This window comes from Melitaea cinxia, chromosome 29 (genome assembly GCF_905220565.1).
Source record: "Melitaea cinxia chromosome 29, ilMelCinx1.1, whole genome shotgun sequence".
Classification (NCBI taxonomy): domain Eukaryota; kingdom Metazoa; phylum Arthropoda; class Insecta; order Lepidoptera; family Nymphalidae; genus Melitaea; species Melitaea cinxia.
In genome coordinates, this window is record NC_059422.1 from 7771652 (window position 1) to 7888971 (window position 117320).

The window sequence follows — 117320 nt, forward strand, 5'->3', positions numbered from 1 at the left end:
GTGATAATTTCTTCTAAGTCGCTGTATACCAGTTAAGGTAACCTTGAAAATTGTTATGACAATTACATTATTATTACATTACGTACAACATCTTGTAACAGTCATAACGGATGCCATTAGACAGACCTCCATTTAGAAATAAGTTACTGTTCCATTAAAAATAGAGATTAATATTTTATACAAAAATCTAACTATCCTGCTTAAAATCCGAAGCAGCCCGACTGGGAAAGTACCTCGACCTTACAGAAAATCACAGCTAAATAATACTGCTTTCAAGCAGTGTTGTGTTCCTGTGATGAGTAAAGTGACCAGAGCTCCTGGGTAAAAATTGGGATAGGGTCTGCAACGCGCTTGCGATGAATGGGGTGTTGCAGGCATACATACAGGCTTGCCAGATGGGACAATTAGTCGCGAATTGGGTGAAGGAGGAGGTTCTCAATTCGACTGTATTTTTTTTTATTATGTATGTTACATCAGAACTTTTGACCAGGTAGACCGATTTCGACAAATTTTGTTTTAATCGAAAGGTGGTGTGTGCCAATTGGTCCCATTTAAATTTATTTGAGATCTAACAACTACTTTTTGAGTTATATCTAATAATGCGTTTTTACTTGACGCTTTTTTCGTCGACCTACGTTGTATTATACCGCATAACTTACTAAGGAAACCAGGATCTGATGATAGGATCCTAGAAAAATCGAGGGAAACTCTCGAAAATCCGCAATAACTTTTTATTGGGTGTACCGATTTTGATAATTTTTAATTTAATCGAAAGCTGATGTTTATCATGTGGTCACATATAAATTTTATCTCGATAAAATTTATATGTGACCACATGATAAACATCAGCTTATCAGATCAGATCTCGATCTGATTATTACTTTTTGAGTAATCTTTGATAACGCGTAGTTGCTTGACTATTTTTTCGTCGATCTACGTTGTGTTACTTGTCGATGTAATTGAAGTCGGTTTTTTTTTCGTTTGCGAGCAAACACAATTATTTTCATGGCTACGCTCCTTTTTTAAGTTTGGGCGACAAGTCGCAAATTAGGCTCTTTTTAATCCTCAGCGTTGGCAACAAGTTAAAAGTACAAAAACCGTTACAAAAAATATTGGTTTTTTTTAATGTCCCAATAAGCTTCCTTTAATTTTGAAATTGAGTAAAAACTAAAAGCCTAAGTTATTATTAATTTATTTCCCTTCGTCAATATATTTTATCTGTATCTTTTATTTTATCTTTTGTATTTTGGGACATCATGTAAGTTAATAATATTTTTTTTCTACTTATTTAAATATAATTTTTGCACTGCAAATAATAATGATAAAATTAATATATTTTTATTACAGGTTTTAAGTTCTATGGTTAAAAAAATAAATAAGAAAATTGAATATTCTTTTCGAATTGTAAAAGGTTATGTTGGTGAGCCAGTTGGAGTTCTTGATAGACTGTCATAAAAAACTGACAGACAGATGACAGATGCTAGTGTATTTTCAAACTTTCATTGGGCGACTCCTAAGAATATTTTGCGACTTTCGATCATAGATGGGGCGACTTGAATCAAAACTTTCTAGCAAGCCTGCATACATAAGCTATGGTAGTCGCTTACCATCTGGTGAGCAGTGCACTTGTTTATCGACCAAGTTATATAAAAAAAATAATATTGAAATTTATTATTCCAACAATAATAACAATAAATAAAGTAACACACAATCTTAAATCCGTTTTTTCAACTATCTTATCCTCTATCTTCCTAAAAGATATAAAAAAACACACGATGTTTGTATATACTTTACGTTATTTTACTTAGTGACAAGATCTATAGTAATTACATATGGAAGATATCATACGTAATCAATAACTTTTGCTTTATCTCTAAACGAAATAAAAACGAATTAATTATCAAAACATATAAGACATCTATATTAATATCATAAACCGGAAATTTTGTTTGTTTGTTTAAACGCGATCTCAGTAACTAATACTACTAGTATGAACTGAATATTTTTAGTCCAGTTACCGAGGAAGGTTACAGGCTATAAAACATCACGCTATTGCTAAGAGGAGCTGAGCATTAATAAGAAAATGTTACGAAAACGGTAAAAAATATCCTTTTTTCAGAGCGTCTGTTGCGTGCGCAGCATAAACAGTTAAAACTACCCAAAAATTATGTATAACGGAATTAGTCACCATTAAAATTTCAACAGAAAAGTCCGCGACAGCATAATTAAGACAATGAAACGACGCCTTGTTGCGCTGCACGCCTAAATAAGTCGCCCGAGTTGCACAGTAATAGCATAGAACGCTTTAGTACGTTTTTCCTCAAACGAACGGGGTAAAACCGCGTGCCACGACTAGTTTATTTTATAAGATGTTATTGCAGACAGAGATAATTTAAAAACAAATTTCAAAGTTATCTTTTTTAGCGATATCTATCAGGAAAATTGTTGTTAAGTATGTAAAAATAAAACAACGCGAATTATTTAATCAATTTTTTTTTGATATAAAGACTAGCGTTTGACTGCGATCTCACTCAATAAGTGAAGATGCAGCCTAAGAAGGTGATGGTGGAACCAAAATGTATAATAAATATCAATCAATGCAGCCTATACAGTCCACTGCTGGACATAGGCCTCCACAAGTTTACGCCAAAAATAACGTGAACTCATGTGTTTTGCCCATAGTCACCACGCTGGGCAGGCGGGTTGGTGACCGCAGGACTGGCTTTGTCGCACCGAAGACGCTGCTGCCCGTCTTCGGCCTGTGTATTTCAAAGCCAGCAGTTAGATGGTTATCCCGCCACTGGTCGGCTAATAAATATAATTAATTATAAATAAATAAACATCTATAACATACATAATAAATGAACAAATAAATGAGTTGTATAATTTGCCCTTTTAGTGTAGTCGTTAACAGCCGTGTTTAATATGTACATTTATTTAAAAGGAAAGCATTTTATTAATCGGCTGATACATATGACGCTTAGCTGCCCTGATAAGCTGTTACTAAGGTAAACAAAATCCAGTGTTTTTGGTAACAGCCAAGTTCGGCCGTTCTCGATGATTAAGGCGCCTCCTAAAAATACGCACATTTATACAAATAAATAAAATTAGTGTCGGCTTGTAATAATAAAAGAACTGTTTCTTATTAAATGCATATGGATGTATACACGGTACATATACAAAATTAATTTTTTTTACAATTTTTGTCTGTCTGTCTGTTTGTTCCGGCTAATCTCTGAAACGGTTTGTAATAAGGAGTAACTTAGGCTACCTTTATTTTAGAAATTTATTTAGCTACAGCAAACTTCGGTCAGCCATTTCATTTTTTCGTTAATACACAATTAGGTGCAGATTACATCTGAAATTCTTTAGGAACTTTCACGATTCCCATGTTAATTTTGAAGACCAAAGACAGAAATTTGTACAGACCCAGTTAAGATTAAACCCCATGAAAATACGAGACAAATAAATAAATAAATAAATAAATATCTACACAATACACACACGGTCGTCTGTTCCTAAAGTAAGCAACTTAATGCTTGTGTTATAGGTAACAGCCGACTGGTATATAGCTACATTTTTTTTTTTTTCGATAAACATACTTATAAATAATACATATATAAATATATAAATAAATATTTATATTACACCCAGACTCAGGGTGGGAATCGAACCCACAACCCTCGGAGCAGAAAGCAGGGTCACTACAAACTGCGCCAACGGGCTAGTCAATGCAGACCAAATTCTCATACTGTTATAGGATCTTTGACTTTTTCCATAGGATCAATCCTAATTGATAGGATATCATTCATCATCATCATTTCAGCCTAATACAGTCCACTGCTGGACATAGGCCTCCACAAGTTGGCGTTAATAATGGCGTAAACTCGTGTGTTTTGCCCATAGTCACCACACTGGGCAGGCGAGTTGGTGACCGCAGGGCTGGTTTTGTCGCACCGAAGACGCTGCTGTCCCGTCTTCGGCCTGTGTATTTCAAAGTCAGCAGTTGGATGGCTATATCGCCATCGGTCGGCTTTTTAAATTCCGAAGTGGTAGTGGAACTGTGTTATGCCTTAGTCGCCTCTTACGACACCAACGGGAAGAGAGGGGTTTGCTATATTCTTTCTGCCGTAACCACACAGCAATGGATAATCTACTATCAATTCACGTGATTTATCCACTGATCCATCAAACATTTACTTATACGTAAATAAGTCATGTTTGCATTTATAAGATTGTTTTCTTAATAAGGAACCAAAATATTACTTGTATGGTATTAAAAAATGTTAGTTCTATGTCTACTACGAGGAAGCTTCCAATGTACAGAGAGTGCTCCTCTTAATGATAAGATTACGGAAATACTTGTTATTATTTTGTAATAATTAGTCTTATTTTTGAAATTTTTAAACTAAAGGGATTTTTGAATTTTAAATCCTTTTGTTTCATCCTTTATTTTAATCTATCCTTTTCTTTTATCCTTTCCTAGCCTTTTTTGTGAAGGTGGGAAGTGTGGGTACAAAATGTTAAACTCGCGTCAGGACACGTGGTCTGATCGCGTCAGCCGTCAGGACACGTGACCTGATCGAAAATTCGTGAGACAAAGGGCGATTCGTATACCGTTGGCGCGGCGTAGGAGAGGAAGTATCCCCCTTCTCTTTCTACAGTGTGGCGAAAATTTATGCCTGCACTTGCTGTTTCGTTTAGGCGTCGCAGGGCGCTTGCGCGAATGTTCGTGTGTGTTTGTGTTCGCGCATCCATTAAAATAACTGTAATAGTTCTGAAGTGTTAAATTTTTAATGTAATACTAGCTGATCCCGCAAACGTTTCTTTGCCATATATGTTATTAATCCGCTTAATCCCTTAATAGGTATGAAAAATAGATGTTGGCCGATTCTCAGACCTACCCGATATGCCCACAAAATTTTATTAAAATCGGTCGAGCCGTTTCGGAGGAGTTCAATGTTTAACACCGTAACACGAGAATTTTATATATTAGATAAATTGTCATGTTTGTGTACGATTGCGTAATAAATGAATATTGTATTTTAGCACATAAATTATAGTACTTTTATACTGATACACATACAACAACATACAAGTTTTCACTTCTGGCGGCACTCCCGGAGTAGCAACCCGTTGTTTTTTTGTTTATCTTTTTTATATAACTACGGTCGGCAAACAAGCGTACGGCTCGCCCGATGGTAAGCGATTACCGTAGCTTATAGACATCAGCAACACCAGAAACCCCATCTCTCCAATCCTCCCCAGGAGCTCTGCTCACTTACTCTCAGCAGGAATACAACACTGCTTGAAAACCGTATTATTTAGCTGAGCTTCTGTAAGGTCGAGATAATTTCATCCTGCGCTCCAACTCAGTTAAATTTTATATATGTTATTGTTTATAGAAAATAAATAATATGATAAACGGAATGAGTTTCTGTTTGATCTTTGCAAGGACTGTTCTAGATTGAAGATATATAGGCTCTGATATACATTAGGTTATAGATAAGGTTATACAAGGTTCGCAATACGGAACAGCGGTTGGGACTTGGGAGATATACAACTACAACTACAATTGGAATTGAACAAGCGACTTTTGACTACTTCACTTGAACCTTAGTCAGTAAATCTAAATCTACTATAATAAAGCTAAGGAGTGTATTTGTTACAACGCGCACTGAAATTATTTAGGTATGAATAGTTCAAAATGAAAATGAAAAGTTCAAGATATTTACCAAGGAAGAACTATTGGGCATAGGCCTCTTTCCTCATCTATGAGAAGGATCAGAGCTAAATCCACCACGCTGCTCCAGGCGAGTATATTCCCTACTATGAGTAACGATCGCTATCAGGTGTACGTGATAACAACCGGGACCGACGGCTTAACGTGCTCACCGAGGTACGGTGGGGAGACCCACAAGGACTGCACATAATCATGCAATGACCATAAGGAGCGGAGTGTCAATGCAATACGTTGCAAGAGCAGAAAAAACATTTTGATACTGTAAAATACCGGATAATATAACTTTTTTATGGGAATGTAGACTCAAGTCGACAGCTAATAAGATTATATTTGTAATTTAAATATCTCATCATTCATCATCATCATTACAACCTATACAGTCCACTGCTGGACATAGGCCTCCACAAGTTTACGCCAAAAATAACGTGAACTCATGTGTTTTGCCCATAGTCACCACGCTGGGCAGGCGGGTTGGTGACCGCAGTACTGGCTTTGTCGCACCAAAGACGCTAAATATCTCAACAAGTAATTTTTTAGCTAATGATTTATTGAAATACTACGCAAGTAGGAAATAGCCGCATTCTACGATTTCCTTACTATATATAGGTTTATTTACTATATATAGGTAAGAATTGAAACGTCAGGTTTCTGATGGTAGGTTTTATAATAATGCTCCATGCTCTAACGCTCTGATGTAATGGTGCGAGTATCGATGGTTTGCAGGTTCGGATTCCGCTCGGGATGGAATTTATATTTGTAACACGTTAACACGTTAAGCCGTCGGTCCCAGTTGTTATCATAAATATATGATACGTTTTATCTATATTACCAGCTGTGCCCCGTGGCTTATCCGTGTTAATTTGAATATAAGATGGCCTATAGCCTTCTACGGTAAATGGATTCTCCAACACAAAAATATTTTTGCAATTCGAATTCGTAGATTCTGAGTTTAGCGCGTTTAAAATAATATTAAAAATAAATTATTATAAACAGGATAGAATTAAATTTTAATCGGCTTCAAAAAAAGGATAACGTTTTTAATTCAACTTTTTTTTTAAGTGTGTTACCTTAAACTATTTATTCTGTGGATTGATTTTGTCGATTATTTTTGTATTTCGAATGAAAGCTAGTGCTTGTCATGTTGTTTAATTAGCATTTGAGCAAGATCTGTCGAGTTAAGATAAACCGTATTTACATATTTTTTTTTATGTAAGTGATGTGGTCACAGGCTTATAATGCCCGTGCTTTTGTTATTCCATATTTTTTAATTTTTTTTTTAAACATGCATCGCTACCTCCTGCAACTTTAGAAAGCTTAAGAACTAGCCTTAAAGTCTCTAAAAATCGACGCGAGTCCACTGACCAAGACTATACTATACTATGAGTACTAACGTGCAAAAAAATTTTTTTTTTTCGTACCGTATTTACTTGACCTCGACTACGTCTTTCTCATTTCATTTACTTGCTGATGCAAATTGAAGACTTTTTTTGCTTCTGAAAAAACAGTAAGGGATAATTCTAAAAAAGACTAATCATTTTTTTTTAACTGTCAAAATTCTTTCACCTTTGGAATGGTACACTAATATTGACGATATAGGTTTCCGTCCGAGTTTGGGTCCAGCAGGAAATATCTTATAATTCTGCTCTCAAATAGTGTTGTATTACTGTGGTGAGAATGGTAGCTATAGCTTCTGGGGAGGTTCAGAGATAGGGTCGCCAACGCGCTTAAAATGCCATTGGTTTTGTAGGCATGTATAGACACTGTGTCCAATTACTGCGTGGGAAGTATGTTTGGTTTGGCAACCTAGTCGTATAAAATATGGTAATTCTGGTACCGGATATGGAGAAGAAACCATGGTTCAGCAGTGAGACATTTAGCTAGTTTAGTTAAGGTCAGCAAAGCATTTGTAATCCACCTGGTATTGAAGCGTCCGCTTACCATCAGGTGGGCTGTATGCCTGTTTGCCAACTTCTTAATAAAAAAATTCACAGAATACAAGAAGGTGAAGAAAGACAAGACTATTTCTGTGTAAACAGATGTATGACGTGACTTGTCGATACTTCTGTCTCGCGTCAAATATTCCGTATATCCTCTTATCAATGTTTATTGTATTTCATTTGACCCCTGATGAAAGATTCAATTGATTTTATTATTGTAACTGGTCAAAGGCCTTGACTGCGGTAATCATAAATGAACTCAATTAAGTGTATAAATTGGAAATTTTATGAAAACTTATAAGTACTAGATGCGCATCGCAATTTCATCAGCGTAATTTACGATACCTTGTGAATTTCATGATAAAAAGTAGCACATGTGTTATTATGGATCTTCAGCTTTCTACGTTCCAGGTTTGATGATAATCAGTTCAATAGCTTTTTAGTAACAAAATTCCATCCGACCTCACCTTTGCGTTTATAGGATAGGATTTATTACTTTTACGCAAATATAACAGATATTTATAAAAAATGGCAAATAGATAATTGGTGATCCAAAAAAGTATTTTTTATCATTCTACCTTTATATTTGAAATTTCACGGGATCGTAACTCAGGCGGGTATAACTTCTCTCAATACTTAATACTTACCTAACATTTTTGTTTGTTTGTTAATTGTCATGTAATAATAATAATAATAATATTTATTTGCAAGAACATGGTGTTTAAGTTGTACAAGATTAACATTGGTACAGTCCAAACATGTTCTACCTTACGGCGTGCAAATATTAATCATCAATGTGGTTCGATGCAATATATTTTCAACATTAACTGAAGATTATTTTTATCATTGAATTATTTATACATGTCACTACATGTTATTTATACATGTATATTTATCATTGAATTATTTACTGTCCCTATAAGCAGTGTGTGTCTCCAACAAAACTAATTTCATTTCATCTAACGAGGCGTTAGCACAACGGCGAAATCACTGACATGGCTGTTGCACTAGTGGTTAAGAGTTGGAACACCATACATGGCATACATTTGAATAGGTCATACAAATATTTGTGCTTGTTTATTGTGATATTCGCTAATATCCGAAATTCGATAATTTTCATATTTTATAAATTATATACATAAAAAGTATTCTAACTATAAACAATTATTGAGCTTTAGTTACATTAATATAAAATCTGTTTAAGTATATTTTGAGTGACTGTATTGTGTTGCTACGACGATGTCACTAACACAGATGAAACTTTGCTCATAAATAAACACACAATCACGGTTCATGATAAGTTGAACGCTCTATAGCATATCGTTAATTGTTATCGCTTTCAAATTGCAATATGACAGTTATAACTGTGAGCCGCCTGCTTATTTACTGCACATCGTTAGTTCAAAATCAACTTTTAATTGAACCTTTAACTACTTCAAAAAAGGTTATTTTTTATGTGTGTTCGCGGATAACATCGTTTATGAACTAAAAAAAGATACCCCAAAGGTACCGTGATAAGGAAACAAGGATCTGGTGATGGTAACCTAGAGAATTTCTAGAAAATTCGAAAATTGTAGTGGTTACTGGTGCGTTTGTTAATTTTTTTCATCTTCTTACATTGTATTACTTGTCGATGTAATTGAAGTAGGTTTTTTTTTCGATTGCTAGCAAAGACAATTATTATTATATTTTAAAGCGAGTAAAGTGAAAATGATTAAGTATTTTTAACAGACTACACAAAACGAGATTCTCAACTCGACTGTACTTTTTTATCTTTTTCTTTTATCTTTTTCTTTCTGTACTTTTTACTTGAACTTTTTACTTTTTAATTTTTGACTGTACTTTTTTATCTTTTTCTTTTATCTTTTACTTTATTTTATTCGAAAGTTTCTAACACGTGATCTTATCACATGGTCATATTCAAAGCTAACGACTTCTGACAGTTTTATAGTTGTCGCTAAAAAAGCGTATTTAATTGACTTCGATTTCAGTGATGATGTTCGTATTTTAATACCTACTTGTCTTAATTGACTAGCCCGTTGGCGTAGTTTGCAGTGCTTTCTGTTACGCGGGTTGCGGCTTCGATTTCTGCCTGGATCTGGGTGTAATATTTGTTTTTTTATTTATATATGTATCATTTCTATGTATATTTATCAAAAAATATATGTTTTTAGTTATATCAGCTGTTATAGATAACGCGAGTGTTAAGCTGCTTACCATAGGAACAAACAACCGTGTGTGTATGTTATAAGATATATAAAAGATATATACAATTATTAATAATATGATTGCTTTAACCTATAAGCTAAAAACAAACAAGTTCGTTCCGGCTTCTGACCTTTCACGCTACCCATTCTTATGATAAGACCAGAGAGTATTAATTTTAAAACCATTATGTATTGGCCATACAGATGTTTGCCGTGATCTGGGCGTTGGTGCTTGTGTACCGTGTGTGTTTCCAGACCCTCGACACAGGAGTAAATTTTACTGGGGGCCGTTGAGTGTCAGATGGTTTTTATTTTTAATATCATCATCATTACAGCCTATACAGTCCACTGCTGGACATAGGCCTCCACAAGTTTACGCCAAAAATAACGTGAACTCATGTGTTTTGCCCATAGTCACCACGCTAGGCAGGCGGGTTTGTGACCGCAAGGCTGGCTTTGTCGCACCGAAGACGCTGCTGCCCGTCTTCGGCCTGTGTATTTATTATGTGTTATCCCGCCACCGGTCGGCTTTTTAGGTTCCAAGGTGGTAGCGGAACTGTGTTATCCCTTAGTCGCCTCTTACGACACCCACGGGAAGAGAGGGGGTGGCTATATTCTTTAGTACCGTAGCCACACAGTATAATAGGTAGGCTATAAAATTTTTGTAGTTAGAAAGAGTTATATATACGGAAATATCTTGTCTACGTCGGGGAGTCGCGGTGCATGCTAACGCGATCTTTTGGCGTCCCACTAGAACGATGAGGGCGCCGCTGGTTTTTAGTGGGTAGTCTGGCGCATTCTGTCTGTATCTGGAGCCCCACACACCCGTCGCCTCAGGGTGGCGGGGTCAAAAAAAAAAGAGTAAAAAAAAGGAAATATCTTATCCATATTTTAGAGCAGCCCGACTGGGGAAGTACCTCGACCTAAGAAATGATCACAGATAAATAATATTGTTCTAAAATAGTGTTCAGTTCCTATGGTAAGATAACCAAAGCTCTTGGGGGATGGTTAAGGTTGACAATGTGCTAACAATTATGGTAACCGCTAAACATAAAGCGGGCCTTGTGCTCGTTTGAAATCTTTGAACTGTAAAGAAATAGCTTCAAAATTTAATATGCAATTTTGACGTCACTGATAAATCTTCGTAGTTTCTCCTTTCTGAATGATCTTGACGAAATCATCCGAATAAGATGGAGTTAAATAATTGTGTTTGTTCGTAATACAACGTAAGTAGATGAAATAATAGTCAAGTAAATACGCGTTATCGAAAATTACTAAAAAATTTGTGATCAAATTTCGATTGAGTTTAAATTCGACGATAAAACAAGGATTAACTTCCGATAAAAATAAGAATCATCATAATCAGAACAACGTAGGTAGACGAAAAAATAGTCAAGTAAATATGCTTTAGTAGATATAACTCAAAAAGTGGTTGTTACATCTCAAATAAAATTAAATGGGACTACATGACCAGCCCCACCTTTCGATTAAAAAAATCATCGAAATCGGTCAACTCAGTCAAAAGTTCTGAGATAACACACAAAAATAAACAATCGAATTGAGAACATTCTCCTTTTTAGGAAGTTGGTTAAAAAGGTTATCTATAAGAAATTCTATTGACGTCATTTGATTGTTTTGTTGTCGAGTAGTTTTATTGTAATGTGACGTTCAATCATACGCACATAGGCACACACACTAAATGGTTAAAAGCAAAGTTTTTAATACAATTGATAATCACAGCAGCCTTTCGCAGTCCACTACTGGACATAGGCCTCCACAAGTTCACGCCAAAAATGTCGTAAGAGGCGACTAAAGGATAACAACAAAGTTCCACTACCACCTTGGAATTTATAAAGACGACCGATGGCGGGATAACCATCCAACTGCTGGCTTTGAAATACACAGGCCGAAGGTGGGCAGCAGTGTCTTCGGTGTGACAAAGCCATTCCTGCGGTCACCAACACGCCTGTCCAGCGTGGTAACTATGCGCAAAACACATGAGTTTGCGCCATAATGTCTAGCGCGAACTTGGGGAGGCATATGTCCAGCAGTTGACTGCGATAGGCTGAAGTATTTTTACGTAAAATAAAGGTTCGTCCATTAATCATGTGACGTTTTAGCAGGTTTAAACTTTGGTAATTCCCACTTGTAATATTTTGTAATGTTTTTCCGACCACAATCCGCCTTTACCATAAATAAGTCAATAGATAACTCTTATATAAATTTATATTATTCAGATATCATCATCATCGCATCATGCTTAAGAGCAGTATTGTTTGGCTGTGATTTTCTGTAAATTCGAGGTACTTCCCCAGTCGGGTTGCTCCAGATTTTGTTTTTTCTTTTTTTTTTAACAGGTTATTTCCTGCCCTGCCCTACCTCAGTTAACAGATAACTCAGGTTTTCGAAGATATTGTTTTTGATTTTAAAAGCTTTTTAATCAGAGAACGACGGTATGAAGTTATACGATATTTTGAATAACCTGATTGTACGCTCTTATCGAAATGTCTTCCGCATTGCTCCCATTTATCATTGCTATTTGCGATTTTAGCCGACTTCCAAAAAGGATGAGATTTTCAATTCGATTGTTTGTTTTTAAATGTATATTACCCTGTCGGTCCTAGTTGTTATCATAGACATCTGATGGTCATCGTTTTTCATGGTATAACTTACCCGTAAATCCGCAGTGGAGCAGCTTATGAGTATTATTAAGCCGATTACTGGCATATTTATTCATTTAAAGCTGTTAAAAATACTAATTCATTACAAAATATTGTATCTAATATTCTAAAGAGATAAAGTTTTTAACTTCGTTTGTTTTTAGGGGGTATACTGATCAGATCATGAAAATTCTTTTACTAACAGAAAGCTACACTATTCAGAAGAGATATAGGCTATATTTTATTGTTCTTGAACAAAAAAATCAGTGAAAAATAATAGTATATGTAAATCAAGTCGGAGAAATTCGAGCGAGATGAAATCTTTACTATATATTTGCATTACAAAAATAATTAACGCCCAACGAAGTGGGCACGGGTCAGCTAGTTGTATAATAAAATTTGTCTGTATAAATATTGTCTTTAACCAATTGTACAGAATAATAAAAATAGTCCCATAATGAAGTGTTCAAATATCGCTTAAGTCTTTTGCAGTCCACTTCTGGACAAATAATTACTACAAAATGACAATCCCGCAAACAAAAAATCCATAGTTATAGTATATCCATAATTTACTGTAATTGTGTTGGGGATTCAGATACTCAATCACAAACCCCGAAACAATTAAAAATATCTGTATGGCTCATTCAACGATCCCCAGTAGAAGTCCCGCAGTTGCTACTAAGAGTAGGCACCAACTCATAGTCAAAATGTATTGCGTTCAACCAATCAGCGAACAGAGTCTTAATTTATGAAAATAGGATATAACTTCAAACATTAACAGCTTGCATCAGTTAGTTTTATAGATTATCATCATGTTTACTGTGTTTTTAAAATGTTATAATCTCTCGATAACGATTATGATTAATTATCTAACGCCCATAGAATAAACAATACTTCGAAACAAACAAATGATATACTATAGATTAAGTAATATAATAATGACGCCGCGTTGGCGCAGCGGTTACAGCCATGGATTGTACCTGTTGTGCGCTGGCGGTTGCGGGTTCGATCCCCGCACATGACAAACATTTGTATTGGCCATACAGGTGTTTGCCGTGGTCTGGGTGTTTGTGCAGTCCTTGTGGGTCTCCCCACCGTGCCTCGGAGAGCACGTTAAGCCGTCGGTCCCGGTTGTTATCATGTACATCTGATAGCGATCGTTACTCATAGTAGGGAATATATCCGCCAACCCGCATTGGAGCAGCGTGGTGGATTAAGCTCTGAACCTTCTCCTACATGGGGAAAGAGGCCTATGCCCAGTAGTGGGATATTACAGGCTGAAACGTAAGTAATATATTTTTAAAGTGATTTTCACACTCTGTAATCTCACTAATTCATGTGATTTTTGCTTGGTTTCGTAAGGCGTACGCCATGTACTTATTATATGTTAACAATCTTTGGAAACTGTTTTGGTGTTGAGTTACTAAATATGTGCTATTTATAAAGAAAATATTATATACCGTTTGTTTCCATTAAATAAATAAAGCATATATTGATTGTTCATTTTATTTTATATACAACGAGGTAGGCAAGCGTTTGTTTGGCTATCTGATGGTAAGCGGTTACCATATACTACAGACGCTTGTAACACCAGAAGCATCACAAGAGCGTTGCCTATCCCCCCCACCCCCCAGGAGATTGGTCAGCTTACCTATTACAGAAACACAACATTACTTGAAAGCAGTATTATTTAGCTGTGGTCTTCTGTAAGGTCATGGGAATATGATCATTAAGTTGATGGTATTTGATTTTACTCCAGTTGGGATGTTCCATATTTAGAGTAAGACATTTCCTTCTATCACAAACAGACTGTTTCAGTTCAAGTATAAATTTGACTAGCCCGTTGGCGCAGTTTGATTCCCGCCTGAGTCTGGGTGTAATATTTGTATTTATTTGTATATGTATTATTTTGATGTGTAATTATCCAAAAAAAAAAAAGCTATATCAGTCGGCTGTTACCTAGAATACAAGCGTTAAGTTACTTACCGTAGGAACAGACGACCGTTTGTGTAGGTTATAGAAAGAAAGAAAGAAATTTTTTTTATTGTTCACATTAAAAATATGATACTTAGAATATTATAAGATATTTATTTATCTTATGTATATAATCCTCGTGTCACAATGTTAGTTACAATACTCCTCCGAATACTCCTCCGTCTGAACACGCGCAAAACGCCCTTACCGAGTTCCTGGCCATAACAAAGGCAAACCGAGAGGTGAGCCTGGCCACATGCAATAAGATCATGCAGACCTACCAGTACAACAACCTAAAGTTACTGGAGGTGGAACTCGAAGAAGCCGAAGCAGCCATTTACAACAACGACACTCGACAGATACTCAAAGGAAATATGTCGGGGAGGTATATGGCTGCATATAACATCACAGCAGGCTTCGTGAGCGCAGTCGAGTCTGATGGGCAGGAACAAGAGCCTCAGATCTTCAATACACCACCAGGGGACCCGGTGGTGGTAGTGGCCAGATGCACGAGAGTAATGCTAGATGATCGGATACTCCGGATGGCTCAAACCATCACGGGGAACCGTGAAGCCGATGATTCTTCCGTGGTCTGGGGGCTACCATCACTGGAATGGATAAATGGGGTTCCAGGATGTGGCAAGACAACTCGCATAGTCGGGGAATTCGATGAGGACGAGGAAGTCGTCATCACGACCACAGTCGAGGCTGCTAAAGAACTTAAGGAGAAGCTGGCGCACCGCTATGGCGTTAAAGCCAAATCTAAGGTGCGCACTATGGCCTCCGTACTGGTCAATGGCTTTCGAGGGGGCGCAAAAATCAGCCGTCTTACGGTAGATGAAGCCCTCATGAACCACTTCGGGGCCATAGTGATGGCAGCCCGACTATCAGGGGCCAACAAGGTGGTCCTCATCGGAGATATTAACCAGCTGCCGTACATCGACAGGGAAAACCTGTTCAAGATGCGGTACAGCAGACCAACCCTGATAACAGGCATATCGTGGGAGCTGTCTTGTACGCACCGAAACCCCAAGGATGTTGCCTTCACCATCAGCGAGGTCTACAATGATATTTATAGCTCAAGCCCAATAATCCGTTCCCTGCGCGTGGAAAGCTTCACGGGCGCGCAAATCTCTGCAAGACAGAACTGGACCCTATACCTGGTCTTCACGCAGGAAGAGAAGAAGTTGCTGGTGGACCGGGGATACGGGAAAGGGGAGGGATCGCGTGTCTTGACTATCCACGAGGCGCAGGGCCAAACGAGTGAGAGTGTCATCGTCATCCAGACGAGGAGTGGGAGGCTGCGAATACATGACAGCGTTTCGCACGCGATAGTCGCGGTGACTAGACACATCAAAGCCTGTGTCTACTACACCGACTACAGAGATGACGCGATCTGTCGTTTCGTCGGGAGGGCGGCGGAGGCTACGGAAAAAGACATCCTCGAGCATAGTCTCAAGATGGCGATTCATAATAAAGACACCGCCGTCGTTGAGAGTATTCTCGAGATGTCAAAATAAAATTCGAATAGGTTGCTTTGCTTGGGAGGAGTAAGTTGGTAATAATATAGATAATATTAAAAAATATATTTTTAAGAAAACGATTATTACGCATGTGAAAAAAAAAATTATGATTAAGCTAGATATAAGTATAGTATTATATATAAGGAATATATATATAAGGAAATAAAAAAAAAAAAAAATTGTACCATACATTAGATTAAGAACCGGTCGGTGGACTCACGTCTCTTTTGGAGACATTAAAAACATAGTCTGACTTGAACAGCGATGTTGCTGAGCAACGCCTACCTTGAAATAGAAAAAATAAAAATAAAAATTGCATGTTTTTGAAAATAAAAAAGGACATGGGTTCATAAGCCCGTGGATGTATATCACATGTAAATAAAAAAATAAAAAATACTCCTCCGAAACGGCTAGCCGATTATTATGAAATTTTGTATGCATATCGTATCATATTTAACTGAGGTAGGGCACAGCAGGAATTTCCTGCTCAAAATCTGGAGCAGCCCGAGTGGGGTAGTACCTCGACCTTACAGAAGATCACAGCTAAATAATACTGTTTTCAAGCGGTATTGTGTTCGTGCTGGTGAGTAAGGTGACCAGAGCTCCTGGGGGGGATTGGGGATTGGGTCGGCAACGCGCTTGCGATGCTTCTGGTGTTGCAGGTGTCTATAAGCTACGGCAATCGCTTACTATCAGGTGAGCCGTACGCTTGTTTGCCGACCTAGTGACATAAAAAAAATATCGGGTAGGTCTGGAAATCGGCCAAGGGGGATTAAGGGGGTTAATAACATATATGGCAAAACAACGTTTACGGGGTCAGAAATTGGAAGCATAAACTGTTTTTGCAATCATTTATAATAAGTAATTAAAAGATTAGCCTTGGAGCTTCATATTTATTTAATTCGACAGAATTTTCTTTTGATGAAAATAAAATTTTATTTTAAATTGCCGTGTTAGTGCCAAATTGCGATCAGTTTGTTATAAATTCATTTATCATGATTATCTATTAACCTTGAAAGTCATAATAATTAAAAAAAAAATAGTAACCAAAGCTAAAATAGAAGTAGATAGAAATGGTTTATTATCATCATTGATAAGGATTTTTTTTAAATAATCTTAAACTTTTTTTTTTTATTAAACTAGACTTCTTAAGTTGTTTTTTTTTAATGATATATTCCTTCAGCCTGTTACATCCCACAGTATGCTGATCCTTCTTCTACACGGGGAAAGAGGCCTATGCCCAGCAGTGGGATATTACAGGCCGAAGCTAATGATCTTCCTTAGTTCCTTTTGCCATAGATTTCTAAAAACTCGATGAGGTCAGTAATATTTGGCATCTGTTGCTCTTACTTCCTGTAGTACTTTTATGGTCTCAAAGTAACGATTTTGTCACTAATGTGAAAAACGTGTATTAATCTATACTAATATTAAAGCTGAAGAGTTTGTTTGTTTGTTTGAACGCGCTAGTCTCAGGAACTACTGGTCCGATTAAAATTATTTTAGTGTTAGATAGCCCATTTATTGAGGCTATAGGCTATATATCATCACGTTAAGGCGGAGCACCAATGAAGAATTTTTCGAAATCGGGATGTTTTTCCTTTTAAGATCTTCCCTAGTTAGCCCAATGAAACTGTTCCATACGGACGAATCCGCGGGCAGAAGCTAGTGTGTTATAATTGTTATGATAAAACTTTGCATTGAGTAGTATTTACTACATAATACAACATGCGTAGTTGTTGTTGAATCGGTTAAAAACAATTTACGTGTTATTATGTTATGATATACGAGTATTATAATCTAATATATCATAATATCAACAAACACATGATTATTTACATACAGAAGTAGGAAAGTTCTGAAATTTTATCTGAATTTATTTATTTAAACTCATAAAATATACAATCATATAAATTTTACAAAATATGTTTAAAATTATTTGCTGAGTGTTGTTTTATTTAAAAGGTAGGGTCAGCAGCGCTCTTGCAATGCTTCTGGTGTTGCAGGCGTCTGTAAGCTACGGTAATCACTTACCATCAGGTGAGCCGTGTGCTTATTTGCCGATACAGTCTTATGAAAAAAAAACCGTAGGGGTTGTTGTAGTGGTCAAAGCCACTGTCTCTTTTCAAAATCATAAGTAATTGTATGGGTCATACAGATATTTGACATGGGCTGGTCCTTTCTGTTTGCGTTCTGTGCTTCACGACTTCATCCGTTTATTTATCTTATGTATAAAATTCTCGTGTCACAATGTTAGTTAAAATACTCCTTCGAAACGGCTGGATCGATTTTAATGAAATTTTGTGTGCATATCGGGTAGGTCTGAGAATTGGCCAACATTTATTTTTTATACTCCTAAGTAGTAAGGGAGGGGGGGTTAAGGGGGTTAATAACATATATGGCTAAACAACGTTTGCGGGGTCAGCTAGTATATATATAGCTGTGCTCAGCGATTTCACGCGTGGTCATTTGTGCACAAAAGTAGCCTATAGGCCCTATAGCCTTACTCGGTAAACAGGCTATCCAACACAAAAAATTCAAACAAACAAATAAACAACCAAAGAAACTTTTAGCATTACATATTACATAAGAATCTAATTATGTCGGGACCTTCAGCCGCTTTAATTGGAGGGATCTGTAGGCAACAGGATCCCTCCAGCGACAGGCTGGCTTCGGCGAAAAGGCCAGACTTCTCCTCCATGGGGACTGTCCGGCTCACCTCTGAACAATCCCGACGACGCCGTGTCTAGCAGGACTGGGTTCCCATCCCAACCCGACACGGGCACAGGGGCGTTACTGGAGGCGCATTAAGTAGCGCTCCTACGCACCCCCGTTCGTCGCCTGCGGATGGAGGCCTCGTCGGCGGCCTCCTCTCTCATCCGCTCGTCATTCTCCTTCTGGGACATTACTGTCTCGCAGAAGGAGACCATCGCCGTCCAGGACTCGTCATCGCCGAGCATCGCGGTGATGACGCTCGGCAGTGACAAGTCTCCTCCAAAGACTGTCATCAGATCGCAACGCAGCGCCGCCCATAACTAATTTAACTATCTTGTGTTACCTTGCATTGTTATTAGTCAGTGTGAAATACTTCTTTCCTACACATACATTAAACAATAGTATATTCTAAATAACTTGTTTTTCTTGTTTTAGAAAATGGAAATCGAAAGCGCGAATTGTAAGTGCCGTGTCTCTGAGTGTACAGACATCGAGAGGCTATCAGTCGAGCGACCTTTGAAAATTGAAAGGTGAGAAATACGTAAACCTGACGTTATATATATGTAATACACACACACACACATACACAGACAGACGGAACGACACAAAAGACGGAACCCTTATAGGATCACTTTGCTGTCCGTCTGTCTGTCAAGGCCCTTTTTCTCAGGAACGCGTGGAGGTATCAAGCTGAGATTCATATCAAATACTTAGGTCTACCGTTCCTTAGGGCTGTAAAAATATCAAAGTTCTAAGCCATCGCAATAAAAAGATACAGCCGCTTATGCTGCAAATTTTCGACACTCGCAAAGGAATCAAAACCTACAGGGTACTCCCCGTGAACTCAGAATCCTGGAATTTGGGACGAAACAAACTATTATAGCACAGATAAAGAAAAAATTGCGAAAAGCAATTTTTTTTTTGTTACATCTTATAATAAAATTTGAAGTAACGTACTTTGAGTGTTGATACTTGTTTTAATCAAAAGCTCATTCTTGTATTCTCATTTAAATTTAGTAATCACTACTTTTAGAGTAATCTTACTAAGACTGACTAGCCCGTTGGCGCAGTTTATAGTGGCCCTGCTTTCTGTTCCGCGGGTTGCGGGATCGATTCTAACCTGAGTCTGAGTGTAATATTTGTATTTATATATTTATAAATGTATTATTTCTATATCTATTTATCAAAAGAAAAAAATAGCTATACCAGGCTGCTGTTACCTGTAACACGAGCATTAAGTTGCATACTTTAGTAATAGACAACTGTGTGTATGTTATAAGATATTTATATTTATCTATATTTTTTCGTCTACTTCGTTGTATTACTGGTCGATGTAATTGAAGTCGGTTTTTTTTTCGTTTGCGAGCATAAACAATCGTGTATTAAAAGTATGTACGTGGTAGTTTACATTTTGAATCGTTGCTTTACATTTTATTGATGAAATAACTATGAACAATTATTTCAAAGTGCTTTTCCAGCCTAATTGAAAAAAAAAGTGCGTGCGTACAAAGTCAGCAAGAATGAAACTTATTTGGCAAACTAATTTTTAAGTCTTGTTTATATATATACAAATCTAAAGCTTTAGATTACCGTTCCAGTGCCATCGACAAAAACGTTGCCGTTTCATCCGTAAAAAAATTACCCTTATACGCTTAAAGAAGTTTAACTTTAAAAATTTGATTTTGATTTAATGAATACGTACAACCTAAGCCAACAAACCTACAACCAACCTAATAATTAATATGGAAGATGTTATGCGGTCAAATTTTTAATGTTACATTTATCTTTAAATATTCAAAACCAGCACCTACAGATTTATACACAAACCCACACTAATACACCTTCGTCTTACATGCACGCACCTACACGAACACACATTCACCCAGTGTTGCAAAAGTGTAAAATAAAAAATCGGTATATTTGCCTCCGAAAAATCGGTAGAAATCGGTAGATTTTTACTCGGAGTAAAACAAAAGTATTTAAAGTGGTCGTGTGTGGACATGGAAATACTTCCTCTAGACAGTTATACATTCGTGAGTGATGCGCACGGCTGTCGGCGCTGGCTCGATCACTGCGTGACGACCGACGCGGCCAGACGCTCGATTTGTAATGTTGCGATACTGTATGATGTTTACTGGTCTGATCACTTGCCTTTAATTGTTGAGTGTAATTTTCAACTCATAACGCCTAAGTTGACATCCCCTAACACCAGGGTTAATAAAGTTATTTGGGGGGAAAGAAGCTCAGAACAGACCAGTAAATACTTGAAATTGTGTCAAAATGAGCTTAGTAAGATAGTGTTTCCTGCGCATTTTTGCGAATGCGCCGATGGTTTCTGTAGTGACATTAAACATAGATACGATTTAAAACTAATGTATGATAACATAGTGCAAATACTTAGAGAGGCGGCTGTGAACTCCTATGTGGGCCCTACTTTTCGAAGACATAGATCTGTACCGGGATGGAATATGCATGTCAGTGACGCTCACAGGAAGGCACGATTATTCTATCAAAATTGGTTTCTTATGGGTAAGCCAAAGGGGGGATCGGTTTACGAGGAGATGAGGGAAAGCAGACGGGTTTTTAAGTCAAAATTAAAATTGTGTCAGGAAAATGAAAATCAAATAAAGTTAGATATCATAGCGCAACATCACGCAAGTAAAAATTTTAGTAAATTTTGGAAGAAAACAAACAAATTGAATCTTAAGTCAAATAGCCGCCCTGCGAGCGTTGCTGGCTTTCACGAACCTCGTGATATAGCAAACTTTTTTAGACAGCATTTCAAGGTTGATCTATCGAGCAGCTCCGGTACTCGGATGCTCAATACTGTGCAACCGAAGTCAATAAGCGTTAGATTTTCCGCTAACGATGTAAAGAGGGTCGTAAGTCAGATGGTACGAGGTAAGTCACCCGGTCACGATGGGCTCAGTATTGAGCATCTGAAGTATGCAGAGCCTGACTTGTCTAGAGTTCTCGCTATGTTTTTTAACTTGTGTATAAGTCACAGTTATCTGCCGGAGGGTCTTATGTACACCATAGTAGTACCTATATTGAAAAATAAAACAGGGGATGTATCTGATGTGTCCAACTATAGACCAATCTCACTCGCTACGGTCATAGCTAAGGTGCTGGACAGTCTGCTTGATAAGCAGTTAGAGGGGCATATTAAGCTTCAAGACTCCCAATTTGGTTTTAGACCGGGTCTTTCTGCCATTCTATGCCTCAAGCAGACTGTACAGTACTATACAGCTAGAAAAACTCCAGTATATGCCTGTTTTCTGGATTTATCAAAAGCTTTTGATACAATACGGTATGATGTGCTCTGGACAAAATTAAGGGAGGAGACTGATGTACCCTGCGAGGTTGCATCTGTGCTAGAATACTGGTACTACAACCAACGGAATGTTGTAAAGTGGGCGGGCACGCACTCAGAAATGTACGGGTTGGAATGTGGGGTTAGACAGGGGGGCTTGACCTCTCCTCGTTTGTTTAACCTTTATATGAACGGGCTGCTCGCCGAACTTAGAAATAGCAACATTGGCTGTCATATCGAGGGCGTCTGCGTAAATAACATCAGTTACGCTGACGATATGGTACTGTTAAGCCCGTCTATAGGTGCACTGCGCAAATTAATGCGGATTTGTGAAAGGTACGCTGAGGCCCAGGGACTCAGATATAACTCGAAGAAGAGTGAACTCCTAGTGTTTAAGGCCGGCAAGAAAGTCTATGCGAATGTGCCACCTTTATATCTTGGAGGTGTTGCTTTAAATAGAGTAGAACGTTTTAAGTATCTGGGTCACTGGGTTTCGGACAACCTCAGTGATGATGAGGATGTGGAGCGAGAGCGCAGGGCACTAGCCGTGCGCTGCAACATGCTGGCCCGAAGGTTTGCAAGGTGTACTGATAGTGTAAAAGTAACTCTGTTTAAGGCATATTGCCAATCCTTCTACACCTGCAGCCTTTGGGTCAGGTATACGCAGCGTGCGTACAACGCCCTGAGAGTCCAGTACAACAATGCATTCAGAGTGCTGCTCGAGTTGCCGCGTTACTGCAGTGCCTCCGAAATGTTTACTACGAGGCGCGTTGATAGCTTTAAGGCTATTATTCGTAAGAGGTGTGCATCCATGCTCCGAAGGCTACGAACCAGCTCGAACGGCATTCTGAGTGCACTGGCGGACCGCTGGGACTCAGCAATACTGCGCCACTGGATACGGCTACATTCTGACTGACGAGGGTCGTGTCCAGATAGATAGCTATCTGGACACGACCTATTACTTTTACTTTTACTTTTGCTTGTTATTGATTTGTATTGAATTTATTTGTTGTTTGATATCTTTATTTACTTCTATTCATATTTATATTGATTTACTAACATTAGATATAAGTTGTTTTTGTAATACTAACATTAAGATATGGACTACTTATGTCTGAAACAAAATAAATAAATAAAAAAAAAAATAATCTATAATCTATAATATATATAAAAGCGAAAGGTCACTCACTCATCACGAAATCTCAAAAACTAGAATACCTACAAACTTGAAATTTGGCAGGTAGGCTCCTTATAGGACGTAGACATCCGCTAAGAACGGATTTTACGAAACTCGACCCCTAAGGGGGTAAAACGGGGGTTGTAAGTTTGTATGAAAGTCCTATGTTTTTGAAGTAAGAGACTTGAAATTTAAAATGTATGCTCTATAGATGGTGAAAAGATGTCCAAATAATGTATCTTTAGAAATTAACTCCTTTTTGGGGTTAAAACGGGGGATCGTAGGTTGACTCACTGATCACGAAAACTCCGAAACTATAACACCTAAAAACTTGAAATTTGGCAGGTAGGCGCCTTATAGGACGTAAACTACCGCTAAGAATGTAATTTTATGAAAATCGACCTCTAAGGGGGTACAAACGGGGGTTGGAAGTTTGTATGAAAGTCCTATGTTTTAGAAGTAAGAGACTTGAAATTTAAAATATATGCTCTATAGATGATGAAAAATAATGTATATTAAGAAATCAACTCCTTTTTGGGGTTAAAACGGGGGATGGCAGGTTGACTCACTCATCACGAAATCTCCGAAACTATAACACCTAAAAAAATGAAATTTGGCAGATAGGCTCCTTATAGGTCGTAGCCATCCGCTAAGAACGGATTTTACTAAATTCGACCCCTAAGAGGATAAAACGGGGGTTGGAAGTTTGTATGAAAGTTCAATGTTTTTGAAGTAAGAGACTTGAAATTTAAAATTTATGCTCTATAGATGGTGAAAAGGTGTCCGATTAATGTATCTTTAGAAATCCATTTCTTTTTGGGGTTAAAACGGGGATGGTAGGTTGACTTACTCATCACGAAATCTCCGAAATTATAACAGTTACAAACTTGAAATTTGGCAAGTAGGTTTTTTATAGGGCGTAGACATCCGCTAAGAACGGATTTTACGAAATTCGATCCCTAAAACAATTCGATCCTTAAAACAGGGGTTGGAAGTTTGTATGAAAGTCCTATGTTTTTGAAGTAAGAGACTTGAAATTTAAAATGTATGCTCTACAGATGATGAGAAGGTGTCCAAATAATGTACCTTTAGAAATCAACTCCCTTTTGGAGTTAAAACGGGGGATGGCAGGTTGACTCACTCATCACGAAATCTCCGAAACTATAACACCTAAAAAAATAAAATTTGGCAGATAGGCTCCTTATAGGTCGTAGCCATCCGCTAAGAACGGATTTTACTAAATTCGACCCCTAAGAGGATAAAACGGGGGTTGGAAGTTTGTATGAAAGTTCAATGTTTTTGAAGTAAGAGACTTGAAATTAAAATATATACTCTATAGATGGTGAAAAGGTGTCCAATTAATGTATCTTTAGAAATCCATTTCTTTTTGAGGTTAAAACGGGGGATGGTAGGTTGACTCACTCATCACAAAATCTCCGAAACTATAACAGCTATGAACTTGAAATTTGGCTGGTAGGTTTCTTATATCGTGTAGACATCCTGTAAGAACGGATATTACGATACTCAATCCTTAAGGTGATAAAACGGGGGTTGGAAATTTGTATGAAAGTCCTATGTTTTTGAAGTAAGAGATTTGAAATTTAAAATGTATGCTCTATAGGTGGTGAAAAGGTGTCCAAATAATGCATCGTAATAATGTATATAAAAGAGAAAGGTCACTGTCTCAAAAAACGGCAGGGAGGTAGATTATAGTTAGTAGACATCCGCTAAGAACGGATTTTGCGATATTCCACCGCTAAGGGGGTTTAATTGGGGTTGATAGTTTCTATGAAATATATACAGCAGGGTCGGTTTAAAGGAAAATAACCACGTTTGCAACTCTATGTGTTCAAGAAACATTTATACTGATCACCTTTAAGTAGTACAAAAAATATTTTTTACTATTACCTTTACGTTACTAGAATACTTTTTTATTTACCCCTGTCGTCACGGAGTCACGGAGGAGCGTTGCGCTATTCCGTGGTATATATTTACGTAGAACTATATTAAAAATTAAATTGCATGCAGTATATTTTAAACATATTTACACTACAATACTGTATTATTACTGCATTTTTTCATGCCACAATCCTGACGAATTCAACAAACCATTTTGATCGACGCGACGCGCGCTTCACGCGGACGTAGTCGCGGGCAACAGTTAGTGTATTATAAAACAAAGTCCCCAAAAGTGTATGTGATCGATGCCCTCAAAATCTACTGAACGGATTTTCATGCGGTTTCACCGATGGAGAGAGGGCTTCAAGAGAAAGGTTACGGAATGGCTAAGCCAATTTGATGAGATTTTCACTGGAAGTCTACCGGGAAAACGCTGTGACACACTTATTTCAACGCGGGCGAAGCCGCGGGCACAGCTAGTAATATATATAAAAGCGAAAGGTCACTCACTCATCACGAAATCTCCGAAACTATAACACCTACAAACTTGAAATTTGGCAGGTAGGCTCCTTATAGGACGTAGACATCTGCTAAGAAAGGATTTTACGAAACTCGACCCTGAGGGGATAAAACGGGGGTTGGAAGTTTGTATGAAAGTCCTATGTTTTAGAAGTAAGAGACTTGAAAATTAAAATGTATGATCTATAGATGGTGAGAAGGTGTCCAAATAATGTATCTTTAGAAACCAACTCCCTTTTGGGGTTATAACGAGGGATGGTAGGTTGACTCACTCATCACGAAATCTCCGAAACTATAATACCTACATACTTGAAATTTGGCAAGTAGGTTTTGTATAGGACGTAAACATCCGCTAAGAACGATTTTTACGAAACTCGACACCTAAGAGGATAAAACGGGGGTCGGAAGTTTGTATGAAAGGCCTATGTTTTTAAAGTAAGAGACGAAATTTAAAATGTATGCTCTATAGATGGTGAAAAGGAGTCCAAATAAAACACCGTAATCTATATATATAAAAGAGAAAGGTCACTGACTCACTCATCACGAGAACTCAAAAACCGCTGGATGGTCCATCCATCCAGGATGGACAAAGATGAAATTTAGCAGGGAGGTAGATTATAGTTAGTAAACGTCTGCTTAGAACGGATTTTTTGATATTCCACTGCTAAGGGCGTTTGATTGGGGTTAATAGTTTGTATGAAACATATATAGCAGCTATAAGTTCGCCTGCTAGGTTATGTATACTGCAGCCTGAAAATAAAACTAAAAAAGTGGTGTATAGAGAGGTTTTATAAAAATAACTAACAAATTATACTAAATTGTGCCTTTTAAAAATGACTCAGTGTGATAAGCATTTCAAGTGACTGAAATAAAAAAATAATTTGCTTAAACATCGTGATAGTAATGCATATCTTCATAACCACGCGAACATAGTCGCGGGCAACAGTTAGTGTATTATAACAATAAGTCCCCAAAAGTGTATGTGATCGATTCCCTCAAAATTTACTGAACAGCTTTTCATGCGGTTCTTTTACCAATGGAGAGAGGGCTTCAAGAGGAAGGTTTAAGGAACGACTAAGCCGATTTTGATGAGATTTTGAGTTTCACTTGAAGTTTGCCGATAAAACTTTGTGACTCACTGATTTAAACGCGGGCGAAGCCGCGGGCACAGCTAGTGTCTCATATAATCTAGCTTAAACGGCGTGCAAATTTTTGTTCCATTTATAATAATAATTATTTTACATTACAGAAAAAGAAAGTACTCAAAAGCAATACGTTTTATCATAAGAAACATTAATTATAGAAGTAGTCCATACAAGCATCATAAATACAAACAAATAAAAAAAAAAATAATTGCATAATTTCAGTCTTCGCAGCAACTGCTAAATTGCTAATAATGAAACAGATTATTAGTATTCCCGACTTCCCGTGGGTGCGATAGAATAGCACGTTGCCGCGAAAGAAGTATGAATTAGCGATGAATTCGCTTAACACTTCACAAAATTTCGCAACTACATTTAATTTGTTAAATGTGAATTGAATACTAATCCTAATCCATCGAAATAATCCAAAAATAATCTATCACTAGTCCTATACCTAATTCAAGAAACAAACCCGAAGAAAGTTATCTTCAGGGATTTTCCCTTGTATACTCACCAGACAATAATAAACTCTATTATATCACGTGTTAGTACAATTTGTTTTAACACACCGCGAATTTGAACGGTCATATTCGACGTGGTGGGAAGAATTTCGGGAAGTCCCCGTGCATTGATTTTGTGTTACCTTTTTCTTTTAGTGTTACCGTATTAAGAATATTATTTTACCTTTTTTTTTAGAAAATTATTTTACATTAGTTGAAAATTCAAAAATTCGGTAGATAGCACTGCTAAATCGGTATATCGGTAGACAAGGGCCAAAATTGGTAGATCTACCGATAAATCGGTAGCTTTTGCAACGCTGCATTCACCTTTTCATGTCTTACACTCACCTCTAACTGCAGTGGAGGGGACGGAACATAGCCGTTTACTTTTTATTACTTTCTGTTATTTTTTAAATATAGCGTCTAGTTATATATTTTATAATGATTAATATTTTTATATATCAGTGTGATCCTATTTTGGCCATATTTGTACATTATATTGTAACATACTATTGTAACATAGCGCTGTCGAATTGCCTGTAAAATAAATAAATAAATAAATCTTTTTTTTGTACAATCTTTCTAGTGGAGTGTAGCAGACAGCAGTAGTACAAAGTCTTTTTATTGATGATCGATGATTATTAGTTGGTATATAATTGTATATACGACCACTCTGGTGTAATGGTGCGTTATTGATTCGTCCTTTTACGATATATATAGCGTTATTTAATAAATAAATTGTAGTTAATGCGAATTGTAGTTACCGTTTTAAAAACCGTCGATACAGGATGGACTCGCTCATAAATTATGCATAAGCTAGTATTGCTGACTTGAGTATTGGTGTAATGGTACGTGTGCGGTGTCGGCGGCGCCTATAACCGACGGTCGCGGGTTCGATTAAGCACGTTAAGCTGTCAGTCCCGTATTGGAGCAGCGTGGTGGATTAAGCTCTGATCCTTCTTCTACATGGGGAAAGAGGCCTATGCCCAGTAGTGGGATATTACAGGCTGAAGCGATGTATTTTCGGACCCCTAATACAGGAGTAAATACTATTGAGGGCTGTTGATTGTGAGGCGTTTATTTAGTTGATATTTTTATTTTACAGAGAAATTGATGGTTTAGAAAATCTAGTCGCTGAGTTACACAGTGTGTTCTCGAAGGATCACGTCAATATACAGGAGGTTCAGAAACTGATGAGCGGTTATAAATCTGATCCGAAACATTGGAGGAAGTATGCGAAGTTTGATCGTTTCCGGTAAGTAGATTTTTTCCGTAAAAAAAAAAAATTTTAAATTAGTGTTTTTTTAGTTAGTAGCCAATTTATATTATAATATTCATTATAATAATAATAATACTCTTTATTGTACACCACTCACTCTTTATTGGTCAGATACACGCTTACGATCTGTAGGCTACGATAACCGCTAACCATCAGGTGATGATAAGCGGTTGGCGGTGATTTTTAACTGAGGTAGAGCGTAGCAGGAAATTTCCTGCTCAAAATATGGAGCAGCCCGACTGGGGCAGTAGCTCGACCTTACAGAAGATCACAGCTAAATAATACTGCTCTGAAGCATTGTGTTTCTGTGGTGAGTAAGGTAGAGAGGTCCTGGGGAGGTTCGGGGGTTAGGGTCGGCAACACTCGCGATGCTTCTGGTATTGCAGGCGTCTACAGGCTACGGTAATCGCTTACCTTGTCAGGTAGGCTGTACACTTATTTGCCGACCTAGTCGTACAAAAAAGGTATTTAAAGAATATTGTATTCAATGAGCCTTAACGTATCGGCGAAATATTCGTAATTTATTCTAATATAATATAAACAATTTTTTTTTTGTTTTGCAATGAACCAAAACTACTGGACCATTTTTAAAAATTCTTTGACGAGAAGAACACACAGACACGCTTTTTATTTGGTGTATTTTTCATCTCCTTTTCACTTGTATTATCATCGAGGGGTCAGTTGCTATGACAAGTATAAAGGAAAGTGTTAATAGTTACGAAAAATGTTTGTTTACAGACTTCAGGTCTGTTTATAGTGAGATAGTGCTATCACACACGGTTAAAATAGCATTGATAACCTAAAATTAAGACTCTAGGCCATATTATGTTATATATCAGCCTTTGTTTGCTAATTGTGATTGTTTTGAAAGATTTGAGTAGAAAATTTTCAACAAGGTTTCTTCATCAATAATAACTGATAGCGATCATTACTCATATTAAGGAAAATATCGACCAATCTGTAGTGGGGCAGCGTTATGGATTAAGCTCTGACCCTTCTACATGGAGAAAGAGCAGTACACAGCAGTGGGGTAATGTTACAGGCTGATTCAAATCATTTTTGAAGTACAACTTCTTTGCGCACGCTTGATTTAGGAAGTAGACTGGTGAATGCGTGACGAGAGCGTTACGAAAAGTATGATCGTGTGAGGCGAAAGGAGCAAGAGAGAGAGGTGTGAGCACACATTTTCTTTGTCTCTTTCCCTCATAGCCAGTTACGTTTCGTATATCTAAGATACAGTACAAACCTATTGCTAAAGAAGCTTAACTACAGTCGTGTGGTCTAAGCCCCAGTCGTTTTTTTTTTACATCACAGGCCCTATACCATTTCTTAAGGATTAAATTCCAAAACCTCTAGAGCTACGGCTGTAAGCCCTAGTTATCCTAGTAATCTAAATTTTACCAGGGCTTTTTACAAAACAATGATCTAACATATAAATGATACCATAACAAATCAACGATAAAATGTTCCAGCAAAATTTCCATATCGATTGATTCAACAATTGACCCATATTGACAACAATTGCAAATTTTAAACGAATCCGATTTTATTATTGACGTATCGCGTAACGATACGACCAAATACTTCAATATTAATTAATTTTTTTTTATGTCACTTGGTCGGCAAACAAGCGTACGGCTCACCTGATGGTAAGGGATTACCGTAGCTTATAGACGCCTGCAACACCAGAAGCATCGCAAGCGCATTGCCGACCAAATCCCCAATCCCCCAGGAGCTCTGGTCACCTTACTCACCAACAGGAACACAACACTGCTTGAAAACAGTATTATTTAGCTGTGATCTTCTGTAAGGTCGAGGTACTACCCCAGTCGGGCTGCTCCGTATTTTGAGCAGGAAATTCCTGCTGTGGCCTACCTCATTTTTGCTCGCCTTCTATTAAAATAAGGGTCTGTTTCATCAATTGTGGATAACGCCATTTGACGGATGATTATAGAAATAGACTTTGACAGCGGGGGGTAGAATAGGCAAGTAGGACTTGATTTTCCTCAATTAATAAACTGCAGCTTAAAGATTGTTATCATGTACACCTGATAGCGATCGTTACTCATAGTAGGGAATATATCCGCCAACCCGCATTGGAGTAGCGTGGTGGATTAAGCTCTGATCCTTCTCCTAATGGGGAAAGAGGCCTATGCCCAGTAGTGGGATATTACAGACTGAAGCGTAACTTTAAGATTATATACGAATTAGAAACGATTAAAATGAATGTTTGTCTTTATGTCCTTTATAGAATAGCAAACTATGCATTTGATCACGTCATGATCTTCAGCAAAGTGTTGTGATGAATCCACAAAGGTTTCTGTTACGACAAAAAAAAGCGTATCAACGCGCGCAGGGTAAAGCTAGCAATTCATAAACAGATTAGAATTCGATAGTAAAATAGAATAATGAATCCAAAACTTTTTACCCTCGGATACTGCCATCCGTCAATTAGCGTTATCCGCATCTGGTGAAACAGGCCTCTAATAGTGATATTTTGTTTTTAGTATTATTGTTAAAGTCAGCTATTTTTTTTAAATTGTAGTTGAACATTTGTTTTCCTTTGGCTTTTTGTCTCCTTTACTATGTCTAATAAATTGGGTTATGCCTGTAATATTAGATGTAAGAAAATAAATGAATAAATAAATAAATAATAAATTTTAGTGTTAATAAAACATGACTTCTTCGTCATGGAAATTTTACTTACCGTGTAAAATGTGTAGTTTATAAAAAAAAAGAAAAAAACGCTCACAATATGTCACAAAATTTATCAAAAAACCTTTCAAATACATCGTCCTCGTGGGATTTCATCGTTATCCTAGAATCGAGCATTTTCCGGTATATAGCCTTTAGGACTTAATTTTTTAAACTGAGGTAGGGCACAGCAGGAATTTCCTGCTCAAAATCTGGAGCAGCCCGTCTGGGGTATTACCTCGATCTTACGGAAGATCACAGCTAAATAACACTGTTTTCAAGCAGTATTGTGTTCCTGTTAGTGAGTAAGGTGACCAGAGCTCCGGGGGGATTGGGGATCGGGTTGGCAACGCGCTTACGATGCTTCTGGTGTTGCAGGCGTCTATAAGCTACGGTAATCTCTTACCATCAGGTGAGCCGTACGCTTGTTTGCCGACCTAGTGATATAAAAAAAGGACCCTTTTTTAAACTACAAAGGTGGTATATGCGCGCAGTCGCACAGAACGCTTGATGGTAAGCGAATACCGTAGTCCTTGGAGCTTGCAACACCAGAAACATCGCAAACTAGTTGCCGGCCCTACCCCAATCCTTCCCAGGAGCTCTGGTGATCTTATTCACCACATTATTTAGCTGTGATCTTCTGTAAGGTTGAGTTACTACCACAGTCAGGCTGCTACAGATCTGTAGCAAGATAGTTCCTGCTGAGCTCTACCTTAATAACTGCCACCTCGTAAACATCCACGTCTCTATCCTTTGCTCTGTGAGAAACGAAAAATCTATCCCCCAAAACCGTATTTCATACAAATTACCTAGTGCTAATCCAGTATAGAATTTCTGTACCAAACCGGTTCGTATAGTTCTGTCGTCGCGCGCTCGAGAGTCAAATATGCATCAACATTTTCATATTTATAAATAAAACTAGGTGACTTGGCAAACTTTGTCGTGCCGCTAAACGCTATTTAAGCATAGGGGTTGGTGGTAGAAGCGTGAACATTTAGGGTTTTATGTATTTTTTAGCCGAATCATAATAAAATAAAAAATAAATAATTTATCTTAAAATTAAAAAAAAAATTAGTGGTGGACTACCCTTAACATTTAGGGGGATGAAAAATAGATGTTGATTGATTCTCAGACCTACCCAATATGCACACAAAATTTCATGAGAATCGGTCAAGCCGTTTCGGAGGAGTTTAACTACAAACACCGCGACACGAGAATTTTATATATGAGAGATACTGAGTTTTTTTACTCAGAGTAAGATGTTAAAGCTCGTCTTCCAAAATAAGTGCTAGTAATTTCTGCTGACTTCGAGATGATGGATAAACCAAATAAAACCGGTCTGGTTTCATTCGGTAAATTTTCCACACGTGCCAAACTGACCAAAGCTTTACTATATTTTTTATCCGACTTCCAAAAAAGGAGGAGGTTCTCAATTCGACTGTATTTTTTTTTTTTTTTATTTACCTTACCTCAGAACTTTTGACCGGGTGGACCGATTTCGACAATTTTTTTTTAATCGAAAGGTGGCATGTGTCAATTGGTCCCATTTAAATTTATTTGAGATCTAACAACTACTTTTCGAGTTATATCTAATAATGCGTTTTTACTTGACGCTTTTTTCGTCGACCTACGTTGTATACCGCATAACTTGCTACTGGATGTACCGATTTTGACAATTCTTTTTTTGTTGGAAAGGGGATATCCTTAGTTTAGTACCATGGTAAGGAAACCAGGATCTGATGATGGGATCCTAGAGAAATCGAGGGAAACTCACGAAAATCCGCAATAACTTTTTACTGGGTGTAACGATTTGACTAACTTTTCGTCGATCTACGTTGTATTACTCGTCGATGAAATTGAAGTCGGTTTTTTTTCGTTTGTGAGCAAACACAATTATTTGTCACCGTGTCGAAAATGCTTTGCAAAAAATAAGGAACTGGTTTTGTTACTATCGCAAGGGTCCTGAAAATAAAGCTCATGATTAATGATAATAATAATAATTTTATTTATTTAAGACTTACAGTCCACTTGTTAGTAACATTAGTAACTTACAACTATGTTAGTATACTTAAATTAATATTGAAATTAACAATTTACCAATTCACTTGCTTAACCTTTCTTGCCTCACCACTAAACCAACGAAGTGCTGAAGCATAGGCTTATTAATGCAATGGTCAACCACAGTCTGTTACGATAGTGGTCACTTTTGATCCCTGACCACTCACTGGTTGATATTTTTGTCGTTTCAATTTGTTTTGTACTGTATTCTTCCGGATAAAATACTGATAGAGATATTAAATGGAATAAAAACGAAACATTTGTAAAAATCAAAACATATTTGTTTTGATAATAATTAAATACTTCTATAGTTTAATAACCAATCTGGTGTAGTGGTACGTGCGGGATGTGTACGCCTCAACACCGGCGATTTGCAGGTTCGACTTCCGCTCGGGATGAATATTTTTATATCCATCAAAATCAAAATCATTCAAAGAAATATTTGTACAAATCAAATACATTTATGTTTTATATATTTTCGTGTATAATAAAGAGTACATATTATTATTAAGTATTAAAAATTTGTAAATTGCTTTTGGCTAATTTAAATAATGTCCTCCGGCCCGTTGGACCGACGACCTACGTAAGATTGCCGGTGTAGGCTGGATGAGGATCGCAAAAAACCGGGATGTGTGGGGCGAACTTGGGGAGACCTATATCCAGCAGTGGACTGCAATAAGCTAAACTGACCGACTAACTGGATATAAGTAATGTGTTTAAATTCAAATGTATATTATAACATCTACTCATTGGATATCGATTTAATCAAAATGGAATGACATGACGAGTAGCTTTCAAATATAAAAACAATCATAAAAAGTGGAGGTAACACACACAAAAATAATTGTGTTTCCTCACAAACGAAAAAAAAAGTGTGTGTCAGCTTGACTGGAGTTTATTCCTTCAGAACTACTGTCTAAATAGGCACAAAAAAGGCTTACTAGTCTAAGAAAAAGATTAATACCACATCAAATGGTTAATAAAAGAATCAGATAATGTATTAGAAAACGTCGTCCATCGGAATCTTATTGAGTTCCGATAGATGGCGTTACGAGATACGTAATGAGGTCATTCGTTCAGTAGATTTTTTTCTTCATATTTTTTTCATACCGAGGTCCTTATATGAAAATCGATTCTTAAGAAGTAAGCTCGAAAAAAAGACGACTTCAATCTACAAACTATCTCGAGTAATATTAGTTAATGAAAAATAATAATCAACAATTCGCATTATTAGGGGTAATTAAAAAGTACTCATTAAATCTCATTCGTATTTGTATGGAACCATATGATAAGGACCAGCTTTTGAATAAAACAAGAATTATTAAAGTTACGTAAGTATACACTGAGTTAAACACATGAGGTAGCACATAATAACACCATCGTGCTGATAACCTAAGATTGGTTGGAATTTTTAATGTCTACATAAGGGCACATATATTAATTTACAGGTATACACGTAATCTGGTAGATGCTGGGAACGGTGCCTTCAACATCATGATCCTATGTTGGGGTCCAGGTCACGCGTCACCAATCCACGACCACGCAGACTCCCATTGTTTCATGAAGCTGCTCAGCGGTAGCTTGGAAGAAGTCAGGTATGATGGCAATGAAATGAATGAGTTGAATGAATGAAATATTACACATGATAAAATATGACAAAATTGTATGCCACTTTTAAGTAATAACATGACAAATATTTGTATGGGCCAAACAAATTTTTGCCCTGGTCTGGGTGTTTGTGTTTGCGTTGTTTGTTTGCAAAACCCCGACATTATTTTATATTCCTGGGATCCGATGAGTGCAGCGTTTACTTAATTTTATGTTATGTTTATAGTAACTTGATTGACATTTAATATAGGGTTCATTTTTAGACAAATTTAACAGGACAAATTAATTTCACACATTGGAAAATAACTATATAAAGTTGAAGATTTATTTTGAAAAATTAATAATATATACGCTGTTTACTATTTTTCAGATACGAATGGCCAGAAAACGTTCAACCGGAAGTTATGAAAAGAATGAATAAGAGACAATCGAGACGTTGCTGTTCCGAAACCAATGATATAAGCAGTAATTTAAACGAATTAAATATTACCTTTGACGAAAACTGTCAAGAGAATCAAGATGGCGACAGTGATTGTGAAGATGGCGATTACAACGTACAGAGTATGCAAGAAATAGGCAGGACTCGTTTGGAGATCGATGATGTCTGTTATATAAACGGTTTGTATATTTTTAATGCATAATTAATATGTAATAATATTCTCAGGATTTTTTCCATCGGTTTCTGAAAAAGTTTATCTCTCCGTTGAGTTACTGATGTACTTTATCAGAGGGACGTTAATTCAGAGGTTAATAGGGCACAGCAGGGAATTTTCTGCTCAAAATCTGGAGCAGTTCGATTGATGACCGAGTACTGTTTTCAAGCTGTGCTGTGTTCCTGTGGTGAGTAAGGTGACCAGAGCTCATGGGAGGATTGGGGATAGGGTCGTCAACGCACTTGCGATGTTTCTGGTATTTCAGGAAGACGAATAAATAAGCTACGGTAATTGCTTACTAATCAGGTGTGACGTACTCTTGTTTGCTGACCTCATCATTATCATCATTACAGCCTATACAGTCCACTGCTGGACATAGGCCTCCACAAGTTTACGCCAAAAACAACGTGAACTCATGTGTTTTGCCCATAGTCACCACGCTGGGCAGGCGGGTTGGTGACCGCAGTACTGGCTTTGTCGCACCGAAGACGCTGCTGCCCGTCTTCGGCCTGTGTATTTCAAAGCCAGCAGTTGGATGGTTATCCCGCCATCGGTCGGCTTCTTAAGTTCCAAGGTGGTTGTGGAACCTTGTTATCCCTTAGTCGCCTCTTACGACACCCACGGGAAGAGAGGGGGTGGCTAAATTCTTTAGTGCCGTAGCCACACAGCAGAAACGATTATATGCGAATAGAAATCTGTATATATAAAAATGAATGTTTGTCTTTATGTCCTTTATAGAATAGTAAACTATGCGCACCCCACACCCACGGGCAGAGATGGGGCGGCTAAATTCTTTAGTGCCGTAGCCACACAACACAACCTTTTTTTGCTGACCTAGTTGTACAAAAATAAAGTTATTCGCAAACATACATTATAGCTATTCATTCTTATATTTATTCCTTCCAGATGCACTAGGTCTTCACAGAATGGAGAACCCGTCCCACGTAGATGGCGCCGTGTCCCTCCACCTCTACTGCCCACCGTTCGACAGTTGTAGGGTATTCGATTCCCGTACGGGGAAGCCGACGAGCGTCCCGGTTACATTCTGGTCGATGTACGGCAAGAAAATTAAAAGGGTAAGACAGCTTTGTACAAATAAACAAATAAGAATCTTTATTGGAACCGCTCTGGTGTAGTGCTGCGTGTAGTCACCTAAAACACCGACGCTGACGGTTTGCGGGTTCGATTCCCGCTCGGGATTGATGTTTGTGATTGTACAAATATTTCTTTCCGTTTTGGATGTCTGTCATTATGGGTCTTCCCACCGTGCCTCTGAGAGTATTTTAAGCCGTCGATCCCGGTATCATAAATAGTTGATATGAATGATAGCGATGGTCCCGGTTGTTATCACAAATAGCTGATAGCGATCATCACTCATTAGTAGGGAACATATCGGGCAACCCGCAAGGGAGCAGCGTGGTGGATTAAACTCTGATCCTTCTCTTACGTGGAGAGGCCTATGCCCAGATCTGCAGATCAAACTTTTCGTAACGCTCTCGTCACGCAATCACCAGCTTACTTCCCAAGTCAAGCGTGCGTAAAGTAGAAGAAAAAGAAGTTTTACTTCAAAAACTACCCCTGTATTACCATTTTGGTCTGTATTGACTTTGATACTGGGGCGATTATATTATAACAATATAACTTAATGCTAATGTTTTCTTCTGTTGAGAAACATTTAAAAAAACCTTTATAAAAAAGTATGTAATGTGGTATCACTAATAAAACAAAGTCTGCTTCCGCTGTCTGTATGCTTAAATATTTAAAACTACGCAACGGATTTTGATGCGGTTTCCTTTAGTAAATACAGTGATTCTAGAGGAAGTTCCTCTGGAATTACACGATAAATGCATAATATACTAGATCGTTCAATAAGTCCCGAGACTAACCTGGAAATGGCGCATATATTAAAAACTCTTTTGATTTTTAAAAAGTACTGGCTATCAATACAAGAATATGTGTCAAATTTTTAAAAATGGAACAATAAAATTATTGATTTTGAAACATTTAAGTGACGCTACGGTTGTAATTTCGATACAATGGAAAAAAACGAGTTTCGCGTGTTGATAAAACATTGTTTTTTAATGGGAAAAAATACCGTTGAAGCACAGCAATGGCTTATAAAATGTTATGCAGGATCAGCTCCCTCTAAAGCAACCATTTGTCGGTGGTATGCCGACTTCAAACGCGGTCGCATGGACACCAATGATGGGGAACGCTCAGGTCGTCCAAATGAAGCAGTGACTCAACAAAATATTAACCAAGTCCTCAAAATCGTATTGGAAGATCGGAAGGTAAAAGTGCGAGAGATAGCCGAGATAGTGAAGATTTCAGCTGGTAGTGTTTTCAATATTTTACATAAAAATTTGGCCATGAAAAAGCTTTTTTCTAAGTGGGTGTCGCGTTTGCTTACAACTAATCAAAAGGAACAACGTATCAATGATTCAGAGCGATGTTTGGCGCTGATGAATCATAATAAAAAGGATTTTTTACGTCGGTATGTAACAATGGATGAAACCTGGATATACCATTTCACTCCGGAATCCAATCGGCAGGCAGCGGAGTGGAGAGCGGCTGGTGAAAGCCGCCCGAAGCGTCCAAAGACTCAGAAATCGGCCGGTAAGGTATGGCGTCTATATTTTGGGATTCGCATGGAATACTTTTCATCGACTACCTTGAAAAGGGGCAAAATATAAATAGTTACTATTACATGTGCTTATTGGAGCGATTGAAGTACGAAATTACGGATAAACGGCCTCACATGAACAAAAAGAAAGTGGTGTTTCACCAGGACAACGCGCCTTGTCACAAGTCCGTGAGAACGATGGCCAAAATTAACGAATTGGGCTTCGAATTGCTTCCTCATCCCCCTTATTCACCAGACTTGGCCCCCAGTGATTACTGGCTGTTTGCAGACCTCAAAAAAATGCTTCAGGGTAAGAAATTTGACTCAAATAGTGAAGTTATCGCAGCAACGGAGGCTTATTTTGAAGCCAAAGACAAATCGTTCTACACACATGGGATAGAAAAGTTAGAAAAGCGTTGGAGGGACTGTATCGCTCTTGGAGGAGACTATGTTGATGAATAAAAATTAATTTTATAAAAAAGACCTTTTTTTAGTACTTAGTCTCGGGACTTATTGAACCACGTGTTAGTAGAGGTACACGTCGCTAGTGATTCTATATAATTAAATAGAGTGAAAGAAATATAATGATTTATCATGCGCATAGTTATTATTCAAAATTAAAAACGCTTTCCAATCGCCATTTTAGAAACATAAAATTATAATAGTTTTGATTAATCATGGACGAAATATTTGCGTCCATGGTTAATCCATTAAAGCTACCAGAGATTCAAAATGTAGATAAGCAAAAACTCAGCAGTTACTATTGACAATTAATTTAATTAAAATGTTATTTTTTAGGTGATAGCAGCAAATCCAGCTGATGGTCAAGAATAAAACGACAACAGCACCGTCGTCCTACTACTTAGTACATTAGTACATAAAAATACACGGAGCAAAAAGTTAAAACGCTATAATTGTTTATCACAATAAAAGTGTACCTACGTCTATTAAAACTCTTTAAAATAACCGGGAAATTACTGCAATGGCCTCGCAAATATATTATGGGATTCGCTAAAAGTGATATTTAAATATAATCAGGGACAATGTGTATATATAACAGAAAGATTTTTACATTTATTAAAATTAGTCTAAATAAAATGTTTTGAGTAATTTAAAAAATATTGTCTATGCTTATTGGGCACAATTATTATGTGTTTTAAAGTTAATAAATTATTTTAAATTACTTTCTAATTTTCTTCGCTATTCTATTTTTAAAAAAAAGTATTGAATATATTTTATCGCAAGTGTAAATTTGTTAGATTTTATAATCTTTATAAGTAATTACCATTAGAAAAATGTTGAAAGAAATATTATACAATTCTATTTTTATATAATTATACTATTTTTTTGTATGTAGCTTTAATGCTTATTTTTTAAAACAATATTTTTATTTTTGTTACAGTAAAATAATTAATATTTTCAAATATTTTGATAAACCATATTGTTATTAATAAATTTTTTGAGTAAAAAATGTGTTTACTTATTTTAACAAATATCTAAAAAAAAATATATTAGGTATTGTAGGGTTTTATAACTATAGGCTGCTTTCAATGATGGACGAACGCGTCGATACTTTTGACAGAAAACTTTCAAACCGTGCGGATGGCGCGAAAGTTAACGGTCAATGTTTTACGATATTATTCTGTTGTTATTAATCTAAAATTCTATTTAGCTAAACAAATGAAGTGAAATTATTAATTATTTACTAGTTTTTACACACAATACATATAAAAGCACTGACGTGATTTTAATTCGAACTGAAAATGTAAAATGCTCATCGCGTGACCAATCAAGTGAGTCTGCAAAGAAATAAATAAATAATAAATATATTCGTTGATTTAGTTAGCACAGGATTCGTAAAAAGTGAAAAAGGTTCTAGAAATAAATGGCCGGATGTTATTTTTTGTAACTTAACAGTAATGAAAAAAAACATTATTATGAACATAAGGCCGGCAAAGAATTTCAATGTGAGTAGATTAATATTTAACTATTTTCGTAACGACATTTCTTAGGCAAACAATATTCAATAATATATAATAACATTTCCAAAGCTCCGATATTAAGTAATTTTTATTAGTAGTAAGTTTTGAGGTTAAATTTTTAGATCGGAAAAAATTAACCTAAGAATAACGCTTGGCTTCGGCACTGCGGGCAGTGCAGCCCTTCCGCCCGCCGCCGTGCGAAAGCACGCTCACTCATGCTCCGTTCCGCAGCTCAGCCGCGCCTCTACGCATTCGTTCGCGCGCTTTCGCACGGCGGGTGAGGGCTGCACTCCCTCCGCGCCTCCGGCTTAAAAAAAACACTAGGGGTAGGGCAGAGCAAGACCACGTGGACAGTGGGGTGCTCCGATTCGGTTTTGGGTAGTTTTCGAATTTCTATACCTATATTCTAGCACGCAATGTTACTAATTTTATTAGAATATTATGTCGTTATTTTGTTTAAAAGTGTCTATTTGTCAGTCGTTAAAGGTCAGTTCGTATTGTATTTTGATCTTGCAGTAAAGATCGCTTTTACGTACATTTGTTCGAAAATAACGTGTGAAAGTCGCAGAAAGGAGCATGAGTACACTTCCCGCAGCACCGGAATAAAGGTAGAGAGTCAGAAATAACAAAAATTTAACCTTCCATAAATTAGTCACCTGTGATGTATGTACATCATAGCCGATTTTACTGTAGTTGATTACAATAATGTCTACAAAAGTACAAAATATATTTTAAGATACATGAAAACAGTTAAACATTTTTGTTTAATTTTAATTATTAAAATATGATTGATAAAATCTAGACTTTCAAATATCTAACAATATACAACGTATATACATATAACGTATATACATACTCATTATAGTAGATATACATACATACACATACAAACACACACAATATAATTTATAACACAATACACAAAAAGAAATGTACAACTGGCGGAAATAAGTATTGCATTTTTTTTAAACATTAAATTAGAATATGATTATTAGAATATAATTATTAAACTATTTATATATTATATTATCACACACATTGCAAATAAACAGAACACAGCAAACACTGACTCAACTCTGTATGACCCACCAGCCAGTTTTGTCTATACTTCTACTATACTTAATACCTATTATAAAGAGTAAAAATTTGATTGTTTGTTTGTTGAATATGCTCTAAGACTACAAAACCGATTAGAGAAATTCTCTCACTGTTTTGCAGCTACACTATCCGCGGGTGACATATTTTGAAAAAAAAATTAGTGAAAAAATATAAAAAAGGGTCTTCGGTGCGACACAGCTAGCTCTGAGGTCACCAACCCGCCTGCCCAGTAACGCCTACCTTGAAATAGAAAAAAATAAAAAAAAAATTGCATGTATTTAGAATAAAAAAGGACATGGGTTTATAAGCCCGTGGATGTATATGACTTGTAAAAAAAAAACCCGCCTGCCCAGTGTGGTGACTATAGGCAAAATACATAAGTTCCCCCATTTTGCGCGCGAACTTGTGGAGGCCTAAGCCCAGCAGTGGACTGCGATAGGCTGAAGTGAAGTGATAGTGAAGAAAAATTTTGAAATTTTTGTTAAATACCCGTACGAATCCGGGACAGGATGCTAGTATTATATAAAGAAAATCTTTGAATAATGTTTTCTTGCCCGTTTAGTGCAAACAATCAATTATCGCGAGACTTATTCAATTTGCCTCCTTTTAAACTGCATTTGTATTTTTCTTTAAAAAAAGTTTTACACATGTTACAGCTCTACTGAACTAAAATGATATTTATAATTTTCAGGTTTAAATAATAGCACAAATTTACATATAAAGATATGTAATATTACTATATTTCTTTCCGGTTTGTATGTCTGTCCTTTTGGGTGTCCCCACCAAGCCTCAGAGAGCACTTTAAGCGGTCGGTCCCGGTTGCTGTCATAAATAACCTACTAGTGATCGTTATTCGAAGTGATTATGATGATGATGATGATCGTTACTCATAAAAATAAATAAAATAAAAATAAAATAAAATAAGCCTTTATTACTGTTCCACAATTTATAGAAAAATTAAAAAATTTATATTAGTTTGTTATTGACAATCGGTTTCAAACAGCTTGTCCTTCGACATAGGCCTCCTCTAATTTTTTCCACATTGATCTGTCTCTCGCTATTCTCATCCACACTGGACCAGCCACCTTCTTCAGGTCATCTTCCCAACGTTTCATTTGTCGCCCTTTATTTCTTTTTCCATTCCTAGGATACCACTCCGTTATCATTTTTGTCCATTTCTCGTTTGTATCTCTTATCATATGTCCCGTCCATCTCCATTTTAAAGTCTTGCATGTCTTTTTTGCCTCCTTAAATTTAGTAATATATTTTATTTCTTCTAATGTTATTTTATCCAATCTTTTTACCCCAATTACACTTCTCTCTATTCCGTTTTGACATACGTTTACTTTGTTCATTAATTTTTCTGTTAATGCCCATGTTTGGCAACCATATGTTAAGCATGGTAAAATGCAGATATTATATACTTTTCTCTTCTCTTTAAGCGGCATGTCTTCATTTTTCATTATTTCACTAAGGGACCAGTATCTTTTCCATGTGTTAGATATTCTTCTATCTATTTCCTTATGCATAGTATCTCTTGCGGCTACGAGTTGTCCTAGATATACGTACTCTTCCACGTATTCTATTTCCTGTGCATTGACTCTGATGTTATATGACTGTGAGGTGTTCGTCATAATTTTTGTTTTCGCTGTGTTTATTGTAAGCCCTGCTATCGCGCTTTGATCTGACAGTTGTTGTAGCATTTGCTCAAGTTGTTTTGGGCATTCTGAAAATAAAATTATGTCGTCTGCAAACCGTAAGTGATTTAACTTTACACCATCTATATCCAGTCCTTCGTGGTCCCATTGCAGATTTCTGAATATAATCTCTAGCGCCGCTGAAAACAACTTGGGTGAAATTGGATCCCCTTGACGAACCCCTCTCTCTATAGGAAATTCTTCTCCTGTAGTTTCTAGTCTAACTCGAGCTGTGCTTTTAGAATATATGTTCTGGAGTAATTTTATGTACTTGCCCTGTATCCCCTGTATACGCAGTGCTTCCCAGATGTAATCATGCTCTAAGGAGTCGAATGCTTTATTGTAATCAACAAATCCCAGGTAATATGTTTTGTTGTATTCGTTGTACTTTTGTAGGATTTGCCTTAGAACATGTATATGATCTATTGTTGAATATTTACTGCGGAAACCAGCCTGTTCTTTTGGTTGATTTTCATCGAGTGTACAAGTGATTCGAGATAGGATTATTTTTGAAAATACTTTATATACATTGGACATCAAACTAATAGGTCTATAGTTCCCTATATCTGCTTTGTCGCCTTTTTTATGCAATAATATTATTGTTGATTTAGTCCAGTCTTCAGGTATAATTTCGGTATCTATAATGTTGTTAAATATGTGTGTTAATATAGGAGCAATTACTGGTGTAGTAGATTTTAATAACTCATTTGTTACTTGATCAGCACCCGGTGTCTTGTCCCTCTTTTGCGTGTTAATTGCTCTTATTGTTTCTTCTTTCAATATTTCAGGGATCGAGTCAGTATTTATTTTATTTGTTATTCTTTTTGGGTTTTTGCTTCGGTAAAGATTTCGATAATATTCGGTTGCTACTTTAACTATTTCTGTTCTTTTATTTGTATAATTATCATCCATTGTCTTCACTTTTAACATCCATTCTTTTTTACTATTTAATTCCTTTATTGCCTTTTTAATTCCACCTGTTTTTTCAATATGTTTCTTTAGTGTATTTTGTCTTTTAATTTTCTTGTCTTTTCTGATATTTACATTAATTTTTTTACTGAGTTCTGATATTTTGGGACGGTAATTTTTCTTTTCTTTCTTTTGTAATAATTCTTTCCTTTCTTTTAATAGTTGGTATGTTTCGTCCGATATCACTTTTTTGCTATCTGTATTTACTTTTTTGGTTTCTGTTTTCAATAGGCTTATAAGTTTCGCGTATTGTTCCTGGATTGGTAGTTGGTATATTGACTTTTTATTTATTTCTTTCTGCAAGTTACTTATAAGTTGAGTGATATTGCCGGTACATAAAATGGATGAGTTGTCTGTGCGAAATTGTCTTTTAGTCTTTATTTTCGTTCCTGTTAGTTTAGCACGAACCATTTTATGATCCGAATTAAAATTTAAGTTATGTATGATGGAAACATCTTTGATATATTTTGCATTATTAGACATGATAAAATCAATTTCGTTCTTGTAAATTCCGTTTGGGGACATCCCCGTTACTCATATTAGGGAACAAATCCCTCAACCCATAGTGGAGCAGCGTGGTGGATTAAGCTCCAATCATTCTCCTACATGAAGAAAGAGACCTGTGCCCAGCAGTGGAATGTTACAGACTTGATGTGGTATACACATAGTTGTTAAAGTAACAAATATAAATAAAAAATAATTTTAGGTCACAATGAAATAACCTTTGCCGAGAACAAGATTTATTAATTTTACATTTGTTGGCTCAACAATTATAACTTTTCTTGTCGATTGGAAACTTTAGCCAAATGTTGCACTATGTTGTCCAGCAAACAGTGAATGAAGACGTTTTATTTGTGAAATTGCTCCTCTAATTGTAAAAGGTGGGAGCTATGCAAATCTTATCCAGAACTGCCATTTAGAAAAATAATAAATTTCAATATACAGTTATAATCTTCATGAATTTAAGCAATTATGCAAAATACAGAATTTTATTCTATGAATACGTAAATCTAACAGTCTATATAAATAAAAATGAATGTTGCTAAGCGCATAACTCGAGAATTGCTCAACCAATTCGGTTAATTTATTTTTTGTATGATTTGGCCCATAGAAGGTATTAAAACTAAAAATAAAAAAGGTAAAAAATATATATTTTTACTATCAACTTTTGACCGAACGAAGTATGTCCAGGCAGCGAGTTTTAAATAAAAACTGCATAAGATTTTGGTTATAAAAAAATTATTTACATTACTTCTCAGATTAAAAAAATATCACTGATCAAATCAATGAATCAAATAGCACACCAGTCTGACTTAAGATTCATTGAAAGAATCTCAAAATTTCATTTGTTGGGGTGTGAGTTGTAGTAGTAGTATTTTCCGTAGGAGTACTAGTATTTGTTGTAGTTGGGGCTGGCGGTGTAGTAGTAGTATTTGTCGTAGTAGTAGTATTTGTTGTAGTTGGGGCTGGCGTTGTAGTAGTAGTAGTATTTGTTGTAGTTGGGGCTGGCGTTATAGTAGTAGTATTTGCTGTAGTAGTAGTATTTGTTGTAGTTGGGGCTGGCGTTGTAGTAGTAGTAGTATTTGTTGTAGTTGGGGCTAGCGTTGTAGTAGTAATATTTGCTGTCGTAGTATTATTTGTTGTGTTTGGGGCTGGCGTTGTAGTAGTAGTAGTAGTATTTGTTGTAGTTGGGGCTGGCGTTGAAGTAGTAGTATTTGCTGTCGTAGGAGTATTTGTTGTAGTTGGGGCTAGCGTTGTAGTAGTAATATTTGCTGTAGTAGTAGTATTTGTTGTAGTTGGGGCTGGCGTTGTAGTAGTAGTAGTATTTGTTGTAGTTGGGGCTGGCGTTGTAGTAGTAGTAGTATTTGTTGTAGTTGGGGCTGGCGTTGTAGTAGTAGTATTTGCTGTCGTAGGAGTATTTGTTGTAGTTGGGGCTAGCGTTGTAGTAGTAATATTTGTTGTCGTAGTAGTATTTGTTGTAGTTGGGGCTGGCGTTGTAGTAGTAGTAGTATTTGTTGTAGTTGGGGCTGGCGTTGTAGTAGTAGTATTTGCTGTCGTAGGAGTATTTGTTGTAGTTGGGGCTAGCGTTGTAGTAGTAATATTTGCTGTCGTAGTAGTATTTGTTGTAGTTGGGGCTTGCGTTGTAGTAGTAGCAGTATTTGTTGTAGTTGGGGCTGGCGTTGTAGTAGTAGTATTTGCTGTCGTAGGAGTATTTGTTGTAGTTGGGGCTAGCGTTGTAGTAGTAGTATTTACTGTAGTAGTAGTATTTGTTGTAGTTGGGGCTGGCGTTGTAGTAGTAGTAGTATTTGTTGTAGTTGGGGCTGGCGTTGTAGTAGTAATATTTGCTGTCGTAGTAGTATTTGTTGTAGTTGGGGCTGGCGTTGTAGTAGTAGTAGTATTTGTTGTAGTTGGGGCTGGCGTTGTAGTAGTAGTAGTGTTTGTTTTAGTTGGAGCTGGCGTTGTAGTTGTAATATTTGCTGTCGTAGTAGTATTTGTTGTAGTTGGGGCTGGCGTTGTAGTAGTAGTATTTGCTGTCGTAGGAGTATTTGTTGTAGTTGGGGCTAGCGTTGTAGTAGTAATATTTGCTGTCGTAGTAGTATTTGTTGTAGTTGGGGCTTGCGTTGTAGTAGTAGCAGTATTTGTTGTAGTTGGGGCTGGCGTTGTAGTAGTAGTATTTGCTGTCGTAGGAGTATTTGTTGTAGTTGGGGCTAGCGTTGTAGTAGTAGTATTTACTGTAGTAGTAGTATTTGTTGTAGTTGGGGCTGGCGTTGTAGTAGTAGTAGTATTTGTTGTAGTTGGGGCTGGCGTTGTAGTAGTCCTAGTAGTAGAAGTTGGGGCACTTGTTGTTGTTTCTGGTGATACTCCGGGTAAAGTACATTGAGCTGATGCAGAATGTACGCACACCTATACAGAAAAAAATATTATTGTCAATATTTTAAGCGAAATAACTACTATAAAGCCAAATTCATATTTATATTATTAAGAGCATTATGTAGTTCAGCATGATTGATACAAATATATATTTATAAAATTTTATTCTCATATTATCAAAAAATATCTCATACAATATTAATAAAACCAAAAACCTAATCAGTTATTAAAATCAAGGCCGAACTTTAAATATTATTAACATAATAAATAATAGTGTTAATTTAATGCTAATGTCTCAATATGATTTCTGTTCATATAAGAAAGTGTCAGTGGTATCTTATTTAAAAAAAATTGGTTGTCTGTAAAATCAGTTTACGGAGGATAGTATTACGTGATAACGCCATAATGAAACATTAATGAAAAATTGCAGGTATCGAATCACGTGCGAAATGTGAAAAGAACACGTGAAAGCTATGGAACGAAGCATGATTAACGCAAGTTGTATCGTTTGTTGATCTTGCAGTCGAGATCGTTTTTACGTACTCCTGTTCGAAAATAACTTATTAAAGTTGCGAAACGGCGCACAAGTGGCACTCCCCGCAGCGCCGGAGCTAAGGTGGAGTCAGAGGCGGAGCTCGAAGGTATTATAATAGAATTAAATTCTTCCTCTAATATCAAAACTTTAACCATGGATATCTCTATAACCATGGGGTTTCGAAGTGTGCAGTGTTACCTAGTATAGCGCCCCTTACACCCTCCGCTTTCCACCCCCAAAAACCCCATAATTCGATCGTACTTAATCTAAAGCATGGACAAATTGCATTTACATAATTACTTTTATGAATTGAATAATTATCACTGAATTATTTCGATCCGATAGCTCTGACGTCACGCGACAAGAGAGATAAAAAGCAACCGTTTGGGCCGATCTTACCTCTCTATCGCTTGTTCCGCGCTGTCGCTTTCATCAGGCTCAGGCGGAACGTGACACTTTGTCGTGTTTGAATAACTTAATGTACAAAACTATAAAGTTAATAAAAGTACCTCCAATGTTTCCGAAAACTCAGTTCCGGGAGCACAATCTGTGGGCTTTATGTGACGGTATCCATCTTCGCAGTAATAGAACTTGGTACAGTCGTATTCGTGAGGTAGCAGCTGATGGTCCCTAATACAGTTTGGGTCCGGGATACGAATTCTATCATCACTTGGTGATATTTCTTGGGGTCGACCGTAGACTTGAGCTATGACGCCCAGTATGAGGAAAAATACTGGAAACGAAATAATTGGTAATAAAATTAAATGTTTCGAAAATTATATTACACATTTAGAGTGATGGTGGAGATGATAAAATGTAATTAGATAGGCGAATTTTTTCGATAAATGATGTAAAATATTAGGAAATTGCATCCCAATATCTTAAATATTATTTTTTTGGCTGATACTATCCTTTTTTTTTTAAATGATGATCTCTTTACAAATTAAGTCAATTGTAACAGACGTATTTCAATAGTTATTAAAAAGATAAATATAAATTAATCTAAATACTACTAATGGTATCTAATTACTATTAAAATGTTACTACTGAGTACCATTCAACTCTAGTTTCAGAAAATGATGAGAATTAGTTACAATTCTTCACTTAAGTTTTAGTAACAATAATACAGTTTCCTTCACCACTCCAAGTTTCACAAAGATGTTCTTACACTTTATTTTCCACAAATAGTACACTTGAAGCACTATTCCACTGTATTTCATACATTACACAACGTTGGTTACAGAGATTTGAATACAGTTAATTTCAACACAAGACCTTTTTTTAACCGACTTCCAAAAAGGAGGAGGTTCTCAATTAGACTGTATTTTTTTTATGTTACTTCAGAACTTTTGACTGGGTGATCCGATTTCAACGAAATTTTTTTAATCGAAAAGTGGTGTGTGTCATTTGATCCCATTTAAATTTATTTGAGATCTAACAACTACTTTTCGAGCTATATCTAAAAATGCGTTTTTACTTGACGCTTTTTTTCGTCGACCTACGTTATATTACCGCATAACTTTCTACTGAATGTACCGATTTTGATAATTCTTTTTTTGTTGGAAAGGAGATATCCCTAGTTTGGTATCATGATAAGGAAACCAGGATCTGATGATGGGATCTCAGAGAAATCGAGGGAAACTCTCGAAAATCCGCATAACTTTTACTGGGTGTACCGATTTTGATAATTTTTAATTTAATCGAAAGCTGATCTTTATCATGTGGTCACATTTAAATTTTATCGAGATCTGATAACTACTTTTGAGTATTCTATGATAACGCATAGTTACTTGACTATTTTTTCGTCGATCTACGTTGTATTACTTGTCGATCTAATTGAAGTCGGTTTTTTTTCGTTTGCGAGCAAATACAATTATTTTCTTTTCGTATCTACACTTTTTGATTACGGACTACGAATTTGATAACATTTTAGTAATATTGCACTTAAACTAAATTAAGATTTACACTAATTAATATATCTTAAACAAACCATTCTCCTACATGGTGAAAGTGGCGAATGTATAGCCATGGGATTTTATAGGTAAAATTTTAATTAATATTTCCTGTTATTGATTATGATATAATGTGTGAACAGGACCTTGATAGGTTCAATTATTAATTACCTTATGGAAAAAAAATTCATAAACCTCACAGAAACTTAAATAAATACAAAACGAATTTTTTTTACCGAGTTACGAGAGGCTGAGATCTATAAGACGAAACTTTACAGTTTATTTTATTATTTATTTATTTATTTATATTATATTAAAGGTTAATTGACAACACGATTAGCGAAGCACTGGTGCTCAAAAAAGTTATAAAATACCTGTACTATAAGTCACCAGGTCCCCTTAATTTGATAAAGATTAAGTTAAGATCACAATGGAAATAGAATCTTTCTTTTACTTGTTTATCTTAAATGCAAATTTACTTTTCTGTGACATTTCAAATTGGTGATTATTTTGATCTACAAAACACTTGCCTTGTTCTCGTCACCAATAAATTAAGTATTCAGAGAATTAGTGTTTATTTCTCCCGCTGCATCATTTCAGTTTTCACAATAAAATACCGAAGATTATTTGGAACGTTTCTACATCTACATTTACCCTTATTTATGTTAATTAGAGCCTTATTATGATTTTCGATTTACTTGTATAGATCACAATTGAAAACATTCAACGAAATAGTTAGGTATTTCTCACTTCAAATCTATAGTTATTCATTTACAATACATAGTTTTAACTACATTGAATAAGTTATCACACTAATCACTTATACGTCACTTACCGAGTAGCAACGTTAGCCGCATAATAGTTAAATAATAACGGCTTCTTCACTTACAAATTATCATATTTATAACACTGAAATTACGCCAATACATGATAAAGAGGGTGACTGACCAATCATAAAATTAGTATTTACTATTCGGAAATGGTATCGCCATCTTTATGCTGGTACTTAAACAAATGATAATCACAATAAGAACACTATAATAATAAATAAATAAAAATAAAAAATAATATAACATATAAAATTATTAGAAGCATAAATTTATATGATAATAGCATTTGCTGTTTAACTACCCTGTAACAGATAACAAAGATAGCCTCTGACTAATCGTAAGTAAATATTAATCATTCGGAATATGGTCTTTGTACTGTTCCTGTATCAAACAAATAATCAATAACAATAATAACGCAACGAAACCCAAATTTATCTAATTGTCAGAACTGCAAACCCCACCCCACCGCCGAGCTGGGCAGCGGGAGTGTGGGGCACCCGGCGGTAGGTGCAATGCCGGACTACCCACTAAAAACCAGCGGTGTCCACCTTCGTCGCCCGTGCCGGGGTCGCAGGAATCCGAATTCTTCTGCAAACCCCGGCGGAACTTTTGCAAACCTAGAAATATCCTCTCCAATACTTCCTAAGGTAGGTTGGTAAGGTATTAAGCCCCCCTTTGTATCAACAAGGGGGGGCAATATATTATGTATTATTCGTGCAACAAAAATTTATACTTTCACGTGATTCCAAATTTTAGATAATTTTCACCCAAGTGCAAATAGAAATAAAAATGATCTTGCTTACAACTTTTTGAAAATTAACATTTTATTTATTTTATATCACAGATTTAAATTTGAGATGAAAATTTATAGTTTCATTAAAAAAGGTAAATAGATCACTAAGTAGCTTAGTTATAATAATAAATAAACATATCACACTCAACGGCCCCCAGTAGGATTTTCTCCTGTGTCAGGGGTCCGGAAACACACACAATACACAAGCACAAACGCCCAGACCACGACAAACATCTATATGGCCGATACAAATGTCTGTCGTGAGCGGGAATCGACCCCCGCTAGCGCAACAGCCAGTGCTATGACCGCTATACCAACGCGTCGTCAAAAGTTAAATGTATATAAATGGTCGCCACGCAACACACTATTAATTATATAATATAGGAGCGTAGAAATAATCTCTCTCTGTTTTAATGAAAAATAAATATATTACAACGTATATAGATGATAAAAAAAAATTGTAGTAGCCACACAGATGTTTGCCGTGGTCCGGGTGTTTGTGCAGACGCTGTGGGTCCCTCCACCGTGCCTCAGAGAGCACGTTCAGCCGTCGGTCCCGGCTGTTATCATATACACCTGATAGCGATCGTTACTCATAGTAGGGAATATAACCGCCAACCCGATTGGAGCAGCGTGGTGGATTAAGGTCCTTCTCCTACATAGTGAAAGAAGCTTATGCCCAGTAGTGGGATATTACAGGCTGAAGCGTGATAATTGGCTAAATATACGCTAAGTAGAGTTACGTACCAAACATAGCGTTGAATCAGATGATCTTTTCTTCCGTTTATTTTACACTTCTTTACTCTAAGATCACATAAATTTCACCGTTGTTAATCAACTACATTATTTTCGCCGTTTCTTTATTTATATATGTATATATGAAAGGCATGTGTCATTACATTGTAAAAATAATATAGATAATGATGATTTTTATTCTACATTTTATCAAAACATTTCCATATAACTTATTGTAATCCTTTTATAAATATAATTTATCTATAAATGGCGGATTATGATATTTTTTCCAATGAATTCAAAAGTACTTTCCTCGTTTGATAAATGTTATATCTTGTGAGTAAATCGAGTATGAAAATGCTACGAGGGTGCGTTTTCAAGTTCGAATGACTTTTCTGTTATGTGCATTTAGACGCTTCCTCTCCGCACACAAACGTATGTGTATGCCTTGTCTTTAGCAGCTTGTCTGACCGCGGCGTGTAGTCTTGTTTGTAGCTGAGAGATGTTCGCAGACGAAAATTGACGAATTCCGTCCGATTAAGATAAAAAATACTTTATCTTCCAAGTCAAACCAAATTACAGATGCTTACAGAACTTGATAAAAATCGGTTCAGTAGTTTCCGAGTTACATACCGATAGCAGCGGCACCATCGGGTGCAATTGAGATAAAAACTATCCTATCTCCCAAGTTGGACCAAATTGCAGATGCTTACAAAATGTGATAAAAATTGGTTCAGTACTTTCGAAGTTACATGCCGATAGCAACGCCACCTACCGAGTTCAATTGAGATAAAAAATTCTATCTTCCAAGTCAGACTAAATTACAGATGCTTACAAAATTTGATTAAAATTAGTTCAATAGTTTCGGAGTTACATACATTTAAAATTTTCATTGTTAACGCCTACTTCCTCAATCCTTATTGGGGATGAGTTACAGGTGTACCGACTACTTTATGACAATTATAAAATAAAAACGAAGTAATTAACTATTAATGTAAATACCAAAATCAACTAAACTTAAACTAACAACTAACTTAAATACCAACCTAAGTAGGTAATTAAAATAAAAACCCTAAATAATAATAAAAGTAATGAAATAAAATCCGTTCTATGTACAGTGCGTTTATAACAACACGCTAGTTTGCGCCTTGAAATTCTAAATAGACACGACCGTCACTGAAGTCTGCCCTCGCGCGTCTGCCACTCTGCCCGCGTTCGGGTCGCGCACTCAGCGCTGAGCGACTTCGTTCTCCACCTCGCCCGTCGTAATAGAAACGCGCACTCGATTAATAAAATCGTCGTAACTATTAAAATATTAATTACCGTCTAAATGATACAATGTAAAAGCCGAAGTTTAATAATAAAAGTATTTATTTTGATATAAAAATCAATTTGTTACTACCGAATGAGCATTACAAATGTATTATCAATTTTTATTGTATTTATGGTTCACTGTTTTGGCGATAATAGCTTACTCATAAAAGATAGATATATGCTGTCGCGGACTTTTTGTAAGACTAATTAAGATAAACATTTCTCTTCCTACATTCATCATAGGCCTTTTCGTCTATTCCAGACGATTTAAACGGTGTCTGAAGAGCATTTCTTCTGATGGCTGTACAAGCCGATACGGGAGCGGCAGATTCTACCACACACCGAACAAGGAAAAGATGTGCTAGTGTCACCGATGTCGCTGTTCTGGTGTTTTTTGTTTCTCCTGTCCGATAAGAGTCCAAACCAGGCTTCATCGTGATGTTGTTGACCATCCTTCACGCTCTTACGCCATTGGTCTCTGTTCTCGGCTAACTTTTCCCAGCTGTTGTGATTTATGTTAAAAGCGACCATATCGCGCTTGGCGCAGTCTTTAAAACGGAGCAAAGGCCTCCCAACATCCCTCCTTGCGTTCGCAACTGCGCCAAGCATGATCTGCCGCGGAAGTCGAGAGGGGTCCATCCGGTGTACATGCCCCAACCAACGCAGCCGACGCTGTTTTAGCATGGCAGTTAGACTGGGCATCCGCGCTATTAGCGTAGCGTAGCGTAGCGCTTCCTACATTATATACATGTAAACTCCACAGTTTTTGCAGCGTACGCCAGAATAGCTCACAGATGGCAGATTTTTTTCCAACTTACTTGACAACTATTGTTATATTTTGGACAATTCACACACATCTTTAAAATTATAGCCTATGTGTTATTCTAATGTATAAGCACTTTTATTAAAATCCATTCGGTAGTTTTTGCGAGAAAGAGGAACAAACATCCATACATCCATACATACAAACTTTCGCGTTTATAATTTTAATAGGATTTAGTATCCGCATTGCACCCGAGTAAAGCCGGGGTGGGTCACTAGTATATATCTAAAACAAAAACCTTTAGGTTAAAGTTTTTAGGAGTGTACAGTAGGTATTTGATGTTAATATATTATTTTATAATAAAGTATAAATAAATAAAATCAGGTACCGACAGTGTCCTAGGCGTTGAAAAGCAATGTCTTCTAGACAACATAGACATAGACAACATATTATTTTGTTTTATTTTTCCCAAAATTTTATTTTATAAATATTTGGAGGTTCTAGGAACAGGGTGTGAAATTCCTCATTCACTATCGAAAAGGGAGAATCCAGACGGGTGTTGTGTCTGGTAGGCTACAGCCCCGACGGTTGTTGTCGAGTTCTTGTATATGTATATTGTTTAATCAGTCTGATAACTTTGATATCGCGATTTAGGATACGTCAGTTCTTAGTTCGTATATTGCGCGATAGATGTCGCTACAAATACATGATTGATCGTAAAGATTGACAAAGATTAAATTTGTTTATGTGGTAACCATTTATTTCTAATTCTTTGAATATATCGTAGCAATACTATTATTCGTAAAGTTGCTACTAGATATTACTATTTGAATTCTTGAGGACCTATTTTACCGGTTACTGGTAAGCTGACGGATATCGGTATAATAGATACAATTTTTTTTATTCTTTATTTAGAAAACCAACAGCTTTACAAACAATGTACCTTACAGCTATGTATATGTTATGTAGTATTGCCAATAACAGGTTTCTCTTAATTTACCAAATAACACTGTGACAATCAAACTTACAACGCTAAAACGAAATAACAAACTTTTTCGTATAAAAAGTTCGACTGTATTGTAGCTAATAAACAATTTTGCTTATATTAGGTGTTGCACTCGATCCAAGTCAGCAAAATTAATACAAGTTATCGGTGTGGTCGATAATCATCAATCTCACACCTCACTGATATTATTGTGAACCCAAACACATGTTTGCATGTTTCTGACAAGAAATCGAGCAGCCTACTGACTTTTAAGATTTATATGCCACAGTAACAGTTTAAGATGTTAACCTTATGTCTAGAAAATGCCATAAAAGTAACAGAAAACCAAAATCAATCGGATCTATGAAAGTAAGGACCTAGGACATGATAATTGTTGTACCAAATGTCTGAAATATCCAGATCCTGGTGAGTTATTTTTATACAACTAGATTGGCATACAAAGTGTACGGCTTACTTGATGGTAGGCGATTAACGTAACTTATAGACGCCTACAATACCAGAAGCATCGCAAGCGCATTGACTACCCAATTTTTGACCCTCCCCAAGTGTTCTATGACACCTTACCACAGAAACAACACTGCCCTATGGAAAAAATCTCATAAAACATGGATAAATGCAGACCAAATTCTCACACAAGGTTAATGAGAGTCTATGAGATCTGATAGATTCTTATAACTCGGTATCAGAATTAAGTCTGCATTTATCCATGTTTTATGAATTTTTTTCCATAGGGCATGGTAGCTTTTACCAAAAGGGGGAACATACGCTCGTTTGTCACTTTATGGATTTAAGTGTGTCGAAATTAGTCTTAATCAGAAGGTAATGAAAGAATTGAAAAAAAAAGAACACAAATAGTTTTTTTTTTTCAGAACTATTTCTTGATACTTGGTAAAGTGCCAGTAAAAGGTAAGTAGTTTGTGGTAATAACGGTAAAGTGATATAACAGTAAAGTTATTTGGTAAAACAGTAATGGTTATGCTTCTGGTATGTTGCGGTAATAGGTTAAAAGCAGTAGTATTCAGCTGTGATGTTCTGTAAGTTCGAAATACTTCCCCATTCGGGCTGCTCTGGATTCCGAACAGAATATTTCCTCCTCCCTACCTCAGTTAAACCAAAATTTGACAGGAGCTGGCGTGTACGCGTGTATGTGTAATATAAGTCAAAACTAAAACACTATTGAAATAAAAAGCAGTGTATTTTAGACCAAACGACTGAAGCAGAACTTCTTTATCTAATACATTAATATACGAAACGTAACTATCTTTCTATCTTCACTTACTTATATTTCCCTCTCAACTTCCGTTCGTCTCGTTCGATCACGTTTGTGCGCTGTGTTTGTGTTGCTGAAGCTAGAAGTTTTACTTTAATAAATGTATGCTTAAAAATTCCTTACAATTAAGGAAATAATTCTCTTTGCAATAAGAAATGAGAAGATGTGAAGGCCATAGTTTTAAAAATTGAGTCACGTTCCGTCTAGTTGTATTTGATATTAAATATTTTACGTTTATCGTATAGGTTTCTAAGATAATAGTACCAAATTCATTTTATGTGAAAAAAAAGACAACTATTTTCTAACATGCTTTATTGTACATAAGTTTTAAATAAAATACTACAAAAACTTTTGATTGTAAAAACATTATTTACATTACTTCTCAGATAAAAAAAAATATATCATTGGCTAATTTCAAATAGCACACCAGTCTGACTTTATATTCATTTAAGGAATCTCAAAATTTCATGTTCACATGTGAAATTAACAAAATGCGAGAATCATTTTCATTTTTAGACTGAAATATAACAAACGATCGAAATATTCTTATATGCTTTATTTTCTATAAATTAACAATAAATACTAAGTAAATTTAAGGGGCGAAGTTTATAACCATTATTCCTCAGACTAAATGTAACTAAACAATTTTTCAAATTTGTAAACAAACAAAGTAATCCCAAATTTTGTAGATTTACGTGTAAATTTACAAACTGCTTCCCTTTCATACTCTAAAACTTTATAGAAAGTCGAAGCCAATATTTCGTATTTCACTCAGATTGTTAAGCTTAGCAAGTTCGTCAACCTTCTCCCAAGGCAAGAATACGCTGAGGCCGTCCGCATTATAATTAGTTTGGACTGACTTTCTTTCACATGATACGTTGCAGATGAAGTCACAAGTTTGAGTTTGTGGGTTGAAGTGTAGTCCTGTAGAGCAAACTCCTAAGACTTTTTGGTCTCCATTACAGCTCCAGAATTTATCGCAATCTGTTTCGTGGGGCCAGTGAGGCACATTGCATCCCGTCTTGCATTTATCATCATTTCCATCTCCACCTCCAGGGGCTGCAGTTGTGGATGTCGTTGATGCAGTGGGTGGAGCTGTGGGTGGTGCTGTTGGAGCAGGCGAAGATGGACCTCCTGTCGGGGCTCCAGTAGGTGGAGCTGTAGGTGGTGCTGTTGGTGCAGGGGAAGATGGACCTTCTGACGGGGCTCCAGTAGGTGGAGCTGTTGGTGGTGCTGTCGGAGCAGGAGAAGATGGACCTCCTGTTGGGGCTCCGGTTGGTGGAGCTGTAGTCGGTGCCGTTGGTGCAGGGGAAGATGGACCTACTGTTGGGGCTCCAGTTGTTGGAGCTGTGGGTTGATCAGGTGAAGACGGACCTTCAGTTGGCTTTGCAGATGGAATGCAATTTGCGATTTCGGGCCAATCGCATCTCTATAAAGGAAAATTGTTTTGTATTAGTAATTATCATCGTATCGTCAAAAGCTCATGCGCTGTATTTTTTATATAGTTGCTTTGATAAAAATCATTGAAATCAAATAAATATAATAACCATAAACTTAATAGCAGTAAAGGATTTTTACCTGAAGTTCATAGCTGAAGTGGAGGCCGGGAGGACATGGGCGAACAACTAAGTTTCCGTGAACACATAGGTAGTATTGTCCACAATCGTTATCGTGTGGCAATAAGAGCTCTTCGCTAAAGTTAGCAGGACAGCCATTAGGTAAAAGTTCCGGAGCTGGTGTTGATCCTGGACTTGTAGGTGGCGCCGGTGGTCTTGTGGTTGGAGCAGGCGAAGATGGACCTCCTGTCGGGGCTCCAGTTGTAGGAGCTGTAGGTGGCGCCGTTGGAGCAGGTGAAGAAGGACCATCTGTTGGGGCTGCGGTTGTAGGAGCTGTAGGTGGCACCGTTGGAGCAGATGAGGATGGACCTCCTGTCGGGGCTCCAGTTGGTGGAGCTGTAGGAGGCGCCGTTGGAGCAGGTGAAGAAGGACCTCCTGTCGGGGCTCCAGTAGGTGGAGCTGTGGGTGGTGCCGTTGTAGCAGGTGAAGAAGGACCTCCTGTCGGGGCACCGGTTGTAGGAGCTGAGGGTTGATCAGGCGATGATGGACCTCCTGTCGGGGCTCCAGTAGGCGGAGCTGTGGGTGGTGCTGTTGGAACAGGGGAAGATGGACCTCCTGTCGGGTTTCCGGTTGTAGGAGCTGTGGGTTGATCAGGTACAGAGGGACCTTCGGTTGGATTTCCAGATGGAATGCAATTTGCAATTTCAGGCCATTCGCATCTCTATAAAGGAAAAGTGTTTTGTATTATTAATTATCATCGTATCGCTAAAAGCGCATGCGCTATATTTTTTATATTGTTGCTTTGATAAAAATCATTGAAATTAAATAAATAAAATAACCATAAATTTAATAGCAGTAAAGGAATCATACCTGGAGTTCATAGCTGAAGTGGAGGCCGGGAGGACATGGGCGTGCTACTAAGTTTCCGTGAACACACTGGTAGTATTGTCCGCAATCGTTATCGTGTGGCAATAAGAGCTCTTTGCTAAAGTCAGCAGGACAACCATTGGGTAATGTTTCAAAGTCACCATCTCCGTCACCAGGTGGGGATGAAGTGGATGGAGTGTCACCGCCTCCTCCATTATCTTCTTCGATAATTCTGTCTCCACAATCAACGTTGGCAGGCCAGTCGCATACCTAATAAATAAGATACGTGGATTTAGTGGTGCTTTATTTTTTGCAAGATTTTACTAACTTTGTAGTCAAGTACAATTTTTTTCAAAGAGTAACTGCGGAGTTCTTTGCCTATTCTTTTCTGCAGAATTAACATTCTGAATCTAGTCAAATTTTATGGAGTGTTTAAAATAAAAACAAAAGTCGAAAATAGTTTTGTTTCCCATTTTTTTGCCATTTTGCACATGTTACTGCTGAATGTGATTAAATTATTCAAATTTAACAGCATACCACTACTATGAATGCTATTTAAGACTAAGTACAGCTTGGATCCCTTAGTAAGGATAAAAATTTGAAACAACATTGAAGTTAGTTGTATTTTTGTTGAATTACGATTATTTCGTTAATATTTCAAGGTAATTTTATCATAAATCGCTTCGTAACCAGATTAGTGCGTCCAAATTGGGACGTATTTTTAGTATTAAATTGCCCTACAAATGTTTTCGAGATGGCTTATGAAAGCTATAGCTATCGTTACCATAGGCGTGAGCACTGCCAGTATATGTTTGTACTAGTTTAGGAGTGTTATGGAATATGTTTTTGTCTCTCCACAGAATAACCAATTTGTTATATATTACTAGTCTAAATAAATTTAAACTAGTAATGTAATAAAATTTTTGACATAAAAATTATCGGGAGATACTTAAAGATAAGTTAACCAAATGTACATATATTTGATTTTTTTTTTGTCAAAGAAAATAGTCTTATCTTTTTTATTACATGGCTATAATACTTGCGATAAGCATTATAATAAAATTAAAACCAGTAGCATTATAAAACTCATATTTTTTATGGTCTTGTTCAGTAAATTTTTTGTAAATTCTCTAAAATGTTCCCTACAATTTGTATTAAGATAAATTCATATAAAGAAACACTAATCCAATATATCCATTAGTCAAGTCCGGTAATGATGAAGCATAAAGTTAATATAATTTACTTAAAGTTACATCATTTAGTTTATAATTCATGTTAACCTCCTTAAATATTCTTTTCCCATAACAATAGCAGACGCGGCCATGATATTAATCAAGAGATTACGTTTCTTGATGATTTTGAAGACTCTAATAACCAAAGACGACGAAATTGATAAATATAACGCAATAAAGATATTTCGGTGTCAAAATATTCAAACAAATATACAAGCGTTCAAAAAGTAACAAGAGAACCTTTGCCATGAAATTAAATTAATATCAGTTTTTAATCCGAGTTCGTCGTTTCACAGATAAAATAATTTAAAGATTAGATATTCGAATCCAGAAATGTACACAGTAGGAACATTTGATAATTGATTAATGCTCTTGACATTTACAAAAAAAATATTTTTGATAACTTATTTTGTGCATTTCTAGCAAAAATTTGAAGGCTTCCTATAGACTCCTTTTTTAGAATACAACATCTTCCTTCTTTCCACAATCTTTTGACTATTTTATTAAATTCATGTGGCTACTGACTTAGGGGATAATTGATCACACTATTTGGCCAAACTGATTTTGATGTTCAAAACCTCACCTGAATTTCGTAGTTGAAGACAGTTCCTGGGGCACATTTTGCTTCAACTATATTTCCATGAACACAGTAGTAGAATTTGTTGCAATAATTTTCATGGGGTAACAACTTATGCTCATCAAAGTCTGCTGGACATCCATTAGGTAAGGTTACACCTGGTGTGCTTTGCGTTGTAGATGACGGTTGTGGTTGTGGGGTGGTTGTAGTTGTAGTTGGTGTTGTTGTTGTTGGGGCTGGCGTTGTAGTAGTGGTAGTAGATGTCGTTGTTGGGGCTGGCGTTGTAGTAGTGGTAGTTGATGTAGTTGTTGGTGCTGGCGTTGTAGTAGTCGTAGTAGATGTTGTCGTTGGGGCTGGTGTTGTAGTAGTGGTAGTTGATGTTGTCGTTGGGGCTGGCGTTGTAGTAGTGGTAGTAGAAGTTGTTGTTGGGGCTGGTGTTGTAGTAGTGGTAGTAGTTGTTGTTGTTGGAGCTGGTGTTGTAGTAGTGGTAGTAGTAGTTGTTGGGGTGGTTGTTGTTGTCGGGGTTGTCGTGGTTGTTGGGGTTGTCGTTGTTGTTGGGGTTGTCGTTGTCGTTGGTGTTGTTGTAGTTGTGGGAGTTGTTGTTGTCGTTGGGGTTGTCGTTGTTGTTGGGGTTGTTGCTGTCTCTGGTGGTACTCCAGGCAAAGTACATTGAGCTGCTGCAGGATGTATGCATACCTATACAGAAAAATATATTATTGTCAAGATTTTAAGCGATATAACCGAAATAAATCATCTTTCATGCTTACATTATTAAGAGCATTATGTAGTTCATCTTAGTTGATACAAATCTATTTTTTTTTAATTTAATTCTCATATTAACTAGAAATATAACTTAACACTAATAAACACCAGATAGTTTTGAGTTTTCCAATAATTTTAACAATGGATATGCATAGCTTGCGTAGAGCATATTATCAGGAATAATTTCAAGCTAATGCAAATGTCTGAATATGATTTCTATTAATATGGCACAGTGTTGGTGGTATATTATTAAAAAAACAAAAAAAAAACACAAATAGAATTTATATATATAATAAATAATATCGATACATTTTTTCGAATAACCTTATTTACAACATTATAAAGTTAATAAAAGTACCTCCAATGTTTCTGAAAACTCAGTTCCAGGAGCACAATCTCTGGGCTTTATGTGACGGTATCCATCTTCGCAGTAATAGAACTTGGTACAGTCGTATTCGTGAGGTAGCAGCTGATGGTTCCTAATACAGTTTGGGTCCGGGATACGAATTCTATGATCAATTGGTGATATTTCTTGGGGTCGACCGTAGGCTTGAGCTACGACGCCCAGTATGAGCAAATATACTGAAAATAAAATAAAATATTAATTTGAAATAAAATTAAAGTTTTGAAAAATTACGTCACACCTTTAGAGGGATGGTGGATATGATAAAATTTAATTAGATAGGAAATGAGTGTGACGCGTTTTCGTCACACAGAGTCGTGACCGCAACTCTAAACAAGAATGTGTAAGCAAATATAAATTAAATCAAAAATTTATCATTATTTAAAATTTAAATGAGATACAGCTTTAGGTAGCTATAGCTATTGATTATAAGTAGCTAAACTTTAGTTTTTACTAATATTATTTGATTACATGTGTATTGTTATTTTGAAGATTGATTTAAAATGTGTTTTTGCCATTATAAGTTACTACTTATACTGATGATTAAGAACCTACTGGTTATTTTTACAAATATGATAAATAAACATGGGTGTATTTTGTAGATATTTCGTCAAAATCGTTATTTGGTACTAAACTAAACAAAGAACAATCGAAATAGCAAACAATTAATTTTATTGTTTTGGTCTGATTTGAGTTCTTAAGTATTATCACACTATCAAAAATGTATAAAGTGACTCGATTATACAAGTAGATAAAGAATTATAAAGTTTATTGTGACGTCAGATCATCGTAAAGATTACTATTGTTATTGATGTACAAAATGTACAGAGATTTTTTCAATAATTATTGTAAAATATTAGGAAATTGCATCCGATTTTCTTGAACATAATTTTTTAGCTGATACTATCCTTTTTTTAGATAATTCTTAATTTTTTGGTATTTTTTGGTATTTCGTGTTTCAATCGTTATTAAAAATATAAATATAAATTAATCTATATAGTACTGATTCGTATCTAATTACTATTAAAATGTTACTACTGAGTATCATTCAACTCTAGTTTCGGAAACTGATGAGAATTAGTTACAATTCATCACTTAAGTTTTAGTAACAACAATACAATTTCCTTTACCACTCCAAGTTTCACAAAGATGTTATTACACTTTATTTTCCACAAATAATGCTCTTGAAGCACTATTCCACTGTATTTCATACATTACACGTTTTTTACGTATGTAAGTGATATATCCACAGGCTTAGATATAATGCCCGTGCTCTTGTTATTCCATATTTTCTATTTTTTTTTTAAACATGCATCGTTAACCTCACTGCAACTTTAGAAAACTTAAGAACTAGCCTTATAGTCTCTAAAAATCGACGCGAGTCCACTGACCAAGACTATTCTACATTTTTTTTATACTTATTATTTTATTATATTTACACTTACTTACATTACACAACGTGGCTACAGAGATTTGAATACAGTTAATTTCAACACAAGATCGTTTTTTTTTAAACTTTTGCACCTACATTCTGTGATTAAGGACTACGAATTTGATCACATTTTAGTAATAGTGGACTTAAACTAAATTCAGTTTTACTCTAATTAATATATCTTAAACAAACCATTCTCCTACATGGTAAAAGAGGCGTATGTCCAGCAGTGGGATTTTACAATTTGAATCAATTACAAACAAAGACAAATATACAACAAAATACCGAGTTATTAGAGGCTATAAGTGAGATCTATAAGGAAATGGTCTGCATTTGTCCATATTTTATGAGATTTTTTCTATGGGGTACGAAACTTTGATTAAGATAAGTCTCTGTATCAATACTCATTTCAATTTAAAAGTTTTTTTTTGTTTTAGTATTTACTGTTATTTAATCTTTTCTTTCCTTATTTATCTTAAATGGAAATTTACTTTTTTTGTGACACTTCAAACAAGAGATTATTTCGATCCAAAAACACTTATTGCCTTGTTCCTGTCACTAAAAAATTATCTGTGCAGAGAATTAGCATTTACTTTTCTCGCTATATCATTTCAGTTTTCAGAATAAAATACAGAAGTTTTTTTGAACGTTTCTGCATCTACATTTACACTTATTCATTTTAGTTAGAACGTTATAAAAAAAAATAAAACTTTCACATGCTTGCAATTTTTGCGTCACTTTTGTCCAAATGTAAATATAAATAAAAATGACCTCATCAACCACTTTTTGAAAACTAATATTTTATTTATTTTATAAGAAAAAAAAAATTGTAACTACTTTGAATTGAAAACTTAATTAAGATTCACATTTGAGATGAAAATTTATTGTTTCATTAAAAGTGCTAAATAGATCACTAGTGGCTTAAAGTTAAATGTACCTAAAGCCATCACAAAAACATGCATTATATAATAACCGTATGTGAAAACTTTTAAATGGTGTATTTTTATTTCCTTTTTTATGTTTTTTATTAGCTTTAACTAAGTCTCTGTACACTGTCTGTTTTCCAAATAAATCAAAATATAATATAATATTGGAGCCTAAAAATTAGAACTCACTCTGTTTCCACAAAAAATAAATCTATTATAACGTATATAAATTCATTATCAATTAATTTAAATTGTAATTGTCCAAATATACGCTCAGTATAGCTACGTACCAAACATAGCGTCGAATCGGAGACGCTTTTTTTTCGTTTATTTCACACTCTTTAGTCTTAGATCACACGAACTTCACTGTTCTTAATCTACTGCATCTCTTTTCGCCGTTTCCTAATATATATATTAAAGGTAAGTGTCATTACATTGAAAAAATATAAAGATAATGACGATTTCCAATGTAAATTTTATCAAAACATTTCCAGATAATTTATAATCCTTTTTAAATTTATCTATAAATAGCGGATTATGATTTTTTTCCAATGAATTCAATAATTTACTTGCCTCGTTTGATAAATGTTATATCTTGTGATTAAATCGACTATGAAAATGCTACGAGGGTGCGTTTTTAAGTTCGACTGGCTATTCTGTATTACGCGTTTAGACGCGTCTCTGCATAAAAACGTATTTGTAGCCATTCTCTTTAGCAGCCTGTCTGACCGCGGCGTGTAAGACCTCATTTGTATCTGAGAGGTGTTCGCAGGCGAAAATTGATGACTTACCGTAAAATAAGGGGAATTGCGTCTAAGAGATGAATTCGGACAAATTCTATGTTTTATTTCAGACCTTCTTCACACATTTATCTATTTTTTCTGGTGTATACAAGATTAGTCAGGGTGAAGTTTTCACCATTAATTTTAGTTTGTTAGGAACGGAATAAGCTATGAATGCTAGAATGTAATTGATATTATCTTATTTTTTCCCCTAAAAGCAAACTCTTATTAAAACAGATTTGAGCTATAATATAAGGGTCGAGCTATTGGGTGTATAAAGTCGTAGTTGAGGGAGATCGGGTCGGGAATGGGTTGAATAGTTGCCTGGCTGAGGTAAATTGGGATGGCTGTGAGTGAATTGTGTTTTTATTACTCTACTCTCTGACTCTGTGATTGTGTTCAGTAATATTACAATTAATTGTTTTTCCTAACTCCGTGACAAGGTTAAGTAAATTTTCATCTTTCTTGTCAGGCGTACACAGAACCTCAATATTAGTCATTTATGAATTTTGCACCAACTGGTTCACTCAATTGGTAATGACATCAATTTTGGGTTGCAATGATCCGTTTTTCTCTTGCAATTGCCTCAATTTACCCTTAGTATCCCCATTATCTTGTATGGTGGTTTCGTATTTTTCATTACCTTCATTTCACAAATTACATCTTTCAAATGTTTTAGTTATTTAGTCAAAATATCTCTTATTAAGTCGCGAAATTGTTTTGTGTTGGTCATTTAAATCATCTTGAAGGTTTTATGGTAATCTGTGGCTTAGACCAAACAGAGACTGTCGTTATTACGACATTTTTGGGTACAAAGAAGACATAACCATTTTGAAGTTGTAGGTTTGTTATCGCTAATGTTGCCTCAAATAGATAGGTAATCGTAGTGGAACGCCTTAGAGCACTTTGCGCATTTAATATAATTATTGTACTACAGTCAACTTGAAAAGTTACATATAAAATTTTGTAATTATTTTACTATATTGGGTATATACAGTCTACGATTATATGTGTATCCAGCGAACATCTACATTAGTAATACATATAAATTATAATATACAGCATTTTAGCCAGTATACCACCATCACTTGGAAACGTCTACTCCAAAATGTAGCTAGATAACAACGCCTAAGGTAACTTCATCAAAATTGTAACAACGTAAATCTGAAATCCAATAACTAACCTATTGGGGGTCGATTCCCGCCTGAGTCTTGGTGTAATATTTGTATTTTATTCATATGTGTATTATTTTTATGTATATTTAAAAAAAATACTATAATAGTTGGCTGTTACATATAACACAGGCATTAAGTAGCTTACCTTAAGGAAAGGTGACCGTGTGTGTATGTTATGTATTAAAAAAATATTACAAAAGCAAGTCTGTACAAGATGATCACTGTCCATATCGTGCCTTTAACTGTTTTTTAAAAATTTTATATTACCCAAATTAATCCAATCTATCTTCAAACTAATACACAAATTTATCAAATAAATTTCCTAATTTCCTTTCTTAGCTGACGTCTTTCACTTATAATGTATTATAGTGCCGAATTTTGATTCTATCTCGTATTCGAATTTTCATTTTGAGACTGAAATATAAACAAACGATCAAAATATTCTTATATGCTTTATTTTAAATAAATTAACAATAAATACTGAGTAGTTAAGGGGAGAAGTTTATAACCATTATTTCTCAGACTGTAAAGAAATGTAACTAAACAATTTTTTAAATTTGTAAACAGAGAAGGAAACCTCAAATTTATAGATTTACGTATAAATTTACAAACTGCTTCCCTTTTGTACTCTACAACTTTATAGAAAATCGAAGCCAATATTTCGTATTTCACTTAGGTTATGCTCAGCAAGCTCGTCAACCTTCTCCCAAGGTAAGAATACGCTAAGGCCGTCCGCGTTAAAGTTAGTTTGTACTGTCTTTCTTTCACACGATACGTTGCAGATGAAGTCACAAGTTTGAGTTTGTGGGTTGAAGTGTAGTCCTGTAGAGCAAACTCCTAAAACTTTTTGGTCTCCATTACAGCTCCAGAATTTATCGCAATCTGTTTCGTGGGGCCAGTGGGGCACATTGCACCCAGTCTTGCATTTATCGTCATTTCCATCTCCACCTCCAGGAGCTGCAGTTGTGGATGTCGTTGATGCAGTAGGTGGAGCTGTGGGTGGTGCTGTTGGAGCAGGCGAAGATGGACCTCCTGTCGGGGCTCCAGTAGGTGGAGTTGTAGGTGACGCTGTTGGGGCAGGGGAAGATGGACCTTCTGTCGGGGCTCCAGTAGGTGAAACTGTAGGTGGTGCCGTTGGAGCAGGTGAAGATGGACCTGCAGTTGGTGCTCCAGTTGTTGTTGATGCTGTTGTTGGAGCTGTGGGTGGTGCCGTTGGTTTTGATGTTGGGGCAGCAGTAGATGGGCTGTTTGTGGGTGGAACTTCTGTAGGACCTCCGGCTAAGGAGCAGTTTGCTATTTCAGGATACACGCAATCCTACGAACAAAAAACAAGTTTTTGTGACCGTTTTATACGAAACCGCTCGAATAAATATAAATTGGGAGACATGCGGAAATACCTTTTATATTAGTTGTTTATGCAAAGTGTATTAAGAGAACAGTAAAAGCCTGATCTATATTACAAGATATTTACAAAAAAAACCTGGCTTAGAGAACAGAAATCAATCACATTCCATTAAAAATTGATATTTATGTATTACAATTTCCTAATTAAAGTACTACTAAACCCATTGTCTAAAAAAAATGATAGAAATTACTATAAGTGATAGCTAGAGATACATTAACTTTATGTCGAGTCAATGGGAATCGACCTAAGTAACTGAGTTGTTAGTAGCAGTTTAAGAATTTTACCTGGTATTTGTAGCTGAAGTGAAGGCCAATAGAACATGGGCGTAGTATTTTGTTTCCGTGAACGCACTGGTAGTATTGTCCACAATCGTACTCGTGAGGCAATAACAGCTCTTCGCCAAAGTCAGCGGGACAACCGTTAGGCAAAGTCTCTCCTGGTGATGGCCTTTGAGTACTCGGTGAAGTCGGTGCGCCTGTCGGTGAAGGTGTGGGTGGCACCGTAGGTCCTGTTGTTGGAGCGCCTGTAGATGGTGATGGCCTTTGAGAGCTCGGTGCAGTTGGTGCTCCTGTCGGTGCAGGTGTGGGTGGCACAGTTGGTCGAGTTGTTGGAGCATCTGTCGACGGACCTCCTGTTGGTCCTCCGCTTAAAGTGCAATTTGCTACGTCGGGGGAAACGCAACCCTAAGGAAAAAAAATTAGTAGTATGAAGATTACGTTGAATAACTAATCAATGGTACTGTTTTTATGATACCTAGAGGAATATTTTGCTTATTATCGATAAATATTTAATCGAGCTAATCATCATCTTTAACAATTACTTTGTATATAGAAGTTGATAAAATTAAAACATAAAGTGGGCAATGCAATATTATGCTTAATATTCAAGAAGCTAACCACAAATTGTTACCAAAAAAAAAACAAACATGTTTTAGAAATAAAAAAGGACATGGGTTCAAAAGCGCGTGGATGTATATTACTTATATAATAAAAAAAATGTTACTAAAACTGTCACTGATTTATAAAGGCGCGTGTATTAAGAATTGATATTCTTACACAAAACGAACAAACCAAAGTTTTTTTGAAAAAGCTTTTTCAGTATGATGGTGGTAATAAATAATAGGGCGCTCATAATGACTGTGTTAAAAATAAGATATATTTTGTGTAACGAAAGTTCGTGAACATTTTCTAAATATTTCATATACAAAAGTCACAGAATTTTACGTAAGAAACGTCATAACTAACGGAACAAAATAGAAATAGTAGATTTTTACCTGGTGATCGTAGCTGAAGTGGGAGCCAACAGCACATGGGCGTATTATTTTGTTTCCGTGAACGCACTGGTAGTATTGTCCACAATCGTACTCGTGAGGCAACAACAGCTCTTCGCCAAAGTCAGCGGGACAACCGTTAGGCAAAGTCTCTCCAGGCGATGGCCTTGGAGTACTCGGTGAAGTCGGTGCGCCTGTCGGTGAAGGTGTGGGTGGCGCCGTTGGTATTGTAGTTGGAGCACCTGTCGATGGACCTCCTGTTGGTCCTCCGCTTAAAGTGCAATTTGCTATGTCGGGAGAAACGCAACCCTAAGAAAGAAATGTTAGTAGTATGAAGATTACGGTAAATAACTAATCAATAGTAGTGTTTTTATGATATCTAGAGGAATATTTTGCTTATTATCGATATATATTTAATCGAGCTAATCATCATCTTTAACAATTCCTTTGTATATAGAAGTTGATAAAATGCAACAACATGCTGGCTCGCAGATTTGCACGTTGTACAGAAGATGTCAAAATAACTCTTTTTAAAGCCTTCTGCTAATCATTATAAACGTGCAGTCTGTGGACCAGCTATAGCTTGCGTGCTTACAGTGACCTTCGCGTACAATACAATAATGCGTTCAGGATACTGTTGGGGCTGCCGTGGCGCTGTAGTGCCTCACTGATGTTCGCGAAAAGGCGCGTCGATAACTTTAAAGCCATCATGCGCAAGAGGTGCGCGTCATTACTTAAACGTTTCCGCGGCAGCCACAATAGTATTCTGAAAGTGTTTGTAGATCGATGGGAGAGTCCTATGCTGCGACATTGGATAAAGCTCCATGTAATATGAATGCAAAATAATGTAATAGAATGTAAATATAAAAATGTTATAAATTTTCAATTTTAAAATTTCTGTACTAACACTAGGTTATAAGAAAGATTGTTAATAACACTATATGGGTTAGTCCTGAAATAAATGTTATTATTATTATTATTATAAAATTAAAATATAAAGTGGACCAGGCAATATTATACTCAATATTCAAAAAGCTATTCACAAATTGTTACCAAAACTGTCAATTATTTATAAAGGCGCGTGTATAGATTCTTACACAAAACGAACTGTCCAAAGTTTTTTTTGGAAAAGCTTTTGAGATGTGATAGTGGTAATAGTAGGGCGCTCATAATGACTGTGTTGAAAATAAGATATATTTTTGTGTAACGAAAGTTCGTGAACATTTTCTCAATATTTCATATACAAAAGTCACAGAATTTTACGTAAGAAACGTTATAACTAACCGAACAGAATAGAAATAGTAGATTTTTACCTGGTGATCGTAGCTGAAGTGGGAGCCAACAGCACATGGGCGTATTATTTTGTTTCCGTGAACGCACTGGTAGTATTGTCCACAATCGTACTCGTGAGGCAATAACAGCTCTTCGCCAAAGTCAGCGGGACAACCGTTAGGCAAAGTCTCTCCTGGTGATGGCCTTTGAGTACTCGGTGAAGTCGGTGACCCTGTCGGTGAAGGTGTGGGTGGCACCGTTGGACTTGTTGTTGGAGCGCCTGTAGAGGGTGATGGCCTTTGAGAGCTCGGTGCAGTTGGTGCTCCTGTCGGTGCAGGTGTGGGTGGGACCGTAGGTCCTGTTGTTGGAGCGCCTGTAGATGGTGATGGCCTTTGAGAGCTCGGTGAAGTCGGTGACCCTGTCGGTGAAGGTGTGGGTGGCACCGTTGGACTTGTTGTTGGAGCGCCTGTAGAGGGTGATGGCCTTTGAGAGCTCGGTGCAGTTGGTGCTCCTGTCGGTGCAGGTGTGGGTGGGACCGTAGGTCCTGTTGTTGGAGCGCCTGTAGATGGTGATGGCCTTTGAGAGCTCGGTGCAGTTGGTGCTCCTGTCGGTGCAGGTGTGGGTGGCACAGTTGGTCGAGTTGTTGGAGCACCTGTCGACGGACTTCCTGTTGGTCCTCCGCTTGAAGTGCAATTTGCTATGTCGGGAGAAACGCAACCCTAAGAAATAAATTTTAGTAGTATGAAGATTACGGTAAATAACTAATCAATAGTACTGTTTTTATGATAATTAGAGGAATATTTTGCTAATTATCGATAAATATTTAATCGAGCTAATCATCTTTAACAATTCCTTTGTATATAGAAGTTGATAAAATTAAAATATAAAGTGGGCCAGGCAATATTATGCTTAATATTCAAGAAGTTAACCACAAATTGTTACAAAAAAAAAAAACAAACATGTTTTAGAAATAAAAAAGGACATGGGTTCAAAAGCGCGTGGATGTATATTACTTATATAATAAAAAAATGTTACTAAAACTGTCACTGATTTATAAAGGCGCGTGTATTAAGAATTGATATTCTTACACAAAACGAACAAACCAAAGTTTTTTTGAAAAAGCTTTTGAGGTGTGATGGTGGTAATAATGGGGCGTTCATAATGACTGTGTTGAAAATAAGATATATTTTTGTGTTACGAAAGTTCGTGAACATTTTCTAAATATTTCACATACAAAAGTCACAGAAATTTACGTAAGAAACGTTATAACTAACGGAACAGAATAGAAATGGTAGATTTTTACCTGGTGATCGTAGCTGAAGTGGGAGCCAACAGCACATGGGCGTATTATTTTGTTTCCGTGAACGCACTGGTAGTATTGTCCACAATCGTACTCGTGAGGCAATAACAGCTCTTCGCCAAAGTCAGCGGGACAACCGTTAGGCAAAGTCTCTCCAGGTGATGGTCTTTGAGTACTCGGTGAAGTCGGTGCGCCTGTCGGTGAAGGTGTGGGTGGCACCGTAGGTCCTGTTGTTGGAGCACCTGTAGATGGTGATGGCCTTTGAGAGCTCGGTGCAGTTGGTGCTCCTGTCGGTGCAGGTGTGGGTGGCACAGTTGGTCGAGTTGTTGGAGCACCTGTCGACGGACCTCCTGTTGGTCCTCCGCTTAAAGTGCAATTTGCTACGTCGGGGGAAACGCAACCCTAAGGAGAAAATTTTCGTAGTATGAAGATTACGTTAAATAACTAATCAATAGTTGTGTTTTTATGATATCTAGAGGAATATTTTCCTTTTTATGGACAAATATTTAATCTAGCTAATCATCTTTAACAATTCCTTTGTATATAGAAGTTGATAAAATGAAAATCTCTAAAGTAGGCAAGGCAATATTGTGGTTATTATTCAAGAAACTATCAACTTACTGTTACCAAAACTATTATTAATTTGTAAAGGTTCGTGTATACTCAAACAAAGCGAGCAGTCAAAGTTTATTGGAAAATGTTTTGAGCTGTGATAATGATGATAATAGGATGCTTCTAACGACTGAATTAAAAATAAGAGGTATTTATGTGTAACGAACGTTAATAAAAAAATTCTGAATCTTTCAAATACAAAAGTCACAGAGTTTTAGGTAAGAAACATTATAATAACCGTTTAACTAACGGAACAGATAATAGGAATAGTAGATTTTTACCTGGTGATCGTAGCTGAAGTGGGAGCCAACAGCACATGGGCGTATTATTTTGTTTCCGTGAACGCACTGGTAGTATTGTCCACAATCGTACTCGTGAGGCAGTAACAGCTCTTCGCCAAAGTCAGCGGGACAACCGTTAGGCAAAGTCTCTCCAGGTGATGGCCTTTGAGTACTCGGTGAAGTCGGTGCGCCTGTCGGTGAAGGTGTGGGTGGCACCGTTGTACTTGTTGTTGGAGCGACTGTAGATGGTGATGGCCTTTGAGAGCTCGGTGCAGTTGGTGCTCCTGTCGGTGCAGGTGTGGGTGGCACAGTTGGTCGAGTTGTTGGAGCACCTGTCGATGGACCTCCTGTCGGTCCTCCGCTTAAAGTGCAATTTGCTTCATCGGGGGAAACGCAATCCTACAAAAGAAATTTGTAACTAAGAAGCCTACACTAAAGATTTAAACGAAATCATAACTGGTTTTCTTAGTAGCAGTTTGATGTGATAAAGGCGAATATTTTGCTTTTTGTCGAATAACAGTCTACTAAATCGATCAAAACCATTCTTTTGTATTCAGAAGTCGATAAAATTAATAAGTGAGTCATGCAATATTATGCTTGATATTCAAGAAGCTAAAACCACACTGATACCAAAACCGTTATTGATTTGTAAGGGTGCGTGTTAAGATTCTTACCCAAAACGAACAGACCAATTTTTTTTTTAGAAAAACTCTTAAAGTGTGTTTGTAGTAATAATAGGGCGCTCATGATGACGGTGTTGAAACTGAGATATATCTTTGTGTAACGAAAGTTCATGAAAATTTTCTGCATATTTTATATTTAAACGTTATAATAATTGTTATAATAATTGTTTTAACTAATTGAACTGATAATAAAAATAGTAGATTTTTACCTGGTGACTGTAGCTGAAGTGAGAGCCAATAGCACATGGGCGCAGTATTTTGTTTCCGTGAACGCACTGGTAGTATTGTCCACAATCGTACTCGTGAGGCAATAACAGCTCTTCGCCAAAGTCAACGGGACAACCGTTAGGCAAAGTCTCTCCAGGCGATGGCCTTTGAGTACTCGGTGAAGTTGGTGCTCCTGTTGGTGCAGGTGTGGGTGGCGCTGTTGGTCTTGTGGTTGGAGCACCTGTAGATGGGCCTCCTGTCGGTCCTCCGCTTAAAGTACAATTGGCTTCATCGGCGGAAACGCAATCCTGCAAAAGAAAATGTAAAAGTATTAAGGGTACAATAAAGATTTAAACGAAATTTGAATTCAATGTCTTAGTATAAGTTTGATAATATCAAGAAGAATATAATGCCTTTGCGGAGTTTATTGGCGATTCTTTTGTGCAAAATCTACATTCCGAAACAGTGATAACTTCAATTTTAACAGTTATTAAAATTCCAATTTTTAAGATAACGAGTCGAAGGTGCTTTTGAAGCCCATTTGAATAAAAATATTTTAATTTTTTAAGCTAGTTATAAGCAACAATAGATTTTTACCTGGTGTATGTAGCTGAAGTGGGAGCCAATAGCACATGGGCGCAGTATTTTGTTTCCGTGAACGCACTGGTAGTATTGTCCACAATCGTACTCGTGAGGCAATAACAGCTCTTCGCTAAAGTCAGCGGGGCAACCGTTGGGCAAAGTCTCTCCAGGTGATGGTCTCTGAGTACTCGGTGAAGTTGGTGCTGGTGTTGGTGCAGGTGTGGGTGGCGCTGTTGGTCTTGTGGTTGGAGCACCTGTAGATGGACCTCCCGTCGGTCCTCCGCTTAAAGTACAATTGGCTTCATCGGCGGAAACGCAATCCTACAAAGGAAAATTTGTAAGTATGAAGCCTACACTAAAGATTTAAACGACATTAGAACTTATTGTCCTAGTAGAAGTTCAATGTATTTAAGAGAAATATTTTCCTTTTATTAACAATTATTTGATATAGTTAATCAACTTTAATAATCCACTGTATTTAGAAGGCGATAAAATTGAAATAAAAGTAAACCAGCAATATAATGGTTGATATTCAAGAATCTAACGAGAAACCACTACCAAAACTGTTGCTGGTTTGTAAAAGTACGAGTAGAGATCCACAAAGCGAGCAGTCAAAAGTTTTTCGGAAAATCTCTTGAGCTGTGATAATGATAATATTAGGACGTTTGTGATGACTGTCTTAAAAAATATATATTTATTTATGTGTAACGATAGTTCATAATTTTTTTTTCGTGTTTTATGAATGTAAAATTTACAGTATTACGTGAGAAACATTACAATAACCGCCGTAACTGACTAACGGATAATAGGAATAGTAGATTTTTTTACCTGGTGTATGTAGCTGAAGTGGGAGCCAATAGCACATGGGCGCAGTATTTTGTTTCCGTGAACGCACTGGTAGTATTGTCCACAATCGTACTCGTGAGGCAATAACAGCTCTTCGCTAAAGTCAGCGGGGCAACCGTTGGGCAAAGTCTCTCCAGGTGATGGTCTCTGAGTACTCGGTGAAGTTGGTGCTGGTGTTGGTGCAGGTGTGGGTGGCGCTGTTGGTCTTGTGGTTGGAGCACCTGTAGATGGACCTCCCGTCGGTCCTCCGCTTAAAGTACAATTGGCTTCATCGGCGGAAACGCAATCCTACAAAGGAAAATTTGTAAGTATGAAGCCTACACTAAAGATTTAAACGACATTAGAACTTATTGTCCTAGTAGAAGTTCAATGTAATTAAGAGAAATATTTTCCTTTTATTAACAATTATTTAATATAGTTAATCAACTTTAATAATCCACTGTATTTAGAAGGCGATAAAATTGAAATAAAAGTAAACCAGCAATATAATGGTTGATATTCAAGAATCTAACGAGAAACCGCTACCAAAACTGTTGCTGGTTTGTAAAAGTACGAGTAGAGATCCACAAAGCGAGCAGTCAAAAGTTTTTCGGAAAATCTCTTGAGCTGTGATAATGATAATATTAGGACGTTTGTGATGACTGTCTTAAAAATATATATATTTATTTATGTGTAACGATAATTCATAATTTTTTTTTCGTGTTTTATGAATGTAAAATTTACAGTATTACGTGAGAAACATTATAATAACCGCCGTAACTGACTAACGGATAATAGGAATAGTAGATTTTTTTACCTGGTGTATGTAGCTGAAGTGGGAGCCTATAGCACATGGGCGCAGTATTTTGTTTCCGTGAACGCATTGGTAGTATTGTCCACAATCATACTCGTGAGGCAATAACAGCTCTTCGCCAAAGTCAACGGGACAACCGTTAGGCAAAGTCTCTCCAGGCGATGGCCTTTGAGTACTCGGTGAAGTTGGTGCTGCTGTCGGTGCAGGTGTGGGTGGCGCTGTTGGTCTTGTGGTTGGAGCACCTGTAGATGGGCCTCCTGTCGGTCCTCCGCTTAAAGTACAATTGGCTTCATCGGCGGAAACGCAATCCTGCAAAAGAAAATGTAAAAGTATTAAGGATACAATTAAGATTTGAACGAAATTTGAATTCAATGTCTTAGTATAAGTTTGATAATATCAAGAAGAATATAATGCCTTTGCGGAGTTTATTGGCGATTCTTTTGTGCAAAATCTACATTCCGAAACAGTGATAACTTCAATTTTAACAGTTATTAAAATTTCAATTTTTAAGATAATGAGTCGAAGGTGCTTTTGAAGCCCATTTGAATAAAAATATTTTAATTTTTTAAACTAGTTATAAGCAACAATAGATTTTTACCTGGTGTATGTAGCTGAAGTGGGAGCCAATAGCACATGGGCGCAGTATTTTGTTTCCGTGAACGCACTGGTAGTATTGTCCACAATCGTACTCGTGAGGCAATAACAGCTCTTCGCCAAAGTCAACGGGACAACCGTTAGGCAAAGTCTCTCCAGGCGATGGCCTTTGAGTACTCGGTGAAGTTGGTGCTCCTGTTGGTGCAGGTGTGGGTGGCGCTGTTGGTCTTGTGGTTGGAGCACCTGTAGATGGGCCTCCTGTCGGTCCTCCGCTTAAAGTACAATTGGCTTCATCGGCGGAAACGCAATCCTACAAAAGAAAATGTAATAGTATTAAGGGTACAATAAAGATTTGAACGAAATTTGAATTCAATGTCTTAGTATAAGTTTGATAATATCAAGAGGAATATTATGCCTTTGCGGAGTTTATTGGCGATTCTTTTGTGCAAAATCTACATTCCGAAACAGTGATAACTTCAATTTTAACAGTTATTAAAATTCCAATTTTTAAGATAACGAGTCGAAGGTGCTTTTGAAGCCCACTTGAATAAAAATATTTTTATTTTTTAAACTAGTTATAAGCAACAATAGATTTTTACCTGGTGTATGTAGCTGAAGTGGGAGCCAATAGCACATGGGCGCAGTATTTTGTTTCCGTGAACGCACTGGTAGTATTGTCCACAATCGTACTCGTGAGGCAATAACAGCTCTTCGCTAAAGTCAGCGGGACAACCGTTGGGCAACGTCTCTCCAGGTGATGGTCTCTGAGTACTCGGTGAAGTTGGCGCTGGTGTTGGTGCAGGTGTGGGTGGCGCCGTTGGTCTTGTAGCTGGAGCACCTGTAGATGGACCTCCTGTCGGTCCTCCGCTTAAAGTACAATTGGCTATATCGGCGGAAACGCAATCCTGCAAAGGAAATTTTATCGGTAAGGAAAGATTAAAATAAGGTTCGAATCGGTATCTTATGAGATAAATTTAAATGTTTGTTAGAGAAAGATACATTTGGTATCCATTACACAGTTAAAATTCTTATTCAATTGTAATATTTCTTTCTCCTTATAAACTTTAATTTAAAAAAGTTGCGTCGGCAATACAATGTCAGGCTCGAATATTAATCTCGTAGCTGTACAATTATAGCTAGTGCCGAAATAAACAATATGTAAAATAAAGCGGTTGTTACTCCTGATAGATACGACTCGTAGAGAATTTAAGATATTCGATTTTTCATGACAGCATATAATCTATTCAATTACAGCAGAATTAGAATGAAGTTTTATGACCTCAACTTTTTTTACTATTGTAAAATGTCTGTTTAAAGGCATAAAACACACTTAAAAAGGTTTTAAAGAAATTATTTATTTATGTCTAGCCCAAAAATTATGCACATTATATTTGGATTGGATTGATTTGGGTGTGAAAAGGGGGATTAAAAACTTTTAGGTGAATTTAGTGCCATGATACGGTTCGAGGAGCGTTACTATTTCCCTTGGCAAAAGCAAGATATCTTGAAAATTTACACATTTACAAGTTACAAATTTAGGAATACAAAAAATTTTATAATAACCAATCTAAGTAACCGAGTAGTCGATAGTAGTTGTAGATTTATACCTGGTGTATGTAGCTGAAGTGGGAGCCAATAGCACATGGGCGCAGTATTTTGTTTCCGTGAACGCACTGGTAGTATTGTCCACAATCGTACTCGTGAGGCAATAACAGCTCTTCGCTAAAGTCAGCGGGACAACCGTTAGGTAAAGTCTCTCCAGGTGATGGCCTTTGAGTACTCGGTGAAGTTGGTGCTGCTGTCGGTGAAGGTGTGGGTGGCGCCGTTGGTCTTGTAGTTGGAGCACCTGTAGATGGACTTCCTGTCGGTCCTCCGCTTAAAGTGCAATTGGCTATATCGGGGGAAACGCAATCCTACAAAAGAAAATTTATTTGTAAGTGGCGAAACTAAATATTAAAACGAAATTTTAACCTTTTATTGTATTCGTGTTTTGATGTTATCAAAAGGTATAGTTTGCTTAGACAATGCAATGTCACGCAATACTTTGTAATATAATTGCTTAATTGTAACTGCTGCTAGAACAATGTAAAAATAAAATAATTTTGTGATAAATGATGATAGACATAACTCACTAAAATAATTGTGTTTGCAGACAAACGAAAGAAAACCGACTTCAATTACATCGACGAGTAATACAACGTAGATCGACGAAAAAATAGTCAAGTTACTACGCGTTATCAAAGATTACTCAAAAAGTACTTATGTCAATAAAATTTATATGTAACTAGATGATAAACATCAGCTTTCGATTAAATTAAAAATTATCAAAATCGGTATACCCAGTAAAAAGTTATGCGGATTTTCAAGAGTTTCCCTCGATTTCTCTGGGATCCCATCATCAAATCCTAGTTCCTTATCATCGTACTATACCAGGGATATCTCCTTTCCAACAAAAAAAGAATTATCAAAATCGGTACATCCAGTAAAAAGTTATGTGGTATAATACAACGTAGGTCGACGAAAAAAGCGTCAAGTAAAAACGCATTATTAGATATAACTCGAAAAGTAGTTGTTAGATCTCAAATAAATTTAAATGGGACCAATCGGTCCACCCGGTCAAAAGTTCTGATGTAACATAGATTTAAAAAAAACAGTCGAATGGAGAACCTCCTCCTTTTTTGGAAGTCGGTTAAAAAATTAATAAAAAGAAAACAAAGTATTTATTGGAATTAATTACACGAAATTTAATCGATGCTCAAGAGTTTAATAACGAAATGCTAACTTGAAATTAATATCTAATATTCCCTCAATCTGCTATTGTGTGCAATAAATTAATGGACCAGAAAAAAACAACACGAACGGACAGTCTTGGTCAATTGTAGAGCTCGTAATGCTTACCTGGTGCTCATAGCTGAAATAGGAGCCAAAAGAACATGGGCGTATTATTTTGTTTCCGTGAACGCACTGGTAGTATTGTGCACAGTCATATTCATGTGGCAGTAAGAGTTCTTTGCTAAAGTCAACAGGACATCCATTGGGTAAAGTCTCTCCGGGAGATGGATCTTGAGTACTTGGTAAAGTTGGTACACTTGTTGGTGCAGGTGTGGGTGGTGCCGTAGATACTGTTGTTGGACCAGCAGTAGATGGACTAACTGTTGGCACTCCTGGTAACGTACAATTTGCTAATGTAGGATGAATACACACCTATAAAAAATATTTTTGTTAGTACTTACAATAAACAGGGTAAGTCAATGTTTTCAATACGTAATATATTATAATATATGTTAGAATCTTGTTAACTTCAAGGCTAATCTAAAAGCCTAATTCTAATAAAATGAAAAGTTATATCCTCCTTAGTTTGCAAGACAAGCATTGTTTTAAGCGCCTAATTATGGGTGAATTGTGTTATATTCTAAAGCTGGGTGTAAGTTAAAAAGTATTCAGATATGACTATAGTAGAAAATCTTCTACATCTAAAAAAAACGAGTGTGCATTAGACCACACTACTGAAGTAAAACTTCTTTAGCTCCATCTAACTTATATCTCCCTCTCAACTTCCGTTCGCCTCGCCCAATCACACTTTTCGTAATTCTCTCGTGTCGTCGTTTGTTCGGGCTAATCTTTGAAACGGCTGAACCGATTTTTATGAGACTTCACTGGAAGATAGAGAAGGTTGTGGAGCAACATACCTATAAGTTTTCTTTTATCCCGTGTTTTCCCGAAAAATCGAGATCACTAGAGATGAATAGAGAAAATCGCGATTTATCTCGTGCGCCTCTTACTTTTACCTATAGGGACTGAAATCGCAGTCTCCGGTGAACGATCTCTTGGTTTTATTTGATGACACCAGAAACCGCTTACTCTCAGTTAGTATTATCTGTTAATTTACCCCCTTCCCCCAATTTTATAAAAATTATTGATATCAATTTCCCTATCTTTAAACTCGCGCTCTCTTGTTGACAACTTAATACAAATATACACAAGTTAGTTATGAGTTTGCTGACAATTTCAAGACTGGATAGGCATAACTTGATTGGAGCATGTTGTTAGGAATAATCTCAAGCTAATGCTAATGTCAGAATATGATTTCTATGAGTATGGCAAAGTGTTGGTGGTATATTATTAAAAACAAATATAATTTTAAATAATATAGATAAATGTGTCAGAATAACCTACTTTACAAAATTATAAGGTTAATAAAAGTACCTCTAAACTTTCTGAAAACTCAGTTCCAGGAGCACAATCTCTGGGCTTTATGTGACGGTATCCTTCTTCGCAGTAATAGAACTTGGTACAATCATATTCGTGAGGTAGCAGCTGATGGTCCCTAATACAGTTTGGGTCCGGGATACGAATTCTATCATCACTTGGTGATATTTCTTGGGGTCGACCGTAGGCTTGAGCTACGATGCTCAAAATGAGCAGGTGTACTGAAAAAAAAGACAATATTAATTTTTGCTTGTTAAGTAAGGAACTTTTCATAAATAATGTTACCAATCCAATCAAAGAGTAGGAATAAGAAAATGTTTTTGACGAATTGTATATAGATATATGAATAATTTGGAAAAAAATTGTGAATATTTCAAATCTTTTTGAAGTTTACTCCTTAAAAAGTGATTTTCATATAAGGCATGTATGAAAAAAATATGAGGAGTAAAATCTACTGAACAAATGACCTCGTTACGTTTCTCGTAACGCCATCTATCGGAACTCAATAGGGTTCCGATGGATGACGACGCTTTCTAATAACGCCATCTATCGCTGATAGATGGCTCTATTTAATTTGTTTATTTAGCATTTGATATGGTATTAATATTTTCTTATACTATTAAGCATTTTTTGTGCGTATTTAGACAGTCGATCTGAAGGAGTAAACTCTAGTCGTTCGTCGGAGCTGACGCACACACATTTTTTCTATCTTTTGTTATAGTTCTTAAATGGTGGTAAATAACCATACGGTCCGCCTGATGGTGAGCTGTTATCCCCATCCCTCCCCAGGATTTCTGCCTACCCTACTCACTATTGAAACACAATATTAATTAAGATTATTTATCTGTGATCTTATGAAAGGTTGAGGTCCTTCCCCAGTTGGGATGCATTATATTTTGAGCAGAATATTTTTCTATAAAAATTTGGCCTATTGAATGGTGTATCTTGCTCGTTTTAGCCCATCACTGTCCACTGATGATCATAGGCTCGCGCCAAATATCTCATTAATACGGTGTACTATATTTTCTGTTTCACCCTACCTCAATAACCAGGTGGGCCGTTAGCTTGCTTGTGTCCCTAATCATATTTAAAAAAATTGAAATTTTTTTAAAGGAGTAGCTGCGGAGTTTCTTGCCGATTCTTCTCTGCAGAATCTACATTCCGAATCGGTGGTAGCTTTACAAAAATAATAATTTATTTTTAAGGTTTTAATTTGTAAAATGTTGATTCGAAAGTGCTCTTGGGGCCTATTTGAATAAAGCTGTTTTTGATTTTGATTTTGATTTTGAATTAAACAAAACAATAATAATAATTTACAATTTTATCATTTATCAAATCATTAAAGCAGATTGTCGGTGATTGAAATAAAGCGATTTGATTATAAATCTAAAATCAAATGATTAGAGAACATGACAAATGAATTTAGCGCACAATGTAAGCGCTAGTTTTAGTATTATAATTTTTAAAGATTTAAAATGTAATATTTTATTTAAGTTGTTTTATTTATGTACTAGTTGATACGTACACACCTGGGGTGGCTTTTTCGTATCGCTATCATTCTGTGTGGCTAGAATAGAATGTAACCAGCCCTTTCTTTTCGTAGGTGTCGTAAGAGGTAACTAAGGGATAACAAAGTTCCACTAAGAAAATGGAACAGTGGAAGCTGAATGATTGTGGGTTAATCATCCACCAGCTGGTTTATAAGTACACAAACCGAAGATGGGCAGTAGTATCTTTGGTGTCCCAAAGCTAGCTCTTCAATTGGCCAGCGTGGTGACTATGGGCGTTCCCCTACAATGAGTTCGATGCAGGCACTTTAACCCTCAGTTCCCAGTAGTCTCGTTATTCCCGGCTTTGTCAACGGTCGAGGTAACGGTGGAACAGAGGGTTCTATCAATCACCGGGCTAAAGACAAAGGAACTGGTCTCTCAAGCTACTGATCAATGTTATACTCAATTGAAGACGAGAATGTTCTACAATTACGTTTCCTGTAAAACTTGCAGTGTGTGGTCTACGATGCTTCAGTTTTTTTTCAGAATCCAGTTAATTCGGGATTCCCTATTTCCGAAACCATTCTTACTACTATCCCGAAAATTGTCTCAGTTAAAAAGGCATATTACCTTACGTCTTTAATTTGTGAACGATAAGAAACTGTTAACATTTGTATTATATGGATATATTTTTAGGATTTGAAATTTATTTAAATACTATCTGTGCCCGCGACTTCGTTCGGGTGAAATTTAACAAAAAAGTTATTGTTCAGTTCGCAGAGTTATAAGAAAAAAATTATAAAAAATGTTATTTTGGTATATGTATCGTGCATACATCACTTCAGCCTATCACAGTCCACTGCTGGACATAGACCTCCACAAGTTCACGCCAAAAATGGTGTGAGCTCATGTGTGTTACCCATAGTCACCACGCTGGGCAGGCGGGCTGGTGACCGACCGGTATACATAGTTACATACATATTAATTTAGTAAAAAGCGGTTATTTTAATATTACAAACAGACACATAATAACGTTCCACTAAAATAGACTACAATTGGTTACGTACCTAACATATCCTTGAATCACTTATTCTGGTTTCTCACAAATTTCCCTTTAATAACATTAACTTATGATTTCAATTCTTAATCTATACTGCACTTATAATCTGTCGGCTCCCAATATATATTAAATCTGTGTAATGTTAGATTGAAAAAAAAGATAAAGACAAATCGCTAAGTGCAATTTTCATTTTATCAGAATGTGGAACGATAATTTAAATGGCATACACTAAAATACAAATTACTCATGAAATGTTGAGTAACCAAAAAACAGGTAGGACGAAATTTTTCAGAATAATCAGGAAAAAAAGGAAATAATTAATAATGAATCATTAACAGATGATTAGGGAATAACAATAGGTTGTAATGAATCAGTTAAATTCTGAATATACCAGAAGATTCGACGAATTCCAACCACCGGAGCAGGCTGGGTTTCGAAATGGCTACAGCACCGTAGACCACATCCCTACTGTGCAGATTATTCAAAAGATGGAATAATATAATCAACCGCTGTGTATGGCATTTGTGCACTACGAGAAAGCCTTCGACTCTGTCGAGACCTGGGCTGACTCTTTGCAGATATGTCATATCGACTGGCGATATATCGAGGTACTAATGTCTATGTACGACGCGGCGATGATGACCGTTCATGTCAATGACCAAAGAACAAGACCTATTTCCCTCCGGCGTGGGGTAAGACAGGGGGATGTAATATCACCGAAACTGTTTAGCACTGCGCTGGAGGATATTTTAAGTCCTTGGATTGGGGGGAACGAGGCATCAACGTCAACGGTGAATTGATCTCTCACATTCCTTTCGCCGACGATATTGTCATCTTTGCGGAGACGTTGGACGAGTTAGGCCAAATGCTGGCCGGCCTAAACGAGTCCTCTCGACGTGTCAGTCTCTGTATGAACTTGAATAAGACGAAAGTTATGTTTAACAATCAAGTCATACCGATACCGGTATCGGTCGGTACCCTTCTCGAATTCGTTCAGGATTATATTTACCTAGGCCATACTATCCAACTAGGCCGCAACAATTCAGAGAGGGAGGCCGATAGGAGGATTCGATTGGGCTAGGCAGCGTTTGGCAGACTTCGTCAAGTCTTCACTTCGAAGATTCCGCAATGCTTGAAGACAAAAGTCTTCGAGCAATGCGTCCTGCCTGTGTTAACATACGGAGCCGAGACGTGGACACTGACGAAGGGACTGGTCCACAACTATAAGTCGCTCAACGTGCAATGGAACGGGCTATGCTTGGGGTCTCTCTCAAAGATAGGATTAGAAATGAGACTATCCGCGAGAGAACTAAAGTAACCGACATAGCCCACAGAATTAGCAAGTTGAAGTAGCAGCGGGCTGGCCATCTGTGCCGCAGGGGACCGATGGTCGTTGGAGCAGACGGGTCCTGGAGTAGAGAACGAGTCTTGGCAAACGCAGTGTGGGACGTCCTCCAGCCCGTTGGACCGACGATCTACGTAAGATCGCCGGTGTAGACTGGATGAGGATTGCGGAAAACCGGGATGTTTGGCGCGAACTTGGGGAGGCCTATGTCCAGCAGCGGACTGCAATAGGCTGAACTGACTGACTGACTGATTTCTACTAATCAAAAATCTGTCAATATTTGTTTCTGCGTTCCTAAAGGGGTTCACTTGATTGAAATTTTGTTTGTAAGCGCACATTAATATTGCATAAATCTTTATTTTTTGATTTCTTTTGGAATTATAAATATCTTCCTTTATCCTATGATACTGATGAAAAATAAATTACTAAATAAGTATAGTGCAGTCTTAATGGCATTTTCATAACTTAGTTTATCATAAGCATTTGTTGGATCATATTGTAAGCACAAAATTTTATTCTTAGTCTGTTGATTGCATATTCCATAAATGATTCAGTATTTGCGGAAATTCTAGATGGCAAACTAGAAAATTAATTTATATCACTAAAATTACTGTGTTTTACTCCCCCTCTCTTCCCGTGGATGTCGTAAGAGGCGACTAAGGAATAGCACAGTTCCGTTACTACATTGGAACTTAAAAAGTCAACTTATGGCTGGATAACCATCCAGCTGCTGGCTTTGAAATACACAGGCCGAAGACGGGCAGCAGCGTCTTCAGTGTGACAAAGCCAGCCCTGCGGTCACCAACCCGCCTGCCCAGCGTGGTGACTATGGGCAAAACACATGAGTTCACGCCCTTTTTGGCGCAAACTTGTGGAGGCCTATGTCCAGCAGTTGACTGTATTAGGTTGAAGTGATGAAGTGATGAAAAATAGATGTTGGCCAATTCTCAGACCTAACCGATATGTTTATTTATTTATTTAAACTTTATTACACAACTCCAAAAAAAAAAAACAACAAAACAACACATCAAGATAACACGTTGCGCAAAAGGCGGACTTAAGGCCGTACAGCCTTATCTACCAGTCAACCTTAAGGCGTAAAAAAAATAGTAAAAGTAAGTGTTGAGGTAGGACTAACTATAAAACAATACAAGCAAAATAAACATACGCATATAAATACATAAATATACTTATATATATACATATATACATATTACAAACAAAATATATAAAAAAAAGAGAAAAAAAAAATGTTCAAACAAAAGTAAACACACGAAGAAATGTCATGACATGAAGTTATATTTAATGTAAGCCTAAGATGAGGAGAGTAAAAAGATAAATAAGGAGGGGCTATTGACAGAGTTTTTTTAGGTACCACTTTTTAACCTGGGTTTTAAAAGAAAGTTGAGAAGGAGAGTTCCTGATGTTGACCGGTAACTCATTCCACAGTCTGATGGCATTAACTGTAAAAGAATTAGACACAAAACCAGATTTATGAGAAGGGATGCATAGAGTAAGGTTAAGAGAAGAACGAAGATCCCTAGAATGAGTGTTAGAGAGAAAATTAAATTTAGATTTTAAATAAGAAGGAGTAAAAGGGTTGGAAATTACAGAATAGAGCACACAAGACAGACATGCACACAAGATTTCAAAAAAATCGTTCCACCCGTTTCGAAGGAGTATTGTAACCTTTTGCACAAACCCGCCTGCCCAGCATGGTGACTATGGGCAGAACACATGAGTTCAAGCCATTTTTGGCACGAACTTATGGAGATCTATATCTAGCAGTGAACTGCGATAGGCTGAAATTATGATGATAACTAAAATTATATAAACATGGGTGCTGTAAACCTTAATATGGATAAAATTCTATCAAGCCTGACTAAGAGCGAGTTCTGCAGTCTGGAAGTTCTAGCGAACGAAAGTCGAACTATAAATGCGGAATATAAAGAGAACCTAAATAAGTATAACAATTTAATGACGAAGCATCATTTTATAAATATAATAAATATTTTAGCGAGTGAAGCCGCGGGCAAGAGCTATTTCTAATATATAAAAATAATAAAATAGGGTGTTGGATCATTTCGTTTTGTTTAACATAATACCCATGAGCATACAGACATATATTTAAAAATCATTTCAATGTAAGATTAAAGAAAGTGATTCAATTTTGGTCTTGATAATGATCAAACAAATGAATTTACACTAATTGACACTGAATTCTTAGATAAGATTATAAAGTGAAAATATACTAATTCTAAGTAAGCACAATATCTGCTATGTCAAAATATTGCATTATATTTGTGAAACATTATACATATTTACAATTCACAACTCAAGAACTTAATAATAACAAAAAACTAACTATTATCACTATGTCAAGTGTAATCATTTGTGATCATGTGAATGAAAAAATATTAAATGCAGAAAGGGAAAACAATCGAAATACATGTTCAAATATAAATGTTTTAGTATTTTAACTTAATAGTAATTTGTAAATCAGATACTAAGTTCTGATCAATTATTACTATCTTACTCCAACACGGAGAAAGAAGTTGGTGCTAGCAGCAGTGGCGTGTTACAGGCTGAATTTGTATGCGTTTCAAAATGTATTCAAGAAGATTTTTTTTCTCATTTCATTTTTACTAAAGTAGGACACAATAGCCAATATACAGATCAAAATCTGGAGCACGTGGATTGGGGAAGTACCTCGACCTTACTGAATATTACAGCTAAATAACACTGCTTTCAAGCAGTGTCGTGTTCCTGTGGTGACTGAGGTGACCAGAGCTCTTCTTCTTTCTTCTATTTTACTCTTAAAATTTTTGGCGCCTTATCTACAACTTCAAATTGGTATAATTACCTAGAAACTTAGATATGTATTTAAATTGTGATGTAAGAACCTGATTAAGATTACTTCTTAATGTAAACTATTTGTAGTTTACATAATAAGTTTTTGTTGTATATATAAAGTTAGAATTGTATACAAAATTTTTAAGGATAATATAATTGAACAGCTGGACAACGGTTTCCGCAAGTTCGCGCCAAAAATGGCGTGAACTCATATGCGTTGCCCATAGTCACCACGCTGAGCAGGCGGTTTGGTGAACGCAGGGCTGTCTTTGTCGCACTGAAGACGCTGGTGCCCGTCTTCGGCCTGTGTATTTCAAAGCCAGCAGTTGGATGGTTATCCCGCCATCGGTCGGCCTTTTAAGTTCCAAGCTGGTAGTGGAACTGTATTATCCCATAGTCGCCTTTTACGACACCCACGGGAAGAGAGGGGTGGCAATATTCTTTAATCCCGTAGCCATACAGCTTAAATTGTATATAAAATTAAAAATAGATATGTACTACGTTATATATTTATCAATGATTATTGCACAATATACCTTTTACTGAATTGTATAAAAGTCGGACTCGACGCTCGAAGCATTTATTACAAGTCGTCGGACGAATAGGAGCGGACAACATAGGTGTACATTGGTAATTAAAAAACTTCAACGAAATAAAAAAAATAAAAAAATAACTAAAAGAAGATAATAAATCAGCAATAAAATACCAAATATTAAATTGTTACGGGTTGTTTTATACAATAGTAAAAAGTACCTGGGTGACCGAGCTTAGCTCGGTGTTTTTTGAAAATCATATTTAAATACGAATTACATATTAATAATAAGCGCTTCACACTCAACGGATCCCCCAGTACGATTTTCTCTTGTGTTGGGGGTTCGTAAACATATACAATAGACAAACACAACGCCCAGACCACGACTAACATCTGTATGGTCGATACATATGTCTGTCGTAAGCGGGAATCAAAACCACGACCGCCAGCGCAACAGTTAGTGCTATTACCGCTGCGCTAACGCGTTGTCAAATATATAATAATAATATTGATAAAATATGAATAATATTTTCCGATTTTACGGACATAATAATAAAAAATATGAACTGGCTATTTAAATAAAAAATCATGAGTGCAATTAGAAAAAAAAGGAAAAAATCAATCGATCTGGAGACATGAGGATTTGAACCGTGGTCTTCTCGATCGATCCCGACCCACCGATTTCCCACCTGAGCTATTACAACTTTTTTGACACATGCAAAATTTACCTTCGTATTCTAACGATATTGTAGCCATTTTTTTATTGCCTAAAAACAGGGATAAAACGATATGTCCTAAAAATGAATCCTAGCTATATCGATTTATCGCCTCCGCAATCCCCTGCATCCTAAATTTCATGAAAAATATATTAATGGGGAATATTTTTGGCTTAAGTTTGAAAAACTATATCCCGCAAGTTTTCCCATTTTTGGCTTCGCACATTCGTGCTCTTTCCAGTAAATTTTGCATAACTTTACCTAAAATTTCCGGTGTTATGGCTTAAATCTCATTTCGAATGTTTTAGTTTTGCTGTAGTATAATCGATGACTGATTTAGATATACCCTTTCTTTCAAATAACCCATAAGAAAATAGTCTGACGCTGTTAAATCCGGTGAACCTAGGGCCAATTGAAATCGCTTCTGCGCGAAATAATGCGTTCGGCAAAGAGGTCCCGTAACAGAGCCATTGTATCCCTTGCAGTGTGAGCTAGGGCTCCATCTTGTTGGAACCACAACTGTGGATGGTTTTCTACAGCTGAACTCAAGAAATTGTCCAGCATCGTTCGATATTCAAAACCATTTACCGTAACTGAGGCGCCATGTGCATTTTCAAAGAAATATGGACCAATGATCCTTTCAGACGATACTACCATCAAACAGTACACTTAAGTGAGTGTTATTGTTGTTCATGAACTATTCTTGGATTCTCTGTAGGCTATATCCTAGAATTTTGCTTGTTTACGAAACAATTCAAATGGAAATGGGCTTTATCGCTCATTATCAAATTGTTAATGAAATCGCGATCTTCTGCTTTTTATCGCTATGTGTTCTGTTGTGTATTTGTTCCATTTAAAATTCCCCAAGTTTTCTTTACAAAATTCTAAAATAAAAATAAAAGATATAAATTAATTTAAAAAGTTATCAAACATTCAACCCCTAACGGTAGTTTTGCACCATCCGCTATTATATATTATTGTTTCCTTTTCTCAGTTTATTTTCAACTTACACTATTGTAGTTACACACTATCTTAAATTACTTTCTTTTTCTACTAGATATCAACTTATACTATTGTATGCTTTAAATCTAATTATGTCTAACTTAAAATTATTAAATGGGGCGCCAGGAGAGATTTAACCGACTTTCAAAAAAAGAGGAGGTTCTGAATTCGATTTTTTTTTTATGTATGTTACTTCAGAACTTTTGACTGGGTGGATCAAATTCGAATAAAAAAATTTTTTTATCGAAAGGTGGTGCGCGTCATTTGGTCCGTTTTAAATTTATTTGAGATCTAACAACTACTTTTCTATGGGTTGTCTGGAAGAAATGGCTAATTAGCCATAAGTCCGTCTATTGTACTTCACTGTCTGTAACTATCTTTATGCTTTGTTTGTTATATATTTGTGGTGTACAATGAAGTATAAAATAAAATAAATAAATAGGTACTTTTCGAGTTATATCTTTTTTCGTCAACCTTAACGTTTTTTCGTCAGACTTAACGGTAAAACTTAGGTGAATCGGTCGATGCTAATTTTATAAATAATAATTTAATAAATAATTTTATTATTTTTATTAAACGTTAGGCCAAGTAAGTTGCGTATTTTAATTCTAAAGATTCTAATAAAATAAATAAATATTTTTTTTTTGATGAAAAAACACATATTTCCTTCATTCCCAAAATATTATTATGTTTATTATCTATGTTTATATATACACTTATTTGCTAGTTATCATATATGCACACTTATTTTTTTGTTACCATAATATAATATGTGCTCTTATGTTCTACTTACAATATACACTTAACGTATCTTACTGAAGGTTTTTTTTAAGTTGCATATTTTAATTGTTATAACGTTTCTAATAAAATAAATAAATAAATAAGGAAAAGAAAGAGGGGAAGACCCTCTATTAGGAGGATGAAATAAAAAAAGTTGCTAGCCCAAATTGGTGGCTAATTGCACAGGATAGAGAGAAGTGGGCATTGTAGGAGGTCTTTACCCAACCCGGAAACCTTACTTAATAAACTGAGAACCTAATTTAGTAAGTAAAAGTAAATATTTAACAACTAGTAAAATTTTATAATGATAATAATAGTTTCTAAGAACTTAAATTAAAGGACGTCAGTTCAATAGCACGATGTATAGTGCGTCATGTATATTACGACTGAAATATATTGAATGCTGTCTATCAAACGCAAATGAAATATCTATTTAGACTTTATTTATTGTGTGCCAGCGACTTCGTCCGCGTGGTATTAAAAACAAATCTTGTTCAGCTCACAGAGCTACAAAATAAAAATATTTCTAAAATAAAAGTAGCCTTAAGTTACTCCTTATTACACCAGCTATCTGCCAGTGAAAGTCCCGTCAAAATCGGTCGAGCCGTTTTAGAGATTAGCGTGAACATACAGACAGACAGACAGACCAATTTAAAAAAAAATCTTTTGGTATATGTACCGTGTTTACATCCATATGCATTTAGTAAAAAGCGATTATTTTAATTATTTTAATAGTAATTTAACAATAGTTGATAGCAGTAGATATAAATATTTTTTTATAAAACTAGGTCGGCAAACAATCGTACGTCTCACCTGATAGTAAACGATTACCGTAGGCTACAGATACCTGTAATATCAGAACAAGCGCAAGCCCGTTGCCGACCCTACCACCAAACCCCCTCAGGAGCTCTGATCACCTTACTCACCACAGGAACACAGCGCTGCTTAAAAACAGTATTATACTTGACTACTATTTTTGTCACTCTACGTTGAATTATTCCATTAAACTTTTCACAGGGTATACCGATTTTGATAATTCCTATTTTAATCAAAATCTTATACATGTATTGTAGTCTCATTAAAATTTCATCGAGATCTGTTGAGTGCTTTTTGAGTGATATTCAATAACGCGTATTTACTTGAGTATTTTTTGTCACTTTTATTGTATTGTCGATGTAATAGAAGTTGGTTTTTTTTTCGTTTGCCAGGAAACACAATTTGGTTTTTTCTTATGTTCAATAATAATGGTAAATGGTAATAGTCATGAACTTTTGATGTTTGGTGATAACAATTACGATTACAATATACAGAAAAGGGAAAGTTAGACATACCATTGGCCCAATAGCCACAAATTCTATTTTTCTTAGTCGGTAAATAGACTTAGTAGTAACCATAACTACTATTTAAATGCTTTAAGCACTATAGAGTATTAGTCATACTTTAAAGCAGAAGTCATCATCATCATCACTTCAGCCTATCGCAGTCCACTGCTGGACATAGGCCTCCACAAGTTCGCATCATAAATGGCGTGAACTCATGTATGTTGCCCAAGGTCACCACGCTGGGCAGGCGGGTTGGTGACCGCAGGGCTGACTTTGTCGTACCGAAGACGCTACTGCCCGTCTTCGGTCTGTGTATTTCAAAGCCAGCAGTTGGATGGTTATCCCGCCATCGGACGGCTTTACAAGTTCCAAAGTGGTAGTGGAACTGTGTTATTCCTTAGTCGCCTCTTACGACACCCACAGGAAGAGAGGGGATGGCTATATTCTTTAATGCCGTAGCCACACAGCTAAAACAGAAGTGTCAAACTCAAATTTGCAGACGGTCATATATTAAATTTAGAATGTGTAGGCGGGCTAGATTCAAATGAAAAAAAAATGTAGTTTGCGCATTTTTAAACTTCCGTAGAGGAATGGAGTGAAGTCGTGAGCCTTCTTTCTGTGGCACATTGCGATCGCAGGCCGTATTTTTGACATCCCTACTTTAAAGAATATAACAGATTGTGTAGTACAAACTCCGCATATATGACCATTCACCCATTTCTTCCAGACCTAAATTAACGAAGAATTTGTCTGAAATTTTGGTACTTTCCCGTTACTAAATACAAGGGCACTATCAGTAATACTTAAAATAATCACGATGACATTTTTATTATTCTTTATTATTGATAACGCTTGATAATTACGCTTTATTATTATCTATTCAGCACCAGTTGAACTGATAACTGTCCAAATTAATTTATTTATATTTTATAACGGATATATATTAGCTTAATAAAAGTTCACTATTCACTGCCCCCAGTCTTTCACATCCTGACCACGATAAACAGCTGTATGTGGCCTGTGGTATATGTATGGCATCTGTCATATTTTGTTAAGGTAGATCCCAGCGCGATATATCTTCTCAAAATTTGGAGCAGCCCGTCTGGAGAAGTACCTTAACCTTACAGAAGACCACACCTAATATTATATACCTAATACACAATAGAATTTGAGAGCAGTAATATATATATATTACTGCTCTCAAATTCTATTGTGTTCCTGTGATGGAGCCAGAGCTCCTGTTTGGTCGGGTTTAGGGTCGGCAACTGCCTTCTGTTGAGGCAGGCTTCTATAGGCTACGGTAACCACTGGCCATCGAGTTGACCGTAATTTGCCAACTTACTCGTATGAAAAATGTTTATGAACCCCTGACGCATTAGCCAGTTGCAGCAACCACTGCTCCAATATTGCGCTTTTTTAACTGACTTCCAAAAAAGGAGGAGGTTCTCAATTCGACTATATATTTTTTTATGTATGTTACTTCAGAACTATTGACTGGGTGGAGCGATTTCGACAAATTTTCTTTTGATCGAAAGGTGGTATGTGTCATTTGGTCCCATTTAAATTTATTTGAGATCTAACAACTACTTTTCGAGTTATATCTAATAATGCGCTTTTACTTGACGCTTTTTTCGTCGATCTACGTTGTATTATACCGCATAACTTTCTACTGGATGTACCGATTTTGATAATTCTTTTTTTGTTGGAAAGAGGATATCCCTAGTTTGGTACCATGATAAGGAAACCAGGACCTGATAATGGGATCCCAGAGAAATCGAGGGAAACTCTCGAAAATCCACAATTACTTTTTACTAGGTGTACCGATTTTGATAATTTTTAATTTAATCGAAAGCTGATGTTTGTCATGTAGTTACATATAAATATCGATATCTGATAACTACTTTTTGAGTAATCTTTGATAACGCGTAGTTACTTGACTATTTTTTCGTCGATCAACGTTGTATTACTCGTCGATGTAATTGAAGTTGGTTTTTTTTCGTTTGCGAGCAAACACAATTATTTTATATCACTAGGTTGTCAAACAAGCGTACGGCTCACCTGATGGTAAGAGATTACCGTAGCTTATAGAAGCCTGCAACACCAGAAGCATCGCAAGCGCGTTGCCGACAGAATCCCCCCCCAGGAGCTCTGGTCACCTTACTCACTAACAGGAACATAATACTGCTTAAAAACAGTATTATTTAGCTGTGATCTTCTGTAAGGTCGATGTACCAGTCGGGCTACTCCATATTTTGAGCAGGAAATTCCTGCTGTGCCCTACCTCAGTTAAGTTCGCTTATAACAATTTGCAAAAATTATTGAAAATACCGGAGTTTTCCACTTTGCAGAATTGTCTCGGAAATAAATATCTAAATCCTTAGCTGATATAGATACATGACGTCTACAGTAAAGTCACAATAATAATAATAAAATGTCAATTTGTATATGCTTAACGTATTTACTATTTATATTATTTGTGAAGTATGTGTTACTTAGCCATTTTACTTTAACGCCTTTTGAGGTAGGGCATAGCAAGATATATCATGATTAAAATCTGGAGCAGCCCGTCCGGAGAAGTACTTCCATTTTCCAGAAGACTGCAACTAAATAAAACTGCTCCAATAATGTTGTGTTGATTAAGGTGGCCAGGGCATTTGGGGAGGGTCAGAAAAGGTATTAGCAACGTGCTTTTGATGCTTCTGGAGCCACAAGCGTCCACAGGCCACAGTGATTGCTTACCAGCGGGTCGAACCCTTGTGATTTGTTTGTTTTGTTTTATTTTATTAGGAAAGCATATAATGATGAATTTTAACAATTGCTTAAAAAAAGGAAATATCTAAGCACTATTTAGTTGCTTTCGCAAGTACAAGTCTATTATGTTTGAATGCTTAAAGACAATTGAAAATAAAATAAAAATCCAGCACAAAATTAACTATATACACTATATATGAACCTAAGATAAGGAAAAGAGGTTGATGATATCACATCGAACCAGTGTCTTGCCAGTTTCGTTCTAATTGTTTCGACAGAAGTGTTAAATAAGTCAAAGTCGGGGAAGTCATTCGGCTTATTGATTTGATCTGCGGACCTCAAAAGAAAGGAGTTATAGTTTGCGGAGCATCTAGGCACTTGTAAATAGTGATATAAATGCATTTTGAGTATTAATAATATAATTGTGTTTGCAGGCAAACGAAGAAAAACCGACTTCAATTATATCGACAAGTAATACAACGTAGGTAGACGAAAAAATAGTCAAGTAAATACGCATTATCAAAGATAACTCCAAAATTTGTAATCAGATCTCGATGAAATTTAAATGTGACCACATGATTAACATCGGCTTTCGATTAAATTAAAAAATTGTGCGGATTTTCGAGAGCTCCCCTCGATTTCTCTTGGATCCCATCATCAGATCCTGGTTTCCTTATCATGGTACCAAACTAGGGATATTTCCTTTCCAAAAAAAAAAAGAATTATCAAAATCGGTTCATAAACGACGGAGTTATCCCTGAACATACATTAAAAAAAAATATACATATATATGGTCGAATTGAGTAACCTCCTCCTTTTTTTGAAAGCAGTTAAAAAAATAAGAAACAATTCTTCTGTAATTAGCATAAGGCTTAGTAGAAATAACGATATTCTTATTTACAAAATTCTCGTGTCACAATGTTAGTTACAATACTCCTCCGAAACGGGTGGACCTATTTTTTTGAAATTTTATGTGCATATCGTGTAGGTCTGAGAATTTGCCAACATCTATTTTTGATCACTTCATCACTTCAAACTAATACAGTCCACTGCTTAACATGGGCCTCCACAAGTTAGCGCCAAAAATGGCGTGAACTCATGTGTTTTGCCCATAGTCACCACGCTGGGCAGGTGGGTTGGTGACCGCAGGGCTAGCTTTGTTGCACCCAAGACACTGGTGCCCGTCTTCGGCCTGTGTATTTCAAAGGCAGCCGTTTAATGGTTATCCCGCCATCGGTTGGCTTTTTAAGCTCCAAAGTGGTAGTCGAACTGTGTTATCCCTTAGTCGCCTCTTGCGACACCCACGGGAAGAGAGGGGCTGGCTATATTCTAACTACCGGAACCACACAGCATTTTTTCATTCTCCTAAGTTAAGGGGGGAAGGGGGGTAGATTAAGGCGGTTAATAACATATATGACCAAACAACGTTTGCGGCGTCAGCTAGTATAATTATTTCTGCATATCGTTTTGCTACCAATAGTTTTAGTTACAACACAAACGATACCTAAACAAGCTTGATAACGTGATAGATAAAATTGAATTTAAAAATAACGGTAATAAAAAATCGACTACCACCGTGAATTCATATTATCTTTACTTCATTCATATACATTTATTATTATTTTGTGTTCATTTTTATCAGTAAAGGTTTGTATTTAGGTAAATAAAAATAAAACGATATATTTACGAATAAAAGATGTTCGTACGAAGTTAACTGGATCAGCTAATCATTACATAGTATTAAACAAAGGTGCTTCCCACTCTCTGTATGCTTAGATATTTAAAACTACGCAACGGATTTTGATGCGGTTTTCTTGAGTAAACAGAGTGATTCCAGAGAAAGGTCGATATCTATAATACATGCATAATATAATCGATGAACACTGATAGTTTTAGAGGTTTATAATGTGATGTTGTAAATAAACACATTTTTTGTGCATATATTATATTTATTTTATATTTAGTATCAGCATTGCGCCCATGCGAAGCCGGGGTTCGATAGTATACAATAAAATGGGACACGTATTCTCAATGATAAGTTTTGTTTTATTAACATTCTGTTGTCTGTGACTTCTTTGGTGTGGAAATTTTGATGTAACTAGAAAATCAGAATTAAAAAAATGCAATTGTTGTGGTAAGTTTCAAATACTTAATTTAGGATTTTATATTATGAGTAGTCTAAATAAAAATTAATTGCTAATTTCTACTCAAATATATATTAGTAGAATATATCTATAAAAGAACAGGTATATTGGTAGAAAGTTGTTGTGGTGTCCCATATGATCAATTTTTAAAATTAAAATAGCCTTCCGACCACTAGTGTTGCAATTTTTAAGTTGTATCAAAACATACCTACTAGCGACATCTATACAACGCTATAGTAAGTAATCTAAACGTTTCGTAATGTAAGAAAAAACATTTCAGTCTGTTCTGAATAAATGTTTATTTAAAGTAATTGCCAACTAATTATGTCAAGCCTTTAAGCTCTGCGAAATACAAAAATAAATCTATATCCAGATGCTTTCTGTATTTCTGTTGTTTCTGTATTTGTTCCAGCTTTTCTACTATAATTTGTCTCCAGTACACTATACGCACTTCAGCCTGTAATATACCACTGTGGGCACAGACCTCTTTCTCCATGTAGGAGAAGGATCAGAGCTTAATCCACCACGCTGCTCCAATGCGGGTTGGCGGATATATTCCCTACTATGAGTAACTATCGCTTTCAGGAATACATGATAACAACCGGAAGCGACGTCTTAACGCTCTCCGAGGCACGTTGGGGAGACCCACAAGGACTGTACAAACACCCAGACCACGGCAAACACCTGTATGGCCAATACAAGTGTTTGTCATGTGCGGGGATCGAACCCGCAACCGCCAGCGCACCAAGTACAATCCATGGCTGTGACCGTTGCGCCAACGCGGCGTCCACCCAGTCCAACACGGTTACCAGTGTCTGACCATAACAATTATGTATCATACAAACTTGAGGATTAAGGACAATTCCAATCAATAGCGATGATTGATTATGAGATTATGCTTTTAATTGTTTGATAAATATATTACACGAATGGATTAATGACAGCCGTATTTTTGATACTGTATCATGAATCTTTGGGAGCAGCGTCCGGAAAAGTCATTCGCAGTCTTCAAAGTCTATTCTTGGACAGGAAGTGGATGTGTCCAATAATTTGATCTTGGCTATAGTTGACCATTATTTAGATATACTCTGGTAAGCGACATTAAGATGACAATTCTATTCAAGTATATACCTATGCATATATTATTTTGTTCTACTGGTCATTCTAGCAGGAGACATTCCATAACAAATGTAAAAAAATTACAATTTTACACGATCATTTTGTGTATACGTAAATTTATTACTCCCCGACTATCTAAATTAATAGACAGTGTTGCCAGTTGAGCTCTTGTTCCTTATATGCTTTTCAACAAGCTTAGGTAACACCCAGCTGAACACCTGACACCATGGCGCCTACAACGCCACCATATATATTTTTTCATCGTTTTGTTAGTTTAATTTTTTATATGGATAAAAAGTTTTAAAATAACAATCGCTATAAGTTCAAAAGATATAAAGATGTTCAAATGGACATGAAACTTTTATAAACTTATAATGTATATATATATATATATATATATTTGCCTAAAATATATTTGCCTAAAATTTTTTTATTGATATATATATTTGCCTAAAATTTTTTATATATATTTTTTTTTATTTTGCCTAAAATTATATCTTTGTTTAAACATAAACAATAATTAACGGAAAATGCTAAAAACGACCATTTAAATTACGTAGTCTTTTGTTAAAAAAAATTGTCACTTGGTTGTCAAATATTTATAGGTACGTTCAGAAAATGTTTTGTCTATATTTTTGACAAATATATGTGGGTGACACGAAGGTCACCGGTTTCACGGTCATCTAGTAAACACTAAAAAACTGTCAATGAAAAACAAATCAAAACAACCATGTGCATTGTTTGTCTTACGAATGAAACATTAATTATATCGTGTAATTCTGACATACTTTTTAAATGTGGAATGCGAAGGCATATACATAAAAGGCATATATATAAATACATTAACGTGAAAATCGAAAAATAAGCGTACGACTCACATAATGGTAAGCGATTACCGAAGCATCATAAGCGCGTTGCTGACCCTACCCCCTAGGAGCTCTGGTCACCTTACTAGTCCAGGATTTTTAGGCAACCAATTTTTAATATATTATTTAAAATATTAAATTCATTATAATGTATATTTCATTCTATTTTATCAGCTCGCTGAAGATCTCCTCAGATTCGGATCTTCTACTGATATGGCAATATGACGTTCACCGAATTAGCTTGTTTACAATAAATAATTATTCGCTAAATGGAATTTTACAATTTGTTGTTCTATGGGCACATACCAACTGTCACGTTCATTATGACTATCAAAGTATGTGATCTATGATAACTAATGGTATCCATCAACGATAAAAGTTATTTAACTATTTATTTTCTCTATTAATTATTTCTTTGGTATTATACCGAACTACCTCTTTAGTTGCTGACAAGTGCCTGGCAATGATAATTGCAAGCGGTTCCCGTAGCATATCGTCTGCAACGCCAGGTACATCTAAAGCGCTTTGATGACCATACCCTTCACCCTATCCAAGGAGTCTGTCTACCTTACTTACCATTGGATTACAAGAATATTATTTTATTGTATTTTGCAAGGTTGAGATACTGTCGGGCTGTTCCAGATTTTATGGTGGATATTTTCTACTGTGGCTTAAATCAATAGAATTTGTTCACAGCTTAGTTCAGTGTGCCTGGATTCTTCAAAAAATTGCTTTAAATATTTTTCTCTGTCGGACTCAATCTGTTAATCTTACGATATAATACGTATTATATGTATATATTATGTATGTACACCTCCATGCCATCTAATTCTTTTGTCATGTCCTTTTCATGCTTGAGGTTGTCTGAAAGAGATCGCTCTTTTAGCGATAAGACCGCCTTTTGTACATGTCTATATTTTCTTTTTAAGTGTAAATTTTTTTTCTCTGATAGTGTACAATAAAGGGTATTTGTATTTTTGTATTGTATAATATATTTGCTCCTATCATATCCTATCATACATCACTTCAAATTGACCGCTCCAAGACCTCTTGAAAACCTAATTTATTTCCGATTCCAGTGAAATTCTATCCTCAATTTTAATAGATTTACATAACGCAAACTATGTTTTATTAATTACTAAAACTATTTAATCGAAATTGAACTATAAATTGAAATGAGACTTATCAATGACCTTAAAATTGGTCATGACGGCATTGGATTGATATCAACAAATGATTAACACTTGCATGGCTGAATTGTTTAAGCGTAATATTTCCTTGTCTTCACACTGAACGATACTTTCAATGCTATTGTCACATTTATTACAATCGATGATGGTTTCAATCCAATATGATAATGTTGTAAATGTTTGATAAACAAAGCAATAAAAACTATTTTCAACAAAATCATATCATATATTTATGACTAACGAATGGCTAAACCCTTCATCATGACTAACATAAACTTAGTTACTTTTAAATTAAAATTTAAAAAAAAAATTAATGTTTTGGAAAAAAGTTCAAAGTACTGTTCAAAACGCTGGATCGATTTTACCAAATATAGTCAAAAATCACAGCAAGAAAACTCGATTTCAAGTAAATAAACGCATCAAAATGGTCAATTTATTGGTTTTTAAGGTTGGTTGCCATCCACATTGACGCCCCTCCTTCTATTTAGGAGGCTAGAACACTAAAACGTATTTGTCAAATGATGTCCTAGACAATTCGCAATTGTATAAATTCAAACGATATTGCCTTTGTGTTATATTTCAAGCTGTATCAATTAATCTCCAGCAAGATACTTGTCGGCAACTGTCTAGAATTATTATGCCACAAGACACCCTAAACCTGTCCTTATAGAAATCTGACCCAAATCATAAGTAGATGGCATCTGAGACTACTTAATTAGCATTGGAGTTTAAGAAGGTACACTTATGATTATTATCGCCATTTAATTTTGATATTAAATGTGTCCAATATAAGCGTGAAAGAGTTACCAGAAAAAAATGTTTAAAGTATCTTTTATATACAGAGTTGCAACTTTTACATTTTTAGTGCAAGTTTAGGCTGAACGAGAATTGCGTAAAAGTGGGATGTTTGGCGTGAGCTTGGGAAGACCTGCGTGCAGTAGTGGAGTGAAACAGATTGAAGAATGTAAGACAAGGTGATGAAATTTATATTAATTTTTTTAAATTTTTTTGAAAGAATTTCTGATCGACTTTTTGTTTTCTAATTGAGCAATATCTCGTTCAATGATATCAATGATTAGCTTTCGGAAAATTTATTGTCATTTGCTAAAAACTTCTTGTATAACGTTGAATCTTATCGTTTAAAAATATTTTTTCCGATTACTACAGCTAACAATTAGATCTGATATAGATCTAACAAAATTTGCGTAAATACAATTTCCATTACGCTTTCAGAGTAAAATATTCATTATCAGGTAATGGGTTGATAAAATGTTGATTATGATTCATAGTTGAAATTGATTTAAGTCGAAACATTTACTTAAAACATATGTGCAATGTTACTAATAATAAAAAACAAAAGAGTCTAGAATAATGCATATTTAAGAAACAGTCATATCAATTATCTGAATTAAAAATTTATCAAAAAAGATAATCAATATCAATTTTCCATCAGCCAACATGTGTTTGGGACATGCGGGTAAAGATGTCATAACATGATGCAATGCGATTAAACAGTACGCAATATATTTAACTGAGGTAGGGTACAGCAGAGAATATCCAGCGCAAAATCTGAAGCATCTCGATTGGGGAGGCACCTGAACACTACTACTACTCACAGCTAATAAGCTGCTTTCAAGCAGTGTTGTGTTCCTGTGATGAGTAAGGTGACCAGAGCTCTTGAATTGGAGGTAGGATCATCAACGTGCTTATAATGCTTCAGATATTACTTTCACGACCAAGAAATGAAAGGAAAGACAGAATGCAGTAAAAATTGAAAAAGCTTAGCCCTTATTCGTTCACTAATTTATATTTTTTTATGTAACTGAATGCTTTAATCAATGAATGGGCAAAACACATGAGTTCGCGCTATTTTTGGCGTGAACTTGTGGAGCCTGTGTCCAGCAGTGGACTGTTATAGGCTGAAATGATGATGATGATGAAATGATTAATCAATGAAAACCACTTAATATTTCTCAGAACAAATTTGCAAATATGCGGAAACTAATATTTGATCAGAATCGCCAATTACCTAACTACTTAGTAACTTTAATCTGAAAATTTTTAATGTATGATACAAAGAGGAAAGACATCGTATCAAAATCTAATCGACAATAATCTCAGGAAGTTTTTATTCGTTTTTATCGAATTTTAAAGTCGTTCGATATTTAAATATTCATTACTAATTCATTTCATAAATTTTATTTACCAAATTTAAATTTAGATGTAACTATCCGTTTGAGTGCTGTGTGGCTACGTTACTAAAGAATATAGCCACCCCCTCTCTTCCCGTGGGTGTCGCAAGAGGCGACTAAGGGATAAAAAAGTTCCACTACCACCTTGGAACCTATAAAGCCGATAGATGGCGGAATAACCATCAAACGTTGAAATATACAGGCCGTAGACGGGCTGCAGCGTTTTCGGTGCGACAAAGCCAGCCCTGCGGTCACCAACCCGCAAGGTCCAGTATGGGCAATACACATGAGTTCACGCCATTTTGGCGTGAACTTGTGGAAGCCTATGTCCAGCAGTGGACTGCAATAGGCTGAAATGATGATGATGATGAATGATGATCCGTTTAAAAATGTCTTAGGTATTAAGCAGCCTTGCAAAACATAAAAAAAAGGTACATGATATAAAAAATAACATAAGTTTTACTAACCCTAAATCTGAAACTTGGAAAAATTGTTGAATTTTAAAATCTACAAAACTGAGAAATTTATCTGTACCATTACTAAAAAATCTTTGCAAATATTTTATTTTTAAAGGCGTATTCTGTTAAGGATAACGGTAACCAATCAGCATCGCTCCTAGATAATTTTTGAAACTAATTCAGAACTTGTAATTTAGAAGCCTTTCTACAGACTTAGAAATAAAATGGCAAAATTTTACCAGGTGTCGGTAATCGTAACAGTTATTTAACATAATGTTATACAATAGATAAAAAAATTGATTTACTTTTTTTACCATCATTTTAACTTTCAGATGAATATTTAACAGTTAAGGAAGATCTATCTTTAACTTAGTAGTTTGTCTCACTTATTAGTTTATACATGTAGGCTATTGGAAATGTTATCAGCAAGATTCCAAAAAAAATCGATATTCAATTCAGTGATATATTTAAATTCTATTTGTGACAACAAAGCAGCCACAGATACAAAAAAAAAAATAACTAAATAAAAAGGCACGGGCATGTTCCTATAAAACTTTTATAATGGATTCTTTACACCAGGGAAATAATTACAAAAAAAAAAACAAGTATAATAGGGACTTATCACACAAAGCATTTTCTTCCAAGCAAACTTGGGATGGAAACTTACTCCAATCCTGTTATACGTGTATATTTGTGTATTTGTGTAGGTGTATTTGTATGTATATGTGTATGTGTGAGTATATATAATATATACTTATGTTTATGACTGATAGCACTTATTTTGCGCCCCTATCCCCAATAACAATCAGTTCTAGTCCTCTGCCCAAAGGTTGCCTGGAAGAAATCGCTGCTTTAGCGATAAGGCCGCCTGTTGCAACTAATGCAAATTTATTATTTTTTTAACCTCATTAAACTTATGTTACTTTTGTGTTGGTGTGCAAAAAGTGTAAATAAATAAAAATAAATAAATCCTTCTCCTACATGGATACCAAGGTGTGCTACACCACATTGCTCAATATTATACATAATTATTAGTTTAATATTTTAAAACTATATAAATTTTTTGAAGTAAAGCTTTTTTACGCGCGCTTGACTTGGAGAGTAAACTGGTGAATGCGTGATGAGAGCGTTACGAAAAGTGTGATTGAGTAAGGTAGTATTCGTGTAACGAAATAAAAAAGTTTTTCTTATCTGTGCGAATAACATTATTTTATTGTTAGTTCGAATAACTGAAGTACATGTAGGTATGACCTATGTATTAGAAACAGATTTTTACTACTACCCCTCGGTCTGCACGTCCATTAATAAAATACCAAGTTTGTATTGGGATAAATCTTAATTACAGCATAAATTACTTATATTAACATATTTGATTATCAATTCTTTTGAGGAAAAAAAAGAAAATAATTCGATTAGTTAACAACGCTTCCTACCAAAAAGTAACAAAACTACATTCGTTAAAGTAACAGCTTAAACATAAGAAAATACGACAGGTGGCATTGTTTTACATAAAATTTAAAAATAAGTTAAATATTGTTAGGGTTCCAATTTCAACATATATAAATAGAAGCATCTATATTCACTATATAATTAATTTTATATATTGCTATTAATACATTTATTAAATAACAATGAAAATAACATGTTACTGGACAATGCCATCTATTAGTATGTAATTAAATTACGTACGTAATACGTTTTTTAAACACAATTTTTGCAATAGATAGCGCTAATCTACCAATTTAAATTAAATTATTATAATTTTAAAATACTTCCAGTAGATTCATTTTGGATAAGAAAGATACTAATGTGAATATATTCACTTGTTTTACTTTGTATTAAGATAACGTTTACAACACGTTTACAAATACCAAAGTATTTGAAATAAAAAAAAAATGCATAATAGCTGGTCATTTCTGATAATTTCGATTCAATGTGAGTTGACAAATGATTTAAATGTGAGTATTCTGTAAATGTATATTTCTCATTGTACAAATGTCAATTAATTATTATGAATCAATTTTTATTTCGTATTTCGATTTAATTTCCAGAACTGTTTAAAATTGTTTAATGTTGTCTGCTTCGCTACTGGACGACAGATGTCACTAACAGTCGCAATTGTAGTTATAACAAGTTCTTTAAATAAAAATTGTATTAATTCAGCCTATATCAGTCCACTGCTGGTCATAGGTCTCCCCATGTTCGCGGCAGACACACACAGGTTTTCCGCAATCCTCATCGATCAAAATTGTATGTAGGTACTTATTTATCATAATACATAAGCTAATATTGTGAAGGTAAAATAATAACTTATGCTTATACACTAGAACTTACTACTAACTATACTTATACGTGCTGTGTGGCTACGGCACTAAAGAATTTAGCCACCCCCTCTCTTCCCGTGGGTGTCGTAAGAGGCGACTAAGGGATAACAAGGTTCCACAACCACCTTGGAACTTAAGAAGCCGACCGATGGCGGGATAACCATCCAACTGCTGGCTTTGAAATACACAGGCCGAAGACGGGCAGCAGCGTCTTCGGTGCGACAAAGCCAGCCCTGCGGTCACCAACCCGCCTACCCAGCGTGGTGGCTATGGGCAAAACACACGAGTTCGCGTTGTTTTTGGCGTAAACTTGTGGAGGCCTATGTCCAGCAGTAGACTGTATAGGCTGTAATGAATACTTATACACTAGAATTCTTATCCTGGATCTTTTGAATATGTACTACTTACGACTGGACATAGGTATGATTTCCTGTACTGGGCGATAAATTGTTGATGTGGTTTTATCGAATTTTTAATTATTTTGATACTGAATTGCACAACATATAGTATTGTACAAATGATTCTTGTAGTGGCAGATAATTCTTTTATTATTAAAATCATTATCTGCCAGTTACCTTTCGGCATAGGTACGAGAAAGGACGAAAGGGTAAATTAAGCACAATTAGATTTAAATGATAAGTATGAAAGTAATAAGTAACAACCATTTGAATAAACTAGTGGCCACCCAGTGGGCGAAATTCGACCACATTTAATTTAAATTATAAGTTTGAACATTATTAAAGTGCTGTTGCCGAAGACTATACTTGTATTATAATAAATAAAAGACACTTAAAATATATATATATGCATTCCGCACTCATTCTCTAGTATTAACTATAAGTGTACGAAATTTCATACTCCTCCGTCCGCGCAAAATCGTAAAAAGGGGTACAAAGTTTTTGCTTCACGTATTAATATAGAAGTTACTACATTTTTTCCTAGTTCAACATAACAAAAACTACTTGAATGAGGTGTGCCTCAAATGCACTTTAGCGTAAAAATTATACACGAAACTTAAGACGTACTTTTAATGATAAAAAAAGAACCTTCAAACTGCATGCATCCAATCAAAATTAATTTAATTCAGATAGACTTCAAAAGCACCTTCGAATTGTCATCTTAGAAATTAAAATTTTAATTATCACTAAAAGTGTAACCACCATCAATTCGGAATGTAGATTTTGAAGAAAATCGACAATATACTCCGCACACACTTTTTAATGAAGTGATATGATAATGAAATACAGCGACTAAGTCCACACATCTTTATCAACTATGTAATCATGCACTGTGTAATAATCTTTAGCTATTAATTTTATTTTTAATGAATACTTTTAATTTATTTTAAGACAATCAAATTAAATTACAAAATCGTTTGTGGGATTTTATTATACATGCGAAAATGAATGACAATTTGACACAGTGGTCACAGCAATACATGCTAGCAACTGCGTATATAGAAATACTAGCTGACTCGTTTGACTGAGTTTAACTACAAACACCGCGACACGAGAATTTTATATATTAGATATTTTGTGGGATGTTTCACTAAATACTTTATTTACTTTTTTATTTATTTATTAAACTTTACTGCACACACAAAAAAGAAGATACATTTTAGAACGATTTAATAAAAGTAGTATAATAAACTTAATGAGTGACTGACTTTACTGACTCACTTTAATGAGTGGCTTTAATAAATATTTTTTATATAATATCTTCTTAACTAATATCTCAAAATTATTGATATATACTTAATAATGCGGTCTAGATTTGTCGTCACGATATGTAAATGACATGAACATTCGTCATTATAATCATCCATATCTGAGATGAGCTGACAAAAGGAACTTTGTACGGCTTTATTTATTATGAAAATACCGATTTCTTTTAATTTTCTTTACACGAGTAGGTCGGAAGAAAAAGCTTATGGCAATCGATTACCGTAGCTTATAGACGCCTGCAACACCAGAATCAATTATCATTATTATATATTATGTTATATTTCCTTCCATGTAGATTTAATTGTTTTTAAATTATACTTCTCAGGGGTATTTATAGGTTTAATATGAAAATAAGTTTTTTTTTTTTAATTTTTGTTTTTTCTTTTTTTCACGTTTGTTAATTTAAATTTTAAACGGATGGATGGTCGTAATTGGCCTTTTTGATTATATTTCATTCTTGTTTGTTTTATAATTTTTTCTGTGTCGTGTATCATCCCTTACAAATAAATAAATAAATAACTAGCTGTGCGCGCGACTTCGTCTGCGTGAAATTTAACAAAAAAGTTATTGTTTAGTTCGCAGACAAATTGTGAAAACTGTTATTTTTGTATATGTACTGTGTATACAACCATATGCATTTAGTAAAAAGCGATTATTTTAATATTACAAATAGATAATCCAATTATTATTTATTTGTATTGATTCATAGATAAATTAGCATTAGCTATTTCATTTATCCAGAAAACTTAGCTACAATACTAAATCAAATCCATATTTCCTTCAAAACAAACGATTAATTTATGCAACGGTATTAAGAGTTACACTAAGATGATCGCTTTAACTTTTTTTTCCCCCCTAAAATTATGTAAGCGATCTTGTAGACAAATGTAAATTAACGTAAACAAACCTTCTATTGTGATTCAAGGCGGGGAGGAGGCAGAGACGCGGAATAATATTTTAATCCAATCGGAGACAGATGTTTGAATAAGAATCTCATTATTGTTCGGGTGGATGTTACGATAACCGACTGTATATTAGGACTTTACTCCTTTATAATCGATTTTCATAAAAGGCTCCCGGTATGAAAAAAATTTACGGATAATCTAATGAACGAATGACCTCGTTACGTTTTTGCTAACGCCATCTATCGGAACTCAAGTAGGTTCCGAGATGGCGTTATTTGTTTCGTTTATTTGCCATTTGATATGGTATTAATCTTTTTCCTAGGCTAATCACAGTCATCATCACAGCAGCCTTTCGCAGTCCATTACTGGACATAGGCCCGTCTTCGAACTGAGTATTTCAAAGCCAGCAGTTCGATGGTTATCCCGCCATCAGTCGACTGTTTAAGTTCCAAGGTAGTAGTAGAACTGTGTTATCCCTAAGTCGCCTCTTACAACACCCACGAGAAGAGAGGGGTTGGCTATATTCTTTGATGCCGTAACCACACAGCATTTTCTTGGGCTAATAACCCTTTTCTGTGCCTATTCACTAAATTACTTAACCGAGCTTTTAGGGAGGGGCGAGGTAGGGTCAGCAACGCGCTTGTGATGCTTCTGGTGTTGCAGGCGTCTATCAGCTTCGGTAATCGTTTACTATGCCCTAATAGATGAGCCAGACGCTTGTTTGACGACCTAGTTGAAAAAAAAATTATAGTATCAAATTTATTTAATATTAAGCTTAAGTAGATTATCTTGTAATCATTGAGATTGGTATAACGGACCAACCCTTATTGAAGTAAAACTTTTTAACGTACATTTGACTTGGGAAGTAAGCTAATGAATGCGTAACGAGGGCGTTACGAATAGTGTGATCAGGACGGTTGCGGGTTCGGTCCCCGCATATGACAAACATTTGTTTTGGCCATACAGGTGTTTGCCGTGGTCTGGGTGTATGTGCAGTCCTTGTGGGTCTCCCCGCCGTGGCCGGAGAGCACGTTAAGCCGTCGGTCCCGGTTGTTATCATGTACACCTGATAGCGATCGTTACTCATAGTAGGTAATATATCCGCCAATCCGCATTAGAGCAGCGTGGTGGATTAACCTCTGATCCTTTTCTTACATGGGGAAAAAGGCCTATGCCCAGTAGTGGGATATTACAGGCAGAAGCGTGTGGTCTAAAGTAAATTAGTTTTTTATATGGAGCCTTTGCTCAAAGGGATGTTTCCAGCTTAACGCTTCTACTGCGTTAACTGTTTTTTCCGATTTTAAAGTAAAGTCAAAGTTATTGCATAAATAATCATTACACAGCATAAAACAAAGTCGCTTCCCGCTGTATGTATGCTTAGATCTTTAAAACTACGCAACGGATTTGATGCGGTTTTCTTTAGTAAATACAGTGATTCCAAAGGAAGGGTTATATGCATAATATAGTAGAGGAATAATTATAGTTTTTTCCATGGTACGAAGCCGGGGCGGGTCGCTAGTTTAAGAATAAAAGCGACATGCGCTTGATGTTATTCTCACAAGCATGGCGATTAATAATCCATTACATCGATCATACGTAATTTCTCGAAAATACAATAAACAATAATATGATCGCGATTAATTATTTACAGATTGCCACATAATATTTATGGACTAAAAAAAAAATATATCAATTTGACGCATTCACTCGAAGATACGTTAGATAAGATTACGAAACGTGAAAATAAATCACCGTTGTTACTTGTACTGCTAAAGTTCTAAGTCCAAACTAAAGTTTTTTTTTTTTAATTATAAGTATCTATAAATAATATCTATAGCATACACACACGGTTGTCTGTTACTAAAGTAAGCAACTTAATGCTTGTGTTACAGGTAACAGCCGACTGTTATAATCTAAATAATTTGTTCGACAAACATACTTAGAAATAAATATATATTGACGCTTGTAACACCAGAAGCATCACAAGCGCGTTACCGATCCTACCCCCAATCCCCCCAGAAGCTCTAGTCATCTTACTCACAACAGGAACACAACACTGCTTGAAAGCAGTAATATTTAGCTGTGTATGTTACAGATTTTGAATAGGATATTTGCTGCTGTGGCATACTCATCTCTATTATATATTAGGTACATTGTAACATAACAATAAATTATATATTTTTACTTCATTACGTGTATCTCGATACAATTAAAAACGGTAGGTTTATAGCATAGTGTTATCATTGATAATCTATAATATTGCAATTAAACTAAATATTCTTGAAATCTAATAAAATTCTCGTGTCATGGTGTTAAACATTGAACTCCTCCGAAACGGCTCGACCGATTTTAATAAAATTTTGTGGGCATATCGGGTAGGTCTGAGAATCGGCCAACATCTATTTTTCATACCCCTAAGTTATAAGGGGGGGGAGGATTAAGCGGGTTAATAACGTATATGGCAAAGAAACGTTTGCGAGGTCAGCTAGTGTATCTATATTTCATTACTTACTACTGACATCGTTATCTATGGTAAATGACTTAATTCTTTAGAAGCAGTGACGGGAATGAGGTCGGCGGAGTAATTTCTGAGTTATTCATAATAGCTCGTTCTTAATCGACTTCGACCATGCTGATGATGATGATGATGCCATGCTTTTCAAAATAATACTGTTTTCAAGCAGTATTGTGTTCCTGTTGGTGAGTAAGGTGACCAGAGCTCCTGGGGGGATTGGGTCGGCAACGCGCTTGCGATGGTTCTGGTGTTGCAGGTGTCTATAAGCTACGGTAATCGCTTACCATCAGGTGAGCCGTACGCTTGTGTGCCGACCTAGTGGCATAAAAAAAAAACATGCTGATGTTATCATTTTTTATTGACTTTAAAAAAGGAGCGGACTCTCAATTCGACTGTATTTTTTTATGTGTGCTACCTCATAACTTTTTACTGGATAGATTTTAATGGTTTATTTTTATACAAAAGAAGCCCAGCAGTGGGATATTACAGGCTAAATCGTTTCGTATTAATTTTTAGTGTACATAGTTTAGTTTTAGTTATTATATACTATACTTGTCAATGTAAATGAAAATCGGTTATTCTTTTTGTTTCGATGCACTCGTATCGTAATCGTAACACTGAGTCGTGTACAGGGGCACGTACCTTTAAATGTTATCTGTTTTGAAAGATGGCTCTCACAGTGATATTATAATTCAGAGATCTATGGAAATAGAAAAAAAATGGATTAGAAATAAACAAAATTTTGAATTTAAGCCACTATCAGTGATAAGACCTCGGAACTCTATTAAGTTGTTATCAATATACATATTTTTCAAGTACTTTTGAAGAGCGCACAAGCTATTTATAGTAGTTTTCAATAATCGATCTTTCTCTGATTTTATCTAACAGCAATCGATTTCCGACACAATTTCTATGGAGTTTACCTCAAAATTTTATCTCTAGTAAGCAAATTAAGATATATATAGAATATTAAAACTGACCGTAAATAAGTAAAGTAAAGATATAGCATCTGTAGAGCAGTCACCATATCACGGTATTTATTTTTAAGATTACTTTATAATATTTGACAAGCCCGTTGGCGCGGTTCGATTCCCACCCCGAGTCTGGGTGTTATATATATATATATATATATATATATTTATTTATATATTTATATATGTATTATTTATAAGTATGTTTAACTAAAACAAAATATGTAGCTATAGTCGGCTGTTACCTATAACACAAGCATTAAGTTGCTTACTTTAGGAACAGACAACCGTGTGTGTATTGTGTAGATATTTATTTATTTATTTATTTTTTATTTACTTTATAAAGAACTAGATAAGTCGGTGTACTTTGTATCATCTACGTATATTTGTGAAAAATATAGACAAAATACTTTCTGAACGCACCTATAAATATTTGACAACCAAGTGACAATCTTTTTGACAAATGACATCAAATGTTTCACAGCTAGGAACATTTTGTGTTGGAAAATTAAATTGCTGTTTTTAGTATTTTTCGTTACTTATTATTTACGTTTTTTATCTTTTAAACCTTCCCTGAAATTCCGCAAATATTTCAAGATCAAAATCAGCCAAACCGGTCTAGCTGTTCTCAAGGTTTAGCGAGACAAACGAACAGCAAGTGATTTATACATTTATAGATTTCGCAGGATTAATTTATATATTAGTTTTTATTCTATAAATTTTTCGTAATCTTTCTCCTACATGGAGAAAGAGGCCCAGCTGTGGGATATTACCGGCTAAATCGTAAATATGTTTCATTCTCGCTTGAAAATTAGCTTTCAAATGTATGTAGATTCTGTTGAAAACGAATCAACAGAAACTTAACAATTTCTCTATCAAACACTGTCATTAAACCTTGATATCGTTGTAAAATTTCTAAATTTATTTGTCTAGTTTACGCTTATATCAAAAAACAAAATGGTCTTTAAAAAGTTTGGTCTTGTGTCACTACACAGAGTAAGTAACGTCTGCGGTTATGGGTTTAATTCCCGCTTTGAACAGATATTTTTATTCCTACAAATATTTTTTTCGCAGTCGCAGTTGACGCTTTTTTCGTCGACCTACGTTGTATTATACAGCATAATATTCTACTGGATGTACCGATTTTGATAATTCTTTTTTAGGTGGAAAGGAGATATCCCTAGTTTGGTACCATGATAAGGAAACCAGGACCTGATGATGAGATCCCAGAGAAATCGAGGGAAACTCTCGAAAATCTATAATATCTTTTTACTTGGAGTACCGATTTGGATAATTTTTAATTTATCGAAAGCTGATGTTTATCATGTAATCATATTTAAATTTTATCGAAATCTGATAACTACTTTTTGAGTAATCTTTGATGACGCGTAGTTACTTGACTATTTTTTCGTCGATCTACGTTGTATTACTACGATGTAATTGAAGTCGGTTTTTTTTTTCGTTTGCGAGCAAACACAATTATTTATCTATATATTAATACGTGAAGAAACTTTGTACCCATTTTTACGAAAATTGCGCGTACGGAGGAGTTTGAAAGTTCGCACACTTATAGTTTATATAAAAATGTGCCACGTATTTGAAACACACACACGCATATATACTGTTTTGTTTATGATTATAGAAGAATAGTCTTTGACAACAGAACCTTAATAATGTTCAAACTTATAATTTAAATTATTTATTGTCGAATTTCGACCACTGGCGGACCACTTGTTTTTATAAATAAATAAACTAATCTATATATAAATAAAAATGAATGTTGCTTTGCGCATAACTCAAGAATGGCTCGGTTTTAGTATTCAAATACTAAATATAAAAATAAAATAAAAATACTATTAACTTTTGACAGAACGAAGTCTGTCCGGGCAGCTAGTATATTTTTTTTTGTATTTAAACACTGAAAAATAAATTTAAAAAAACACTAAATGACAAAAAACTTAACGCCATCGCCTTCACTGGCACTTGACTTTACAGCCAAACAAAAAAAGATGTTGGTGGAGAAAAAAATAATTAACAGACAAATACACACAGTAACACATTTAGCATATAAACATACATAAACTATTGAAATAAGTTTTTTTTATAACAATAGTAACTATAAAACTTTTGTAAAGCCAAACGTAACTAAATTATGTATCTACTTTGGAATTTTCTACTAAGTGGAACGTTCTTTTAATTCTTTTTTTTTTTGTATTCCAATCTGAAATTCGCAAGAAATAAAAGGCGTTTTTGTTTTATTTTTCATTTAATAACTACAGATATAATTCGGGGTGTTAAAAAAGTGTAATTTTTTTAACTATTTCCACACCCCTATAATATTTTTTTTTCAGTAAATATCTGTACACTTTTTCGGTGCCCGTATTTACAAAATACAAACACAAAATATTTATATTCGCTGCACAATCGTCGATGTTCACGCTAAATGGAATTTAAAAGCTTCAGCGATTCAGTGTGCTGCGTTTTGAAAGGATTCATGCAGGATGTATTAATTACAAGAAAATTTTGACATTATTTACAACAATAGCCGAACCAGCGAACTTTATACTCCTACGTTTTTCGGTCTTCAGACATTGCGAAGTGTAGCAACGATTGAATAATTTTATTGTTACTGTAATATATATATATATATATATATATATAAAATCAAAACTTTTTTCTATTTGTATTCTTCATAATTGTGTTTGCTCGCAAACGATAAAAAAACCGACTTCAATTACATCGACAAGTAATACAACGTAGGTAGACGAAAAAATTGTCAAGTAAATACGCATTATCAAAGATTACACTAAAATTTGTAATCAGATCTCGATGAAATTTAAATGTGACCACATGATAAACATCGGCTTTCGATTTAAATAAAAACCATCCAACAAAAAATGAATAATCAAAATCGGTTCATAGACGACGAAGTTATATACATAAAATATATATATATAATTGAATTGAGTAACCTCCTCCTTTTTTGAAGTCGGTTAAAAAGTACTTTAAATCGTTATTTTACAAAATATAATAATAATAGATTACATTCAATTAATTACGCTTAATTTACATTTTTAATTTTAATTAGTGGTCGCTGTAAAGCTACCGGAATACAGATTCTACTAAGAAGAATCCGCGTGAATCTTCTTAGCAGAATCTGTATTCGTATCTCTTGAAAGCAGTTACTCGTTATAAAAAATAAGTCATTAATTCTAATAAATTTATTAATTTCTTGCATGAAATACACCGTCGCTAATCGCCCCCTAATCTTAAATTTTAATTGAATTGAAATTTATAATTGTGTTCTAAAAATAATTATAAATGCGTAGGTAGATAATATTTCTGATAAAGATAAATTTCCTGGAAATAGTTTGATATGCTAAATTAATCTAGAACTCCAAACCTAACAATTCAATGACAAAAAGTCTAAACTACCTTTTTTTTACGTGGGGAAAATCCATCATGGATACTCTCCAGCGCGGGGGCGCCAGAGGGTTATGTCAGACTCCTACTGACTAAAAAACCAGCACGTGTGAGCAGTCGTCCGCCTGGGTGGGGCGAGATGGGATCGCGCTAGCATTCGCCACGTAGTCTAAACTAACCTAACTAAGCAACATAGATGAATTTAAAAATAAAATTAGGAAAAGGAAACTTTTATAAAATTACTTCAAAATATTGCGTTTCGGATACGACCGTCAAAGACGTTTGCCCAAATATTAAGGCTCGGGTAAAAGACTTTGTTAGGTAGCATGTGATACTAATGAAAAAATAAATAGTAGGTAATAAATAAGTAGGAGTGGTCCCCCAACAAGATATATATTTTTTAGAATTATTATTAATACTCGTACATATGTACTTAGGTACTTTAAGATTGAGTTTCTTTAATTATTTTTTACTTTTTAAAGGCAACTCAGGTTATTGTGTCGGCGGTTTTTTTTAATTTTTTTTTTTTTATGTCACTAGATCCGCAAACAAGCGTACTGCTCACCTGATGGACAGCGATTACCGTAGCTTATAGACACCTGCAACACCAGAAGCATCGCAAGCGCGTTGTCGACCCTATCCTCAATTCCCCCAGGAGCTCTGGTCACCTTACTGGTGCCACCATTCTGGTGCTACTGACATCTATAAGTTACGATAATCGCTTACCATCAGGTGAGCCGTACGCTTATTTGTCGACATAGTTACATAACAAAACATCCAGCTGTGATCAAGATATTTCCCGCACCCTACCTGAATAACTATTACTATTATTTTCAAAGGTACCTCTTGCATTACACCGTCCCGCGTTCCTCCGGCCCTTTGCAATTAGAGCGTGACTGGGAAAGGGGGATAGCATCGCTCAAACCGTAACGTGCTCTGGGATATGGTTTTAAAATTGTATTGTCATTGTTAATGTGGTAATTGCTGTGGTGATTTTGATATCTTCACAAGCTTCAGACGTGATTAAATATGATAACATATTGGATACATCACGTGACGACGTCTATATTTAAACTAAATATATTATAATATATAAATCTCGTGTCACAATGTTTGTCCTCAATGGACTCCTAAACCACTTAACCGATTATAATAAAATTCGCACACCATGTGCAGTTTGATCCAACTTGAAAGATAGGCTATATTTCATTTTGATATATGTAATTATTATATTTAAGAAAAAATTAGGCGGAACGAAGTTCGCCAGGTCAGCTATTATATTATAATATATGTTTATGTAGTTATTTATCATAAACTAGCGACCCGCCCCGGCTTCACACGGTTGCAAAAACTATTAGTGTTCCTCTACTATATTATGCGTGTATCATACATATAAGCCTTTCTCTGGAATCACTCTATTTACTAAAGAAAACCGCATCAAAATCCGTTGTGTAGTTATAAAGATCTAAGCATACAGACAGCGGGAAGGGACTTTGTTTTATACTATGTAATGATATGATGTAATCTATGTGTTGTGCATGTAGCTTGTAAACTCTATGCCAATTCTTTTTCAACTCTATACACTTCCCTACCGCTTCTCATCTTGTACGCCCTGTCCTGTACCCTAAGTTTGTCTGGAAGGAATCGCTCTTAGCGACGAGACCGCCTTGGTACATCTTTCATCGTATGTATCACTTTTTTTGTTACGTTTCTTTGTGGTGTACAATAAAGTTTTTTTTAATTATTTTGAAATATAGTCTTATTTTTATGGTTTCACCCGCCTAATTTTGAATAAAAAATCGCACTAAAATATTATATAGACTTTTTCAGGTAATGAAATACCTAATACAAAAAGAATTTTTCAATTGATTAATTTTATTATTATTATTATTTTTTTTATTTTTTTTTAAGTATTAAAATCTTCCGTGGGCCTTAACAAACGTTCAAAAAATAAAATAACGGAATTGGTCGAGCCATTCTCGAGTTATGCGCTTAGCAACATTCATTTTCATTTATATACTAGCGACCCCGGCTTCGCACGGGTGCAATGCTAATACTAAATATACTACAGAATGTCTTTATTTATAGTGTGAAGTTAGCTTATACCATGGTTATTAAAATAATAACAACATTAAAATATGCGTCGTTGTTACAGAATGCGTTGAAGAAATAAAGGTTCACTGCTCGTTCCACGTAGGTGATAGCATGATAATATGTATATGTTGACCCGACTTCTTAATAATATTCGTGCCAAATTCGAAGTAAATCCATGCGGTACATTTTGAGTTTATTCCGGACATACATCAAAACCAAAAATAAATTTATTTAAATAAATTTATTTTTGATTTTGATAATTGGAATGTTAAATTTAAAAATAATAACAGTAGTTTTAAAGGTATTTTAGAACAATTTTACGTCAATCTAGTCAGATATAGATTATTATCTAATGTAATCATATTATTATCAATTAATAGCCCTGTTTTGTTAAAGGAAATGTGATAAAATCAGCAGATCGATTTAATTGATTATAGATTATTTCGATAAAATTGAAATCAGATATTTTTCTTACGTCATTTTATATTCTACTCCAACGTATCTTAAAGTTAATAAAGGCTGGAGCCTAATCCGCCACTCTGCTATATTTCGGACTAGCGAATAATCTCCCTACTACAACTATAGATCGTCAGAAAATTAAACGTCTTCTTTCTAGGTTAGGTTTGGCAAATAAAATGCATTTTGCAGGCATTTTGTCATAAACGATTTTACAATTATCAGAAAATAAATTTAAACTTTGTATTAACAAGAATCCAATTGCTAAAGCGTATATTATTATTATATAAGTATATTCGATTCAAAATTACATCTATATATTAATACGTGAAGCAAAACTTTGCACCCCTTTTTACGAAAATTGCGCGGACGGAGGAGTATGAAATTTCGCACACTTATACATAGTTTATATAGAGAAGTGCAGTATGCTAATATATATATTTTAAATTATACATTTATGCAGAAATGAAACAAGTTCTGTACTGCGCTGGTATATTAACTAGTCCATCGGCGCAGTTTGTAGTCACCCTGCTTTCTGCTCCGGAGGTTGTGGGTTCGATTCCCATTCCGAGTCTGGGTGTGATATATAACACAAGCATTAAGTTGCTTACTTTAGGAATAGATGACCGTGTGTGTATGTTGTAGATGTTTATTTATTTATTTATTGACGAAGACTCGACGAATTAATTAGCTCTTTATTATACACACAAAAAGAAGTTAACAATTTATAAAACAATACGTAGAAAGAAATGTAAAAAGGCGGTCTTATCGCTAAACAGCGATCTCTTCCAGACAACCAGCGTGGAGGAGATAGTGTGAGAAAAGCGGAAAGAGTATACAGATTTAAAACTAAAACTGCACCAATAACCTACCTCAAGAAATAAGTAAATGCATTCAAAAACGGATAATAAAAAGTAAATTACAAATTATTATCTTGTCATTATATAAGTTTTATATTATAAAACGATAAGCCAAACTAATAGCGATAGCACATTTCGAAGAACTGATTGAAGCAAGGAATGGTTTATTGGAAATCTGATAAGATCTGTATTAAAATTCCGATGATAAGGAACAGTTTCAAATGTGCAATTAAATTGTTATTGTCTTAATCGACAATTATTTAACAATAATGTATTAATATAGTGTTGGGTGCTGTGTGGCTACGGCACTAAAGAATTTAGCCACCCCCTCTCTTCCCGTGGGTGTCGTAAGAGGCGACTAAGGGATAACAAGGTTCCACAACCACCTTGGAACTTAAGAAGCCGACCGATGGCGGGATAACCATC

General features: G+C 35.7%; 5 protein-coding genes across 5 annotated transcripts; 1 reads left to right on the top strand and 4 right to left on the bottom strand.

Annotated features, from left to right (window-relative positions):
• Positions 1–18975: 18975 nt before the first annotated feature.
• On the top strand, positions 18976–39238 carry LOC123667875 (cysteine dioxygenase type 1). The gene is made up of 6 exons (XM_045601708.1): positions 18976–19286; positions 28412–28561; positions 34786–34932; positions 35316–35563; positions 36505–36674; positions 39020–39238. The coding sequence occupies exons 1-6, from the start codon at positions 19195–19197 to the stop codon at positions 39053–39055; spliced, it is 843 nt and encodes a 280-aa protein (XP_045457664.1). The 5' UTR covers positions 18976–19194; the 3' UTR covers positions 39056–39238.
• A 3058-nt stretch (positions 39239–42296) lies between these two features.
• Positions 42297–44487, bottom strand: LOC123667789. Its single transcript, XM_045601628.1, has 2 exons — positions 43907–44487; positions 42297–43342 (listed from the first exon to the last, which is right to left on the bottom strand). The coding sequence occupies exons 1-2, from the start codon at positions 44448–44450 to the stop codon at positions 42297–42299; spliced, it is 1590 nt and encodes a 529-aa protein (XP_045457584.1). The 5' UTR covers positions 44451–44487.
• An 800-nt stretch (positions 44488–45287) lies between these two features.
• LOC123667790 (mucin-2-like) lies at positions 45288–50182 on the bottom strand. The gene is made up of 3 exons (XM_045601629.1): positions 50161–50182; positions 47883–48106; positions 45288–46871 (listed from the first exon to the last, which is right to left on the bottom strand). The coding sequence occupies exons 1-3, from the start codon at positions 50180–50182 to the stop codon at positions 45288–45290; spliced, it is 1830 nt and encodes a 609-aa protein (XP_045457585.1).
• A 6412-nt stretch (positions 50183–56594) lies between these two features.
• LOC123667791 (mucin-2-like) lies at positions 56595–63543 on the bottom strand. Its single transcript, XM_045601630.1, has 6 exons — positions 63534–63543; positions 61389–61612; positions 60275–60964; positions 58463–58729; positions 57615–58313; positions 56595–57465 (listed from the first exon to the last, which is right to left on the bottom strand). The coding sequence occupies exons 1-6, from the start codon at positions 63541–63543 to the stop codon at positions 56773–56775; spliced, it is 2583 nt and encodes an 860-aa protein (XP_045457586.1). The 3' UTR covers positions 56595–56772.
• A 2842-nt stretch (positions 63544–66385) lies between these two features.
• Positions 66386–82366, bottom strand: LOC123667792 (mucin-1-like). The gene is made up of 16 exons (XM_045601631.1): positions 82360–82366; positions 79800–80023; positions 78492–78797; positions 77201–77506; positions 76193–76498; positions 75598–75903; positions 75003–75308; positions 74189–74494; positions 73376–73681; positions 72781–73086; positions 71889–72287; positions 70999–71397; positions 69737–70414; positions 68427–68732; positions 67438–67836; positions 66386–67063 (listed from the first exon to the last, which is right to left on the bottom strand). Exons 1-16 carry the CDS (start codon positions 82364–82366, stop codon positions 66386–66388), a joined length of 5538 nt encoding a protein of 1845 aa, XP_045457587.1.
• Between the last annotated feature and the right edge of the window lie 34954 nt (positions 82367–117320).

What these genes read in the sequence shown, in the direction of transcription:
- LOC123667875 (XM_045601708.1), top strand. Translation starts at nt 19,195, where the DNA reads ATGGAAATCGAAAGCGCGAATTGTAAGTGCCGTGTCTCTGAGTGTACA. An exon ending in TGATGTCTGTTATATAAACG is followed by an intron (nt 35,564 to 36,504) that starts GTTTGTATATTT and finishes TATTCCTTCCAG; the next exon opens with ATGCACTAGGTCTTCACAGA. An exon ending in ACGGCAAGAAAATTAAAAGG is followed by an intron (nt 36,675 to 39,019) that starts GTAAGACAGCTT and finishes GTTATTTTTTAG; the next exon opens with GTGATAGCAGCAAATCCAGC.
- LOC123667789 (XM_045601628.1), bottom strand. Translation starts at nt 44,450, where the DNA reads ATGTCTAATAATGCAAAATATATCAAAGATGTTTCCATCATACATAAC. An exon ending in GTTAAAAGTGAAGACAATGG is followed by an intron (nt 43,343 to 43,906) that starts ATGATAATTATA and finishes GATTTGTTGATT; the next exon opens with ACAATAAAGCATTCGACTCC.
- LOC123667790 (XM_045601629.1), bottom strand. Translation starts at nt 50,182, where the DNA reads ATGCGGCTAACGTTGCTACTCG. An exon ending in GCGGCTAACGTTGCTACTCG is followed by an intron (nt 48,107 to 50,160) that starts GTAAGTGACGTA and finishes TTTCGTTTCCAG; the next exon opens with TATTTTTCCTCATACTGGGC. An exon ending in AGTTTTCGGAAACATTGGAG is followed by an intron (nt 46,872 to 47,882) that starts GTACTTTTATTA and finishes TTTTCTGTATAG; the next exon opens with GTGTGCGTACATTCTGCATC.
- LOC123667791 (XM_045601630.1), bottom strand. An exon ending in TCTTCAACTACGAAATTCAG is followed by an intron (nt 58,730 to 60,274) that starts GTGAGGTTTTGA and finishes CTTATTTATTAG; the next exon opens with GTATGCGACTGGCCTGCCAA. An exon ending in ACTTCAGCTATGAACTTCAG is followed by an intron (nt 57,466 to 57,614) that starts GTAAAAATCCTT and finishes TTTCCTTTATAG; the next exon opens with AGATGCGATTGGCCCGAAAT.
- LOC123667792 (XM_045601631.1), bottom strand. An exon ending in ACTTCAGCTACATACACCAG is followed by an intron (nt 75,309 to 75,597) that starts GTAAAAATCTAT and finishes TTTCTTTTGCAG; the next exon opens with GATTGCGTTTCCGCCGATGA. An exon ending in ACTTCAGCTACGATCACCAG is followed by an intron (nt 70,415 to 70,998) that starts GTAAAAATCTAC and finishes TTTATTTCTTAG; the next exon opens with GGTTGCGTTTCTCCCGACAT.